This window comes from Armigeres subalbatus, chromosome 2 (assembly GCF_024139115.2).
Source record: "Armigeres subalbatus isolate Guangzhou_Male chromosome 2, GZ_Asu_2, whole genome shotgun sequence".
Taxonomy (NCBI): Eukaryota; Metazoa; Arthropoda; class Insecta; order Diptera; family Culicidae; genus Armigeres; species Armigeres subalbatus.
Genome location: NC_085140.1, coordinates 388,042,927 through 388,158,748, shown reverse-complemented (window position 1 = coordinate 388,158,748; position 115,822 = coordinate 388,042,927). Strand labels below are relative to the sequence as shown.

Sequence of the window (115,822 nt, the reverse complement as noted above, 5' to 3'; positions counted from 1 at the left end):
TAAACAAAATTGAATGTATTTTACATTAGTTTGCAATATTATCAATTTCCCACCTTATCGGCCGCGACGATTTGAAATCGTCGCAAAACAAATTGACGCCAAAATCGTCGCCAGCAGAAATGGCCATAAGATCTGTCAAATCAACTGTGAACAAAATTTTATATACTCAATAATCACATTATTTCCCAAAATTGAGCCCTGTTTTAATGCAGATTGACATTATTTACTAATAAAACTAACATAATTTTAGAATAAAGATGTTGGCGACGATTTTGATAGTGCCTAAAAAATGGTCGGCGCGTTTTGTTACCAAGGAAACAGACAATAACAACAAGACAGTCATTAATAGATTGTGAAATGAAATTCCATTGTTTATTGGATTCTTTTGTTATGTGATGTGGACACATAAAATAGCGGATTGTGAGATTTTATCTACATAAACCATTTCTTCCTTTTCATGTGTTGTTCTTTGATGAAGTAGATTGAATGCAGTGTTGGCAGAGTCATATTTTCTATCCGCGTTTCTCTTATTCAGGCCTCTAATGAAAACTTCTCCTGAAGCACCAGCCTTACCATTTGCTTTGTTACTAGAGATTCTGTACGACCGGTTTTTCAAAGACTTGATCATCAATATATGCCACTTCATAAATAATAACGTCCCGGATGACACGGTTTGTCATAATCGTGCCGTAACGGCACCTTAATCGGGACCATGAGCGGCACGTTAATCGGGACCATGAGCGGCACCTGAATCGGGACCATGCCATGGGGCATTAAATTCTTCTGGTGGAATACACAAGAGCAGAAAGTGATTTTTGCGATAATACGGAAAATAGGATAGTTTGCGATAATAATAATAATAATAATAATAGAATAATAGAATAATAATAAGATAATGTTAGACCTGTTTGCCGTCGCGCCACGCCGCCAGTAATTTTTTGCGCCGCTGCCGTATGAAAATTTACCATGCCCCTTGGCACTACGCCCCTTGTTATACAGCGTATGCTCGGTCAAACATTTTTTTTCTAAAACCACCTGATTATTTAATTATTCAAAAAATGTGCAATATTTTTCTTCTGGAATTTATGGAAATTCTCGTATAATGCCAAGATATATTCCTTAAAAAAATTCAGATTCAGATATTTTATAGAAAATTCCATATGAACTTTATTTTAAAAATACCTCCACTTATTAGATTTCACTTGGAATTTGGAAACTTTTTTAGAAATTCCTTATAGAATGCCTCCATCGCGAAAATCCTCCGGTTGTACAAGAATTCAACCAAAATCCCTTTAAGAATTTATATGGGGCCGTACACATATTACGTAAGCCCTTATGGGGGAGGGGGGGTCCGTCATTTTCTTACGCACCATATAAATAAAAAATCATTTGTATGAAAAAAGTCTTACATGGGGGGTTGAAAAACCCAAAAAAATGCTTACGTAATATGTGTACGACCCCTATAACGCTTTCAGTGATTTATTTGAGCATTCTTCCTCGAATTCCATAGGAAAGTTTACAGAAATTTATTATCTGAAAGTTTCTTCAGGGACTCATGCGAGGAATTCCTTCGTGAATATCTTCAAGATATTCTCCAATAGCTGTACCAGGATTTTTTTAGCATTCCTTCAGATATTGCACAAAAATTCCGAAATTTTGAATAAAATTGTAATTTCTGAAGGTATTTATCGGATAAAACCTGAAGAACTTTTCTAGTGAACTCTTGGAGAAATTTTGGAGGAACTATCTGGAGATTTTTTTTGGGTTTTTTGGCAGGAAATTCTGGGAATGAGTAAGTAATGTTTGTTGAGTTGGAGAAGTAATTTAAAAAGAGTTTTAGGGAATTTTCAGGAGAACTCCAGAGAGAACTTTTGAAGAACTTCTCATAGGAATTGATTGCGGAATTACTGATAAAATTTCCGAGGGACCATATCTAAAAAATTCGGAAGAATTCACGCTTGAACTTTAAAAGCAACTTGAAGTGGAATTGATTGACAGATTCCCAGAAAAATTTCTAAAAAAAATTTGGAAGTATTTCATACGGAAAATCCACAGAATGAAAGTGAAAAAAATTTCCAAAAAATCCACAGAACGAATGCGAAAAAACTTTAAAAAATACACAGAATGAAAGTGAAGAACTTTCTAGAGGAATACATGGAGGAACTTCTATTTAGAGGACTTTCCGTAGTAATCCCTTGGAAACTTCCGGAGAAATTCCTTCCGGAAGATTTTTTGGCAGAATTTTCGTAGTTTCTCCATAAGGAATTTCACTCGGAGGAACTTCCGGAGAAATTTTTTAAGAACTTCTGGAGGAAACTCTAGGATAACTTCCGGGAGGAACTTCGGAATTCCAGGAGGATCTTCGGAATTTCGGGAGGAACTTCCGGAGTTACTCGTAAGGGAACTTCTGGAGGATTTCCTGGAGGAATTTCCGAATGAACTCCGGGAGGAATACCTGGAAGAACTCCAGAGGAAATCCAGAGAAAATTCTGGCGGAATTCCTAGAGGAACTTCCGGAGAAAATCCGGGAGAAACATCCGGAGGAATTCTAGGAGGAACTTCCAGAGGAATTCCGGGAGGAACTCCTGACAAATTTCGGGAGGAACATCCGGAAGAATTCCAGGAGAAAGTTTCGGGGAATTTTCGGGAGGAACTTCTGGAGAAATTCAGGGAGGAACTTCTGGAGAAATTCCGGGAGGAACATCCGGAAGAAATCCAGGAGGAACTTCCGGAGGAATTCCGGGGAGAACTTCTGGAGGAGTTCCGAGAGGAACTTCTGGAGAAATTTCGAGAGGAACTTCCGGAGGAATTCCGAGAGGAACTTCCAGAGGAATTCATGGAGGAACTTCCGGAGGAATTCATGGAGGAACTTCCGGAGGAATTTTGAGAGGAACTTGGAATTGAGAGGAACGTATTGTAATTTGCTTTCATATCATAGTCGTCAAACCATAATGTTCAATAACATTTTAGTTTAAATCGTTTTCTATAAAATTTTGTATTAGTTTAATTTATTGTTTTTTCAATTAGCTAATTCGATTTTTCTTACTATTGATGCACGCGATAAATCAAATTAACAATTATGATCAAAATTGTAGTTTTTTTATTGTGGATAAACTTAACTGGCGAGCAAGTTCTAACTTTTGCCTTCCTATCTTTCATTGCTTCATGATTTTAAAAATTGCGAAAAAACACTAAATACGTACAGGGCATCGTTTGCTGCTATTGCCGCGGATATTGTGGGAGTCCCAGATATCCGGTTCACGCTTTAGCTAGCAACGGTGGCTCTTCTCGACCTTCTATTCCCTGAGTAGTTAATACGAATAAGGGCGTCCTTGTGAAGTATTGCTGTACCTGTTATGAGTAACTAGTACATCCCATTCCCCACACCTCCTGAAGAAACCTTTCTTCACGCAGAAAAATTGATTGTACATTCAACAAAATATTGGGTTGAACTCAACAAATAATTTTGTTAACTCAAGGCTTACAAACATTTTTGTTGAATTCAACCCAAAATGTTTGTTGATTCAAACGCACATGATTGTTGCCCGATTAGTTTGACAGATTTGTACATTTAGCAAACATTTTAGTTGAATTGACAATCAGTTTTGTTAAATCAGCAAACGTGTTTGTTGCACCGGTTATTTCAGGTTAGGTGCAAAATTATTATTTTCAATTTGTACATTTTTCAATGATTGGAATAAAATCATGTGCAATAAGATTATAGATTTTGTTCATTATACGCTATGCTATGTATTTCATTTAACAGAAAGCTAAACATTTTAAAGAAATTTCCACGGAAAATAAACAGCCGGAAGGAAGTCACAGCATAGCCGTCGAAGTCGTCGTGTTACTTGCTGAAAAAAAAATACAAACAATAAATTTTAAATTTAAAAAAAAAACCCTGATTAATCCACCTAGCGGTGATGATGCCTTTCTCGGTTGTTCAAAATGGTTGATAAACATATATGAAAAGTCTAAGATAACAATTGGTGAATAAAACTTATTTTTCACATTTGTTTATACCAGATAAACCGACCTAGGGTCGAAAATCTCGTGAATAAAGACAGATGAATAAAGATAGATTGAATTGAAAATTCACATTTGTTTATACACATTGTTATAATTGCTGCTGGATGCAATTTGCTGCAAGCAAATCGGATGAGGTTAAGTGCCCGGAAAATGTGAGGTTGTGCAATTGCACAAATCGAGTTTCAGACATATGGGTCTTCTGAAAAAGTTCGTATCGTATGCTTTGTATACGAGAAAAGCAAAAAAACGGTGGTGAGAAAAAAACAAATGTTTCCAGTTGTCAAGCTTTCGAGTGCTTTCCGTTTTGAAATTGTTGTTTTGAACAATATGATTCTTCATATAGATAAAAATTTAGTTGACATTTCCCGTCAAAAATTGTATTTCGTTTCATTGTTTCAGTCGATTCTTTGGCTTATTTAAGGTCAACTTTCCCAAAGAAAATATATGTTCTTTGAAGCCTCTAACTATTAAATGGAAAACAAAACCCGAAAACGTGTACACTTGTGAACCGGCCTGAAAAAAAAATCACTCGATGCTCGTTCAAAATCGGGCCAATCTTAAAAACAGCGCTTTTTCGATTTTTGTTTTAAATTTAAAAAATACTTAGAGGCGTTAAACAATGTAGGTTAATTGGGAATGTTGACCTTAAATAAGCCAAAAAATCGATTAAGCGAATAAAAATTTTTGACGGGAAAGGTCAATTTTTGCTGATAAGCAGTTCCGTTTTTGTCATTATCATTCAAATACTTTTCAACAAGATTTATGAATTTGATACGACTTTTAAAAAAATCTGAAGGGAATTCTACTGGGGTTGCTTTTCTTTATATGGAAAGCATTTCGCAGTTATTGTTATGAATGCATGGTTAAAATTGATTATTTTAATTTCTAAACTGATCCAAAATTATTTATCAGATCACTTTTTACAGGTAATCTATCCAAGTACAAAATCTAATATATAGATTACGCGTGACAGAGCTAGTGTTACCAAAATCAGCATTCTTGAGCTCATATTGTGCAATACTTTATATCGTAATGATAAAATACCTGATATATAGCTTGCCTTCGTGTAATTTGTTATGGATTGTAGCAAGGATGTTTTCGATCATTTAGTAATATAGGTTCGATAATTTAGTAGTTTGTCAATAACTCATTCCAGAGGTTGAATTACAAACGTGATATGTGGAGGACTTCTAGAGCGAAGGTTTTTACAACTCTGCCTAATTGTTGTTTCTATTGCACTAATAACAGAGTAAAAGCGCTAGTTGCAGTAACTTATTATACAGACTGATCGAAATTTTGTTATCATTTAGTATTAGTAACTAGTGCTTTAACTCTGTTATTAGTTGAATTAAAACAACAAACTATTAGAGAGAGCTGTAGAAAAATATTCGCACTAGAACTCCACTGTAACACGTTTTGATTTTTAACCTCTGGAATAAGTCATTGTAGTTTGTCAATGATCGAACTAAGACTATTAAATTACCTTAAACATACTTGGGTTATAGAAAAGTTTGGATATTTTTTCTTCTGACTTCCAAAAATAGAAAATTTTCTCCAAATCCTTCCAAAACTCAGTTTCTCCTACATAATTCGAGTGCTTTGCAAACGAAATTAATATCCTATGGAAAATACCACGCGAATAAGGTTTATATAGCCATTTAAATGCGAGTGTTCGGAATATGAGTCATTTTCGGGACTTGAGTCAAAACGGTTTATATTTTTCAACATCAGATTATATGCCACCGAACCAAAGCACAGCACCCGGTGCGTTACCGCACGTATGCACAAGCAGCCGATGTCTTGATGCAGTGAAATAGTTATTTATTGCATATCGCGTAACCTCTTGTTCTTCGAACACTCTTCTCCCAAAAAATGAAGATAGCTCAATGGTAACGTGATAGGTTTTCAATCGGAGGGTTTATGTTCGATCCTCGTGCTAGCCATCTTTTTTTTCAAAACTCATATTTTCTAGGAGTGTGGTATAATATTACGCATTACAAGAAAAATTTTGAATACTAGAAAATTCAAAGCGCCTCCAATAAAATTTTTTGTATTTAATATTTTCCATGCTAATAGTCTATGGAACCTAATGCTGTGTATTGTTTATATTTATATTCATGACATTTCTATAATTGAATCCATCTGATTCTTTGGGGTATTTGAAAGAATTCAGGTCTGAACTTTAGATGAAGAAGGAGGTAGGAAATGAAACATAAATGTATAAATTGAGAATCGATATGTACTCAACAGTTTTCTTTAATGATTGTTAGCAGAAACAAAATAGCTTTTGATTTACCTTGGTAGTAATCAAACTTGCCCACCGAGTTTCAATAGAGAGTAAACATAAGTGGAAAACTATATTCGATTGCTTCACAATGCACAAAGAAAAGATGCCTTAGTGAATAGAAAAGACATAATTATTCAATAAAATCAGAAGCTTGCGAGTTTATGGGGCAGCAGACGCTATATCCAATGAATTAGGACCGGGGATTTCCCTCTGCGCGTTATTAACGCGGAGCTATCAAAATGTTTCTCTTTTTCCGTATTACTCATGAACCAATTTCCCCAAATCTCATTTGCTCGGATCAGCATTCAACCCAGCTGAGCTAAAAATAGAACATTGCCGCACGCAATGCGATGTGTGTTGGTGATGCTTCCTTCGGCAATATTCATCCGACGGCAAGAGACTGAAGCGAATGCGCATGCGTCCCGCGTCTTCCCGCACACCAGCTGCGCTCCCATATGCTGATTGAACGCCACAAAGAATGATGCATGCATATGCGTAAAAATAGAACAGAAGCACGGCTTGCCGCTGATGCTACGATTGTTAAGCCGACCGATCCACAGCGGCGGAAACCCAGACAAAACCTAAAACAAATCGTTCTTTCTTGAAGCTGATATTATTTTAATTTTGTACATTTAGTCAAGGATAATTCCTCAATTTGTTAATTGTAGTTGGTAAATTTATTTTTTGGTGACCTGGTTCAAGTTGATGCTGTGAAGTATCTCCTAAACATATATGCATGGAAAAATTAAATTTGACTAAATTTTTTATCGGGAAAGATTCGGAAAAACTGATATTATCATGCATTGAAATATATATTTTGTCTACTTAACAGTGGTTAGTTTGGCGAATTGCGCCTTGCTGCACCAAAGCGGAAAATTTACTGTTTCAAGGTTAGAATTGAGACGCTACTGTGGCTGCAGATCTTAAGTCATGGGCTTCCGTAAGTCTTTGGATAGCATAGCATATGTCGGATAACTATTTAAATTTCAAAATGAATTCAGCGTTACAAAATTACTGTTGCTAAATTTCAAGCGCAATCGTAGGTTTAGTCGAGCATTTGTATGGGGGACCACCACTGCGCGAGGCACATTGCCATTCCTTCTTTTAGGCGCATTCGTACGGGAGAGCGTTGAACGTGTTGAACAAAGCACGATGCTTTTTGAAATTGCTACATGATTATTTACAGGCTGTTATATAGGGTATTTGTGCTTTTCTTAGCGCTTGATAGCAAAAAGACATGAGAAAAGTTATGTCTAAAGTTTAGCAGAGAAGAGGATTTTTAATTACTGAACGGATATCTTATCGAAAAAAGTTTACTGTTAGTAATTTCCATAGGGCACCCGTAACCTGAGGGGTTCTTATTGATATTTCACATTATTATACACATATGTTTATTTAAGTTTGGATGTAATTATGTTATTATACCAATACAATTTTGCATTGATTTCCTCGCATCATAGTGAATCTACTTTTATCTCCAATAAATGAACAGCGTATCCAAGCGGCTTCAATAGTTTATCTATTAGAGCATCATTACTGGGTGCGAGTGTTTTGATCACCCTCGCTGCTCTGTCATTTTAGTTTAGTCACTCTTTTTCGCACCAGTCGCTATTTTCGGTTATCATTTTGGTGGCTGTATTCCATACCGGTGACGTTTAATAGTTCATCAAATAGCAGCGCTGTTATCGTGCTACCAAATTTGATCACCTGTCAGCTGCGCTACTATTTTAAGTAAAGTGTGAAGTAATGATACTGCGCTGCAAAACGGCTTGTACTCACCACGGCATCTTGTTCTAAGTTAATGTATTGAAACTGTATATTTTAATATCCAACGAGAAAAATTAATATTTTCTTTTCTCATTCCATTAATACTTCCAGTATAGGAAACAATACCCTAGCAGGATGAGTTCTGTTGCTTATAGAGGCAATGAATATGTACCCAATTCGATGATTTATATTTGTGCGTATCTTCTCACATGTTATGTGTATCGATGATACAGTGGTGTAGTAACCGCTTCCCGTTCCAGAGGTCACGAGTTCGAATCCAGAGCTGGGCATTTTGCTTTTTTTTTGCACGTTAAAACAGTTTTTTGGCCATAACTCCGAAACGCAAAGTTCGATCGATCTAATTTTAAATAGGAACCAATGGGAGTGCATTCCGCGTCGAATGCAACTTGTTGCGAGCAAATCGGATGATGCTAAATGCCCAAAAACGTGTCTCACATTTTTGTACACATACACACACACACACACACACACACATACATACACACATACAGACATCACCTCAATTCGTCGAGCTGAGTCGATTGGTATATAACACTATGGGTCTCCGAGCCTTCTATAAAAAGTTTGGTTTTGGAGCAGTTCTATAGCCTTTCCGTATACTTAGTATACGAGAAAGGCAAAACATGTGGGGCATTTACCTTATTAATAGATTCATTCTTCTTTGGGTTGAAATTGGAACTACACACTTGAAAATTATTTATTTCCAATGCTTCCACAACACAAATTGTGAATTACATTTGTTACAATTATCATAAAAACATGTATATTTTCAAGTATTTACAGGTATTTACAAGCGAAATCTTATGTACACGTTTGAGAAAACATATCCAAAATCAACAAAATTGTTTGTTGAAATAGATAACATTATTGTAAGTCAGACCAAATTAAATTGCTGTTACAACAAAACAACATTGTTGCTTCAACAAACAAAATGAGTTGTACTCAACAAATAATATTGTTGAATCAACTAAGCAAAATTTCTATGCGTGTTGCTTCAGGAGTGATTCCTTTTTATAGTACTAGTCTTCGTAACAAAAAGGACACCATTATGGATCATGAGATATGTTCAAATTATTCGTAGTACTACTTAATCAACACCCCAGCTGGGTGAGGGTAGAGGATGAAATACACACACACGACCCAGTGTGCGGGTAATTAAACGTGCCGGCTGCCATCTTAAAAACTTGAGAAAACTAGAAACTTTTCCATGTTACAAGAGTAGATATTATTATTAGAAATGCAATTGTAAGATTAAATTTCAAAAAAGCATTCCGAAAGATTAATTCTTAAGCGATGGAAAGATTAAAATTCGTTAAAGGATCAAAAGGAATAAATAATAAGTTATTTAGCTTTTTCATTTTTATCCGTGTAGATCTTTAAAGGTTTTCATATCAACCGTCGAAAGCGATCGATGCCATTTAATGAAGAATTTCAAATGAATCAAAAGTTAAAACAATAGAGGTAATAAACTATAGAGGATGATTGTCGCTGCGGTTCCCTTTGTTATCGTTCCCAAACATGTTGGGTATTATCAAAGATTTTAAAGTACAAGATAGTCCACTCTTCAATTTTCCATACATGTCACTGGCGAACAACTTTTTAGCGAGGGCAGCGCCAGCTTATGGCGAAAAGTCGGACTATTACAGTGAAAAAGATCAAGTCATCCCTGACATGCTAATGTTATTGAAATGTCACTGATTAAAGCACGCTACAATGTTCTTAGCGGTTGATTTGTTGTAATAGTCTATTTTCACTCTAATCTTGTGCGAAATATATGAAATATGCCTGAGGTATGAGCTTATTGATATTACGTTTATACAAGCTGTTGCTACACCAGCTACAGCTAAATAGTATCATCGATACAATGTCATGCAAAAAAAATGAAGGAGAAGACGTAGTCACGAAAATATTAGTTTAAAACAGATGATGCGCTGCATAAAATGTTTGGTATTTTTATGTGTATGAAGAAAACACGATGAGCATTTTATAATCCATTGATTCCCCTATAGATCTATCCGCCATCATAGTGTTTGGATTGATTATTATTAAGTCGTAGGCCGAATTTAGCTGTCTAAAAGCAAGTGCTCTGAAAATCAGTGAGACGCAATATATTTATGTATTATACTTTTATTTTGGAGGGAGGAATAAGGACCAGGGATCGTAACGTAGCTCCCCTGGCTCATAGGATTTGTGTTTATTGCTGAATTTGAAAGAGCGATCAGCGAACGCTTCCTTATTTACCGCTGAAGCACTAACTACTAATGACCGGTGCTTGGGTGCAGAAACAATTTTGAGAAGGAGTTAATCGAACAGATAATTCAAAAAAATAACATCGAATCCAGCCTGCATGACGTTTACCTACTGATACCTACTTCGATTTGTTCAGATTGTTATGGAAGCGACGATGCACCTTCACGCAATTCTACGATTTAATCAAGATAACGCGTTGCTGTGATGAAATAGTTCGATCGCCATCCGTTGGAGCGCTGAGGCTGCGTTCGCCTATTTTTGGCTAGAGTGGACTATATTGTTAATATATTATATTTGGTATTATTCGACAACTAATTGCATATTTATTAATTGCATATTATTCGACAACTCGGCCGTACTAACACACTCAGTTTTTATTTTTGCAGCTCGGCAAAATCCGCACAGCCGTGTGCCCAGCAAATAAAAAACTGATATCCCGTCAAAAATTAGGTTTGTTAGCTGGGTTTCGGCAAAATATTTGCTGATTTTCAGCAACTTTGACAGAAATCTCGGCAAAAAACATGTTTGCTGGGGCACGGCTGTGTGAATCTCGGTAAAAGTTTAACATTTTGCTGAGATCCCGGTAGCATACGTAATCCCTGAGATCCGGCTGTGCATACGTAATCAAGTGTCGGTCTTTCACCAGACGACTAATGACGACCGCTCAGCTCTGCAAGTCAGCTTTTAAAAAAATATAAGCAACGAACAATCAACAAGAGAGTACGGACCGGAACCATCGACGAAGACCACTGCGACGAAAAGGGACTAGCGATTGGAAACTCGGTTCGTGGAACTGCAAATCTCTCAACTTCATCGGGAGCAGACGCATACTCGCCGATGTGCTCAAGGACCGTGGATTCGGCATCGTAGCGTTGCAGGTGGTTTGTTGAAAGGGATCAATGGTGCGAACGTTTAGAGGTAATCATACCATCTACCAGATCTGCGGCAACACACACGAGCTGGGAACAGCTTTCATTGTGATGGGTGATATGCAAAGGTGCGTGATCAGATGGTGGCCGATCAATGAATGAATGTGCACGTTGAGGATCAAAGGCCGGTTCTTCAACTTCAGCATAATCAACGTCCGTAGCCCACACTCCGGAAGCACTGATGATGATAAGGACGCATTCTACGCGCAGTTGGAACGTGAGTACGACAGCTGCCCAAGCCACGATGTCATCATAGGAGATTTGAACGCTCAGTTCAGCGCTCACCGGCTGACGAACGAAAACGGCCTACGACTAATTGATTTCGCCGCCTCCAAGAATATGGCCATTCGCAGCACCTACTTCCAACACAGCCTCCCGTATCGGTACACCTGGAGATCACCACTGCAGACAGAATCACAAATCGACCACGTTCTGATTGATGGACGGCACATCTTTCACATTATCGACGTCACTACATATCGTATATACAGTAGACGTTCGATAACTGCAAGTCATTTAACTGCAATGCTTTATAACTGCAATTCGATAGTTGCAACAGTTTTGCAGTTATCGGACCGCTAAACTTCAAACTGATGTCAAACTCAATGACATCTGCATTGCGCTGCACATTTAGATGCACTTTTATTGCATCTGACGTCGATTGACAACCGTTTGACGTCTAGAATGCGTTGTAGTTATCGAACGGCATTCGTTAACTGAAAAGTAAACATTTTGCAGTTATCGAATGGCTACTGTACATTGATTCTGACCACTATCTAGTGATGGTTAAAATGCGCCCAGAACTATCCAGCATCTACAATGTTCGGTACCGACGACCGCCGCGGTACGACCTAGAGCGACTGAAGCAACCTGATGTCGCCACTGCATACGCGCAGTATCTCGAGGCAGCGTTGCCGGAAGAGGGTTAGCTCGATGGGGCTCCTCTTGAGGACTGCTGGAATACAGTCAAAGCAGCCATTAACGACGCAGCGGAGAACAAGTTCGGGTATATGGGACGAAGTCGACGGAACGATTGGTTCGACGAAGAGTGCCGACATATTCTGGAGGAGAAGGACGCAGAACGTGGAACGTTATAGACGAAAGTGGAGACAGCAGAGCCGCCTTTTTCGGGAGAAGAAACGCCGCCTGGAAGAAGCGGAGTGCGAGGAGATGGAACAGCTGTGCCGTTCTCAAGAAACACGCAAGTTCTATCAGAAGCTCAACGCATCCCGCAAAGGCTTCGTGCCGCGAGCCGAGATGTGCCGGGATAAGGATGGGAGAGTGACGGACGAACGTGTGGTAATCGAAAGGTGGAAGCAGCACTACGAGGAATATTTGAATGGCGCTGAGAGTACAGGCAGTGAAAGTCAAGGCAGCGGAGGAGATGACTACGTCATTTCAGCGTACGATGGAAGCCAACCAGCCCCCACCTTAAGGGATGTTAAGGATGCCATCCAACAGCTAAAGACCAATAAAGCAGCTGGTAAGGATGGTATCGGAGCTGAACTCATCAAGATGGGACCGGAAAAGCTCACTCACTCTTTCACTCACTATCACGCACTCATTCAATCTTACTCACTTTCACTCATTCACTAAATCTCACTCACTCTCATTCACTCACTAATTCACTCTCTCTCACTCACTCAGTCAATCCCACACGCACACTCATTATCATTCACTCTCACTCACTTTCACTCACTCTCACTCAATCACTCACTCCCACTCAATCATTCACTCTTACTCACTTTCTCTCACTCTCTCTCACTTACTCAGTCTCACTCAAACACTCGCTCACTCATTCAACCTCACACTCGCACACTCACTTACTAATTCTCACTCATTCACTCTTACTCACTCACTAACTCTTACCCTCATTTTGACCTACTCACTCTCCCGCTAAGTCACTCTCACTCACTTACTCACTCACACGCTCACTCATTTTCTCTTTCTCACTCTTCCACTCAATCTCTCTCACTCACTCTCTCCCTTTCTCTCGCTATATCTTCCTCTTCTCGCTATCTTTCCCTCTTGTCGCTCGTATGTGTTTGTATAAAGAAATCTAAATCAAAACCCAGAAGTGTAAACTCAACTCAAGCACGGGCGCGGATTCGCAGAATCTCAAAACCCGAAGCAAAATCCTGTAAAACTTCCTGTTTTCACTTCTCATTTTTCGTTTCTCGCGTCTCATTCTCACTCCTCACTACACTAATAATTTCTCACTTCTCACTGCTCAACTCTCAATTCTCAATTCTTATTTTACACTTCTTACTTCGTATTCTCACTTCTCACCTCTCACTACTTATACTCACTTCTCAATTATCACTTTACACTTCTTCTCTTTCTCACGACTCATTTCTCACTTTCATTTTTCACGTTTCTTTTCTCACTCCGCCTAACTAACTTAACACTTTTCACTGCTGATTTTTCACTTCTCACGTCTCATTCACACTACTACTTCTCACTACCAATTGCTCATTGCTCACTTCTCATTTCTCGCTTCTCATTACTCAGTTTCCTCTTCACACTTCTTACATTTCTCTTTCTTCACCACCCACTTCATTCCATAATTAATTTCCGTCAGAGATTAGGCTTTTCCCGTGGGGAATAAATTCAAACGGAATTGTTTCCCCGCGGGATTTGCATCTCTACACATAAGATTTTTATCCGTACACTTTTCCCGCGATTGGGTTTACACTTCTGGAAATTACACAGGACAACAAAATATAACCTTTTGCGGGTCCTCATAACCAATTGATGAGTCTTCATTAGATTTTTTCTCGCTGAATCCGAATCTGTCGCCAGCTATGCTCTAACTAATTGCTCTAAGTAATTGACATTTTTCGAAGAACTCTCATGTAGTATATACACATAATTTTAGGTCAATCAATACCCGAAACGGTACACGCACATCTGATCTAGCGTCCAACGTGGGCTTGCTCTTACGAAATCCAAACTGATTGCTTGGTAGGCCGTACCCTCTGAGTACAGGGTCAGCTTGTTGAGGAGGATCCTTTCCAGTAGCTTGCATGCCCTATGAATTAGACAAATGGGTCTGCATGCCGAAAGGTCGCCCGGCGGCATAATAGACAAATCGATTCTATTCGCACCACCAGGTGTAAACCATCGCACAAATTGAGCTCTGGGTGTAAATTGCCCCGAATTTCAAAGAATTGTATATGAGAAGGCACGTCGGTTTGTCGGTGATTAAACGTCAGCAAGCCTTATATCAGACAGAAATGAGTAGAAATGCTACAGCCACTTGGTTAGTTGGTTCAGGTTTCCGTGTATGTTCCGTTCTTCTCCGCAATGAATTTCCAATCCGCCCAAACGTCAGATAATGAACTCAAGCATTAGCCCATTTGCTTCAACGTAATTAATACCTCTCTTCAGTCCTATAAGAAAAACTTATTTTTATCTATTATAATGTGCGTGAAACATGGCCGCTACTCTCTCTCTTCTCTCAGCTCTTCCGCAGTGAATCACACTGTTTCATAGTAACGCATACGAGCTAATGTGCCACAACGGTAGCTTCATTCCTTTTCAATCGGTTGGTTGAATTGGACGTGCCCAGTTGATTCTCTTCGTATTGTGGTGAATTCATACTAAGTGAAAAAAAAAAAGCTCAGAGTCAGGCCAGGTCTGAGAAAATTGAAAGTCACAGCCGTACGCCATCTTCGTTGAAACGCCGCCGCCCATTCTGCATCGACGACGTTCGCTCGTATTCGACGGTAACCCATTTCAGCCACCACAAAACCAATAATTTCAACGTTTTTCGATCAGAACCGCTTTACGACAGTATTCTTCAGTTATTTTTCCGTAGTAGTGAAAATTATTGATTTTCCGTTCTCTGCAACGAAACCGTAAAAGTGCTTGTGCGTGCCTTGTTGAAACAAAGAACGACGCCATATTGGAGATCTCTAGTGAAACCAAAAATCTGTGGAAAATTTATCTTCGAATTCAATTGCAGTCGTTTGCCAACGCTAAAGTCGCTATGATTTTCTTCGATTTCAACGCCTCGCCTAAAATGCAGATAAAAATGGATTCATTATACAAAATCGGCGATTTCATCGTATTTGGTGGTTTTTCTTCGTTGGCGTCGTTTTGAGCTTCTTCACAAATGAGAAAAAATTGACAGCATTCATTTTGGCTTCGAGTGATTCATAGCGTATAAAGAGTAGTTTCATATAGTCATCGGTTAAAATAGCCTTCATTTCTACTACCTGAGCAATAAATGCGGACGAATGAAATTTTATCGCCATCTTTAATACTGCGTCAAACGTAAAATCGATTTCTCGGAGCGTAACATGTTAGAAGAAGAAACAAGACACGATCACGCAATAATTAATTTTGTGATCTGGCATGGCTTTTCCATGCGAGAGACCACTTTTTGTTGTTTGAGCTAGAAAATTATATGAAAAATGCATGGATTTAATTTAGTTTTCGAACCTGCCACTAATGTTATTTTTCGGTGTACCTGTCCTGGAACACTCCCCTCGTGTAATTTCATCTCTCTCACATGACTCAGAAATTATTTACAAAATCATCTACAACTCATTTTTTGTCATTCTTATTTTTGGAAAAATATTTCGATATAAATGTATCGTGCTTCAACTCTGTACACATAATTGTGGCATTTCCGAGTCCCTTCTTTCGCCTCTAAAAATAATACGATGCATCTTATATAAACTGCAAACTGCTCAACCAAAAAGCTCAGCATCATTGCGTTTTCTTACTGGCCTGCAATCGAATATTGATTCACATCTGCGCACTTAACACGATCTGAAAATCCAACAAGAAAACAAAATGGCGTCCACATCTGATTAGAAAACCTATTTCACACATCGAAAAGCAACGTTTCCTCATCTACGCTTTCTACTCTGAATCTACGTATCTGTGTAACAGCCTTCTACCTACAACCCTTCTATTATGTGCAGTTTTATTCTTGATCCATTTGTTTTCGATTGCCACCTAAAAACCTGCTAGCCCGCCACGTTCTACGACACACCAAATGTTTTGTTTGATATAGCACACATTTACCAAATCGAATACAAAAAATGTCTACGACGCATGTGTTAACTGAAGCATCATTGCAAGCAAAAGAGTAGCTATCAAACGCAAATCTCTAGAACTGTTACTTCGCCGCAAGAGTAGAAGCGCACGAATGATGCTAACAGTAGAAACGATTCAGTTACACATTCATCGAGCCTATGTTCAACACCAACCAAAATCATAAACCATACCTATCTGAGTAACTTATTTTGCTACGACCCAATGTTCTGATCAATTCCACAGTAATCGCAATCGACGTAACCGACGTATATCAACGCATCTTCGACATCCACGCAAGGCACGCACACTCGTCGATTGAACGGTTTGAACAGTGATAATGAGCGAAGAGAAGGGCACAAGAGTCTACGTCGGCAACCTCACCGACAAAGTGAAGAAGGAAGATCTCGAGGGAGAATTCACCAAATACGGTAAATTGAACTCTGTTTGGGTAGCTTTCAATCCACCAGGTTTCGCTTTCATTGAGTTCGAAAACAAAGAGGAGGCCGAATCGGCATGTGACAACCTGAACGGCCAGGATATCCTCGGCTCCAAGCTTCGTGTTGAGATCTCCAAGGGACGCCGGAATCCGCGTGGTGGCCCTCGAGGATTCCGTGGTCCACCAGGGCGATCCGGCAGCAGCGGCGGTTTCCGTTCCAGCTCTCGTGGTGGTTTCCGTGACGGCGGTGGCTACCGCAACGGCGGGAGCAGCGGAGGTTTCCGCGGTGCAAGCCGCAGCGGAAGCCGCTTCGATAGCTACGGAAGCAGTCGCTCTAGCGGCGGATCTGGGGGCTACAGTCGCGATTCGGGTCGTGATAGCTACAGCAGTGGCTTCGGAAGCGGCTACGGCGGCGGTCGAAGCAGTGGCGGCGGCGGCGGACGATTCCGATCAAGATCACCAGTTGGCGCCCGCGGTAGATATTAAGTGACTAGCATTTAAGCTGATTGAGCGGCTGTCCCTTGTTCTATGCGGCGTATAATTTCCTCCCAAGAGATGGACGTCATATACGACTTCAACCATGGGTGCAGTTGTCCGTGCACGGTCTTATTTATTGTACTGGGAATGATTTAATATTTTCACTTGCTCTATGGCGATAGAGAATTTATTTAGCACTTGCAAATTTCTCACTTTAAAAGCTGTAGATGAATTAGTCATCACTTAACTATGATTGAATAGCTTTTAGAAAAAATGTTTAGACAGCGAAGAAAAACGTCATTTTCGAAAGGGAGCATATTTTGAGATTCGCCAAAAACAAAATCAGAAGTCTATTTTGTACTGTTTTATATGTGTTTTAATATATAAAATAGGAAAGTCTTAGCGATTAATTGTCCATGTGACTGAAATCGTTACCCAATTTATGTTGATAAAATAAACGTGTATAAATCGGCAAATAAAATATACCCGAGCAAAATAAACATCTACTGAAAGGACGAAAAACAGTGAAACGACGCCAAAATTACTTCATTCGAAAATAAAGTCCAACTAAACATGTGGTGCAATATCTTCTGGAGAAGTGAAGTGAGATGGATCGAGATTGTCATGATACGGTAGAAGAAAGGAAAATCGTCGCTCTCTCCCGTTCAGTAGTATGGTCAAATAAAGCACGATGAATTCCCAATGTGGTGTGTCAAACCTAACGAGAACACCTCTCCTAACACATGAAAATGAAACCATTTTATTTGAGTTAATTTTAGAGGATGTATGAAAAATAAATCCATATAATATCACTAAATACGTTAATCTTAATTTCGCCTCAATTCTTTGATGACATACCTTTCGTAACTGATCCCCTTCTCAGAGCTACAAAATCAAAATGTGCTTACTATTCATCGCACAGCAATTTGAGAATTGAGAACAATTAGTCGGGGTTCAGCCCAACCGCACCAAGCGGCTTTTTGATTGACTTGTGATATTTAGTTTGCAAAAGGAAAACAGAGAGTATTCCATATCAAATCATGCGTACATTTGTTGTACAATATCCTCAGTTATGGCATTGAACGATGTCCGATGCGATTTGTGATTAATTGAATCTGTTACACGAAAACTTTAGGAAAAAAATGGAAATTTTCATTGGCGCTTGGTGTGATTTGGCAGAACCCCGACCAATTTGTATAAGATTCAAACAAAGGTATTCAAAACCAATTGCTTTGTTATTTAGCAAACCATCTTCCATTTGATCGATATCTGTTGAAAATTGAAATGGGTACTAGATCCATAAAAGCTCGTTGCTATGAAACACGACAACAAAACAAATGTCATTTCTTGTTGGATGTGTTTGTTATTGTCCAAAGATGGTCTAGTAGCCTAAAATTTTGAACATATCGACATAAGGAGAGTGAATCCAGAACAAAATATGATCAGAACACATGGAGATAGGGAGAATATCGAGATGTAGAATGCCCAAATGTATGTAGTTTGAAGGCCATTGACATAGGGAGAGATATCGAGTTATACTAATGACACACTGGTCCCTAGTAGCACAACTTACGCCGGTTTGGTTGCAGCAACTAAAATGTGACCAAATTTGGTTGCATATCAGTTACTGTAACTACATGTGTGTTACTTGAGGTAGTATAAGTACCATGGTACAAGAATCTTGAAATGAGTACCGTGCCGACTATTGTCTTAATCAAAGATAGTCTTGGAATAATTTTCTTCACTTGTCATAAGACGAGTTTGTACAATCCCATTTAATTCCACCACTTAATTGTACCTTGACAGATACGTATATCGACCTCAACAGTAAGGTCGTCTTCAGTGTCTCGTACTTGACTCGACTTGACTCGTCAAGTACGAGACACTGTAGACGACCTTACTGTTGGAGCTAAATACGTATCAGCCAAGGTACAAATAAGTGGTGGAATTAAATGGGATTGTACAAACTCGTCTTATGACAAGTGAAGACATTCCACTAAAAAGCTCAAAATAATTTTCTTAACATAATTTTCTTGTCCTCTTGTACCATGCGGTACAAATACCACAGGTGTGTCCTTAGTATTAAAGAACATCTAGATCTTGATTGAGATGTAGAGAGTCGACTGTAGAACACAAAGTTTGTATAACAAGCCAAGTTATTTATTTATTATTTGTACACATTCATCTCACACTTGAGTGGTCTTAATGAACAATTAGGGCTTAATATACTAACATAATGAAACATACAACATATAAAAGTGCCTTAAAAAATTGTCTTTTGCCTAGCAAATAGTTATCGTTTTCATGATAAAAGATCCGCGTGGTTAAGTTGAAATCAAACAGTTTAAAAACGTCATTGAAAATACTATACATAAATTCAATAGGGTCATGCTGACCATACTCAACGTTTCGCGTTTCAAGTCGGATTTTTACTTAACCCTTAAATGCGCAATGTTGTTTTAAAACAACATACCGAAAATACGTTTAATGTTAATCATTTCAATGGTTATTTACGTTAAAAATATTTCCGACGATTTCTAAAAAAATCGCCTTGCGCCTTTAAGGGTTAAATTCAATTTATTTTCATTTCTTTAGTGTGTAACAATTTTCTTACAGTTTAAGTGTTTGGCCTTTTGGCCCTTCAGCTTTATGAATGATTTTGTTTTAAATATTTGTAAAGAATTTTTTTTTTTCTATAGTTTGTCTAATTTATCATGTTTCCCTTTAGGAGGCATTAGTTAACTTGAAAATTTGATAATCTAACTACTATAGAGTAGAGTGGAGCAAGAGTACGCACTTAGTTTTCAATCGATCATGTAGCCCTTATAAAGCAAGCTTCTACATATAATATCAATGTCGACGATTCGTATACTCTTCCTATATGTAACCCAGTGGCAAACATATTGAAATTATTCTAATTCGCTTTAGTAGATCCCTTATTGCAAGACATGTTTAAAACGCACTCTTACCCCACCGGTGGGTAAGAGTGCGCATCGGGTGGGGTGAGAGTACGCATTTTTAACAGAAATAAGAGTAAATAACATTTAATTGATGTTTATTGAAAGTATATTATAGAATGTTCAAAGATTACGTAACTCTAAAAGGGAGAGGGATCCTAGAAAAATGAACTTTCATACGAAAAAACTATGTTTTTTATTATACACAAACAAAACTACAGAGGTAAAAATATATGAGGTTTCCCGTAGCTTGAAGAAAGGAATTTTCTTTAAAGAAAGATCTCTAATTACGTAACGGAAAATTTGACCATTTCATCACCCCTCCTCGCTATATTACTCTTTTTGTATGAATCATCTAAAAATTCTATGAATCGTTATACATCTCGCAAGTTTCCCAGCTCAGCGTGATTTATGGATGTTTCTTTTGATAAAATGATTATCATTTAGATAAAATTGTGTTTTCGGGCTATGCTGAGGTGTAAAACAATACCAAATACAATTTTACTATTTCGTTTCAGTGCTTTGTTCGCTAAGTCCTCTCTAACACCAAATTACTTATCTTTAAAGGGAGAACTTGTGATAATTTTCGATTTCTGTCCCTTTTTTCTTTGTTGTGGACCTTCACGATGTGGAACTAGTCTTATTTCGGCCGAAGATACGGGTTTGACAACAGAACTTAAAGGTTCACATGCGTACTCTTGCCCCACCCGTTACTGCGTACTTTTACCCCACAGCTCCAAAATTTATTCAGTTAATGGTTTTGACTTCTTGGAAAACCAACCGAATTAATGTTCTGCACCTTGGAACTAGCACCCTAATAGAATCCTGATCCGAGTGCAAGCAACGGACCCCAAACTTTTCTTTACACTCGCCAAAGCGTTCATGTAAGGTCATTATCCTGGTCATTATCCCGGCCAGACGGTGGACCTCGGATGTTCTTGTCCTGGGAGGTGTGTTGAGGATCAGAAGTTTGAGGTGGTGCGTTTTAGCGCAGCTCTCTGAGACCGACATGCCGTATTCGATCACAGGGAGGATGATACAGATCTTCCAGCTGGTGAGGTACTCTGTCAGGGCATCCAGGCCTCGTTGGAGTTTTGCCACAAGCGCTCTGATCACTCTACCGTTGTAGACGATGGAGGTGTCATCTACGAAAAGAGACAGAATGCCGCCTTCTGGAGGTTCTGGCATTTCGGAGGTGAATAGATTGAAAAGCAGGGGCCCGAGGATACTGCCCTGGGGAAAGCCTGCGACGATGTTGTGCGCATTGGAACTCGCTCCGTTTATTGAGACCCGGATTATCTTTGCCGACAGGTTGATGATTTTCACCAGGTAGCTGGGAAGATTGTAGCGTTGTAGTTTGTACACCAGGCCATCTTGCCATACATTGTCAAATGCCTTCTCGACATCGAGTAAGGCCATGGCGGATGTTTTAGAGACAAACTTGTTCCGTCTGAGGACGTTGGTAACTCGAATCAGTTGGTGTACAGTTGACCGACCGCGTCAGAAACCAAACTGTTCCTTGAGCAAGATGTTGAGATTTTCGGCAAACTCAAGTAACCGGTGATGAAAAGCTTTTTCGAATAGCTTGGATAATCCTGAGAGAAGGCTGATGGGACGATAACTTTTGGGGGAGGAAGGATCCTTCCCAGGCTTCCGGATGAGGGTGACTTTCGCTGACTTCCAGGACGATGAGAAGTAGCTGAGCCGGAGACACTGATTAAAATTCATCGAGAGGTGCTGAAAGAACGGAGCACTCATGTGTTTGAGCTCGAGATTCATGATGCTGTCGAAGCCTGGGGCCTTCATGTTTTCGATGATTTGATATAGGCCGTCAATTTGCCAAATCCTCCGAAAAGTCGTTGGGAATCAAATGGATGTTGTTAGCATGCTCGTTGACGGCTGCTTCGTGTGGACTGACCATGTTCTACACAAGATTGTGTGAGCTGACGAAGTGGCGACCTATTTCAGCGACCTTCTCTGCAGGAGTTATCAAGCGATCCTTAGAGCCATTATTGTCTAGTGCAGAGCTTCCCAAACTTTTGGGTATGCGACCCACCTAGCAAAATTCTATATGTCTCGCGACCCACCTATGAAAAAATGCATTTTACCAAGTAGTATTAAGCATTAATTGAATCAAAATGTCATCTGTTTCGGCAAGTTTTACTAAAATATTCACGTTACCTTCATGTACAAATGCAAAAAATGACAAACATGATATTGTTTGTCAAAATGTTTTTATTTTACTTCATTAAGGGGACAGCTTTTAGGCATAAATGTTTTCTAAAATAGCGTGGTGATGAATGTTTAAAAATAAATACGGTTTGAACTTGAAATTATGTTCCTGAAAAAAATGATCAAAACGTTCGGCATTCGAGCTGCAATTAAGATTTCTTCTACGCGACCCACCAACAATCCGCTCGCGACCCCCCTGGGGGTCGGGACCCACAGTTTGGGAAACCATGGTCTAGTGGAATCAAAGATGGAATGGGCCGAGGCTTGGATTTTAGTATTTTGGTCATTTTCCAAAACGGCTTACCATAATCTGGGAGGGTACGGATCTTATTCGAGAAATCGTTATTTTTGAGATCCGCCATTCAGGCCTTAATAATTTTTGTGATTCGATTGCAGCAGGCCCACCCTAGCAGCCATTTTCAATGATGAACATGCCAAGAGTGAAGACCAAGAGTGCAGCCGAGTGGCGAGCTGCGAGAAGATCGGCATCAGTTGCTCCGGGGTGTACAGCGGAGCAGATTCTTCAGGTGGGCCGTTATCGTTCTTCGTTCTTCGTTCTTCGAACCCAGGAGCGGGAGCCATTCGCTGGTGCTGATGGTGCTGGAGCTTGAACCGACGCAGCTGCCGCTGCCAGTCGCTTGTGCGTTTGTAACGCTGGGAAGATTGGAACCGCTCGAAACATCAGGGTTGTCGTAATATGACCACTGTCTTTCAATAGAGTGAACACGATTAGCATACTAACTTTGTTGGTAAAGCAAACATTCTATGTGTCACTGTTACTCTATACGAGAACCTTGCCTTACTTAATAGCAACAAAATTTATTTTTTGCACGACTGTTTTTGCGTTTGACTATGAAGAATTGTTAGGATTAAAAAAAACAATTTGACCTTTCATCTGATTTGAAAGAACCTCATAAAGGGATCAGCTCATTAAGGGATCGATTCCTCCCGATATGGGGATCAAGTTTCCCGCAGGTTTTGAAAATAATAAATTTTCTATCCTTTAGAAAAATCGATTTTTTGATAACTTTCTTGAAAAAATAATTTCTTACCACGACGCTTTTGAATAACTAATTAAATTGTTCATCAAGTCCATCTTAAATTGTAAAAATTTAAGCATTTTTCAACGAGAAACATCCGAAACAAAAAGTGAGGATCATGTTTGTCCAGTTTCCCCTACAAACTGATTTAATTACTATGATCATCCTTACCAACAAATCATGTTGCTGCAAAGAACAATCATATTCCATGTTATCGTGTCACATTGCATAGCTCAACAAGCTTTGAACCGATAGATGAACTTGCCTTTGGAAAATTTTGATGTTATGGCCATCAAACTATTTAATTTATTACGCGACGCTATTGGAGCTATTTGAACACTTACCCAAGCTAATTCAGTAAAATGTAGTCATGTAACTACTGTTCTGATGTTAGTTCTTAATTTTAGCACCCAAATGAGTTCTATAACGGATTTTATGCAACTCATTTGAGTTGCATAATGGTCATTAAAGCACCCATTTCATTGGTATGGAAAAGTAGGCCGTTTTATCACTCAAAGACGAACTATAAACCAGGTATTATGATCAGGAACTGCAAAAATAATTTTTCGTTGATGTATAAGCAGTACCTCCTCTATTATATAGGGTTACTGCTTTGCGACACGTTTTTTAGCGACGAAATTAGTGCTGTATTTTTTTGTTTGGCGATAAGATGAATATATGTTCAATGAAATGGAAAACGGGACAGTTTCCCTAAAATAGCACATTTTGCCCAGGTCTAAAAATGTTATTAATAGCATTTTTAAACTTTACTATCATCAATAAGAAATCTATAAATGCCCTACATTTGCTTGAGTTAATAAGGGTTTAGTAGTTAGAAACAAATCAATTTTAATTCTGTATTTAATAATTGGTTTTATTTTCGGAAGTTTGTAATTCTACACAGTATCAATACCTATAATAAAACTCCATAAATCCAAAAGTTAAATGTAAAAACGTTACGTTTATACAAGGCCTACGTCTACACGTGGTTATGTTTAAAACATTACCCATTACTTTTTTTCGAAAAAGAATAATATCATCTGCACCAGGTATAACTTGTTTTTATCTACTGCGTTTATTTGCCAGGCTCAAGCATGTATAACACATCACAGAGCCAATACTTTTTGTGATATTTATAATCCACTAGTCGACCCGGCAGACGTTGTCCTGCATAATAGGCGAAAATGCGCCTCATGAACTGCCCATGCGAAATTTCTATACGAATCTTAATTCTAGTTTCTCACGATCTACTCAACTTTACTAATGATTTTTGCATGAGGCAAGATTATATAAACCTGTCGTAAACCGTAACGAACGTAACTGCTGAAGGAATGGAGAAAATTCATCCAGCCGTTTTCGAGTTATGCGGATACAAACACAGATCATTTTATTTTTATTATATAGAGATAGAAGATATCAATATTATGTATCTTAATCAGTAGTAAGGAGAAAGAGTTAGTTAGTAAGTTAGTTAGCATAGTTAGTAAGGAGAAAGGTACATAAACCAAAAAACAAGATCGTGCTCGAGTCGTCAGGGAGCATGTTTCGGATGGCCACGAAGCGGTACAACACCAGGTATAAATTTAAAGCGTGAAAGCTGCCATCGATTGTTATGTGTGTATTCCATATATTTTTATAATCCTCGATTTTTTTTAAAACCCTTTGAATATCAGGAAAATTTTATTTTGAAAATGAGTCGTCACCCTGAAATGGTTAGTTTTGGCGTAATTATTGAATGATTCCTTAGCTGTGCACGGCTACAAAGCAAGACCATGCTGAAGGTGACTGGGTCCGATTCCCGATCCGGTCTAGGAAATTTTCTCGACTTCCCTGGGCCGTGTCGTGTCATGATATACGAATGCAAAAATGGTAACTCGGCTTAGAAATCTCGCAGTTAACAACTGTGGAAGTGTTTAATGATCACTATGCTGCGAGGCGGCAATGTCCCAGTAGTGGATGTAATACTAATAAGAAGAAGAATTATTGAATGATCCCTAAGCCAACTGCCATTTCCTTTCCAGTAGGTATCCGATATGAGTCTGACAGCAAGGCTACATCGGTCCTGCTTTTAATGACTAACTGCTGCAGCAAACTTTGCGCTGCCTGCCTGCCTCACGGTGATTCAAGTTCTACTGGTGTAACTTACATGCTCGAGCTCGAGGTGTTTGGGGTCTGTTTTTGTTGGCACAGATCAAGCACTTCGGTGTGGCCTGACAGATTTGAGCTTTGTGGCTTCCAGCATTATTGTATCTCCGGTAGAGCTTGCCACGATCAGGAAACACTTTAAATAGGTCTGAATGGGTTTGAGGATCAAAATCTCGATTTCTGGCGATTAGATTGAGGACATTTTTGGCATACCAGCCTAAAATGATCTAAATTTTAATTAATGATCGTTTTTTGGAAGGAATGTTTACTGAAAAGGCACGTAGGGTAATTCGTCAAATGTTGAACGGTTAATTTCATCGCCTATTGTTGAACGCACGTGCATTTCTTATGGGAGTTCAACAATAGGCGACAAAATTAGCCGTTCAACATTTGGCGGTTTCCCCTATTAGTTTGAAATAATTATAAAGCCACCACTTCTACATGGAGTTCTTTACAAGTGGAATGAAATCCCTTGTATGTGCTTTTATGATTTTCGTTTAAAAATGCACGAAAAAGGCATCATTACTACTACACGCAAAAAAAAATTGTTGCAGTTGAAATTACTATATCAAGCGAGGGTTAATTTAAAGATATGGATTTTCAGCAGATAACAAACCCGTTTGATTTACACACCAAAGACGACAGCTTTTTTCTACTCAGAGCTATTCTACTAAATGGTTATTTTTACCATAGAATATTTGGAACTTCAATTCGTAGTCTATTTTAATCATCCTTGCAAATGATCATAGATATCGTCTTACAACATCAAAGACGACCGATTTTTTCTATTCCAACGCCAGTGTTTGTTTATGAGTAAAGTAGGTCATAGCATAATTGCTACAGATAGACATAGACTAAGGGTGAAGGGGTACTTTGCCTCTAAGCGGTTCACATTCACACGTAGCATATCTGCCTGAATAGTCCACACCACTCTAACACTTATTTGCATAGTGGCCACAGGTGTCTAAACGGCCATACCGGTAGGTACAATATGCATGACCAAATTGTGGGAATGCAATTTTGTTGTTTTTCCTTACTGCTTTACTTCTACAATACCTGTATGGATTGGTGTAGACACAACATACAGGTAAGATGGGCAAAACAATGACGCAGTTGATTAATACACAGGTGAATATGTGTTTAGTGAAGACTAGTGATGTTCATTTATAACACTTTCGAACCATTACGTTGTAAGTGTTAAGAAAGTTCAAAATAAATGCCATTTGCTATCTGTGAATGAAATGCCTTATACGAATTACTTACGTACATTCTAGTAACATTCAAATCATTTCATGCATGTAATTTACACACCCAATCGGTGATTGTGAGATTTTCTAATAATTCTGTTATAAATTTTGCAAATTCCGAGTTATCCCGCTATGGCAACTAAGTTAGTTCCTTCCCAGATAAATTTCAAATAATATATTTGGCTTTCCAAACAGTTTTGAACAGTGCACTGCATACTTGTACCAAATTCGAAAAAAGACAATTGAGAAAATGGCATTTGAAATTGAACGCTTATTTTCATTGCTGATGTCCAACCGGTGGGAAATATAGAAATATTACATCACAGGAGCGCTAGGAAAACTCTATTTGAACCGCTGCCAGGAAAAGTGGTACATAGACCATTTTTGTCAAATTTGAATTTTTTACATAAACGACTTCTATTTGCAAAGATCTAGTAGGGGAATGACGAAAAAGTGATTTTTGATAACTAAATCTGGAGATATGCACATTTTAATTTCTGGTATATATCACAATGGCCATTTCGTTGCCAGAAAAAGTGGTACATGTGCAGTTCCACCCACTAAAACCAGGTTATTTAAAAGAAAATTAGGCAATATGGGTGTTTCTGCTATTTAGAATGATTTAAAAAATGTACATGTATCACTTTTACTGGCAACGATTTCCGGTTCCGGTTCGATTTCCATTTTGTTTCCATTAATAGTGGTACATGTGCATTTTGTTCCGATAAACTTAAAATTTGTCAAGAAACTTTACATATTTCCCATTACTACCTTTAGGCATATCATTTATAACATGTTAGTACAGTTGAGTTGTAGAAAACTGTTAATATGATTTTATTTTTTGGGAAAATGCTTCTCCTGTAAAATTTACTCAATGTTACATGTACCACTTTCGCTGGCACCGGTTCATTTCATTGAAATCATTCTAGATTTCCGCCCGGAAATAAAATTTGCGATCATGATGATGAAAATAGTTTGGCGGGATAGTTATGCTGAGAAATACAACATTTGTTTGGTGGTTTCTAAGCATACCAGTCCCGCTCAGTGCATTAATTCGTAAATGACTAATGCGATTGATATATCACTCCATGCTTTATCCATGGCTGTCCACGTGGTTGAAGTGATTATGTCACATAGAATTAAAAAAATAAACCACTGCAACAGGCTAAGTTTGAAAAAATCTTAGCAGAAAATACTAATATAAATATAGCGAGACAATTATGCGTAGAAATTAAGCAATGCAATGGGACAAATAGACTTGATGTTGTTTTCAATGATTTTCCGAGCAAAGTTCGTTTTCTGTGAAAGTTTTCGAAAAGTATACATCAACATAGATTGCTCTATTGTAAGAAGTCAAAATCCACAAAAACTAACATGGGACAATTATGAGTAAAAGGGCAGTGTAGTATAGAATATTTCTCCATTTCTCTCAGATTTCGTTATATCATAGCTTAACTGGTAGTCTCATATACACTAATGCAATCTAAAAAATCTAAATTTGTTTTAACCAAAATCAATGCTCGCAGGACTTTGAGATTTTCTAGACTGCAAACGATGGTCCGTTGATGACGAGCTCGGTGGTTTAGTGACTACCGCTTCTGCCTTATAAGCAGGAGGTCGTGGGTTCAATCCCAGGCTCGTCCTTTTCCTACTTCGTATTTCTATCATAGTTCTTTCTGTGTTTCACGTTCTACCGAAATGATTCCTACTGTTATAACCTCCCATACAAAACCCAAAACCTCCCGTGGCACCTATGAGAGGTCGTAGAGTTCTCTGCATTTTTCTTAAGTAGGTGTCCAACTAACCATGCTTCCCCTTCTTTAGCATTCGCAAGGACGTGACCAGGACAGATCTCGACTATTGGAGAGTACACAGCTTCCATCTAAGAGATAGCGATTAGTCCCAAATCAATATCTGTGGTAACGGATGAAAGTGATGCTACTCTCATACAATAATCTTGGCTTGTACCACCTACGAATTTGTGCGAAATGCTAATGTAAATGATTTTCCGTTGGTCTTCCACACGCACCTTGTAGTTTCACAGACTGCAATACATTTTTCGGCCACCTTTCAGACACGCCTTATAGTTTTCTAAACCACAAACCATTTTCCACCGGTCTTCCAGACGCGCATTGTGATTTTGCAAACCACAAACCAATTTCCGACAGTCTTTCAGACGCGCCATTACAAACCATTTTCCGACGGTCTTCGAGACGCGTCTTGTGATTTAGCAAACCTCAATCAATTTTCCGACGGTCTTGGAGACGCGTCTTGTGATTTAGCAAACTTAAATATATCACTCATCATAAACCACTTGAATGTTAAACCACTTGAATTCAACTCACCTCATGAAATCAGCGACAGGATCCAAAAAATATACTGGCAGGATCGCCAAAATGTGTAGCCCTAAATGGCCGGAACGAAATTGTGACAGCGACTCTCCATGGATGCGCGTACACGCCGCGGAGATCTGACTGGAAGAGGCAGAGTCATGGCTTGCTGCTCGCTGATGGACACGATGGGGAGTTAAATCTATAAACACATGCTAAAGGCATTTTACTCAAACCCCACATTCTCTTTTATCTTTTTCAAGTAATTATAGATTTTGATACTATAACATTACTAGTTTTTTTTTTGTTAAATATCTTCGCACATTTTTTCCCCTTTATTTATGTGAATTTTTAAATTTTAAGTTCTTCACTCGTCGAGAGTACCAAGGCCAGGGGACGAGGCCGGAATGCCGCCCTCAGGTCCAACCGTGGGACCTTCCAATGGCAAATTTTAATTCAAATGAACTTAATATTAACATTTTTAAACTTAATACTAACACTTTAAAATTTGAGTAGAAGTGGTTAATGACTAAAAGTGGTCGATGAGAGGAAACTATGACGTAACATAACAGACAATAAAGTTAAAATAATACAACTACAGGAAAGGAAGTACGGAGAATCCAGGTAAACGTTGGTAGTAATAAAATAGCAAGTCTCTTATTCCCTTTGGCCATCACAATTTTTTTTTTTTTTTTTTTTTAACTAATTTTATTTGCTAATTATCTAATACATGCATTCATCTCTTAGACTAGGTGTTCCGTGTTTTCTTAACACTATCATTATTTGCTATGTTACTTTTTAGTTATTATTAATACATTTCAATTGCCTCTGGCAGTTAGAATTTTTCCTCTGGTTGAATTGAACCATGTAGGAATTACAATGTTTTCAACTTAAACTAAACTTAACCTATTTTATACTAAGGATACAAGGAGCTAATCGTTGCAATAGAAGATTGCAACGATTTTTGTCTGAAATTGGAAATTATTTTGTTGGACATTTGTTGCAATGTCTCAATATTAGAAATTCTATGAAGTTCATTGGTACTATACCACGGAGGCAACTTCAGAATCATTTTCAGAATTTTATTTTGAATCCTCTGAAGCGCCTTCTTTCTGGTATTGCAGCAACTAGTCCATATTGGCACAGCATACAACATGGCAGGTCTAAAAATTTATTTGTAAATCAAAAGTTTGTTCTTAAGACAAAGTTTTGATTTTCTGTTTATAAGTGGATATAGACACTTAATATATTTGTTACATTTGGCTTGAAGGCCTTCAATGTGATTTTTTAAATTTTAAATATTTAGCTTCACTAGACCAATCAATTCATAGTGACAAAATGTCTGCTAGAAGGTTTTAAATAAGAAGCTCTCGGCTTATGTGGGAAAATTATAAGCTGAGTTTTGGAAGCATTCGGGGAAATTTTCCATTTTTGCAAGTAAGTGGAGAAAATATCCAAACTTTTTTGCAATCTACTACAAATGACACGAAGGCTTCGCCCTTTGGCTGAGAGACCTGTGTCATCTGCAAACAAAGATTTTTGACACCCTGGTGGTAAATCAGGTAAGTCAGAAGTTAAAATGTTATATAAAATGGGCCCCAGTATGCTGCCTTGGGGACATTAGCCCTTACAGGTAATCTATCAGATTTAGAATTCTGATAGTTTACCTGCAGTGAGCGATCTGATAAATAATTTTGGATCAGTTTAATGATGTACAGAGGAAAATTAAAATTCATCAATTTTACAATCAAACCTTCATGCCAAACACTGTCAAATGCTTTCCCTATATCAAGAAGAGCAACTCCAGTCGAATATCCTTCAGATTTGTTGAGCCGAATTAAATTCGTTACTCTTGATAACTGATGGGTGGTTGAATGCCCATGGCGAAAACCAAATTGTTCATCAGCAAAAATAGAATTGTCATTAATATGAACCATCATTCTATTTAAAATAATCTTTTCAAACAGTTTGCTTATTGAAGAAAGCAAACTGATTGGGCGATAACTAGAAGCCTCAGCTGGATTTTTGTCCGGCTTCAAAATTGGAACAACTTTGGCGTTTTTCCATTTATCTGGGAAGTATGCCAATTGAAAACATTTGTTAAATAAATTAACCAAAAAGGATAAAGAGCTCTCAGGAAGTTTTTTGATAAGTATGTATAAAATACCATCATCACCCGGGGCTTTCATATTTTTAAATTTTCTAGTAATAGATCTCACTTCATCCAAATTAGTTCCCAACGAAGAGTCAAAAACATTCAGTTGATTGAGAATGTATTCGAAGCTCCGTGTAACCTGTTCCTCAATTGTACTAGTGAGACCTAGACTAAAAGTATGGGCACTCTCAAACTGCTGAGCCTTCAGCCTTTCGCCATTAGTTAATAAAATTTTAATTCCCTCTTTAAGCGCTGGAATTGGCTTTTGAGGTTTTTTAAGAATTTTTGTTAATTTCCAAAAGGGTTTCGAACTGGGATCCAACTTCGAGACATTATTCTCAAAGTTGGTATTTCTCAGAATAGCGAAACGTTTTTTAATTTCATTTTGCAAATCCCATAAATAACTTTTAACGCGGGATCGCGAGTTCTTTGGTATTGCCTTCTTCTCACATTTTAAGACGGATCAGTAGCTGAAGATCGTCGTCAATAATAATGGAGTTGAATTTAGTTTCACATTTAGGAATTGCAATGCCTCTGGCTTCGACAATTAAATTTGTCAAAGATACGAGAGCATTATCAATATCACTTTTGGTATCGAGAGGAATATCAACATCAAAATTCCTATCGACATACGTTTTATATAAATCCCAATCAGCTCTATGATAATTAAAAGTAGAGCTGATTGGATTATAAATGGCTTCTTGTGAGATTTCAAATGTCACAGGAAGATGATCAGAGTCAAAGTCAGCATGAGTTACCAATTGGCCACACAGCTGACTTAAATCCGTTAAAACTAAATCAATTGTAGAAGGATTTCGACTGGAAGAAAAACAAGTTGGTCCATTGGGATATTGAATAGTATAATATCCTGCAGAACAATCTTCAAATAAAATTTTACCATTGGAATTGCTTTGAGCATTATTCCATGAACGGTGTTTGGCATTGAAGTCACCAATTACGAAGAATTTTGATTTGTTGCGAGTCAGAATTTGAAGATCAGCTTTCAACAAATTCTTTTGCTGCCCATTGCATTGAAAAGGCAAGTAGGCTGCAATGAAGGAAAATTGTCCAAAATTTGTTTCAACAGAAACTCCCAAGGTTTCAAAAACTTTGGTTTCAAATGAAGAAAATAATTTATGTTTGATACGTCTATTAATGACAATGGCGACCCCACCACAGGCGCTGTCAAGACGATCATTTCTGTAGATAAAATAGTTTGGATCTCTTTTAATGGAGAGTCCTGGTTTTAAATACGTTTCAGTTATAATGGCAATATGCACATTATGAAAAGAAAGGAAGTTGAATAATTCATCTTCCTTACCCTTTAGAGAGCGGGCATTCCAATTTAGAACTTTCACACAATTATTTGGATCCATTGAAACGGAGTCCGATAACAATTTTTTGTGTGTACTTTATACCAACCTGAACAGCTTCAGGAATGGTATTTGCTTTGAACATTGCATCAATCATGTGATGCAATTGTTCAGTTAAAAAATCAAAATCGGAAGCAGTCATGCTACCTGAATCGGCAACATGACCGTTATTTTCCGTTGGGACATGGGTATAAACCTCATTTTGAGAAGAGAAATTTTGTCTACCAGCAGCGATGTTTGCATACGTAGGTACATTGGAAAAATTGGAATTTACTGAAGTGCTTGCTACCCGTTGACGAGCGGCAAAATTTGTTTGTGAATTGTGGTGGGTATGAATTGCTCGACCGGTAACCGGTTTCGAAATTTGAGCGTTTGAAAAATTTCTACCCGTCGAATCTGGGATCCGATTGGAATTTCCCGTCATCAATTTTGCACGGGAATTCAAAACTTTTTTGCGTGAAGGGCATTCCCAGAAATTGGATTTATGATTGCCCCCACAATTTGCACATTTAAATTTATTGGAATCTTCTCTCACAGGACATGCGTCCTTGGCGTGAGAGGTTCCACCACAAATCATGCATTTAGCATCCATGTGACAATGTTTGGTTCCATGACCCCACTTTTGGCACTTACGGCACTGGGTGGGGTTTTGGAAATTTCCCCCAGGCCTGCGGAAATGTTCCCATGTAACACGAACATGGGACATAATACAGGCCTTTTCCAAACTTTTCATATTATTTAGTTCACTTTTGTTAAAATGAACTAAATAAAATTCTTGAGAAATGCCCCTCTGGGAAGTACCAGAGTGGGATTTCTTTTTCATCTTAATTACTTGGACTGGTGAAAATCCAAGTAATTGAGAAATTTCAATTTTAATCTCATCCAGTGATTTGTCATCAGTGGGGAGACCTTTCAAGACGACTTTGAACAATCGCTCAGTTTTGTCGTCGTATGTGAAGAATTTATGGCGCTTCTCAGTTAAATACTGAAGAAGACGTTTGCGATCGTCAAAGGATCCCGGCAAAACGCGGCAGTCACCCTTCCTAGCAATCTGAAATGAAACCTTGATCCCCTGAAGGTTACTCAAAATCTCATTCCTAAAGCCAGAAAACTCGGCAACAGATACCACAATCGGCGGAATCCTTTGCTTTTTCGCATGAATCGAATCACCTGGGCTAGATTCGATTTGCTCAATATCATCATTAATCAAATCGAACTGATTGCTCAGTTCGATAGGAGAAAAATTATTTCCGACATTAGAGTTTGAAGGAATATCTGAATTCTCCAGCTTCCTTCTATTTTTTCCGCGCTTTGGCAGGACGGTCTTGAAACCTTGTTTCTTTGAAGGAAGTGGAGAATTCAAAGACTCCCCCTTCCTCTTGTTTTTATTAATACTCATTGCTGAGCGTGGAGACGTGACCTTCTAAGAGGTTTTTCCCAGAACGGTGTCCCTGCAGGATTACCACCGCTTGTCGGAATTTTACTTCCGCAAACGGGTCCAACGTAAAACAAAGGCACGGGTCCTTGCAAAGATCGTAACGGGATCAGTGGGTATAAATAGCGCTAAGAAGCACCGTGTAACGAATAACAAAAGCGCTAAAAAATAAACCGTATTTTTCAGGTTTTTTGCTCTATCCGTTCTCTAGTGTTGTACTTTCGTGATTCATTTTCAGAAGCTTGTCACCTACGAAACTGGTCATTTTCATTTCTTGTCATTACTACAACATACGCATTTAATTTTAAATCGCCGTTTTAAAAAAACTTTTTTAAATAATGCAAATTGAAATGTCGATCAATATTTACATTAGTTAGTAAATTTGTTACTACAATTTATATATTTTAAGTATGCTTCATCCAAACCATTAAAACCATTAGAGAAAATATGATACACCGTGATGATTTAAATACCTATATACAATTTTGTTCAACCATCTTTTATGAGTGAGCCCTAAACATGAATTCAAAGCATCTAAAAGACTGTTATTAAACATTTGCAATTATATTGTAACTTCATTTGAAGTTGTATTGATATTCGATTCCATCTCGACTTGGTGTGTCGGTTTTCACCCGCACAACAGCCAGTTTGGCATGGTAAATGGACTGTTCGCGTTTTCATCAGAAATCAAATTTTATCGAGAAGTATTGTCTTGAGACCTCATGGACTGACGTACAAAGGGCCAAATTATGCTTGTATGAAATCTCAAGACCGGAAAACTACTTCATAGATTGGGGAGCTGTAAAGTAGCTTAAGGTGTCGGTTTTCCCTAAAGTACATGTGGCAATTCAATTTGCAAAACAGAGCTAACCGCGGTGGAGGTTAGTACTCGGATTCTGATGGCTTTTCTGCAAACGGTACCTTTAAGTGGTCTTGTTGTGTAGGGGTTATCACGCCTATCTAGACAGTAGGAGGTTGAGGGTTCGAGTCCCTCCTAGACACGTGGATTCTTTTTCGCAAATTTCATATCAATTTGTCCATTTCGAAACATGTGATGTGCATATGCACTAGAGTGGGGCGTCATGGTCATTTTTTCAAATTAATGGTTTTTCGAAGCAATTCTGGGTCCTAAACAACTGTGCAGAATTTGGGCTTGAATGGTTGCTTCCTCGTATTCCGCATCGCGTTTAAAGTTTGCATGGAAATTAATATTGGAGAACGTATATTTTTGCATTTTTACTTCTAGACGTTTCCGTTCATCGTAAACCAAGTGGCACATTGCGTTAAAGTATAACCCAAAGGATGCCGAAAAACTTTGCTGAAGAAGGCACGTTGCTGGAACGTCCACGAAAAAAGTTATGAGCCTTCGAACATTGAGTGTTCAAACCATATCCAAAAAATCATTTATTCTGCCAGCACTGCCGTACTACGTAGACCAATAATTTAACTGAGTGTTATTTCAAAATAATTGATCTTATAGGGCTTTAGAGCTAATGGGAGCGATCCGAAATTATTTCACAAACAAAAAAATCCGACAAGAAGGAAGATGGGTTTGCCCTTCGATAATCATAGGTTGTCCGGTAGTGCTGGCAGAAACATTGATTTCTTGCATATGGTTTGAACAATCAATTTTCGAAACGTAATAACATTTTTTGTAGACCTTCCAGCTACGTACTTTCTTCGGCAAAGTCTTTCGGCATCTTCCATCTATATGCTAACGTATTGAGTCACGTGATTGATGATAAATTGAAGCCGCTAAGAGCAAAAATGTAAAAAAGTACGTTTTCCCATACTAATCTCCATGTAAATTTGAAACGCGATGCGGCATGCGAGGTTGCAACCAATCGAGCCCATATTTTGCACAGTTGATTGGGGTCCCAAAACGATTCAGAAAAACCTTGATCGGACGAAGTTTGCGTTTTTCCATACAACTGCGCCCCACTCTAATATGCACAGCCAAGATATTTAACAAAAACATGATTATCGTACGGCCGAGTTGCCAAATAATATGCAATTAATTACTAGGTTGTTTCCTTGGGGTCTCCAGTAGCTTTGTGAGCAAAAGGCGTAGGATTGCTAATCCGAAGATGGCGAGTTCGATTCTCGGACCGGTCTAGAATGTTTTCGTGTTGGAAACTTTCTCGACACCCTGGGCATAGGGTATCCAATCCATTGTACTTGCCACACAAGATACATACTCATGCAATGTCAGGCATAGAAAAGCTTTCAATTTATAACTGAGGAAATGCTAACAAGAATAAAAGTTGAAAAGCAAGCCATGTTCCAGTTGGAATGTAGAGCCATTGAAGAAGAAGAAGAAGATGGTTGTTTCCTTAAAAAATATGCACCATGATACAGATATTGTTTGGAAATAATTCTTAGGAAATATATTGAATAATAAAATATGTTCGAATTTCGGTTTTTCATTGACCATCCCAATCTAAATGCATCGTACTCCAACTGTCCAGCTAACTGATAGAGCCCCCGCGTTGATACCCGGTTTGACCAGTTCTCAACTGGTCCGGTGTGTTGGAGTTCGAGAGAAACCATTGAAGAGTGAGAAGCCCCACCGCAATATAGCTTACAGTCAGTCTTAACTCAACTGTATGCACTGCCACATGTAAACAGGCACAGAGTAAGTAGAGCCCACAAGTTTCTTAACTCTGTCGCTGATGGACGGTGATGTTGTTGCTTGAGGTTGATATACAGCCCGTCGTTGGAAAGGTGTGTTGTTCATCAGCGCCAGAGGTATTAAGGTGGATGGGTACCCCCCAGTCCACACCAATACGGCCGTGGCTCGCTCGGTTGGACTCTCCGCCTAAAACAACGCGCTTACGTGATGTTAGTTTCATTCCTACAACTTCGCGAACCGCACCTACTTCTGGACAGCTCAATTGGTCAGTAGTGTCACAAATCCTTGAATTGATTCAATTCATCTAAAAATAGATTAGCAACGGTCGAAAATTGTTCCTGAAAGGAAAGCATTTCAGTCGTACCGCGTGTCGCCAGTGAGTGGAAACCAGGGAAAGTTTATTGAAATCAGTGGAAAGCGTCGAAGGTGATACGCCCCAACAGATTCAAATTTTGCGTCGAAGACGCGAGACGCATGAAGCAGCTTCATTTTCTTCGACTGTGCTGGGTTAGTGTCTTTTTGGTGTTCTTTTTTGTGGTCTCAGGGGGGCAGTCGGAGCTTTAGTGAGTCCAGCGCAAAGCCAGAAGAAGTTTTACGTTACGTATGGAGCTTGTGATGGAATGCTGTACTGATTGTGGCTGGAACCTACTTTTTCCGCTGTGGAGCGTTTCGGTGCATCACATGAATGGCGTTGTGAAATCATTTACATACATTCAAGTCTTAATTGTAGCGTGTGAAACGACAACATAATCATTGTTTTACTAGAAATATCTGCATCTTATCGAAGAAAACCTAAAACATAGTAAAGTGAATTGCTCGGAAAAGTGAAAATTTGTTTACGTTAAGGGCGATGGGATGTGTATTTGGAAGTGACTCAACGACGTACTTTATACGCAAAACACATATGAGAACGCATTTTTTATTAATCGCATAAGAAAACACCTCGCCGGAATTGATCAGGGTGTGGAATCCATTAGCACGTACACGCTTTTATGTCAGCAATTGCAACAGAAGCAGCAGTCGATATATTGAAAGGTTTCCTTTAGCTTGGTGTCTCGCTGGGGTTGAATGGCGACAGAATGTCGTGTCACGACGAGCACAGTGGCGAGTATTCGAATCAAGGCAAATTATTGGTTTTGATTACAGAGGTTTCAAATCATCTGGCTTCCTCAATTCATGGCGATTTTCGATACCACACCCAACCAGCGACTGTTAGATTTTCTAACAATTATGTATAAGAACCTACCAAAATCTCAAAACATGTATAAGACCTGGGCATATGCGAAATTGTCTCATATAATATTTGTATCAGAATCTAGCATTTTCGCATATGCCTAGTTCTTATAAAGGTTTTGAGGTTTTGGTAGGTTCTTATACAGAATTGTTAGAAAATCCACAGATAAAAATATGTTGTGATTTTAAATGTATTTTCATGCACATATTTGGAGCATGCAAATAAACGTAACATTCAATCGAACTTACTATTCTTTTGAATCGAAATAAATTTAAACGGTGCGTGCTTGTAAAATTCAATCAAATTTAATTGAATATCTAATGTTAATTCGTTTGATGGGGTGAGCTGCAATTTTACACGACGTTGAATTTTCAAAATTATTTGCTGTGTCTAATAATCACCGGTTGTATGCAGATACAAGATCTACGATATTATTGTCATTACTGGATCCAATATTCATGTTATGTATGCATTAATTTACAAATTTGTAGCATGTGAGACTCAAATAGGCAAAAAAAAACACTATTGAGGATTTGTGCAGAATCCGACTACTGTGCGTTGTCGTCATCTTGGCCAATGTGGCTGATTCTTTGTTCGCTGAGAGCACTAACTATGTCTCGATGTTGTTGACCTTGGGGGCGCCAGATAGTCAGTACGTAGTGTGCTCGTTGCACGTATATATAGGTACATAGTGGTGAATCACGAGGGAAATTCTACAACAACCCTACTTCGTTTTTCGTTGCCCATCGTCGAATCTGGTCAGGGATGATGGAATGGAATAAGGGATGAGGGTTGCTGATTGGAGCTTGGGTTACAACTCGATGAGGTTCGAAACCGGGGTGTATTATTACTAGATATTTACAAAGGCATGGAGAGCCGCCAGCTGTGGGACCATTTGGAATGTAGGTTAAATACGCGAGAAAACGTTCATAGTATTGAAATGTGTCTGATGCGGTCTTTTGAATTATGTTAGGAAGGCTGCAAATGAATGTTTTGAGAATTGTTCGGACGCAAAACGCAATGATTCATACTCTCAATCAATAGCTATAGCGATGATTAACGACGCGTTATTTTTTTTACATCCTAGAAGCTACTTTATATTGAAATAATTGATTATTGGGATTTGTTACAGAATTTTAGATTTTTACCAAAAGACAGTTGAGGTCGAAATACGTATCTATAAAAATAACAAAACGTAGTGGAATTAAATGGAAAGTACTGTTTTGCCTATACTGGTCCATATTGTATTGGTTTTACATAAGTATTTTTTTCTGGGTTCTACTTGCTCCAAAGCTCAAGGCTCTACAATCTACTAAAGACTGATATAGAAACCTTACCGGTTACGGTAGGTAACCCAAAGACTGCACATATTAATATTCATAGCACACTGTAGATCATATACGGTTGGATGACCATACTAACGCACCGAAGAGGTTAACCACCTCCCAACTGGCTTCTTAAAGAAAGGAAGCAAGATAACAACGCACCGACTTAAGTCGTTGAAATGAAATTTTTTGCTACCATGCTTCACGACAGTTAAAAACAGTTGGTATAGCGAACATCTAAAGAATTCGTTTGCATTCAAAACTGTTATTTGCTGAAGCCAGACTGCCAGAATAAGAATTTTACCTTTCAACGTACTCAAATGGAGTGTTCATTTCTGCAATTGAAGGAAGTTGAAATGAAGAAAACCTTGAGGATCCGTTGATGACGACGCGACGACAACAACAACCAACCGACGAGCTGACACCACCACACTGTACGAATGAGTTGGAGGTTTTAAAACTGGTTTCTGGAACGGTGAGATGAACCGTGTGGTGTTTACCTTTAATACAACATTCCTTCTAGACACAACCGCACCGCGTCGTCGTCCGCCATATAACGAGGGCGATCGCGGATGAGTGAAGCAAACAAAAAGGGCATTCGACGATCGGTTATGTTCTTATGCTGGAATTGAACGTGTAATTATCGGCGAAGGTAGCTGAACAACATGGAGCCTGCATTGAAGTGATGGGGGTGGGGCAGCATGAGGGAACGAATTCAGGATGGATAGATTGCAGGGAACAACTCTGGACACAGGAAGCGAACTTGATTTAAATTCCCACTCTTTGCAGCTTAATTGGTTAACGAACGGGTAAAATTTACATATTTTATAAGAAGGGCAGAATGCAAGTAGAGAAATAATTGATGGGCCTGTGAGGATAGAAGAAAATATGTTAGGACGGATATAGTAGCCTTGAAGCGACGCAAGGGATTTTCTAGCTAAAGTACGTAGTAACAGAGAAGCGAGTGTGTAGTGAACATGTATGATTAATTTGTGTAACCTCTTTTATTGACGCACAAAACTTCTGCATAGGTTCTACCATCGCACCGAAGTGTTTTGATTTGTTTGAAAATATATCTGTGTCATGAATGTAGAAATGAATTTAGCTACTTTGAGGGAAGTTTGATTGATTGGGAGACTCGTTTTCATACCTTATTAGGATCCAGATGAGTTTTGTTCTAGCACTTTTCTACAATAGAACTTTTAGGCTAATAATGGATATGTTGTGAATTAGTTTATAGTTTGACAATTATTTTTTTCACTGGACATTGCTACTAAAAATAAATTCAACTACACTGGATTTTGGAATTCGGATTTTACTCTTTTTTTACGTGTATTTTGGGATTTACAATTAGTTTTCTAAAAGTTTCACGCGGTTCTTATGCAGAACTGTATTACATAAAATCTGCCATTCGTTGGTTGGGTGTAATTATTCAATACAATGTTGTGAAACCTCGATGTACATATATGTAAAAGATTTAATTCGAAAAATGTATTTCTTTAACGATATGTTTTGATAAAAGTGTAGTCATTTATATTTGTATGCAACCCAAAAACAAACAAATTCATTGCGTGAACAATGTCTTATTTCTACTGTGTTACGATACACCAGGCCTGCCCAACCTTTTAAAGCCACGGGCCAATTCTTAGAATTCACACTTGCTGGCGGCCAGAAAATATTCGGTACATAACTTTTTAAATATTTTTAAAATAATCATTGTTGTTTTACATTTTCTAGAAAATCTAAACATGGTTTTAATTCGTTCTAACAATCTTTTTGTTTTTTTTTGTTTTCGTCTTTGCATAAGAAATCCATTTGAAACATTAAATTAAATTATTCACACCATTTACCGGATGTTGAAAAAATGGAAATTTTGTTACTTTACCACAGCGCTGCCCAACGTACGGCCCGCGCACCGTGGTAGAAAATACTTCATAACCGGCCCACTAGCTTTTATATGTGGCTCCAGAATCTTCTTTTTTATAATATATTAATAAATACTGTAAGATATCACCGGTTTATAAAAGTCTGGTAATCGAGCCATTAACTTAACGTATTCCAATAATTCCTTTTATTTGTATTGGAATCAAAATATAATAGTTTACATATTTTGAAATGACTGGATTGAATGACCAGAGTGTCCCAATGAAACGAAATGTTGATGTGGAACACCGCGTTTTCACGTTCAACAAAGGAAAGCGGTTTTCTCAATTTGTTCGGAAAGTGTTGCTGTGTTGAAGGAATACGATCTGAAACGACATTACGAAACCATTTATCCATACGACATTTACACTGAACTAGGAAAATAACAAATGTTGAAGAAGCTTCAAAGATAAGATGCTCATTTAATTTTGATTTGCATTATTGATTCAAATTATTTGTGAAACAGTGGGTTATCAAAGCAGCAAACTCTCTTCACTCTGACAAACACGAAGCCAGAAAATGCTGTTGATTAGATTTTGGCAAAATGGATGAAACTATTCTAGGATGGTGAACTTGGGATGCACATCGGCTATTGTCGGCATCGTGTGCCCGTAGGAAAAAGTCTCCTTCAGTAGCATTAGTTTGCCTCGGAACACGATGGGTAAAAGTTCTTGCAGAAGATTTGAAAACTACATTTCGGGGAAAAGCCGCCTGCTTCAAATTCTACTCTCTCGCAATCGATGACAATACCGGTATTGAATACTTGGTGTAGGTAGTTGCCTTCATAAGAGGAGTTGATGATCATCTTTAAATCAAGGAGGAATTGGCAGTTTTGATCCTAATGAGTGGAACTACCGGGAGAGACCTGAGGGGAGCTGTTAACCCTGTATGAAGAGGCTTGGAAAACTTAAGTGGCCTTACAACTGATGGAGCCGGCACTGGCAATGACGGTAAAGAACACTGGCATTGTGACACTTCTGAGAAAGGAAAAGCAATCACAGTGGTATGGTTATGAATCTATGGTTGAAAACGATTAATATTCCTGAAGAACTTGACTTTATCAACGCGAGGGATCCACACCACCAATTCTAAATGATGTTGACGGAAATGGAAGCAGAATATGGAGATTTGCTGTATTGTTGCGAAGTTCGTAGAACCAGACTTAAGAGGATTTATTCTCTTCGAAACAAAATCGCTCTATTTTTTCAAGATAAAGAAGACCCAATGCCCGAACTGAATGATCCTGAATGGGCGAGTTGCTCAGCTTTTCTGGTAGATATTACCACACATTTCAATGACATGAACATAAAGCTGTAAGGCACGCATCAATACGTCCAACTTTTACAACTTTTACCAAAATTAAAGCTTATGAAATGAAATTAGCACGAAACATTTTTGTACAGTTTGTTGCTATAAACTGGTACATTTCATTCATCTTGTTAATTTTATAGAACACATTTACGCATTATCTATTTTCCCAACACCGTTTTATGATGGGAACAATAAAATGTATCCAAAATGTTTCAAATGGAGATTATCGACCTCCAATACAACGACGACCATCGACGACCGGAAAGAAAACATCTCTCATCTCAGCACATTTTAAAAATAAAAGCAGTAAAAAACTTCGAATCCTGTTTGCGAATTTTGGTCACTGGTTGCGAAAACAATATGCAAGCAATATGCATTATTCAAGAATAAGCAACAATTTTATGCTTCCCATTGAGTTTGCAATCAAAAGACCTGTTACGTTAAAAAATGAATTCTGGAAAAAAATTAAAAAAAAAACTCAATGTTTGAACCTTTTGAAAGTATATAAAAAATGGCCGAATATTGTTTGGCCCGCCAGAAGATGTTAATTCTGAAATTTGGCCCGTGGCTTGAAAAGGTTGGGCAGGCCTGCTTTACCAGCATATTGAACAGATTTGCATGAACTGTTTGTAGAAATGTACCAGATTTCAGAAACCCACTGTGCCAAAGTGCTTTATGTTCAAGTCATTGAGATGTTTGGCGATATCTGCTAGAAATGCCAAGTAACTCATCTATTCAGGATCATTCAGCTCGGGCAGTGGTTTTCCTTCATCTTGTAGAAATGGTGCCATTTTCTTTTCGAAAAGAACAAAATCTCTCAAGCATGGTACCACGGCTTAGTCACTGAAATTCGCAAAGCTGAGTTCCCTAATGTTGATAAAGTTGATTGTCTTAATAACGTTGATTGTCTCAAATCTTCTGCGAGAACTTTTACTCTTCACCGTCTTCCGCGCAAAATTATGCTACTTACCTCAACATTTTGTAGCCAAATTTTATTATTTGAGTTGGGATTACAAAGTTTTACCACGAAAATAATAAAATATTAAGCTTTTATAGAAAATTCTTTAAGAAAACTGACGAGTTTTTCGATTTTATCAATTTACGCCTTATTTTTTGATTTCCCACCCCCTTCATTATAGAAAGGTCAATGGGAGAAATTAATATATGTTCCTTCCTAAATGGAAATTTAAATTGATTGAGCTTTGAGCCTTTGAAGTTCTATCAACTGGGCCCTTTCAAATTTCATATTTCATAGAATGCTTGGATTCAGATTTTATTCCTTCAATATATCAAAAATTTCCGAACAAATTAAGCAAACCAGCCTTCCTTTTTTCAACGTGAACATAAACTACTCTGATCAATCTTTATTGAAAACGCGATGTTCCACATCTACCTTCTGAGTCTTGCGGTCGCTTAATGCAATCATTTCAAATTATGTAAAATATTATTTTTAATTTCAAATTCAAATAAATGGTTTTGCAACGGTAGCTTTGATTTAAAACTTGCGTATTTAATCATGAATAATAAAAAAGAGCTCTCAAGCTAGATAGAAAAGCTGGCGGGCCGAATATGAGGTAATTTTTATTATACGCCGCGGGCCACAAAAAATGGAGCCGAGAGCTGCATCCGGCTCGCGGGCCGTACGTTGGGCAGTCCTGCGATACACAGTCGAGGATATTAGTTATTACAGTCAAACCTTTTATTTATTGCGGAGTGGCATGTGCAAGTGCAGTGCATAAATATCTTCTCCATTCAGCTCGGCCCTTGTCTGACATTCTAAAATGCAAAATATTCTTCCATGCCTACTTTTCCTTCGTAGGGTATCTGTTCTTTTAATTCATAATATGTACAATTTAATAACAATCGAACACGGAAGATTGGGGTGCTAATTGATTTGTTCCTCATAAGATGTATGATAACAATAAAAAACGAACGCAGATTATGTCGAAATTGTTCCTTCTACTAATATCACTAATTCCGGTACATGTATTAATAAAGGAACGAATAAATAATAACCGTATACGGTTTCCTATAGGAAATGTTAGAATTTGAACGCCACCCACCAAAGTTTATATCTTGTTCGGGAATAGAATCAAGGCAGTATTTGGGTAATATCATTCAAATGTTTGTCATTTCTTAAATTATCTGTCATGAAAATGTATGCGACCCTTAAAGAATGTTAAGGAAGCGTTTTTATTGTACAAAACCCAGATTAATCCACCTAGCGGTGATGGTGCCTTTCTCGTTTTTTTTTCGAGTGAGTAATTTCTACGCACTTTTGGAATGAAGAAAAACGTATTTTGGGCATATCTATCGAGCCCATAGTCCGATCTGGCCAATTTTGAATAGGAAACAATGGGACATGTTTTTTGCGTCGAATGCAACCTGTTGCGAGGAAATTGTTTGAGGGTAAGTGCTAAAAAAATGAGCTATCCAGTATTTTACGCGCGGTAATGGCGGCGTGAGTTCCTCCCAGTTTGACATTCAAGAGGTAGAAAACATTGGCACTCATCAGGATAGCCTTGAATTGCATAAAAACTATTCGTAAATAAACAGATGTCAAAGAACACGCAACGCAAGGCTTGAAATATTTTCAAATCAAAATTCCTTTAATTCAAATACATATTTTAATTTATTTTAGGTAAAATGCGATCTTATCAATGGATTTCAAGAATTGCTTAACCCTTAAAGGCGCAAGGCAATTTTTTTAGAAATCGTCGAAAGTACTTTTAGCGTAAACTACCATTAAAATTATTAACATTAAACGTATTTTCGGTTTGTTGTTTTAAAACAACATTGCGCATTTAAGGGTTAAGATGTAAAGAATCATCAGAAACATTACCCTCAATATTCAATCTAGAGAAATCTTTTTACATTCTACGTTTAAAAGGTGAACCACGCATTTAAAACAGTTAAATATAACGAAAAAACAAAAAGGTTTCTAAATAGGATAGTTCATTTTAACTTTTTTGTGTAACTTATTACACCACCAGATCCCTCAATTGAACGAATCTCTCTAAATTGTGAATTTGAAATACCTACATGGCAAAAATACGACTAGTTGAAACCGTCATGCTTGTGACGGCAGCATAGTACATAATAAAATAATATTCTGAGCTGAGCTTGTGGTGAATGTTATTAGAAATGATGATAATTTTTTGAAGGTCTTATGAAGATGAGCATGCTAGCAGTCATTTAATAGTTGCAGCTCCGTAATTTACCAGAATAAGCGCCTAGGGGGCATAGGATTTGTTTCCCAACCTCAATGAGTAGTCCTGGCGCTGGTCATTAACATGAAGTGCATAATATCACTTTCAATTTGCAACAGTTTCAAATAAAATTCAAATTCAAATCAGTTCAAAGTTAGGTCAGAAACACTGATGATTGAAATTGCGAATTTGAGTTTGAGATGCACACTTATTAACTATCAATATTTCAATGTCAATATATTATGGGGTTTACATTCTTAGATAATAAAATTTAAATTTTAGAACTGTGAAACCTAAACAATGAAATTCTAGAGTAAAATATTTGACGTTATGTTTGTTTTTTAACAATTCCGATGAGTGGCAATATTTTTCAATGAATCAAAGCCTACATTGATCTAAATATGTAAATATTTTCTACCTCTTGAATGTCAAAAAGGAACTCGTCGGAACTCACGAGGCCGCCATTATCGAGCGCAAAATACTGGATAAATTTTTACGCGCTTTTTTATGAGAAAAAGTATTTTGACCATAACTTCTGAGCCCATAGTCCGATCCGGCCAATTGTAAATAGGAAACAATGGGACAGGATTCTGTGTCGAATGCAACTTGTTGCGATCAAATCGGTTAGGGCTAAGTGCCTGAAAAGTGGGCTAGAATTTTCCACTCGTTGTTGCCTAAAAAAAAGTATTTTGACCAGGGTTTCGACTTTTCGTTTCGACTTTTCGTTTCAATGAGACCAAAGCAAGCGTTTTTCGGGCCAAGGGAAATTCTTGTTTCGTTGTTTATGTTGAGGATCATCTTTCACCCATCAATCTTTTCTCTAGAATTAGCATTGGAAGATGAACGAAAATCTTGCCTATTAGATGAAAATCCTTTTTCGTTTCATTACTTTTACCTCTCGCTCACTTTTCGCGAGAATTATCGCAGAACAATTACAAAATTGTATGGCCGCGCCGGGATTCGAACCCAGAATAGTAACAATAATAGCTGTGGGGATGCGCTTACTCTAGCCACACCACCACGTTATCTGTATGAAAGCGTTAAGTTATTTGTTCCACATAAGCTACTACCATTTGCCTTGATGATGCATCGAAAAGACTCGAAAATGAAAGAAAACGAGCAAACCAACGTTTAGCGGCAATCGAAGTGAGCAAAAAATTGTTATCACTCTCCAGGCTGTTTTTCTTTCCCGAAAAGCGATTTCTCCCCGAAAACTTGCGTGAGGGAAAATCATGTGCTCCTGAGATTGAGTGAGCATTACGAACCCTGATTTTGACAATAACTTCTGAGCCCATAGTCCGATCTGGCCAATTGTCAATAGGAAACAATGGGACAGGATTCTGCGTCGAATGCAACTTGTTGTGAGCAAATCGGTTAGGGCTAAGTGGCTGAAAAGTGGGCTAGACTTTTCCACTCGTTGTTGCCTAAAAAAAAGTATTTTGACCATAACTTCTGAGCCCATAGTCCGATCCGGCCAATTGTCAATAGGAAACAATGGGACAGGATTCTGCGTCGAATGCAACTTGTTACGATCAAATCGGTTAGGGCTAAGTGCCTGAAAAGTGGGCTAGACTTTTCCACTCGTTGTTGCCTAAAAAAAAGTATTTTGACCATAACTTCTGAGCCCATAGTCCGATCCGGCCAATTGTCAATAGGAAACAATGGGACAGGATTCTGCGTCAAATGCAACTTATTGCGAGCAAATCGGTTAAGGCTAAGCTCCTGAAAAGTTGGCTAGACTTTTCCACTCGTTGTTGCCTAAAAAAAGTATTTTGACCATAACTTCTGAGCCCATAGTCCGATCCGGCCAATTGTCAATAGGAAACAATGGGACAGGATTCTGCGTCAAATGCAACTTGTTGCGAGCAAATCGGTTAGGGCTAAGTGCCTGAAAAGTTGGCTAGACTTTTCCACTCGTTGTTGCCTAAGGAAAAAGTATTTTGACCATAACTTCTGAGCCCATAGTCCGATCCGGCCAATTGTCAATAGGAAACAATGGGACAGGATTCTGCGTCGAATGCAACTTGTTACGATCAAATCGGTTAGGGCTAAATGCCTGAAAAGTGGGCTAGACTTTTCCACTTGTTGTTGCCTAAAAAAAGTATTTTGACCATAACTTCTGAGCCCACAGTCCGATCCGGCCAATTGTCAATAGGAAACAATGGGACAGGATTCTGCGTCGAATGCAACTTGTTACGATCAAATCGGTTAGGGCTAAGTGCCTGAAAAGTGGGCTAGACTTTTCCACTCGTTGTTGCCTAAAAAAAAGTATTTTGACCATAACTTCTGAGCCCATAGTCCGATCCGGCCAATTGTCAATAGGAAACAATGGGACAGGATTCTGCGTCGAATGCAACTTGTTACGATCAAATCGGTTAGGGCTAAGTGCCTGAAAAGTGGGCTAGACTTTTCCACTCGTTGTTGCCTAAAGAAAAGTATTTTGACCATAACTTCTGAGCTCATAGTCCGATCCGGCCAATTGTCAATAGGAAACAATGGGACAGGATTCTGCGTCGAATGCAACTTGTTGCGAGCAAATCGGTTAGGGCTAAGTGCCTGAAAAGTTGGGTAGACTTTTCCACTCGTTGTTGCCTACAGAAAAGTATTTTGACCATAACTTCTGAGCCCATAGTCCGATCCGGCCAATTGTCAATAGGAAACAATGGGACAGGATTCTGCGTCGAATGCAACTTGTTGTGAGCAAATCGGTTAGGGCTATGTGGCTGAAAAGTGGGCTAGACTTTTCCACTCGTTGTTGCCTAGAAAAAAGTATTTTGGTCATAACTTCTGAGCCCATAGTCCGATCCGGCCAATTGTCAATAAGAAACAATGAGACGGGATTCTGCGTCGAATGCAACTTGTTGCGAGCAAATCGGTTAGGGTTAAGTGCCTGAAAAGTGGGCTAGACTTTTCCACTCGTTGTTGCCTAAAGAAAAAGTATTTTGACCATAACTTCTGAGCCCATAGTCCGATCCGGCCAATTGTCAATAGGAAACAATGGGACAGGATTCTGCGTCGAATGCAACTTGTTGCGAGCAAATCGGTTAGGGCTAAGTGCCTGAAAAGTGGGCTAGATTTTTTGCGCACATACACACACATACACACACACACACATACACACACACACACACACACACACACACACACACACATACACACACATACACACACAGACATCACCTCGATTCGTCGAGCTGAGTCGATCGGTATATAACACTATGGGTCTCCGAGCCTCCTATAAAAAGTTTGTTTTTGGAGCGAACATATAGCCTTTACGTATACTTTGTATACGAGAAAGGCAAAAACATTGAAACGTTTGACTGTATTAATTTTGAGCAGAGCATGAGCATGATTGACCACCCACGGTTGCTACTTCGTTATTGCCAGGTCAGCTGAAATTACACAGAGAACCAACAGATGATGTTTGGGACTAACATCTTCCTCAATGTATAAAATCTGGTGACCCAAAATCAAGCAATACCAGCGCCGGCCGTGTCCGAATGCAGGTCAATTGGGGAATCGGTAGGAAAATGATGACGTGATACTCGCTTCGATGGAAGCCGACGAGTCATCTGCACTTCCACGAGAAATCACTGGGATGTTGGATATATGGAGTAGGAAGTGAAGCAGGGTTCGTTTTGGTAAACGTTTTGCCGTGTGTAACGTGTAGTTTGATGAACACAATCGAACGCACACTAGTTAATCGATTTATCGACCGCACTTAGCAGAACAAAAAATTTCGATGATCGCGCCTTCACTCTGCGTTCTGTTAGAAACACGATAGAACACGCACTATTTTTTATTTGTTAATACATTTAATTACCCGCACAACGCAGAGCCAAATATATCAATGATCGCGCGATCGTTCTGCTTATTAGAGGAAACCCGATCGGATTTATCGGATTTATTCACCCACACAAAACACAACAAAATTATTCGAAGATCTCATGATCGTTCTGTATTTGTTAATTAAATTACTGTCCCGGAGGTGAGCCAGCCATGAGCTGAAAGCCTCATTAATAAAGATATAAATAATAAATTATTTTTTTCACAATTATTTCTTGAAATTTGTTTTGTGATTTCCTAGACGTGAATTTTTATATAATTTCGAACCGTTTAAAGTTTTCATCAAAATTCTTGACAGTTTCTGAGATATTAGAAGTGGAAACATTATTCGTTTTTGGCCCAATATTACCCCCTAGGCCTAATGTCACCCCGAACGACGGTACTTCAAGCCTTTTTGATTCTTCAAAACGTCCTGAACTTCAAAACATGCGATCAATAAAGTCCTGAAAGATGTATCCGTTTAACGCTAAACATTAGAGCAGGTTTATTGAGCCAATAGGATTTCATTCATTATTCATTTATCACACAATATGGCCTCCATGATTCGATGTTCTACGACTCGATATTGACTCGTAGAAGTAAATGATGCCATACTAAAAATATTTTCTTGGTTACCATCAAGGTTCCTTCGAACAATTTTCTAAGGAACTTCTATTCCATATCTCGATGTATGCTTGAGTCAATGATCCTTTCATTAGCGATTCATAGAGGATCGACTGTATAGACCCTTTTTGTAGCTCGGATCATGTGATCTATCCAGTATCCAATGAACCAACTTATGAATGGTGTATGATATGATATCCTAGTAAGGGGTGATCCATATACCACGTGGACAATTTTGGAGGAAGGGAGGGTATGTCGAATGTTTATGGTTCATACATTTAAACAAAAATTAAATGAGCAATTGTCCACGCGGGGAAAGGGGGTATCCAAAACTGACCAAAACATGTCACCGTGGTATATGGACAGCCCCTATTATTCAGGGTTTCGACTTTTCGTTTCAATGAGACCAAAGCAAGCGTTTTTCGGGCCAAGGGAAAATCTTTTTTCGTTGTTTATGTTGAGGATCATCTTTCACCCATCAATCTTTTCTCTAGAATTAGCATTGGAAGATGAACGAAAATCTTGCCTATTAGATGAAAATCCTTTTTCGTTTCATTACTTTCACCTCTCACTCACTTTTCGCGAGAATTATCGCAGAACAATTACAAAATTGTATGGCCGCGCCGGGATTCGAACCCAGAATAGTAACAATAATAGCTGTGGGGATGCGCTTACTTTAGCCACACCACCACGCTATCTGTATGAAAGCGTTAAGTTATTTGTTCCACATAAGCTACTACCATTTGCATTGATGATGCCACGAAAAGACTCGAATATGAAAGAAAAAGAGCAAACCAACGTTTGGCGGCAATCGAAGTGAGCGAAAAATTGTTATCACTCTCCAGGCTGTTTTTCTTTCCCGAAAAGCGATTTCTCCCCGAAAACTTTCGTGAGGGAAAATCATGTGCTCCTGAGATTGAGTGAGCATTATGAACCCTGCCTATTATTGTCCTTATTGTCATTGTGCATCTTGACTCAAGATCATTTTGGAGCACCTTGGACATTGGATCTCATGTTCATGGAAATTAGGATCATATTGCGAAAGTCTTGATAGATCTGGTAGATACTATGAACTAAACTCAAGAATATTTTGGAGTACCTACCTTGAAGATCACGAAATATGGGTTTGCATGATGCGTATATACCCATTGAACAGGATTGGGGGTTACCGTGGGCTGAACTCCAGAACGTTTTGGAGTACCTTGAGCAATTACCCTGTTGGATGTTATATCTAAAAAGTTTTATTCCATTGGTCAGCTTGCGACTTGGCAATTTCAAGTCAATCGCCCTCCTCTGTTTATTTTATTTAATAACACAAAATACTTATATTTTATCATAGATGCATATATTTTGTAGAATTTCCAAGTTTTATAAGGAATGATGATTTATTGTACCAAATAGTATCCAAATATCTCGTGAATTGGCGGTTGCAACACGGATCATAAACTTTCCCGTTCTCCGATTGTATCTGGATGGTTCAGCACCTTAGTACATGGCGTACAGATGCAGTACATCAAATACAGTAGCTATAAGAAGAATCAAGTAGTGGAGCGTTTAAAAAAAATCAAATGGACGACTACAACCATCCAACGGAAAATCAAAAATAAAAAATTTTGTGGCGGCTTGGAGACAGCTCTTCCCTGTTCTCCGCTTGAACCGACTCTGGTTTCATAAAGCACAGGCGCGACTTCGACCATCGCTACCAGCAAGCTTAGCACGCTTTCTGAAAAATGAAAAAATTAAGGTGAAATGCCATCGTGAGGCGCAAGAAAAGCAGAAAAGCATTCCTACAAAAATAATGCGCCTGCGTTGTAGTAGTTGCTTGTTGTTGTTTTCGTTACTATACTGGACTACACCCCCTCGCATTGAACCACGATTGGCGGCTTAAAGCCGCCTGAAACGGTTTGTGTAGCGACCAGTCAGTTTGAATCGTTACGTCGTTGGAAGCAGTTCGCCGTTGCATTCCACCTTGGGCGAGCTCGCGCGTGCTGTGTGTTGAGCAACGTGTTCATGTGGAAAACAATCTGTTGTTTCGCTTTTCATAGCGTCGTTAGCCGAGGTGAAGGATTTTCTTAGTTTTTTCTTTCATCTCACCCACCGGTAGGTACAAACCGCAAAGCATCATCGGACAGCTGTGTGAACGAATGTTTTTGCCGTGTTTTGTTTGCACCGTGATATTGATTAAACACGAATAGCTCTTCAGGGGGCATACCGCAAATGTGACGTATAGGCGCCGTGGCGCCGTATGGTGATGGTTACATCAATTTGTGCAACAGTGAGTCAGATTGATTGAAAATAAAATAGGTGTGTCCGGTGTAGGACTAATGATTAGGACCCGTGTATTAGCTACTGTTTTTTTTGGATTTGAGAATAATGTTTTCTGAAGCTTTATGTCTCATTGTCTCGTACTTGACTCGATTTACGAGATACTTGAGAAGCCCTCATATTTGGTGTCTAAATACGTATATCTTAAAGCTTAGCTTAGACTGACTGTGCATATCAATGGTTGCTACTCCGTGATTGATCAGAACTGGTGCAAATTGCACTACGATCCAAGTGAATAGTGGTTGGGATTTACCAACTATTCTCGAAGTGCACGTTTCAGCAGCTCGCAAATGTTGATCAATAACGGCACCGGCCAAGTCCTTACAGTCGGTTGGGAAAGGGAGGGAATGTGAGTGTGTGGTAATTGTTGCTACTAGAGACCGAGAATACCTCTGCATCTCCACATTTACCACGGGAAGGAAGTAGTGTTAGTTGGGTGGGGTAATCAGTAACATAGATCGGGATTCACCATGGAAAGTGATGTGACCTATGAAACTTCTACACAGCAGTATTAGTATTTCCTTAATTTGTTCAATTGTTCATTCTTCGCGAGAATAAACAATCAATCGCTCAAAGTGAGCGATTGTTCATTTGAATTTCGGATTAGGCGCCCGCGTTATCATTTCATTAACGTAAGAAAAGTAAAAAAGAAACGGGATTAAAATTGAAAATAATTGATAGTAATCGGAAAGCTAATATTATTCAGCAACCCTTATTTTATCTCTATTTGACGTTAAGTAAGAATGTAAGTTTACGGTCATTTTACATGTCGTTTATTTTGCATTACTTTCGCGCGCGTGTGTGTGTCACTTGCCTTGACCAGTATACCGTAATCAGGATCTCACTGGTATTAATCCTGATGTGCCGGTTGGCACTCGTGTTGGGCTTGGGCGCTTTGAGCGGCACACGGTCGCTTGCCAAGTCTACAAAAAATCGCACATGGTGCAATACAAGATGCTAAATTGGAGACGATATACATACATGTTGTGTGGAAAAGTACCTTTATCGCCTGCACTTCAGCATCCTACACGACACCATATACGTTCATGTGTTGACTGGGTTTGATAGGGCCTGCTTATGGACACATGCAGCTTTTTGTAGAGGTTCAACAGAGCCCACTGTCAAACCCCACCACATCCTAGGCAGGCCCCCTAACTCGCAGTGGCCATGGGGAGGGGTCGTCAAGCCCTTGGACATAGTCCCTGCTGCCCCTAAGTGTCCAAACACGTATATCTTACATGTGAGAAAGAGATGGAACCAATGGAATATAGTAGAAAATCGTTTTTCGAGCTTGTAAAAACATTAAACTTAAAATGTTGTAACGTGGTTTCAATGTGAGAGAACGAATAAAATTCAATGTGAATTTGATGAACGAATTAATGCTCATGACTACAATCAAATGTCCAAATTCAGAATGCACCAAATTGAAGGTTCTGGGCAAGTACATACAAAATTCATGTTTGTTTTTATACAAATTATTATTTATTTTTTTCAAATGTCGAACAAAATGTGCAAATTGACTTAACGCTAAAACAATCTGATTAATCCACCTAGCGGAGAAAAATATGAGTGACTGTTTTTTAGCGTGTGTTGTGCATAAGAAATAGTATTTTGACCATAACTTTTGATCTCATAGTACGATCTGGTCAATTTACAATAGCAAACAGTGGAACAGGACTCCCCGTCGAATGGAACCTTGGAGTATTCGCATACCCTTTACGTATATGTACTCAGTATAAGAGAAAGGCAAAAATTAAATTAGGAAAAGAATTTTGTTTTTATAATCGGGCCTGTCTATTATAAAATTTTGGTTATTGGTGCTTAGAAAATAGCGTGTGTATTATTTCAATTCAATTTTTAAATAAAAACGATTGCTCGGAATACGAGTCTATTTAGAATTTCAATTAAAGCTTGTCTAATTGGAAGCAAGCTCGTTAAGGGAGATTTTTTCTACTCGTACAAACTCAAATTCATATTGTTCTTGTCTAATACTAACAGAACTGTGTAACATGTACTTAGGAATTTTTTTCCACTTATAAATGTTTATTTCAGCTTTATCAGTGCTTAACATCGCACCGGTCCGTACCGTGAAAACCTTTCGACTTGACCTCAGGGCAAAGATTGTTTGCAAATTCACATTTTCCAAGAGCGGAGAAAGACGCTAGACTACAAAACATGACTTCCTCGTAAGTACATAATGGAGTAGTAGTTGTGCGAGGCAAATTAAAATAAAATTGTTGCGGTCAACTTTTAACTTCGTTTCGGGCATGTAAACCACAGCGAAGCTGTTTCTTCATCTGCAGTGACGGAAGTGCGCCAAACAGTAGTTGGCTGCCAACAGCTGTGAGAATGGTTGAGCTAGCAGTTGTTTGTCATAATATTTTGTTCGTCGACTCCATACCGTAGGTTGAGTTTGAGTTCGTGATTGCGGTTTTATCTTAGCTTTCGAAACAATTCAACGCGTTTTGCGCACCAGGGGTTAATAAGTTAATGATTTCTCACCCAAGAGAATTATTCACTTTTCAAGACGATTGTGATGTAAGATGTTGGTTGACATGCTGTTTCACGCTTATTTTTGTCACTGCATCACCTCAATTCGTAACGATATTCTTATACAACGTTGAGGGTTTCCAGACCATCTATAATAAGTGATACACAAAAGCAGACATATATTGTCTGGTTTACAAGTTTTCACATGGATTCACATGGATGGATCAATTCCTCGTTTTGTGCATCTTCATAAATTCAACAATAAATAGTACATACTCGTCTTATGACAAGTGAATACATTCCACTAAAAGCTTAAAATAATTTTAAGATCACAAATCGGACATAGACTAAAAAAATATGTGTAAAACACTTTGTCATATTTTTTAAAGCGCGAACCCAAACTTATGGCCGGGAGTGTATGTATATAGAAATGAGTTGGTTTGTGTTCGTGTTCGATGAAATTTAAAAAGGCTAAATGAATTATCATTTATTAAGCAATTTCGTTCGTTACAATCTTCGAATATTTTCTTATATAAAAATCACGAAAATCATGAAAAACTTAAATTTGCGTTTAGCTAAATTTTTTCCACTGTTCTTTATTCAATGAAACTCGTTATTCGATGTCCACGGAATTGAAAATTCTGGATTACATAGAGAAGTATGAGAGCCCGAATTCAAGAGATTATAAAAAATATTTATATACGATTACTCAAACTCTTCAGAATTTCATTGTAATTTTAATCCTAGAGCATCGCAATTTTTTAGAAATCATTTCTGACAGGGAAATTGAAGTTAATTCATAGTTGTTCTGTTGAATAATTTTCGAAATTTACACAGAAAATTCTTTATAATTGTAGAAGAGTGCGGCTAGTAGAATGCGTGTTTTGACTTTGGCTTGCTTAGTCTAGAATATCTGCAGGAGACTCTATGGAGTTTTCAATATTATTTATATATATAAATATAAGAATTTGCGCGGAAGTTTGTTCAAAATGTAGTTTTTAATAATAAAATGTTTGGATTCCAACGGAAAATTTCTCGGAATTGCTTTGGATTTAAAAAAAAACTCTGTATAATAGACTTTTGATAACTGCAATGCTTTTTGACTACAATTCGATAGTTGCAACAGTTTTGCAGTTATCGGACCGCTGAATTTCAAAACGATGTCAAAGTCTCTGATAGCTGCATTGCGCTGCACAATCAGGGGCACTTCTATTGTATCTGACGTCGACTGACAACCATTTGATGTATAGAATGCGTTGCACTTATCGAATGGCATTCGCTAACTGAAGCGTGAACATGTTGCAGTTATTTAACGACTAGTGTATTGTCCATAAGAAACCCTTTCGACCAAACGGCATTTTCTGCCAAATGACCTATTCGGCTAAACGACTTCTTAGCCCCTTGTGCAGAAAATGTCATTTTGCCGAGATGGTTGTTCGCACAAAAGAGATTTTGGGCCAAATGGCTCTTTCTGCCAAATGACCATTCTTAGCAAATTGCATTTTTGGTCAAATGTCTATTCGGTCTATTCGGTCAAAAGACTTTTTCCGCCGAACGGCATTTTCAATCAAATGACCTGTTAGGACAAACTACTTTTTCGGCCAAATTACCAGTTCGGCCGAATGAGCGGGCTTGGTAGTCATATGGCTACTGCTTCTGCCTCATACGCAGGAGGTCGTGGGTTCAATCCCAGGTCCGTTCCATTCTCCTACTTTGTATCTTTCTCTTTATTCCTCATGTTCTAGCAATCGCTAGAACTGGAAATGGACTTCCATACCGTTTCCATTACTATTCCTATACCTCCAACTTGAGTATTCTAACAGTAATCTGCTAGAATTGGAAATGAACTATATAGCTCGTTTTCTACATCCAATTAGAAATTCCATCAGTTGCCTTCTCCTATCTATCACATTGGCAGCTCGTTAACCAAGACGGACCTCTGCCTCTCCAACCTAACCTAGAAATTCCAACAAATTCCGCATGAACTCGTGGCAAGTGCAGAGGTATATTCGGCTTGCAGTGGGCGAGTGATTGCATCATCAATTCCTCCCCCTTCCCTACATTGACTTGCATTCTGACGTGGCAGGCGCTAGTATGACCTAACAAATGAGATCACCAGTACTTGTACATTGAAGATGTGTGCTAGTCCCAAGCAAAACATCTGTTGGTTCCCTGTGCAAGAACAGCTGATCTGGTCATAATGGAGTAGCAACTACGAGCAGTCAATCAAGCTCAAGCTCAAATTACCAGTTCGGCCGAATGTTCCAACAACAATCTGTCCCAACATATTTTGCGCCAATTTCATTTCAAAAGCTTCAGTGTTGGATAATAAAAGTTCGACATGTTGATCCGTTCCTTGCAGCTTTATGCTCAAGTCATTGAGATGTTTGGTAAAATCTACCAGCAAATCTAAATCACTCGTTTATTCAAGATCATTCAGTTCGGACATTAGGGTTTCTTTATGTTTTGAAAAATAGTGCGATTTCGTTTCGAAGAGAATAAACTCTCTTAAGCCTGGTTCTACGGTTCAGATAACGAACTTCGAAATAATGTAACAAATCTCCGTATTCCGCTTCCCTTGGATCCCTTGCGTTGATAATCGATTGCGAGAGAGTAGAAATTGAAGTAGGCGTCTCTTCCACGTAACGTAGTTTTCAAATTTTCTGCAAAAAGTTTTACTCGCCGTGTTCTGAGGCAAACTAATGCTTCTTAAGGAGACTTTTTCCAGAACCTTAACAAGTTCTCCGTCCGCGTCCTACAATAGTTTGTTTTGCTAAAATCTCACTAACAGCAAAACTGACCCGCAGCATTTCCGGCTTCGTGTTTTTCAGAGGGAAGAGAGTTTATTGCTGCGATAATCCACTCTTCCACTAATAATTAGAATCAATAATGAAAATTTAATTTAAATGAGCACTTTAAAGCTTCTTTATCATTTGTTACCTTCCTAGTTCAGTGGGAATATCGTATTTCGTATGATGCTTGGTTTCGTAATGTCGCTTCAGATCATATTCCTTCAACACATCGACACTTTACGAACAAATTTAGAAAACCGGCTTTCCTTTGTTCAACATGAAAACGTGGTGTTCCACATCAACCTCTCGTTTCATTGGGTCACTCGGGTAAAATATTATTATTTTTTGTTTCAAATGCGAATAAAAGGATTTGTTGGAACACATAAAGTAAATGGCTTGATTACTATACATACTCTTTTTAACCAATGACATCTTACAGTATTTATTGATAAATTATAAAAAAAACCCGCGGGCCGTACGTTGGGCAACCCTGCTCTAGTATACTGCCGTAATCTGAAAAAGTGACGTATGCGCCATTTTACAACATACATGATTTCCATTTTTCTGTTAAAGAGTACGACGAGTACTACTCGTTAACACCATTTTTGGAAAATGGCGTATACGTCACTTTGCCAGATTACGGCAGTATATAAGTCAACTACCTTTGAATAATGATTTTCTGATCTTTTTGGCGCTTTTCGGAACGATTTCCTTAGGTGGCCCATATTGCCCCGATCACGCCTATGTGTTACAAGACGTCAAGATTCCTAAGATACAAGACATCAAAATTAACAATATATATATATATAAATCGGTCATTCGATAATGTATTCATTCATGCAAAGCAAAGCTCTAAACTTAAAGCACTGAAAATGTGTCTAGAACACTTAAATAAGATTTTTGTATATGTCCTAGTTCTTCAATTTTTCTAAATATTGAACGAGTGTTGTCTTCTGAAGTATCTTAGCTTCGGTATGTATGATTACTAATTTCTTTAGAAAAAGAAACTAAAAGTCTTGTTCGATATCTTACGTAATTTTTAAAAAGGTTTAATTGTAGGACGGGATTTCAAAAGTTGCGAAACCATCGAATCTCGCTGGAATGTAGAAAAGCTAAATGTTCAAGTGCGCCACAAGAAGAAATCTTACGTTTTCTGGAAGATGGTATGCAAATATATATGGAAATCTTGCGAAAGATTCGTTAAAGTGTGCAATTTTGCACTTACCTATTGAAGGTTTTAGAAAATCCAAATCACATTTTTGAGGCTACTGGATGACAGGTGCAGAACGACTTGGCGAGCGTGGGGCGCAATCGACGATGGAGAGATCTTGTCTCGAACCATGTATTGTGTATTGCTTAGATGTAAGCTAAAAAAACGAATGGATGACAATTTTGGAACTCCAACAATGACATTCAGTCGAAAGGGCATTTGGTCGAAGGGACATTTAGTCGAAATGGTCATTTGGTCGAAGGGACATTTAGTCGAAAGGACATTTTGCTAACAGAAACTTCTGGAGACCCTGGTGGATTATAGAAAAATTGAAAACGTACAGAAATAGCAAAACATTAGATACTGATGGGGAAATACCCTCTATTCTATTTTTCGGCACTGGGTAAAAAACCAATGATATCAATGTTATTTTATCAATACTTTATTGTAGTCGGCTTTGGAACATTTCGTTGATTGGCATTTAGTCGAATGACATTTAGTCAAATGAACCTATAGTGTCTATACCTTTGACCAAATGTCATTAGACTAAATGTCATTCGACTCAATGTCATTCGACTAAATGTCTTTCGACGAAATGGTATAGTTTAATTTGAAATCGTTCTCTATGGCAAATATAGCATCATAGGCTTGGCTACGCTGGAGTTTAAAACATTATACTTCCTACCTACATGATTCATGGTTTCTCCATTCTACTCAAATTTCCATACACTTCAAAAATCGTTCGAAAGAGATTATCGGTTAAGCTTTAATTCGTGTTTAATTTCTCTTTTGTTTTCATTGCGAATCAGGTCAAATGCATCCATTCGTTTGTCTAAGCTTACCGCGCGCATCGGATCCAATCAAACTCTGACGAAACTAGTTTAAGAAGATGACTCTTCATTGTGCTTTGTTCCAGGCTTGCAGTGGAAACTAAAAGCCTTAACCCTCAAGTAACGGTTTCCAGCAAGTTGTTGTGAAGGAAGTGGATAATTGCGAAGAAGGCAAACTTGACCGGCAACCACTATTGCATATCTCGATGATCACGAGCAGTAAACATCTCTCCTAGCTCTTGCTATTATAGATATCCGACGGATTTTCAAATGTATGCACGTTTGATCTTTATGAGTCATCATCGATGACGAAGTCCCAGATTCCATGTCGACTAAATACATTCAAATCTTCGACACTGCTCAATGATCTACGATTCAAATGGGTGCATACTGCAAAATGCAGTTAGATGATACTGTCTGGATGGTAATCATGAACGATAGCTTCAATGGTGCTTTTGTACGGTACTGATTCTAAGTCGTGACTAAGTAGTAAGAAGAAAAAATATCTTCATGCTTTCCAGCGCAAATTAACTGTCGCATAGCGGTAGGTGCTTATAGATAGTATACTGTTGGAGAATAACTGTAGTGTGACTATGCGATATCTCGCACTAAATGTTACACTAGACTTATCATTTGGTGCAGGTTTTCATTTTCTGCTACACACCCAAATACTTATGTTGTTGTGGATTGCAAGGGGTGCAATAAAATCACGAAAGTGAGTTACAGTTTTCTATTGAGGGCTCCTCACCTAACACACTGTTTCTTGCACATACTTATACCTGCAGGGCTGTTGGTGAATCACCTTTTATTGTCAACGTATTTGGCTCGGCATTTCAATATTCAGTCGCTAAAACACAACGAATATTTTATTTTTTAATGTCAGGTGCTATAAAATGGTACTACTTCGAATATCTCATTGAATTTGTTATTTTAATTTTCCAGAATTTATTTGTACTTGACATTGATTAGTTTGTTTCAATTATATTTGTAAGCAATTTATAATAAAGTATAGGAGACTTAACCTTCATGTTATTATATTTTAATGTTATCCATAATCTTATGCATTGGAACTTATCTCGAATGAGCTTCAGAGCACAGCCCTGTATTTCATATATTCGTTCCTCATTTATCGCGAGCACTACCCGTACTAATGAATTTTTATTTGTGTCTTTATCAATCCAGGGAATCATTACGGCGACGCGCATGAAGGTGTCACTGCCAGCCAACGTTCAGTCTTACTCATGAAACCAGATGCGAACAGCGCAGTGTTTGCTCTACCATCGTCAGTAGTGTGTGCTTTGATGCAAAAGAGTGTCTCCCAAGGGTGGGTGTTTCTTGGAAAACGGTGAAAAGTGCAATTCAAATTTCGAATATAATGTAACGAAATAATTAGAAGAAAAAATTTCAAATCAAAACCGTGTCGAAATCGAAACAAAACGAAGAAACGAATCGCGATCATGAATCGAAAATCCACAGACAGTGATATCAACTTCAATTCGAAACGACCCAGCGTGGATCGAGGTAGCGTGGGAATGCGGCTGTGCTGGAAGAATCGGTGGAAGCCCAAGTGTCTGATGGCGATGCTTTTGGTTATGGGCAGTGCAATGGTTACGGTTGTCCGGTGTCAAGAATTTGGTGAAAGCTATTTCGATCATCCGGATCGTGATTTTGAGCATGTGGCGGTGGAAAACAAAGAAGTTATAACAAATCATATACCCACCAGTGATCACGGCGGGGGAGGCGGAATCAGTGGTGACGATGAGTCACGTTATCAGTTTGATAGTGTGCCGGGGTCGGATACGGCGGTGCATTATACGGAAATTTCTGGAGATGTGGTGTTGGGTGAGAAGCACCTGAGGGCATCGGAGAGCCCCTATTCGTTGCTGACGGATTTGGAAGTCGAGCGAAAGGCGAGATTGATCGTTGAACCGGGAGTAACGATTTATGTAGCGCCGATGGTTGGAATTACTGTGCGAGGTTCCCTGGTGGCATTGGTGAGTGTTGGTGCTCCTAACCTTATCTTATCTCTTAGTCAACCAGTCATAGAGTGTGGCTTGAGGTAGCGTCGATTGCCGGAAAGTTGCTGTGTGTTTGTTATGAAATCGATTTATTTGTTGTACACAACACTTGTCACTGTTTGATATAAGCTTGGGTGGTGTCCGCTTCGTAGCAAACATAATCAATGAGATATGATATCGTTTAATGTAACAGGTGCACTGAGCCTTGAATTGGCTCAGGGCAGGGCGCGTTTATTGCGTTGGTAAATGTTTGCACTACCGCGTAGAGCTAATCACTCATGCATTCTCGCGTGGATTGTATATTGTGTATACAAAAACCGGACCTCATATACTGGTGTTTTACTTTTTAAAACAGTGCAAGTCTTGATGGTTTAAAATCTTGGGTCATAACAATGCATATTCAAATATCTTTCTGAGAAAAAGTGATGATCCCTCAATTTTATAAAGAAAAATGTATTATGTTGTTTTGGTATACTTGATTTCCTTAAATAAAAAAGCAATCCTTTCGCCTTGACATTTGTACTCGCTACTAGTACGATGCTACTAGTTTAAATTGATCTTAAAGATGCAATTACAGCTTTAGAAGGGTGTGCCGGAGCGCAGTTACCTGCCGAATTTGGGAAAATGAAATCCTAAAATAGACTTGGTTTGCGCCAACTCAAACAAATGCTGGCAACACAGATTTCAATGGAAATTTCTGGACATGTATAGCTTGTCACAAAAAAACCTCTTACCTATTTTTACTTAAATTTACTTAGACTGTTTTTTGAAAAGGTTCAAACTTTTGTTTCACAGATAAATATTATCGAAAACTGACAAATCCTACAAAGAGTGTAGTGTGGGAAATAGAGTGATTCAAATTTTGATTTTTGCCCTCCTCTATGCTTAAACGATGATATTTACTGTTTTCATAATCCTCCTAAATTTGTAGCTAATTCGGTAATAATTTGACTGAGCACGTGCAGTTTGAAGTTCTTACTATGAAAACAGTTTTTTTTGTGGAAAACCATTCCGCAATATTGCTTACTGAGTACGTTGGCAACATAGAAAATTCTGTAAGAGAACGGATCGTCTTTGTTGCGAAATGATTTGATGCTTACAAGAAAAGTTATACAAAATCGTGAGAAATTCAATTTAACATTAATACCAATAATGTGATTTTTTTGTTTTCTTTATAACTTCGCTTAAAAAAGTCAGATCGCCTCGCAACTATTCTTGATATGGTCAACAGAGCTTCTTGGCCAAACTTGTGTATCGAAATAGCTCCATAGAACATCACTTCATTATTATTCAGCGATTCCACGGGAAAAGAATAGAGTTGAAAAAAAAAGTTGTCCAATTTTGCTCAAAATCGCTTGGTATGTTCTTCATCGAAAATAATTAGACACGTATTTTTTTATTTTTTTATTAGGGTGACCATGTTCGATATAGGGTTACCAGAAAAATCGCTATTTTTCGATTTTTTTTATTTTAAAAAAATCATAACTTTTGAACCACTGGATCGATTTGCAATATTTTTCATGGATAGAAAGCTTATTACTTCTAGTTCTTACTAAAATTTTTGGTTTGGTGTATTGGCGTACTCAAATTTGCTAAAATGGTCAAAATATTCGTTTTTTAAGATTTTTTAAATGTTGGACCACAACGACTATATATTTTTATATTTTTTTATGAAAATTCAAATATTTTTACATAACATATCAAAAAATTAGAAATGTTCATCGAGCCGTTTTTGTGTAATATTTTTTTGAAAATTTCAAGTTTTCTGAACATACACACATGGAATGAGCATAATTTTCCATCACTTCAAAATAACTGCGGAATCATTCTGTTGAAGTTATCAAACTTATTCCTAATAAATTCATGATAACCATGTGTACTAATCTAGTTTTATTTGTGAAGTAATGTACCTATCAAAAGTAGGGGAGGCTTGTCCAATTCTGACCCCATTAAATGTAAGAACTATAAATCACCCTCACATTGTTTAAAAGCAGAGACCAACATTGCTAGGGTTTACTCAACCATGGTTTACGCTTTAACTGGAACCACAATGGTCCGTTAGCGTCCTAATTCAGCATGAGTGCTCATAAGGGTTGCAGAGGCACTCATGCCGAATTTGAGTGGTAGCGTAAACCACGACTGAGTAAACTTAACTATTTTGAATTATTCCACAAAAGGGTCATTTTGAGTGAACCGAACTGAAACTAGAATATATTTTTTTAGCGTGTAGATTTTTTTTAATATTTAGTGAAGTTGAAAAATCAATTTTGAAGTCCAAAAAACACAATTTTTCCGACCAATGAAATCTACGCTGAAATTCTTTGTGTAATAAATGCTTTCCATTGGTATTATTAAAAATTAGAATCTTGGCTCTGCTATATTGAGGAATGGTAGCTCAAATCTCAAAGCTTTAGACTACAAGCAATGGTTTTCTCTGATTACCTTCAATTAAAACTCAGCATTTAATTTGATTATTTTTATTTTTCATAATTCATCAAAAAAAATATTACATAGCAAAATTCTTACAATTTAAAACACTTTTCTTCATCTGAAAACGAAAACCGTTTCACGATAATGTAATTTTCATTTTGTGGCTTAAAGAAATGAAACGATTGTGTCCCAGAGATAACGGTTATCGACACGAGTATAACGGTTCTTTATTTTCTTTTCCATTGCATTGTAATCTTTTTCGGAGAAAAACTCGTAATACATTTTGGAATCTACTTTAGAAACAGCCCAAGAGTAAAGTTCGTACGCAGTTGTAATATGATGGCCTTGTAAACTTGCTTTTGAAGCGTTTCGCTTTAGAACACCTCCTAAAGCGTCACAAGGCCCTTTTCCATGGCAAGTGGCAAAAAAGTTCCACTCTGCTTTAAGACCGAAGTCTTTGTACATGTGGCACAAATTGAAAGCAGTCATCTTATTTTTGTATTGACTGCCTGATCCATCAGAAAAAAAATGAATATTTTTCAGGTAAGGTAGCTTTTTTAATGAAATTCACACAATTTGTTATAAACAGCCGAACGGCAACATGGTTATGTTTAGTAAATTCTGCGATTGCTATATAGCTTGTAAACTTTAAATTTTGTGCTTCATCTTTATAATATATGGCAAAAGGATGGATTGTGCATTGAGCGTTTGCCCAATGAAAACCTTGTATAGCGTCCTGAATAACAAAAGAGTAATTTTCAGAGAAGTCAGCAATTATAATGCAATCAGTTGCTTCCAAATTAATTTTAAGTTATTTTAAGTAGTTTCCTTGTTGCTCTGCAATAAAATTATCCAGAGATAATTCGCTTAATTTTTCTAAAAATGTTTCCACATACTCTTCTGCATCCATTCGCATTGAATTTAAATGACAAGGATCTGTTTGCCTCCATTGTTTAAATTCTAAGGAATCGACATTTTCAAGAAAATTCATCAGGTCATTCTCTAGTGTCTGCGTACCCGGGCAATGATCACAGGTTTTCAACCAACATTTCTCTGTAGGATTTTCACAAAGTATTTTAAAAAACAAGTCATGACACGTTTTTAAATGGTTATGAATAAGTTTCTTGTCCTTAAGGGTTTTAAACAATAATTTAACATTCTGATGATAAATGCATACGCAGACAGTATGCGTTCCACTTGAACCAGCTAGAATACAATTTTTTGGGCGGCTGCTGGAAAACATTGAAAATTCAATTTTAAAAGTAAAATATTGCTCTTTGAAAATTGAATAAATTTCACGAAGGTTACATAAAAGTAACCTGCGCTGTACATGCACTTTTCTCCTGCCATATTTTCAATAACGAAATCCCTTTTCCCAGGACATGCTCTGCTTATCTCGTCACTATTATAAAAGTCCCTAACTACAGTTAGAGTATCATCGCTCAAAGACAACATATTTACTCTGGTCTCCGGTGTGCTCATAAAACCTTTTTCAATCTGTAATTTCTTTGCACGTTGAGCAGTTCGTTGCGAAACACCGAATTCTTGCATCATTTTGTATGCAGTCCAGGATTTGGGAAGGGAAGTTAGAATCCTATATCGATCGTTTCTGTCAGATATTTCATCAAATTTTGCCTTCATTTGTTGAAGAATTTCCTGACCGTCTCCGGGTTTCTGGGCACCAGCGCTACCAATTGATTCAGCACTCGTTGATTCCAAAGAAAACAAAGATTCTGAAAACAAGATGGAAAAATAACTATTAGTTAAGAACATGTTTCTTTATATAATGTAATACATATTGTATTCGATTATTCTATTTTGTTGCATGGTAGGCAACTGCTCTACAAGTTGAGCTACTAGGTCGGATTAGGTAAGATTATACGGAACTGATATTTTTTTCAATTTTCTGAATAATCGAGTACAACTTGTATAACGTAGCAAATCATGATGTCTGAATGAACAAAAAGAAGAGATTATTCTACTTACCAACACTAGGAACAGCGTCAATTTCCGATGATCCAGCGGCATTGGGATCGATTATTTCGAAACCACCATTATTGATGTTTGCTGGTGCGGCGAAATTGTTCACTCTAGATGGTCCCGCCACGGCGAAATTATTGGTGCCTGATGGTCCGGCAACGGCGAGATCATCAAGTTTCGATGGTTAAGAAACGGTGAGTTCTTGATTTTCACATTCTATATTAACTGCACTTGGAGCTGCTGGCTCGTTTCCTTTCTTGATAATGCGATAAAGTCGGCAATAGCAGGTATTACAAATGTAGGAACAGCTTTTATCCAATTTTATTCTCCTTTCCGCTGCATAATCATACAGTTTAGGAGTAAGTTTCCTGTAACAATTACTCCAAACATGGCAATTTGAGCATTCGTGCTTCATTGTATTAAACGTTTCTTCAGTAAGGCAACTGGACAATTTCACTGATTTTCTTGACTGACATATACTTTTTTCTTATAGACCACTTTAAATAGTCCCTTTGGGTATCATTTAGGTAGAGTGAACAAGGAAAAGGAGACAGATGAATCATAATCAAAAAAGAAAATACAATGAATTACCTGCATCAAAAATATTGAAAACATATAAACAAAGCAGGTAACCTATTGTATGGATTGCTGAAAACCAACCTTTTTGAAAAACGACATATTGCTTTGCCGATTTTGGAGAATGAAGTCATCAATAACAACACCAGACTATTCCGATTGAATTATTTTCAACTATTGCGATTCGTAAATTTATCTAATAAACGAGACCAAACAAACACTCTTGAATAACATTTTCATACTTTTGATTTAATTTGAGCTATTTGAAATAGTGGAGAATAACGTTCATTCCATGTGTGTATGGGCAGAAAACTTGAAATTTTCAAAAACGGCTCGATGAACATTTCTAATTTTTTGATATGTTATGTAAAAATATTTGAATTTTCATAAAAAAATATAAAAATATATAGTCGTTGTGGTCCAACATTTAAAAAATCTTAAAAAACGAATATTTTGACCATTTTAGCAAATTTGAGTACACCAATACACCAAACCAAAATTTTTAGTAAGAACTAGAAGTAATAAGCTTTCTATAAGAAGTAATAAGCAAATATTGCAAATCGATCCAGTGGTTCAAAAGTTATGATTTTTTAAAAATAAAAAATTTCGAAAAATAGCGATTTTTCTGGTAACCCTATATCGAACATGGGTCACCCTAATAAAAAAATAAAAAATACGGGTCTAATTATTTTCGATGAAGAACATTTTGAGCAAAATTGGACAACTTTTTTTTTAACTCTATTCTTTTCCCGTGGAATCGCTGTGTTAATATGTCACAATATCGTAGTACATATAATTATAATGCTCCAAACTATTCTTGAGCTCAGATTATGCAGTTTTGTATGGTCAATAAAGCGATCTGCGATCATTCATATATTTATTGACTTCACCTCCTGAAGGTGGCTGGGTTTGGTTCCTAGTCCGGTCTAGGAAATGTTCGTGTTGGAAATTGCTTTTCTGACCATGAAGATATTATTGTGTTAGCCTCTTGTATGCAAAAATGATTACTTGGCTTAGAAACCGCGTAGGTAATCAGCATGGCCTTGTTCTTACCGCACGGCTAAGGAGGGCCCCTCCAATGGCCAAGACCCCGAAAAACGCTTTGTTGACCATACATACCTTCAATATTTGACCTCAAGAACAGTTTGGAGAACCATTGATTTTCTGAAAATATTTTAGTACGTATATAATAGCGAATGAAGCTATTTCAGCTCAAAATTTGTTTTTTTCAACAAACAGCTCTTCAAGACCTGCCCTTAAGAATAATTCGCAGGTTCGTTATTAGACTAGGAATACTGCGACATGCTCATAATAAGGAAATGATGGTTCATGGAGCTATTTTAATTCGAGAGTACAGCCAAGACCTACTACGGACTTTGTACTTTGTTGATCATTCAGATCTTCAATATCTGGACTCAAGAATAGTTCGCCTTAGAACTTGTCCACCCAAATATAAGACCAAGACCCCGTAGATTGCTTTATTGACTATTCAGAACTTCAAGATCTGAGCTCGAAAATAGTTTGGCGTTCCATTGCTGGTTTGAAAATACTGTGACATGTTTACAACATAGAATTATGTTCTGTGGTACGAGACGAGCCAGCCTTGGGCTGAAAGTCTCGTTAATAAAGATATAAAAAAGATGTTCCGTTGAGGTATAGATAAGGTCAAAGATAAGGTCAACACCCCATTGATTTTTTATGGCTAAACAGAATTTCGAAACCTGAACTCAAGAATAGTTTAGACAGTACCATAATTATACTGAGAATACTGCGCCATGTTGAAAACAGTTAAGTTATTTCGCCCTATTAGAATGGTTATTATTTTCGAGATCGCGACCTCCATCATGATTAGTCAAGAGGCTTACGACTATGAGGCTCTGAATATGTCATGTATGCTGAAGAACGAACACATATTCTTAAAAAGAAAATTATTTTGAGTGATTCCTATGTCAGTTTATTTCAATATCCTCTAATATTCTAATATTACATGCTTCAGCAGTAATTGTTTCAATGCGATTTTTGTACTTGTATTAGTGATGATACCAGATTCGGTATATGAGCTCTGATAAATCAAATCTCAAATCGTCCTCAACTTTAAACCTATTTCTCGTTTGAATTTTTATCTGAATATGAAAATCCACTCTCGCTTAGTTATGTAGAAGCAACCGAGATTACAATCTTCGCTTAGAACGCCTCTTTGAGATACCAAAAGCGGCTCAATTTTTTCACCGAATAATTCACGAGAAGATAATTTCGCATGTAAAAATATTCATTTTAAATTTGATCTGGAAGCCTAGCCAATGTAAACAAAAACGGATTCCGAACCAATAAAGCAACTGTTGCTCCAGCATGTCTGGATGAGTCATGATTTGGGGTATGGCTTGGGATCTGCATCTAATTTCACTCACATTGTGTTGCCAGTATTTTACCATTACGGTGAAGGCATGCAAATTGTCTCCGAATTAAATCAGTTTGGTTTGCTTGCCCTGTAACTTCAAGTTCAGCGAGTTTAGTTGGTCAAAAATGTCTCATGGGTAAGCGAGACATTTCTGCCATCTTTCTTCATTAAAGTTGGCAAGCAAATTATTTTGACACTTACTATCCAAGAAAATATAAATTTCATTCCTCAATCCAAGAACGCGTTTAAACTTTTGTCTGTGTTCTAGGATCAATATGACCCCAGATTACTTTGAAAGGCTGCCATTTTTTAGTTTTCAACCGATTATCCTAGTTTTTGGTAGTTTGGTGAAAATCGCTGAGGTATGTCCCCTAGGCTCACTTAAAAAATCTTGAAAATAAACATTGCAGTGTACTTTTATCAAAAACCTTACGTTATCTTTTTTATTGATCTGCCAATTTTGGATTTTCTGGGCTGTTTTGAAAGATAATTTAATCATCTTTCAGGATGTTACTTAAGATAGGTGGGCGGGCGGCTCGCGAGGAGGAGTTTTTGTATATAAGGGCAAAACAGTGATTTGTCATGCTTATTTTTCTTGTATCTGAGAATCTACATCTTCACTACATCTTTTCAAAACAGTTATGCAGGGAGCCGATATATGGAATTTTCAACATAGTAAATGTTTTTGTCGCACAAATTAAAAATTTGTAAAGACATCATCTTTAGCAAAGTTCGTCTGGTGAGAATGGACTGCTTTGTAACGAAAAAAAAAAAACAAATTAGGAATTTTACAATTAGGCAGCGCTAGTGTGCTTTCATATTCTTGAATGTGTGAAATATTGCTCTAGTTTGAGATCCTTCGTACCAACACCCAAGTTGTATTCAGCAAAATTGTTCAGGACTACAAAGCGGTGCTCAGTGTAATGAGCACTTCTTACAAGAGGCGGTGCTAGTGAGTATATTGTTCCATGTGCGATGTGACGTAGGTATTTTGGTGCATAGTATTTTTGGCAAATATGAATTTTGTTGTAGAGTCTACTTAAAGTTTCTTTGTATTCAACCTGCTCCAGCGATGCAAATAACACTAGTCAACAGTGTTCCACTTGCTTCAACCATTTTTAGTGTACTTAAAAGATTTTTCTTCGCTGAGTTCAGTCCTGTATTCAGATTTTTTGTAACACGTCCAATTTTTGAGAAAAACGGGTTTTAATTCACAAAACTAAGTAAATTCATGGAAATTTGGTTTCTCTGTTTTGTAAAGCTGGTTTTTGGCTCCTAACCTTGAGAATAAGGTTTGAATTACATAGAAGAAATCCTTCAAAATCCAAATATGTTGTTGAATTTTATTTGACAAGTTCATTTGTTGTGAAAAACAGAATTTATTTCACAAAAGTACAAATTTTAATATAAATTTGGTTTCTTTTCTCCGCAAAGCTGAATTTTGGCTTCTCACTTTGAAAATAAAGTTTGCATTCCATAGCATCGGCATTGTAGAATGCACATGGGTTGATGAATTTTATTTAGAACGTACATTTGTTGTGAAAAACGAAATTTAATTCACAAAAGTACGTATTTCATAGAAATTTGGTTTATTTGCTCAGCAATGTCAGAGTCAACAGAGTAAGCTTTTCAATTTGAGGATCACATTGGATTTTTATAGAATAGACCTTGCATAATGCATATGGGTTGTTGGCCTTTATTTAGCACGGACATTTATTGTGAAAAACGGAAATAAATTCAAAAAATTACATATTGTCATAGAAAATTATTTTCTCTGCTCTGCAAAGCTAAATTTTGGCTCCTCAGAATAAAGTTTACGTTTCATATAATGAGCCTTGCATAATGCATATGATTTGTTGGATTTTATTTGGCACGTTCATTCGTTGTGAAAAAACGGAATTTAATTCACAAAAGTACGTATTTTAATAAAAATTTAGTTTCTTTGCTCTACAAAGCTGATTTGTGGCTCCTCACTTGAAAAATAAAGTTTGTGTTTCATAGAATGGACCTTGCAGAATGCATATGGGTTGGTAGATTACATTTAGCACGTAAATATGTTGTGAAAAACTGAATTTAATTAACAAAGGTACATATTTTCATAGAAATTCGGTTTATCGACTCTACACAGCTCTATGTCGGCTTTTCTATTCGAGAACAACATTTGAATTTCATAGAATGGACTTTCCAGAATACATCTTGATTGTTGGGTTCTATTGGGCACGTACATTGATTTTGAAAAATGGAATTAAATTCACAAAAGTACGTATTTTCATAGAAACTTGGTTTCTCTGCTCGGCAAAGCTGAATTTCAGCTTTTCGCTTTGCGATAAAATTTTGCATTTCATAGAATGGGCTTTAAAATTCAAACTTCTTTCACATAGTGAATGCAAAGAAACCAAATTTCTATGACAATACGTACTTTTGTGACTTTATTTATTTTTTCACAATCACCAAATAGAATCCAACAACCCATATGCTTTCTACAAGGCCCATTCTATGAAAGTCAAACTTTATTCTCAAAGTGAGAAGCCGAAATTCATCTTTGTAGAACAGAGAAACCAATTTTCTATGAAATACGTATTTTTGTGATTTTAATTCCGTTTTCACAATAAATGTACGTACCAAATGAAATTCAATAACCCTTATGCCTTCTACAAGGCCCATTATGAAATCCAAACTTTATTTTCTATGTGAGAAGTCGAAATTGAACTTTGCAGAGCAGAGAAACCAAACGTCTATGAAAATACGTATTTTTGTGATTTTAATTCCGTTAAATGTACGTACTAAATAAAATTCAACAACCCATATGCTTTCTACACGGCCCATTCTATGAAATGCAAACAAACGTACGGGAGTGTAGAAAAAAGGACCTTGTGATCTGCATGCATTTCTTTGCAGAATTTGAACAAACGTGTGTTGAGACCTCCAGATTTGGTGTTAAGTTAAAGTTCAAGTTTTCCATACATTTTTTGAACAATTATGGAAAAAGGTAGACTGTAACTGTTTTCAACAACTATGGTTAGATTTACCGTGTTTCAGGAAAATTATTTTGCATTTTTTCCTTAAATTTCCTTAAATGGTTTAGATTATCAACAATTGGTATTTTCCATTACATATCAACTATTGTCTATTATTGAAGAACAATGTTCATATTTCCACAATTATGATTGATATAATTACAGTTTATTTATTGGATAAGGCTGATGTACCTAAATAATTCACACATGAAAACAAATGGTTTAATGGAATATTATGGTTCTTAATTTATGAGCTCGAGCCCCATTTGCCTGTTTTTAATAGCACAGGATTATGTAATTATTATTGGAATTGATACGTTTTTGAATCTCAATCAGATCAAATCGTTTCGTAGCTAAGCTCACATGATGACATTTATTTCAAAGTTCCCATCAACGCATTTTTGTTAGCAGCAAATAATAGATTATAAGCGACTATTTATATCCCTCTAACAATATAACAACCGCCGTTCAAATATGTATGAGTTCTTTGTCTCCTTATCCCATAAATTCTTACGATGTATAGCGACGCCTATGTTTACCTGAAGCAAGCGACATATCCAGGGCAATAACATACCTTCTAAGTCCGAAGTTGTCATTGCCTGGCATTCAACACCGCTTGGCTTGGGAAGGTCATCGGCCTTGAGTATCGTCGAGCCTTAAGGATTTAGTGACTTTCTCCTGCGTAGTTGTTCTTTCTTCTTACGTCGGTCATTCGCTGGTTGAATCATTCATAGACTTTATTTTTCATGAGGGTGCGATGGTGCGATAGGCGATATGAAATGCAGCACGTGCTTGAATGATTATAACAAAGGCAGGCGCATTTCCTGTGAAACATTCAACCAGGCCGGATGCATCACCTGTTGTATGAAATTCTATTTACTGATGCCCTCCATAGCTTTTGGTATTGGATGAAACACATGGTGCATAATATATACTTTGTTGGTGGTATAAATGCACCAGTTGGAGTAAAATATTGCAGACATTTTTTTAGGCTCTGATACGTATCAGTCATAGTAAATAGGCAACTAGTAGAAATTTAAAGGTTGCACTTGTTCGTGTTATACCTCACACAGTTCAGTGTTGCAAAGCTGATTTTTAAAACTAGATAGTTCAAAACTCGTTTTATGACAGGGGAATGTTTGAAGTAACTTTTCTGTACAATTTAGCAATATTGCAAGAATATCATCATTTAGTAAAGGTAACCTAAGAAAAAAAATGTTACTAATTAACTATACCTACAAGATTGCATTAAAAATCTCCAAAAATCCATATTGTACCATCCTCTCCTACAACCAAATTCTAATAAGACCAGAGACCGGACATATGTTTGTGTTTTAGCTGTGAACTAGACCGATTCTGGTCGTCGTCATCATTTGTTTGGGTTCTTCCGAACGAAACACAATTCCACACAATGTGCAACGGCAGCCCAAACAGTGTACGGCGAAGGTGGATAGCAAATTGGCATTAATGTAGAAAGTAATTATGCGGCTTTATGCATGGCTGCACCGTAGTCGGTCGCGCACCGGTTTACAAGCATCGTCGTGCGACGACCGTTGGGTAAATTACTGTTTCGGCGGCGATGGGCATGATCTTGGTATTTTTCATATTAAGGGAAAATTACGATGATCGCCGTCAGCGTTTACTTTTTCTGATCGGTGGCGTCAATGTTTTAAATCGTGACGATTGATTCCCAGGTAAGGTTTAATTAACTTCGTTTTGCTTAAGCTGACCATTATTGAATATTCCAGAAATTATGCAGCTCAATTTTGGGTACGATTTGAGACAAATTACGTTTTATCAATTATTAGTTTTTGGCTATTTTTAACCATTATGATAGTCTTAACCAAAACTTTTCGAAAGTTGCCTACTAGGTTTAGTAACAATGAGCTTCATAGAATGACTAATAATACGAGACTGGAAAAAATGTCCAATAAGTAATTTCCAATTTTTAACTAAAAACATTGATATCTTCTTTCCGCGATTAGCTTTTTGTTCCAAAAAGTTCTCTTATAATTTAATTTTCTTGCCCTCAGATATATTAAATATATTGTATAAGCATTCTATGTAGTTGAAACAGTGACCCATTTGACCCATTGTTACCCCCGATGACGGTACGTCGTATGTCCAAATAAGAGATTAGCTTTCATTACTCACTCTCCTTCACTAATATCTAAGCCAGTTTAGCATTTCGGGACTGATTTGCGATTTGGGCGTAACTTATTTTGAATCGTGACTGCCAAACGCAATTTAAATGTAACAGTTAAAATATAATAAATGTTGCAAATAAGGGTGATAGTTTTAACCCAACACCTAGTGTGAGAGATGAATACATGTGTTAGATAAAGTTTTATAAGACATTACACATTACGTCATCCTTACATCAGATGTCCACTAAATGTGTCATGCCCCAATTAACAAATGTAGGCACCCTTAAAAAATAAGCATTGTCTCATTAGCCTAGTGAGCGCGCAAGCATCAGGTTCTATCAATTATGTTAAGCGTACACTTCATGATGCAAGCCCCAACTTCAATTTTGGTTCTCACCCTGTAATTGGATTTGCGACTACCGCGCTCGACCCAATTTGCGTTTTGGGGACCGTCATTCATCCCATCCATCCGATAGGCACATAGAAGTCCGAGTGTAGTTTTCCCGTCGCGTCGTGACCATATTGCCCTAGTTTAATTTGCTTGACCTTTGCTGTGAAGATGTTCGCTCGGTGTTGGTGGGGTTCGCCATTATACGGACAACAAACGAATTTAGTCACGCTCGAATTCGATTTCGGTAGTTTAACCCATCTCGACGTTAGCAGCGACTGATGTTTAAAACAAAAGCAAAACAACAAGAGAATTTTTACGGCCTAACCGGGGTAATGTTTTTTGATTTCGTTTTTACGAATATAACGGAATGGAACCCAATCTATGATCTACCTTGGTATTAGGCTCCCCTTGTTGAAGCTATTATTGCATTGTGGATCTGTGTTCCATTAAGTCAGTAAAACACTGGAGACCAAAGAAGAGAGACACTGGCTAATTAATTTTTAAAATTTTAATTCACGTTCAACTACCATGGTGTGCTCCAGTGATTTGTCGAATGACTCGCGCTTCTGAACGCTTCCTTTCCTTACTTATTTCAAGTAGGGTTGTTCAAAAATGATGCCACATTGTCACAGTTTTGTCAACACAGTTCACAATGGGACCATTCTCTGTCGTGCGGTGAGATGCGCAGTTTCAATGTAAGAACATCCATCCAACCAGCGACTGTTAGATTTCCAATAACAATTCTGTATAAGAATCTACCAAAAACTGTATAAGAAATGGGCATATGGAAAATTGAAAGCTGGCTGGGTTAGATTTTCGGTCCAGTTTGAAAAAAATTCGATTTGGATTTTTTCTCGGTTTCCCTGGGCATAAGAGTATTATCGTGTTAGCCTTATGATATACGAATTGCCAATAGCCAATTGCTGTGGAAGTGCTGGATTAACACAGTAAGCTGCAAAAAGAAGAAGAAGAAGAAATTCACAATTTTCCAAAAACATAGTGTATTAGGTACTCGAAAAAATTGCACATAATGAAATTTGTTCAAATTAGAACATCTCTAAGTGAAATGAAGGCGATGTTCAGTCACGTTTTATTCATACATATTTTAAGCATAATTTGTTCCATGTTGGTGGAAACCATCCATGGAACGGTGGCGCTTGTGGTTTGTGATGATGTGATAAATTAGACTACAAACATATTTTCGAAATGTAGTAATAGTAGTAGAAGTAACAAAAGGGTAAATTCTATGAGAAATGGTTACGTTGTGCATAAGTACGCGAGGTGTGATTACGATAGACCTGATGACCCCTCGATACCTTGGCAGTAATTTTTTTTATATCTAATTTTATTTGCTAATTATATGTAATACATGCATGCATCTCTTAGACTGGCTGCTCTGCGTTTGAATAACTATCATTCTTATTTGCAATGATAATTTTTTCCTAAATATTTTAACTATTATATTTAAGTTGCCTTGGGATGTTAGGATTAAGTTGAACCATGGTTAAGTAAGACGAATTCGTACAAATCCATTTAATTCCACCACTTGATTGTTCCTTGAACAGATACATATTTAGACCTCAACAATAAGGCCGTCTTCAGTGTCTCGTACTTGACTCGACTTGTGAAGACATTCCACTAGTAGCTCAAAATAGTTTTCTTATCAAATTTTAACCCAAACAAATTAATGCTAAGGGTACAAGGAGCTAATCATAAAACTAGTAGATTGCAACGATTTTTGTCGCTCCTCCTTGTACTTAAATTGCCAGAATTGTTATGAAAAAACTTTTCAATTTATTTTGATAAACAATTCCCAAAGAAATTTCTTGGATTTCCTGAAATAATTTTCGTACGGAAACTTACGCAAAGCCCGCGGGATAGAGAGAATCTCCTTTCAACAGTGTAACCCAACAGACTAATAAATAGATTCGCAATAAATACTTTATTTTGATAAACAATTCCCAAATAGATATCGTGTTTTTCTTGAAATAAATTTCGAAGAAAGTCCTGGAGTCCTGAATAAAATTCTTAGAGTCTTGAGGAATTTCTGGATCAATTTTCGTAGTAATTTCTGGAGGATTTTCTGAAGGAATCCCTGGAGAAAATTCCGAAGGTCCTGAAGGAATGTCTAAAGAAATTCTTTAAGAAATTTAAGAATGTCGGTAATTCCTTTAGGAACTCCTCCGGAAATTATATCTAGAATGGTGGAAGAAAATGGCGGAGGAAATTCCGAAGGAATTACCAGATGAATTTCCGAGGGAATGGAAAAGCTGGGAAACTTCCAGTGGAATTGTTAAAATAATTTTCGAAGGAATTTTGTAGAAATTTTTAAAAGTGTGTATGTACGTAGCTATCCACCATCTTGGCATGAGTGTTGCTCTACATAGGGCTCCACGCAATAGTACAGTCGAATTCAACTACCATTCTGCTTTCAATGCACTGCTGTATGAAGGGCAAAAAATGAAGGTGACAGGCGCTTATGCAAACACTTACACAAACACTTACACTTACGCAAAGCCCACAGTGTAATCCAACAGACTAATAATTATATTCGCAATCCTTTTTGAGCTTTCCGAGGGATGGCTTCTTTGAGGAAGGGCGCGTCAAATCCATTACAACTGTAGGGAAGTGTACCCATCTACATGGGTAGACATTTTTAAAAGTATTTCAAAAATAATTTCTGAAAGAATTCCTGCTGGAATTATCAGAATTACTCTTAGATGAATTTTTGAAGGAATTTCCAGAAGAATTGCTTAAGAAATTTCCTAAGGTCCTAAGCAGTTCCGAAGCAATTCCTGAGGGAAATTAAAAAAAAAACTTGGTTTCATTTGTGGAGGTTTTTTGAAGGAATTCGTGGAGAAGTTCCCGAAATTTTTGAAGGTATACTAGAATGAGTTTCTTTGTTGACTTACTGAATTAATTCCTGAATATATTTTCTAGGGAATTATTTGAAGTATTAACCAACAAATATCTGTAGAAATTTTCGACGGAACTCCCGCAGTAAATTCCCAAGGAATTATTGAGAATATCCGAAAATCCGCAATCTCGATCTTTTTGGAGTTCTTCTTGGCATGTAGTTTTGATTCTAGAGTCAAAACTGAGTTTGTTTTACCACTGTCCGTAAAAATTCTTGGAGAAATATAGGAATTTCTATTTAAATTCCAATAGCAATTTGTTTGGAGAATACAATAAAAATTCCTTCGTAAATTCCCTTTAGAATTCCTTCGGATATTCTTTCAAAAATTCATTTAAAAATTCTATTCGAAAATATTTTCATAACTTTTGGTTATTCCTTCAAGAATTAAGTTCGAAATTCCTCTAGGAATTTCTTCGAAAATCTCTTGAGAAATGCCACCAGGAATTAATTTAGACATACATTTAGGGATTCCTTCAGGCAACCCTTTGGAAAGGCCTTTTAATTTTATCAGAAATTCCTTTGGAACTTCCTCCAGAGAGTTTTAAAAAAAATTCCTTCAGTAAACCACACATGATTCCTACAGGCAGAGTGTAAAATATTCGAAAATATTTAGTGAAGTCCATTTTTCTTCATTTGTCAGTTCACTTTCGACACATTCATAGTCGGCTCTGGACAGTCAATATTCAGTTGAATATTAGTCATTGAATATTTATGCACACTTTACAAATTGATAGATTATCTGAAATCTGAACACGTTTCAAATGAGTAAAGTGATTTATCATACAGGACTAAATCCGATTTTCATCTGCGAGGCACTTTCAGCGGTAATTATCAACATAAACAATGATAATTATGTTTTTCTCTGCACATAGTAAACACATTCAGTGACAGTCGAATGAATGAGTTCGTGGAGTAGTCGTCTGACTATATCATTCTATGTTTTGAATATTCATGCGATGTTTGTCAAAATTCGGACCGAAGTTGCTTCATGAAGATGAATATTTTAAGCTCTGCCTACAGGAATAATTTAATTTGGAGGAATTTTTAAAGGATTTTTCGAAGATCTACAGGAAATTCTGGAAGAGTTGCTAAGGGGCTGTCCATAAACCACGATAAACACGATAGATTCTTGAGGAGGGGGGAGGGGGGAGGGGGTTCGAAAAGTCTTATTTTATTTTTTATTTTTGAAAAACAATTTATACAGCAGCTTTTAGGTTTTTTCTTGTTTTTTTTTGCAAGACTTTACCGAAATAATCTCTTGAATTTCTCCAGAAAAATCTATTGAATATCACAGAAGTAAAAGTATGAACTACGGCTTAAAACTTTCATGGATTTCACCATAAAAATCTTCTGTGTTGAGCAGAAAATTTCTTTAAAGTATTCTATCAAAAACTTTCGAAAGTTTTTTTTTTTAAGTTTCCAAATGGATTTTATTGCAGATTTTACTAGGATATCCTTTGATTTTTAGCATTAACTTCTTTGGAAACTTCCAAAGAAAGCATATTAAACAAAAGCCTTTGGAATTTCCAAAAGACATTCTTTGGAACTTTTGAGCATGAGCATGAGCATGAGCATGATTGACCGCCCACGGTTGCTACTCCGTTATTGCCAGGTCAGCTGTAATTACACAGAGAACCAACAGATGATGTTTGGGACTAACATCATCTTCAATGTGTAAAAACTGGTGACCTTAAAATAAGCAATACCAGCGCCGGCCGTGTCCGAATGCAGGTCAATTAAGGAATGGGTAGGAAAATGTTGACATGATTCTCGCTTTGATAGAAGCCGACGAGTCATCTGCACTTCCACGAGAAATCATTGGGATGTTGGATATATGGGGTAGGGACTGTGGCAGGGTTCGTTTTGGTAAACGGTATGCCGTGTATAACGTGTAGTTTGGTCGATGGAAATAAAACTCATCATTTTATTTAAAGGGCGCACAAAGCAGAACAAAATTCCGGTGACCGGCCGATCGTTCTGCTTACCGCACTAAGCAGAACAAAATTTCGAAGACCGGCCGATCGTTCTGCTTACCGAGGAAAACATGTCTGAACGCGATCTAAAATTTTATTTTCTGATTTATTTATTCACCCGCACAAAGCAAAACTAAATTTTGATGACCTGAAGAAAATTGATTTTCTCAATCGGTGACCAATGAATAACAAACTCGCAAGGCGGGATTTTCTATGTAAATTGAAATTCATTAATTTTCCTTTCCATATATTAATTTTCCTTATCTAATCTCGCTGTGGTTATTTAAGGAACTGCAGATTGAAAAAAATGAGTAGCTTACTTCTATGCTGACCCATCGAAAAGCCCTTCGCTTTTCTATGACTGTGGAACAAATCCGAGTAAATACTGTTTCTAATGCTTGAGTATATGCAAATCTACCACAAATCATTTCAAAATAGAGCCCTCTTAATTTTAAAATCTATCTCTAGTCTTTTTGACGTTGCGAAATGTGTTCAAAATAACGCTAAATGTTTCAAATTCTCATGCGAATGAAAACTACCGAGTTTTTACCAGCTGATAATTTAAGTTGAGATTTGCATGATTTTTAATACTGTACAATTTAACTCTTGGATTGTAGCAATTGAGGAGACATATCTTATATATAAAAATGAAATGGTCTGTGTTCGTATCCGCATAACTCGAAAACGGCTGGCTGGATTTTTTTTCATTTCTTCAGCAGAAACATTCGTTACAGTTTCCGACGGGTTTATAGGAAATTTCCTCTTGCGAAAATTACGCGAAATGTTGTGCAAATTGTAAAAATCTAAAATTAGGATTCGTATGGAAATTTCACAAGGGTATTTTCGCCTACTACGCAGGACAACGTCTGCCGGGTCGACTAGTCATAAATAAACATATTTTGACTAAGCGACTTCTTGAAACTAATGTTTTAATTAGAAGTTATAAAAAATATTATTTATTAATTATTTTTCCATTCGTAATGCTCCTTACAATGGAATATCGAATACTGGGATTATCAGGTCGTACCTTCATAATTAAAGTAAATAAAGTAAGATCAATGAATACATGAAATACAATAATAAAGATCAAATAAAACCTGGAATGAAGTCATATACATTGTCATTAGAATGCCCCAATTGAAATGCCATTTTATATAATCTTTGTGCCTGCTGCTCCAACTATTGATTTACTGTTAGTAGTCTTTTAAACAATTTTTTGTAGACAATCTAATGAAATGTCTTGGTACCCTATATAAAATAACTGGAACACCAAAAACATTGTGTTTGGAGTCGATAGACGACCGACAATCAAACCGAGCGATAACTCGCGTATGAATTATAAAGAAACGGACTTACCGATGTGTCAATACCGTATCAAACCTTAGTTCCTTTTGTGGCCATCGGTATACGTTCCAACTCCAAGTTTGAATCGACTATCACGCTCATCTTAAGCTGCTACTAACGACTTGTAAAACTGGCAGGAACCACTCAGCAATTTCAGTTGATGGAAAAACTTCGCAATCCGAGTAAAGAGATTCTTCCGACACTGTATCATTTCTTGAAGAAGTGTGAAACGATTTTTTTAAAACTTTTCTTCATGATTCAATTTTTCAGAACACTTCAATTTAAGTTGAGGGGAGGTACAAAAACATATTTTTCTTAGGATAAATTTTTGACGTGCGAAAATTGATTCCACCCGTTTTTGAGCACGGCTTACTCAGATCTCCTCGACATTCTTTGGAACTTTTAAGGGGAGAGAAACCCCTTCAGAATTGCTACTGGATATTTCATGGGAGGTTATCGGATTTTGGGGGTACTATTGCAAATTCTTTAGAACTATCGATGGAAAATGGAATTTCTAGAAAGAAATTATTTAAATTTCCCACCAAAAAGTCTTTGAGAACACATTTTTTTGCCATTTCTGTAAAAAAGCTTTTCCTCAGGAAATCGCTTTAAATTTGCAAAAGAAATAGCCACGGGAAATATTTCTGAATGTTTGTTCAATGTTAAAATTACCTCGGGAAATAAATCTAAATTTCCACGGAAAATTGCTCGGAATTTTATCGAAAAAAGTTTTGGAATTCAGATGGAAATTCTTGGGATTTCACGGGATGATTATTCAACGGGATATTGCATGAGATTCAGGAATGTAAAATTGACATTCTCGACTCGACTCGATTTTTTTCGAAATCCTGAAAATTCTTCGGTTTTCTACTAATTTGAAAGGGCGTGGAGACTTATAGGTCCGATGCGTGACAGATGTTAAGCAGTGGCGCGCCGATGCAAAAGTGTCGTCGACGGTGGCGCACACCTCTAGGAGGAATCGAATTCAACAGACATAGACGAAGCTTTTTGATTCCATTTTAAATTGATTTTTTGTTGGATTTTGTGCAGTTTGATTTTGTTTGAAAATCGAATTTTGTTGTAAGGTATACATACTAAAATGGATTTGAATAGCTGAATTTTTTAAAACTTAATTCATTTCCAAAATTTGGAAAAGTCTACGTAGACTTCAAGGAGGGGAGTCTAGGAAAGTCTACTAGGGGGAGAGGTTTTGAAAATGTGAAATTTTGGGCTACGTGGTTTGTGGAGCACCTAAAGGAATTTCCGGAGGAATGTTCGAAAAAATTCCTATAGGAAATTCGGAAAAAGTTCCTGGAGAAAGTTCTAAATAAATTCCAGATGGAAATTTCGGAAGAATACCAAAACTATCTTCCTAGAGTTTCCCAAGAATTTTTTTGAGGAATTACTGGAAGAATTTTAGTTAGAAATTCCTAAAAGATATTCCTTAAGAAATTAAAAAAAAAATCCTAAATCTTATTCCGAAGGTTTTCTTTTAAAGGGTTTTTCGAATGTATTCCTAAAACAGTGTCCGTAGGTATTCCTATAGAAATTCTTGAAAGATTTTACATGGGTATTTCTACGGAATTCTTGTAGGAATTTTCAAAGGGCTTCCTTAAAAAGTTTTCGAATGAATTTCTGAAGATAAAAGACTCCGTAAAGGAATTTCCGAAGCAAACCCCGAAGAAATACTCAAATAAATTTTCAAGGGAATTCTTAGAGGAAGTTCTGAAGGAATTCATTAGGGGAATTCTATATTAAGTGGAGGATGTAATGTAAACTTTTGCTGTGGAGATACAAGATATAGCTATTAGGGTATTCACCCCATCAGTCTGACTGTAGCTAGAAATTGTACAAAAAACTCTAAAATTCATAAAAAGCATCATATGCCTTGCGGTGTAATTTTTTTTTCTCAGCTCAAAATTCTTCACGCCGATACACGCCGCCGCCGCCGCCGCCGAACATTGCCTACGGCGTGACGCCGCCGACGCCGCCGCCGCCGGTGTAAAAATGGCCTTACGCCGCCGCCGTTCACAAATACTTCGGCGCACAGGTCTAGTCTCAACATTAGAATTTCTATTGTTCTACATGCTCTGGAGTATGTTGAAAAACTCGGTTCTTTAGGATAGTTTCTACTTTTTGATGTATTGAAACCATTTTTGCAGCATATATGACATCATCATCAATAGAGCATAAATTGGTGGTGATATTGAAAGCATTTCGCGATATTCCTGGAATCTTCTCTCTTCTCCCGAGAACTGTTCCCTGGTTTAAGTGATCAGAAACAGTGAGTTATTATAAATATGTGTAAAACGGTTACGCAGTTTTATCTAATTGGAGTTTTATTATTCGACCGACGTTTCGACACGAGTATAATGTTTTCTGTAATTACTCTTTCCCTGCAGAATACACTATCCAGCTTTTTACGCTAGCCAAAAAGAAACAAGAGGTGAATCGAATTTGACGTGTGCTGTGAACATATTTTTTAATATTGTCTTAGTAGCTATGGATTAGTTGCAGTTTTGCCAATTTTTCACATCAGTTTTGTTTTGAAATACGATTGCAGTGCAATTCAACATTTGGAGATTCACATGTTTTTATGTTTTAAGAAATAAAAAATCTAATTGTATATTTATTTCTAGGATTTACTTTACTAGCGATTCTAGAAGATTTCTTCAGGAGTTCAAGAGAAAGTGTTTTAAATTACGATATAATGGTGAAATTATCTTCTTGCGATTTTCTATTTCTGAGAGGACTCTAAGGAAAAAAAAGTTGATATGGAAGGAAGCCTCACAGTGTTCAGGTAAAAACAAAGTTTATTACCTAATCAAAAATAGGAGATGACCAAGAAAAGAATCTAGTGGCTGTCTGGAGCATTTCTCGGATGCCGCAGAATGTCATAGATGAGAAAAATGATTGATTTTATTCTTAGATGCTTATTAAATTTGAATAATATACAAGGAAAGTAGTGTCACTGTTATATTCTTAAAAACGCACGCAACCTTAGGATACTTAAACTTTTTATTCTACCTAATAATATTTAAAACTTGAAGAATATGCTTTTATAAGATATATTATCCCATATTTCGGAGCAGGTTGCTAGGATAAATCTATAAACTGAAGTGGACACACCAAGTGTCAAAAGAGATTATTCAAAGCATATTCGAGTAAAAAGCTGGATATCCGTGTCGAAACGTCGGACGAATAATAAAACTCGTTTTGATTAGATGAGACTGCGTAGCCGCTTTACCCATGATTTATGATTGAACATTACAGTCGACCCCACTACAATAGATTATAACATGTGATAGATTTAGTTCGGAAAAGGTATTGGAGAGTAACCGCCCCTTCGGTGGGCTTTGATCCCACTGGGGTCGTGGGATCAAAGCCCACCGAAAGGGCGGTTACCCTCCAATACATTTTCCGAACTAAATCTATCACATGTTGTACGTATGCATAATCAAGTTTCAGACATAGTAATATTTTTGCATTGATTTATGATTATGAATAACAATATTTATCTTTGATACAACCACAAATAGGATTGAATCAACCGTTGATACAACTCTCGAATATATTTGTTTTCACTATGCTTTTCAGCTGTCACTGTCAAATAATACATCAGAAAACAACAATATTCATGTTTGTTTTTACAATCAAAAATGCTGTTCTACTTTATCGACGAAAAAACAAAAGAGGAAAAAGTGACAGAAACAGAATCGAACTAGTTATATGGGAAGTGAGTCATCCCCTTTACCTCTGCACCGTTCTTACTTCTTGTAGACGGTATGATCTATGTTGATCAGTTTATACAGTTTTTCCAAATAATGAAATGGTTGTCATAAGAACGATATTATTATTGTTTCAATCATGCGATTATTATTGTTGTTTCAATCTTCAATGTTGTTGTTTTAGCATATTCACATGCGTTCCCGGAATGCCACGGAACCTGACCTGAAGTCTGAGATTTCACAAGATAATTTTCAAATCACATCAAAAAGTGGCCACTTCCCCGGGAGAAGCAGGTTCTCAGAATATTACGGAACATGACCAACACTACTTAGGTACCTCAAATGGACTTTTTTGAACATGTCTCATAAAAACCTGAAGTTTGAGATCTCGCAAGATGGGTTTCAGATTAAATAAAAAACTTGACCTACACTACTCAAATACTTTGAAATAGATTCTATTGAACATGTCTCGCGAAATCATGGAGTTCAACATATCGCGGATGGGCCATGGTATGAATATGTATCTTGTGTGGCAAGTACAATGGATACACTATGTCCAGGTAGACGAGAATGTTTCCCACCTGAAAACATCCTAGACCGGACCGAGAATCGAACTCGTCATCTCCGTATTGGCATTCCTACGCCTTTGCTCGCAAGGCTAACTGGAGATCTCTTGCATGAAGTATGGGCACACCAAAGATGAGTTTAAGGGGCCCCATACACGCTCCGACATGTTGTATAACTTTGACTCCACCCCCAGGAAATTTGGTTCGGTCGGAGTAAAGTCGGATCGTCTGTGGGCAAGTTGTACTGTCCAACAGTCGTACAACTTGCCCACAGACGGTCCAACTTTACTACGACCAAACAAAATTTCGTGTGGGCGGAGTTAAAGTTGTACAACATGTCGGAGCGTGTATGGGGCCCCTAAGACTCATCTTTCAGCAAGCTCATTCGGTTTAAAAAACCCCACTCCACTCGACCTCGATATTATTTTGGAACCAGGCAGCCAATTCCAATTCTCTTCTCCCCAGTTTTAATAATGAGAGACATAACCGGTTCGTTTAGTGGGTGAATCGTCTAAATCGGTTGAGAATCAAAGAAGTTATGATTTTTTGAGTCATTTTTAGCGTCATTTTAAGTATCAAGGTGGGATGAGCGTTAAGGATGATTTTTCAAGTATCTCAATCGTGGCTCATTTATACTTTCTGAACAGCGTGCTTTATGCGTGTTGAGAAACCTCTTGTGATCCACGAACCAGAATCTGCGGTATTTAGGGAGCGGGACCATTTGGGCAGCACCCCCTATTCCCGTCCACAACATTAATAACTCGACCACGTTCCAACCAAATGGCTTGATTGTTTGTACATCACTAGATATCGACAGAAACTAACCATGTACTAAAAAACAAGTAATTCGGTTGTAATGCGCTCGAGTAATGAACATTGCTGACGGGAATAGGGGGTACTGCCCAAATGGTTCTCTACCCTATTTGCTGAAATCGCATTAAAAAATGTTTCCCAGCTGTTGTTAGATGACGTGAAGGCAATATAATCGCTTCAAATTAAACATTGTATATGAGATCCGGTGACCAATAGTGTTATACACTAAGGTCGATTTCTAGCCGCGTAAACCCCAACATTAGCTTAAATAGGGACTTCTTCGTTCAGAGGTGATCCAGCCTAAAGCTGCACGTGGCTGCACAGTGTTTAATTTAGTCGATTTCATAATCGAAATTGAATAATTTTTAACTGTTGGTTCCAGATGTTTGATGTCTTCTACACTGTTTTTAGAAATAAAAAGAAAAATCTTTTGATGTGATGAGTTTGATGATTTATCCACCTAGAACCCAAACATTGAAAGTTGATGGAGCGCTTATTCAAACAAAAATTTATTTTCTCAGCTTCCAATTTGTTGGGGCCTTAAAAACAGTTTTTTTGTTAAATAACTTGGCTGCGCATATGCAGCATATGTTTCGAAATGGACAAATTGATACTAAATTTGCGAAAAAGAATCCACGTGTCTTGGCGGGACTCGAACCCTCATCTTCCTGCTCTCTAGATAGGCGTGATAACCCCTACACAACAAGACCACTTAAAGGTCACGTTTGCGGAAAAGCCATCAGAATCCGAGTATCAACCTCCACCGCGGTTAGGTCTTTTTTTGCAAATCTAGAGAGTAGGAGGTTGAGGGTTCGAGTCCCTCCAAGACACGTGGATTCTTTTTCGCAAATTTCATATCAATTTGTCCATTTCGAAACATATGCTGTGCATATGCAATGCCAAGATATTTAACAAAAAAATGGTTTTCGTACGGCCGAGTTGCCGAATAATATGCAATTAATTGTAGTTTTTTGCCTTTCTCGTATACTAAGTATACGTAAAGGCTATAATTTCACTCCAAAACCAAACTTTTTATAGAAGGCTCGGAGACCCATAGTGTTATATACCAATCGACTCAGCTCGACGAATTGAGGTGATGTCTGTTTGTGTGTATGTATGTATGTGTGTGTGTGTGTGTGTGTGTATGTGTACAAATGTTGTAGACACTTTTTTTTGGAACTTAGCATTACCCGATTTTCTCGCAACAAGTTGCATTCGACGGGGAATGCGGTCCCAATGTTTGCTTTTGAAAATTGGCCTGATCGGACATTGCATGTCGGAATTATTGAAAAATCATTGTTTTTTCCCAAGGGTCCCCCTTGGAAAAAATTTCAAAATCGAAAAAATTTTTTCTAGAATGGTGGAAATGCATAGTAATTAATGCAAAAATATGCAAAATGATAGAAAATATGCGATCTATCCCCCTAAAGTGCTTTTTTGACCTTTCCTATGTGATTTTATCAGTACATTTTACGATGCACGAGAAAGGCACCATCGCCGCTAGGTGGATTAATCTGGGTTTTTTTAAATATATTCAACCCGATTTTTTTACATTTTCGTGGTCTTCTTCAAAGTTATTCGAGCCTACAAGATACGCATGTTGAATACAATAGAGGGGTATACCTCGTTAGGCATAAAGACGTTCGTCAATCATGCCATTATGCCTAACGTCCATTATGCCTAGCGTCCGTTATGCCTAACGTACTTGCATAACGTCGTGGGCAGCCCTGACTTTGTACCGTTAAATGTACAATAACGATCCATAAAGACATAAAAACGATCTGAATCCGAATCCGAAAAAACATCTGATTGATCATGATGATGATGATGATACTACCATCTATTGTAGCAAGGCACCTACCGATAGCACTGGCCATATCTGATAAACGATTTCAGCATGATTATATTACTGTTGGTATTTCATCAAACTCCTGTATCAAGGGCCAAAAATGGGTGGGGTGGTTCCATAAGCAGAGACACTTATGCGAATCCACGGGATGAATAAAGAATCTCCTTCCAGAAGAAAGTTAGTATACATACAATAATATAACCTAGCCTTCGTTCCCAGATTGACCCAATAGATGGGGAGAAGAGCCCGCCCTTTATCCACGAGATGTTAATAATAGGAAGCCTTTGTGCGAAAATGATACCCAACTATGATGTTTTTTTTCGGGATGGTCCATCGTATGCATGGAAGTTCACCTTTGTGGTATTTGATATGAATATAATTTTAAACCTTTGGATTTTTTTCTTCTTAATTTTGACGCAGGGAAAAAATGCGTCCTTCCTCTAACTGTGCTTACTACGATTAAATCCGAAAAAAAAACATCTGATTGTTCCATTAAACGCTGCCATAAATCCATAAAATAGTTAAGTATTATCCATAAAAATAATTTCAAGATCACTAACTAGGAAAAATGGTTCCGTTAGACATGATCAATAAAAACAATAACATTCCTGCTATTTTCCCATAAACGTATGACAAAGGATCCATAAATCTTCATGCATAAAAAATCAAATTTGGCAAATATTTTTATCGTGATGATGATCTATAATTTTGATCATTTGATTCGAACTTTGCAGAGTATAGCGAAGTTCTATTTGATCAAAGTGTTGAGATAAGAATCGTTTTTGCGGATGACACCTTGAAATCATTTGTTTGAATATAACTTTTAAGAAGAATTTTTGCATTTTTATGATCTTCTCCTAAGTTGTTTAATATGTTGGGATAACAAATAGTAACAATAGTAAGCCTTTGCTGAAGAAAGTAAGCCTTTATCTTAAAAAAAAAATAATATGCTCATTTCACCAATTAAAAAGCTTTCTTGGGAACCATTCTCACTGTACATGCTTTGGAGTTTCATTAATTCAAGACCACGGGAAATTTACATTCCTTCCGAAATAAAATATCGAACAAATTTCTGTAGGTATCTGTTCTATTATTAGCAACATTCTCTTATATTGGTGATATCCGTAAAAACTTCAAAGAACACTGATGGTAATTAGGAATATTCTACCAATCATTATTGCCTTACTAAAAATTTTAGTTGAACAAATATTTTGTTATTCGTTTGGGAGATTTCAATATAAATGCTTCAATTTAGCAAAAGTGATGGATGACGGCCACATTGAAGCTGGTTTCGGAGTTCTCCGGGGACTGGTATAAAGCCAAAAATGGAATCAAACTTTAAGATTAAAAAAAAATACGGTTAGAGTTCTTTTGGTTTTTACGTTCTTTTAGATTTCAATCGTAAAATCCACTTAGCGACATGATATTTATGCACCAGAAAAGCCAAAAAAACGTGTAGAAAATATTGAACTGATTTTTTTTTTTCATTATTCGTAACATATCGATTATTTTTACATTCACTCAACGCTCTTGCTTTTTATGATCAATAATACAAGCTGGTGTGGATCGCTGTTGGTCGTGTTTCGCTGGACAATTGATTCAAATTTCATATCAATATGAAAACACGTAATATGCATATGAGTTGTTAAATAATTTAAAAACTTTATTAGTCATATTGTCGAAAAGCCCAATCATATTGATTGTTAATCGCTGTCTTTCCAAAACCGGATTACTTTTTAAAATTTATTGATCATGTCTCCCACACATCCACGTAAATATTTGTATGTCTATGATACCATCGTACTCAGCTGAGTCATAAGCGACAGGCTTCTAACGGCATGACACATCGTCTTCGCGGAATTGCCTACTTGAGATCAACTTCTGAACCTATTGCGATTGCACGATTTTGTGTGACGTTTTAGTAGCTTTAATGTATGGTCACGCAATATATGCCATCCAAACCATGTACTTCACGTCATTGTACGTTGACTGCAATGTTAATAAAGGGTAGGGTAAACGAAGTCATTTACTTGGCGCTTTTAAAATCTAGCATGTCGTGTCTATCTATGCAGGCAGCAGGTGAATAGCCTTACGCTACGCAACAGCGAACATCGTCACACGTTCGCGTGACAGATCGTTCCGCCCATCGTTTTCATTCATAAAATCGAATTCGAGATGAATGGTGGGCTGGTAAAGGTATGTGGTAACGGTTCTAATAAAAATTTCTCTGTTATTTTCTCTTCTCAATGATCCCTTGTTTACAACACAAATATGGATAACAGACTTTACGCTTCGATTAAAAAAGAGAAAAAAAAACAATATAAATCACTCATAGCAGGTATATATAAATCAACATGCCTGGATGAACGTAATGACAAACATGCTTCATCAATTCGTTACATAAATTACTCAAATACTTATTAGTTTCGTCGTTAACGTATTTTGTTCATTCATATTTGCGTTTATTGTATCGACCTTTTAAATATATACTATCGCATACCCTTATGGATGGTTGTGTAGCGAACATGTTCGTTGCGGAGTAATAAACATCCGCTTTCACCGATTGTAGAGCCAAAAGGTTAGGTCAGTCGTTAATTAATTAAGCAGACGATCTCCGTCGCGCTAAGCCAATTTATCGTTCGGGGAAGATCCGATGCTCGGAATTGCAATTGGACCAAGCATGTGTGTGCTGTGCCGCCCACCAAAGCCACATGGTCGAGGTCAATTACTAAATGGCAACATCTTTATACCCGTCAACCCGTCTGAGGTTCAATCAAGATTGATTTCAAGCTGTGAAGAGCGGAATATGGGAATAATTCATAGTCGTTAGCTAGAGAATGCTTGCGAATGGGCATATCACTCACCATATAATTGGGTAACTGCTTTGGTTCTACACATTATAGTTTTCATATTGATTCTACTAAATACCTATTAAAGAATAAATAGCAAGTTTACTGCTATTGTAGATTGATTTCAGCATTTATAAAACAAGTTTACAATTATCAATCCACAGTCGACAAATTTTGAACTCTTGCTTTGTCATGCTTAATGATAAATCGCCATCTCCGGATTGGCAATCCTTGGCCTTTGCTCGCAAGACTTACTGGAGACCCCAAACGAAGGGCAAAGGCAAGTATTATTGAAATTTGATGATCGTGTTGAAGTACAGAACTTCAACTTCCTGCTAGGAATATTTGATGAGACTTATCAAGAAGCATTGGAAATCTATGACGGAAAATATTTAATTAGTTTTTGTATTTCTGATTTTTTGCTCTGTGTCATTGAAAGTTGAAATGACTTGTAAAAGAGTTAATTGAACATGATTCTGGGTAATGAATTTCAGTATTTCTTAGGTGATCAAACGAGCTCTAATCGTTTTTGTTCGCGTATAACTTTTGCTCTTAACCATCGTCTGGTTCGCGTTGGTTCAAACATAATTGTATTTCATGAAAAATGTTATCCATTCCTCACCGAATGATATGTCATTTTGAATAACCAAAAGAAAAATTAAGACTAAACGTCTTATTTTACATCGTGTGTGACTCGATACGTATTTTTGTTGAAACTCTAAGAAAAATGAAAGCCATCATTGGTTTGCATATAAACCACATAATGCTTGCAAACATACTGAACCTTCCAACAAGTTCATGTTAGTAATTACTGCAATTTTCCCAACGTGTTATCCGCAGTTTCCATTAAGAAATTTTCCCAACGTCGGAGGCGCTCGTTTCCACCAAGGCAGACGTCTGCTGCAATTTGGTCACTCGGTTAAAAGGCTTTCAATTTCGCACGGCTGCGCGGCCTACAGACGATTTCATTTTCGCTTTCGTTCATGCCTGCTCGTACTGATAGAATGGATTGTTTACCTTGATTGTTAACACTTGTTTTTTATGTTTTCTTTTCCATACTTGCAGGGTACTTCGGAGAACAAAATTACGTTTACATCGTTGCCCAATTCCGGCTACAAAGATATTGAATCTGATCCACGAGAAGTAGGTGCTCGACTTGTGGACGGGCCGAACCCCCTGGCGGGTAGGCTACAGTTGCTAAATCAGGGAAAATGGCGATCGGTTTGCAGTAATTCGAAGAAGTAAGTTGGAATTTGTTTCTATCTCGAAAAGTAATGTTTTGGAATTGGAAATGCATTGAATCAAATAAACGAGGAATCGAGGAATGGAATCATGGAACCGAGTAGGCAAGTAATCAATTATTCAAGAAATCAATTATTCAAGTAATAAAGTACCGTCGTTCGGGGTGACATTGGGCCTAGGGGGTAAGATTGGGCCAAAAACGAAAAATGTTTCAACTCCTAATATCTCAGAAACTGTTACGAATTTTGATCAAAACTTCAAACGGTTCGAAATTATAGTAAAATTCACGTCTAGGAAACCACAAAATGAAATCCAAGAACTAATTGTGCTCGTACCATAATGCTTGGAATTTGAATGTAAAACTATTGATCGAATGAACCCGTATTAAAATAGTGTCAGTAATGCCCCACAAATCTATTACATAACTAGTTTTTAGATCGATGGATACCTGGTTATCATGTTACGATAATCTGTTGTTGTTTTATCGAATTTTATGAATATTTCTATAGCGGTTCTGGTTTTTCGTAGCAACGAGCAATGCACGCTGAAAAGGGGTGAGATTGGGCCAAGCCTTTGGTTGATTTGCCATACATAGTAAGAGCCGTAATGTAGGCAATTATTTTTTATGAACGATTGAATCGTTGCATCGTCACCGTTGAATTTTTTGTACTTGGCCCAATGTCGCCCCCTGTGAGGGGTGAGAATGGGCCAATTTCAAACAACATATAACGATATAACTTTGAAGAATTTCCCTAATTTATTATTTTTTCTCCACACAGTGATAGATTCCTTGTTCAAGCTTGTTCCAAACTAATTAAAACTTGATTCCAATGTGAAATACTAGAGCTTTGTAACATTTATTTGGAGCATACCACATTTTGGACCAATGACACCCCCGTTGGGGGTACTCAAATAAGCAAGTCATGAAGTAATTAAATTTTCAAGTAATTAAGAAGAGTAATCAAGTAATCAAGTAATTAAGTAATTGAGTGAACAAGTTATCAAGTAATTAAGTGATAAAGTAATCAAATGATTAAGTAATCAGGTAATCAAGTAATCAAATCATCATGTAATTAAGTAATCAAGGAGCCAAGTAATCAAATAACCAAGAAGCCAAGTAATCAAGTAGTCAAGTTATCAAGTAATCAAGTAATCGAGTAATCAAGTGATGAAGTAATCAAGTAATTGAGTAATCAATTGAGCAATCAAGTAGTCAAGTATTCAAGAACTTATTTAATCAAGTTTTCAAGTATGCAAAATTTTCAAGGTGCAAAGTAATCAAGTTATAAAGTCATCAAGTAATCAAGGAATTAGGAAATCAAGCAAGCAAGTTATCAAGTAATCAAGTAATAAAGTAGTCAAGTTGTCAAGTAATCAAGTAATCAAGTAATCAAGTAATCAAGTAATCAAGTAATCAAGTAGTCAAGTAATCAAGTAATCAAGTAATCAAGTAATCAAGCGATCATGTAATCAACTAGCCAAGTAATCAAGTAATCAAGTAGTCAAGTAATCATATAGTCAAATAATCTAGTAATTCAGTAATCAACTAATCGAGTAATCAAGTGATGAAGTTATCAAGTAATTGAGTATTCAAGTCTTCAAGCAATCAAGAAGTCAAGTATTCAAGTTTTCAAGTAAGTAGTCAAGAAGCAAAGTAATTAAGTGATGAAGTCATCAAGTAATCATGTAATTAAGAAATTAAGCAATCAAGTGATCAAGTAATCAAGTGATTAAGCAATCAGGTGATCAAGTAATCAAATAATTAAGTAATCAAGTAATTAAGTAATCAGGTAATCAAGTAATCAAGTAATCAAGTAATCGGTTAATCAAGTGGTAAAGTAATCAATTAGTTTTCGAGCAACCAAGTAGTCAAGTATTCAAGTAACCATTTTATCAAATTTTCAAGTAAGTAATCAAGGAGCAAACTAATCAAGTGATGAAGTCATCAAGTAATCAAGTAATCATGTAATTAAGAAATCAAGCAATAAAGTGATCAAGTAATCAACTAAACAAATAACCAAATAATCAAGTAATCAAGTAATCGAGCAATCAAGTAAACAGGTAATCAAATTATCAAGGAATCAGAGAATCAAGGATTCAAGCAATCAAAAATTAAGTAATCAAGGAATCCAGGAATCGAGGAATTCTTTTAAAATTGATGTTTTGAACTCTCGAAACTAGCTTTTCATTCATTTATCTATTCGTATCTGCTTTATTTAATTAACATCACTTTCTCTCTGTTTTCAGTTGGACCATTGCCGATTACGAGACCGCTTGCCGTCAGATGGGTTACAAAGGTGGTCGCTTCTGGAACTGGGTGGATCGGATACAGAACTTCGAGCCACGGTTACTGTTCGAAGATCCCAAATGCGGAGGCACGGAAGCTTCTCTGTTCGGTTGTTCCTGGGAGACGCGTCAGGTTGGGTCCGGGGTGTGCGATTATCATAGCGACATCGGAATCCAATGCTTGCCATTGTTCGACCAGGTAACTCCCCACTGGCGGGGTATTCGGTTCGAGTATGCTGAAAGTAAGGAAAAACTGGCCCACAATCATATCCTGTATGATTTTATTTCGCTGTCGGAGCTGAGAAACGTCGACATCATACGAGCTGGTACCGGACGGGGAGGAACTGCCGAAGCTGCCATCGCCGTGTTGGGAATACCGCCAGTATTGGATCACGTTGTAGTTGATCATGCATCATACACAGGAATAAACGTCACGAAGCACGATGCAGCGTTCATGTTCAAAGATATAACGGTACGGCGGAGTCGAGGATTTGGAATTTTCGTCAACTCAAGTTATGGATCTACGCTGCTGGACAGCGTTACAGTGAGCGAAAACGGCGCCGACGGGATCCGATACGTTGGTCACGATCTGCGAGCTGATGAACGCATCGATCGCAGCAAAGTATTCGACTTCTGCACTTTGACGACTACGGCTTGGCAAATTTATCCTCTACAGCTGTCATTCGAACAATCACAATTTGCTCTATCACAAAAACAGTGCGCTCAATCTCTAACGACCGGATACGGACATGTTCTTACGTTCCACTTCGTTTACTTCGAGATGGTCCGTAACGAAAGTGCAGTCATTCAAATCTACGATGGGATGTCAGAAAATGATCGCTTATTGGCATCGTGGAATATCCGCAACTCAACACGGCCTCAGACGGTAACCACAACCCGAGAGAAAATGCACATTAGGCTCCGCGCGGATCCCAGAAGTCGTGTATTAGCGCACTTCCGAGTCACTGCCGGCGTTTCGAAAGCGTACGATCTTAATGTAACGCAAGCTACCATAGTTGACAATGGCGGTCGTGGCATAGCGGTTGATAATCTACGGTCGAAGGTGCATGTGCACGCATCAACGATTTCGAACAATAAACACGCCGCCGGTTTGCACGTAACTAGCGGAGCAGGTGATGTTAATGTGACAGATTCCAAGATTAGCTTCAATGTTGGTGATGGAATCAATATAACGTACTACGGAGGAAACCGGAACATTTCACGCAGTTCGTTGAGTTCCAATAAAGGATACGGTTTTGCGGTTTGGTTGAATCAGACTACCAAAGAACGCCAGGAGTTTTTGGAATTTAACCAAACTACCACCATTGAATACTCCAACATCATCAAAAATATGGAAGTGGGCATTCTCCACGGCAACTACTGTGGAGATTCTTGGGTGAACATTACCGGCAACTGGTTCAACGACAGTTCGCACAACGCAATCGACATCCAATCGTGTTGGTTTGAGACAATAGAGAACCGAAAACTGCGACTTCAAATTGGGCATAATAGCTTCGAGCATTCAAACAAAATGGGTATCGTGATCAGCCCTATTCTCAACTTGGACGGAAAAATCGAGTACAATCAGTTCTTAAAGGGGAAATACGGAGCGCTGTTAACTAGAAACAAGCCTTGGGAAGAATTTCGGGCGCTTCCGGTACGACTGATCGTTCAACACAACTACTTTATGTATAATAGAGGCATCTACGTTGTTTCTTTAGGGTTGTCTCCTAATTCGGATGACAAAACCCAGTGGTTGTTGTTCACTAGGAACTTTGTGAAGAACAATAGAATCAAGGAAGCTTTTGGACCCATGGAAGACGAAGGCGAAGGTATAGGTGGTGAAGGCAGGTTAAATCCTCGATCGCGGGTTGCCGCCCCGGTCGTCATTTCTTCCAACAACGTGGATGTATTTCGTAACATTATTTCAAATTATGAATCGAATTACGAAGTTGGTTCGCAGCTGTCGGATCAAAGCATGGCCTTGAATGTTACGTACAACTGGTTGGGATACCAAGAAGAGGAGAAAATCTATGAACGGTTGTTTCACCGAAAGGATCGTTACGATCTCGCGAAAATAGAATACTTTCCATATCTACTGCATCACTCCAATCCGGGCACTCAGACTATTGCTCAGTTCGCAAAATTTGTTCCATTTTTCCATAAAGAAGGAAGCGATCGCGTCGGTGGAGAAGTCGATGGTCAGGAGATCTTACCTTCAGGTAGTTATACTGTTGAGCGTGACATCAATGTGCGGCCTGGAGGCAAGTTGATTCTCAACCCAGGGGTTATATTGAATTTCGCTCCAAGTGTCGGGATGATGGTAACAGGAAAACTGGAAGCTCGGGGGCGAAAACCTGATGATATCCTGTTCACACTGAAGCGTGAAGCCGTTATGATGGAAAATGATACGACAGAGGCTATTATGATGGACTCTGAAGTGATGATGGACATTGAAACCGAATCAATTATTGATCTTGGACATATAGATCCTCAGATCCCGAAGGTTCCCGTTAGATTGCTTGGCGGTGCTAGTGATCATGAGGGAAGATTGCAAGTCTACACTGAAGGTCAATGGGGAACGGTGTGTGATTACGGTTGGACTATAATCAATGCTGCTTTGGTTTGTCACCAGCTTGGATTGGCACTAAATCCAAGAGACTGGAGACTACAGCGATCGGAGGTCCCAGGAGCAGGTACGACGGAAAATGTTCTACTGTCGAATGTTCGCTGTACTGAGCATGATATCGATATAACGCAATGCCGAGCTGAAAAATCATCTCAGGGAGATTTTGAGAACTCTTGCAGCCATGAGAATGACGTGGGCGTAAGATGCTACGAAGGGGCTTGGGCAGGATTGCGATTTGGAGTACTTTCTGAAAGAGCCGATCTGCAGTACGTAACGATAGAAAAAGCTGGATTATTCGATTACATGACCAACATGTTCAAACCAGCACTTCAAATGGATTTGTCTCGGCATAATTTGGACAGCATCCGAGTTGTTGAGAATCTCCAGGATGGATTGGGGGTGATATATTCCGATATATACGCTGGATCGGTGAACACTATTAAGAACTCGGAGTTTGCTGCAAATCGTGGAAATGGCATAAGTATTAAACAGTTAGGATTAAAGATACATGGAAGTATAATAAAGGATAACAGAGGATCTGGAATTAATCACGATGCTGTGATATCTGCTCTTGAGCAACGTGAGATTACGAGTTGGTTCAACATGGTTCCAGATTTTAACGTTGATGATTCCGATTATAGACCAATTATGCTTCCGCGGGATTCTCAGAACATCGATATCGATCAGTGGCAGATTAAGCACATAATAACACTCCCTGTGCATGACGAACCCGTTGACAAATTGATCACGATCCGTTGTCAACCAGGTTACGTGATTGGCATTCAGCTTTTGAACCCCATAGAAAATAGATCCACAGAAAATATTTGGATTTATGACTCGTTAGCTGGAAGTTCTAACTCTGATATTTGGCAAGTTAAACGAGATGTTTCCGTATTTCCACTTACAACTAGTAGTTACGGTGCTATTCTGCAGTACAAAAGCGGACACAATGCAATTGGTGGAGCAGTTCTGATCCTGCGTTCTATCCAAGCACCAATCCAGAACATTTACAACCGAATTGTACGAGGACCAGTGCCAACTTTGCAGATCACGTCAACCAAAATCCAAAGAAACTTCCGAGGTATCACAGGAATCTACTACAATCGTTTCCTGGGCGAAAAAAGTGAGCTTTATCTACGGAAAGCAAACGAATCCATTAAATTGATCAACTGTGAGATCAGTCACAATCGCGAGGAAGCTATGTTCATCAACTCGCCCTTCTGGGACGTACACGAAAGTAACATCTCAGAGATAACAATCCACGTCAATAACAGTATAATTCGTGACAACGGACGGGGTATACGACAATTTTCAAAAGATCTGCGGTCGTCTAATAATCTGTTCCACTACGTTCTCCAAGATACAACCGTCGAAAGCAATTCACTTGGAGGATTTGAACTCAGTCTGCCGTACGTATGGCAATACAATGAGAATTTCACCCATTCAGTGTATCTGGGAAACGATACTTGGGTTCGGAATCGAAAGTTTGGAATTATCATAGATGGTCACTACGCGGTGGTAAACATTTCGTCCAACATTTTTATGGATAATGTTTGTGCCCATGGGCTGATCGGGTTCAAAGGAATGGAGAAGAAAATGCGAATCGATAACAATCGAATAGTCAAAAATTCCGGAAAGTATTTGCTAGAGTTCCGTTCCGACAGTCAGAGTGAGATCTTAGGTGAGATTCCGGCAATCGTAGCATTCAATAATATTGAGGGTAACGAGAAAGTGGTGTCCACGAGGTCAGAGATGCGGAATTTCATTCGAGGTGATCGAGGTAATGCAAAGGATCCCACGTGTGTCATCGGCTTTGGAGGTGTTCAGAAGGTGAAAATTTATCGGAACGTGATTTCAAACAATGAGCAGGACTATGATCTGATTGCGGGAATCAAATCTGCCCGGTTGCATAATTTCCTAGACGTTCGGGAGAACTGGTGGGGATCGCAGGATGAGGAGCACATCAACAAACGTATCTTCGACTTTGACGATTGGAACAATCATGCTGAAGCGCAATATAGACCGTACCTGATTGAGGATAGTGTAGATGGAAGTGTTTCGGTCGTGCATTCAAAAAATAGATCCGTTGATTTGGATAACTTGGGAGGAAGAATTTTTGAAGACCTTTCGATATACAGAAGAGATGTGCCATACGTGATCAAAGCGGATATTACTATAATGCCTGGAGTAACGATGAACATATATCCAGGAGTCGTAATGGAGTTTGCTCCAAATGTGGGTATTTTATCGTTGGGCACATTGATTGCTCGTGGATCCCGTGATGCAGAGATCATTATGAAACCCATCCAGAGTGCGTCCGAAAACATGAATCGTGTGGAACGATCCCTAGAGAATATGGTAAATTACGACTCTATTCGACTGTGCACCAACAGGAATTGCTCTGGCAGCGAACATGAGAATGAGAACATTCGAGAAGGTTTTCTTGAGTACTACAACCACACCACTCTTCAGTGGATCCCGATTTGCGACCGCAGATTTACTGAACGAAATGCGCAAGTTGTTTGCCGAGAACTGGGATATGATCCACTGGATGTGTTCTTTGGTCACGATCGTCGAATTGAGTTCCACACAAACTCGTTGACCCGAATTTGGTCTTGGGTTGAACCAATGGAATGTCATGGCGATGAATTACGTCTGGAAGAGTGTCCTGAAAGATTGAACGGTCAACTTTATGGACGACGACATGTTTGCCAGTGGGACTCTGCTTTTGTATTCATCAGCTGCAATGGAGAACCGGAGGAGAAAAATTATTGGGGTGGAGTTCGATTTGCTAACCAGGATTTTGAAGCCAGCTGGTACGAGCACAGAGTTCACGATGCAATCACTCATGCATCCACGAGACGCGTGGAAAGTGTTATGGAATTTGTGAAGCTGGAACGAGCTGGAATGTTGCACGGCGAGAAATCCCCATCGATACAGACGATTTCGAAAAATCCAAGTATAAGCTTTGTGAACATTAGAAATAGTGCGCATCATGCAGTGAATCTGGTATCGCCAAGTGCTGCCATCCATCTGAACTTTTTGTCCATTTACAAAGCGTTGGGTCATGGAGTTAACGCTATCTCATTGACGGGAGAAGGCCGCGAAAGTGATGAATCGAGTTACAATCCTTTGAAAGATCTGGATCTTCCATACAATTTGTTTTCCATGATTGATATCTGTGATACGAACAAGGAGATAACGTTGGAGGAACGAGTTCTCGTGTATTATAAGTACGACAATAATCCGGTGAATTGCGTAAAGATCTTCAAAAGTGCCTATCGGGTTAAACCACTTGGCTTCCGATTGCTGCAGTCAAACTTGTTCAACCATTCTAAGGAATATGGCCGAAGAGATATGATCCAGCTGATGGATGGTGATATATACAACGTTTCTGCAAAGCTGATTGGACTTGTGGACGCAGATTCCGGAAATCAAAAGAAGTTGTTCAAAACATACGAGCCTGCGTTGAGTGTTCGGTTGATTGCTAGTGGAGCACCTGCGAAGCATGGTTTCATTGCAGAAGTTGTAACACTGCCTATTTCAGCTATTGGATTTAGTAAGTACTTTTATAGTTGTTTCAACATGGCAAGAATATTTTCTAATGATTCTTTTATCTAGATCGTGATGCCCAGCATAACATTTCGAACTCCGATATCCAGGAGTGCGTTGGAGGAGGACTGCATTATGTAACTGTGGGTGAAGTATCACCAATCTTAACGTTGGAAAGAAATCGCTTCATACGGAACTGTCGTCAGCTGTACGGAAACTTCTCATCTTGTGAAGCTACCATTCGGGCTGATGTGCAAAATATGCAGTCGTTATATTTCAGAGTAGGTCACCAAAAAAATATTTTTTTAAATTTCGTATTGATCATCAATCATTTCATTTCAGAATAATCTCGTCCAAGAAAATCAGGGAGGTCTATCCATACGAGCGGATTCTCGAGGATCAGCCACATCGCTTCGCGGCTGGATTCATAACAACCTATTCGTAAGGAATCGTAATCGACCCGCACTGTACGTGGAGGGTCGACAGTCGTCTCCGTATCAGGAAGTTACCGTTCATAATAACTACATCACTCAAAACGATGCCGCCTTCAAGGACGTGGTCGTGTTGCGTCAGGTGGTTTCAAACTTCAGCCACAATTACGTTCACAGTAACAAGGGCGGTAGAATAATCGAAGTGTCCGGGTTTGATAGAGTTCGTTTACCAATCTATCAGACAACTTCGCATAATGGATTCTATGAGTATGACTGAAATTCTATTGATTTATGCGAAAACATTAATTTTTCAACTATCTTTACAGCAATACTGCAACTGATTGGAGCGGTAGAGCGACGATCGTAGCAGGGACGGCAGGGCAACATTATGTGGACAATATTTTTGCGAATCCGGATAATGACTACGAAATGATCACCGTCAATCGTTCAATGTAAGTATATTTAGAAAATGCATGCTGGATAGAGCACTAATATGTTGGCATTATTTTTAAAAGTTAAGCTTACTTAAAAATTGCTTTGATTCAGATATCAAGGTAAGATACTAATTCTACTGGGATCGATGTTGTTTATAAGGTTTATCCAAGGGTTTATCCATATATTTATTTTACTCTAAGTAACTGTAAGAATCCGATTTGAACGGTTCATTCAAAATTTGCATGCTTTATTTTTCTATTTCCCATATACAAACTAACCCTTCTGCATGACGCCGACATGTTGTACTTGAAGAATTGACTTCCAGTATTGGAATAGGTAGGTGTAGATCTTTTTGTTGTGTCATATTGTTGTATCTATCTTTCGACTGTATCCTTATGCTCATGTTAACTAATACCTCTCGTTTATCAGTACCCTGGACGTTTGGAAAACGAAGATCGATGCTACGCTGAACTACTGGAGCTATAACGGAACCTTAGCAGTCGGATCCCGTATTCGCGATCGCTTCGACGATCCCCAACTGCTGGAAGTACAATATCTGCCTCTGCACATGAACAACCAAACCGTGCTGAACGGCAAATGCCCACCCGGATGGACGCTACTAATCGATACCTGCTACATGTACGTCGGAGCGCCAATGAGTTTCCGTGAGGCACGTGACTTCTGCCGCTCCGACAATGCATCACTGCCGTTTATCCACGGTGACTATAATGCTCTGTGGTTCTTCCTGGAACAGCAATCCCGCTACTTACGTTCGGCCGAGAAGGTTTGGATTCAGCATCCCAACTACATCGACCAGTGCACTTCGTTCATCTACCGAAATGTGGAGATCGAGGAATGTTATGAGCGGCATGCATTCCTGTGCGAGATTGATCCCAAGGTAAGGAATATTTAGAAAACCGCTTAGGATCGATAATGTACGTCTTACTTTTAGGTTGAAATTGATCCTTTGTTCTGGAAAGCGGATGCCGTAGCAATTGGAATGATTACAGCGTTGATATTGGTGCTGCTGATGCTTCTTTGCATATGCTTTTGCTGGGTTTTCAAATCTCGCTACCGACAAACCCAAAGATTGCAACGGCGTAACAGCATTCGGCAAAGCTTGCGCAGCCTCAACAGCATTGATCCACAGGGATCTATTCGCAGAAGAAATTTCGTAAGTCCCTTTGTAGTACTGTTATCAAAATCGTACAAAATACTAACAAAATTTGAAAACTCACGCTTCAACGCACTGCTATTGATTTTAACGTAACGGCCTATGAGAAGTTTAATATTCATGACCGAAGATTCGGAACCTGCATTTGCATCGGTTACTAATTATTGGAACGTTTAATCAAGATACGATTTTCTTTGACTGAAAGCTTTTAAGAGTATTTTTTATGCAATGTGGGTTAGCCAAATGATGAAGCGCTTTGATCAGTATAATAAAAAAAATTGTATACTAATGTCCAATCACACTTGAAACGGCTGGTGGTCAGTCAGTATACAAAACAGCTAAAATTTTCGGCGAACAGTCAGAACCTGATACAGAATCGAATGAGCGTGGTGAAGCGAAAATAGATTTCTATACCAAGCTAAATCAAGTAAAATACTACAAAGTGAGTTTCTTGATTTCATAAACTTTTCTGTTTTACTTTGATTAACAACTGCGGTTGACAATCTTTGTTATGTTCGACACCCCCTCTCAGTTGCCGAATTTTAATAATTTTTCTCGGAGATCAAAGAACGATGGTGCTGCCGTCACCGCATCTCAAATGAAATGGAATTTTATGTCGACATTATTATTATTTATTCAGACTAAGGCCGAAGTGGCCTGTGCGGTATATAAGAGTCTTCTCCATTCGGCTCGGTCCATGGCTACACGTCGCCAGCCACGCAGTTTACGGAGGGTCCGCAAGTCATCTTCCACCTGATCGATCCACCTTGCCCGCTGCGCACCTCGCCTTCTTGTACCCGTTGGATCGTTGTCGAGAACCATTTTCACCGGGTTATTGTCCGACATTCTGGCTACGTGCCCGGCCCAGCGCAGTCGTCCGATTTTCGCGGTGTGAACGATGGATGGTTCTCCCAACAGCTGATGCAACTCGTGGTTCATTCGCCTCCTCCACGTACCGTCCGCCATCTGCACCCCACCATAGATGGTACGCAGCACTTTCCTTTCGAAAACTCCGAGTGCGCGTTGGTCCTCCACGAGCATCGTCCAGGTCTCGTGTCCGTAGAGGACTACCGGTCTAATGAGCGTTTTGTAGATTGTCAGTTTGGTACGGCGGCGAACTCTATTCGATCGGAGCGTCTTGCGGAGTCCAAAGTACGTACGATTTCCAGCCACTATACGTCTCCGAATTTCTGGTGTCATTTTCGGCAGTCACCAGTGAGCCCAAGTACACAAATTCTTCTACCATCTCGATTTCGTCACCACCGATGCCAACTCGCGGTGGGTGGCTCACATTGTCTTCTCTTGAACCTCTTCCTATCATGTACTTCGTCTTCGACGTGTTGATGACTAGTCCGATCCGCTTGGCTTCCCTCTTCAGTCTGATGTAGGCTTCCTCCATCTTCTCAAAGTTACGTGCCATAATATCTATGTCGTCGGCGAAGCCAAAATGTCGACATGCTTCGCTCTTTTTGTTTCTTTTTTCTTAGCCATAGAGCTATGGTACCCTGGCCTGGTTGTCTTCGAAAATCGGAATTGGGTGCATGAACTTTGTTTCTCCTAGATCGCTCGTCAAACCACTGAGTCAAATCGAGTCGCGCAGCTAGTCATGGCAATATATTCTGCATCAGTTGATGATAATGCTCTTTCGATCCTCAACGTTATTGGCATAATCAGTATCCACGAATCCAGTGACAGGGCAGGGGCATTGTTTCGGATGCAACGATAGACCTACTCAAAGTTTTGGGTTCCTTGGACATACCTGAGCACACGTTTAGCTTGATTCCAATTTACTGTGCTAGCTGCATTCTGAAATCTTGAAAGGTATCCGACGATAAAACACAAATCCGGGCGTGTGTCCATCATTAGGTACACGAGGCATCTAATTAACTCACTTTAAGGGTAATCATATCGATCGTTACTTCGCGGCAGCTGTATCCCAGTTTCAGGAGGTGTTTTGCAACGGTTGCAATCACTCATCCCAAATCGATGTATCTTCTCAATCAGTTCTACTTGTAATAACGTCATTATGCCTTGCTGACGATTCCATTGTATCTTGGTTCCCAGGAAGTCATGCAATTCATTAATATCGGTCATGTCGAATTCCTGCTTCTCTTTTATAGCCAATGTGCTTCTGAGTTTAAATATCTCAGGTTTAAATAAGCAAATCGTCCACTGCCAAAAATATCTATATAAGATATATGTGTCACCGTTATAAATTTTTGCAATAGCTCCACCCTAATATATTCCATACAGAACCACACATAAATTAAATAATTGCTAATTCGAGACCACACATAAAGTTTATTTGGATATATATTTTATTAGCAGCTCGCGTGGAAAATGATTATGTGTGCGCTTATATAAATCATAAGTTAAATCTATAGATTTTGCCAATAAATATGTGTGGATTTTTAGTAGTGTCCACGTAAACTACAATGCTACAATGTTTACCACTGGTTTACCGGCCTGGTGCTTTACATAGAGACAGTAATCGTAGCAATCCTTGTGTTTTAATATCTTTGAGATTGCTTTAATCCATACAAGCTTCACTTCAACCGGCAAACTTCTACTGGCTTGACTCGAACTCTTCGGGTTACTGCGTGTACCTTCTCCTCTTATAAATATTCCGCTTGGGAATGCAGTCCACACGTCCATTTCATGTATTTCCATTCCTCTGGCATTTGTAATGGTCAATACCGTCTGTATTGTGTTCAATTTCGCCATCGGGGCAAATGTTTCCTCGTAATCGATATTTTTACGTTGCACGCATCCCTTCGCTTCTAGCCTTGCCTTATGATGATTTGGTCTGCCATCACCGTCCGTTTTTAGGCTGAAGATCCATTTGCAGGGTACCGGAACAACTGATGGGGGAGGTTGCACCAGTACCCAGGTGTGGTTATTATCCAGCCCTGCCAACTCATCATTCATCGCTTCTAGCTATATTTCTTGATTAGGATGTCCAATGTCCATTAAGGTCACTCCTGACGGAATCCAAGATTAAAAGTGCTCCCGTTTTCGGGGGCACACCACTCGATACGGAAGCAACGCACAACTGTCATTTTCATTATTTCACGCATGCTGAGACGCAGCAAAGCTAAATCAACAAAAATGACAGTTGTGCGGGCCCCTGAATCAAGTGGTGTGCCCCCGAAATCGCGAGCACTTTTAATCTTGCATTCCGTCAGGAGTGACCTTAATACCATTAAATGTTACCCGAACCTGATAGCCTTGTGAGCAAAGGCGTAGGTTTGCCAATCCGGAGATGGCGAGTTCTATTCTCGGTCCAGTCTACGATGTTTTTGGGTGGGAAACATTCTCGACTTCCGAGACAAAGTGTATCCATTGTACTTGCCAGCTAAAGAAGATCTATACATGGAAATACTGCAAGGCGCGAATGCAGAATTGGGCAGTGTTTAAAAAGTGTTAAAAAATTGAAACTTAAAAATCATGGTATGGCTTGAAACAAGCACCGCGTTGTTTGAATCTACAAAATTAACTATTGAAGCTTGGTCTTGATTATGATAACATTCAATCAAGTTATCTGAAGTGGATACTGTCATCAAAATTCTAGAGAAATTCGGTATGACTGAATGTAACCCAACAAGAAATTCGATGGAGAAAGGAATTCAAATGAATAGCCAAGGTAGTCATCCCGAGCAGCACAAACCAGGCCAAACTGGTTGCAGCAACTTGATTGCGACTAAATCTGGTCACATATGAGTTGCAGTAACCTATATGGAATATGTGTGGTGCTAGGGATACTGCTCAACCGTACCGTGAGCTATTAAAGGTTGCCTAATGTACCGAATATTATTCGTGCGTTCGGATTTATGCTATCTTGTTAGAATAGGTCCCAAAAAATACCAACGGATAGCCATTGGCTAGCATTCAAGCGCGTTGTAAATACGTCAAAGGAACAACCATCACGGGACTGCTGTTCAAAAGAAGTGCATAGAGGAAACCACTCATTGGATATGTAGATGGCGACTGGGCATTCCACACGAAAGATCGCAAGCTTGTTACAGGATTCCTGTTTAAATTGGTCAGCTCAATGGTGTCTTGGGGGCAGCAGGGACTATGTCCAAGGGCTTGACGATCCCTCCCCAGGCCATCTGCGAGTTGTGGCGCCTGCCTAGGATGTGGTGGGGTTTGACAGTGGACCCTGTTAAACCTCTATAAAAAGCTGCATGTATCCGCAAGTAGGCTCCGCCAAAGCGACCGTGTGCCGCTCAAACCGCACAAGCCCAAGTCCTGGTGTTAGGTGGCACGCTAAACAGCCCTGACACGACGGCCCTCCGACGAGACAGGAAGTTTGCGCAGGCCCAATAAGCCGCCTTTAAAAACAACCATTACGAACGACATAAAAGATAATACGACTCGATACAATCGGCAACGACCTAGGCGACGAATGAAGGATCACAATAGGAACCTTGGAACATGGAACTTTAATTCGCTAGACTCCGCAGGTTGCAACAGGATAATCTACGATGAATTACATCCCCGTAACTTCGATGTCGTGGCGCTGCAGGAAATCTGCTGAACAGGACAGAAAATGTGGAAAATTGGGCATCGAACGGCTACCTTCTACCAAAGCTGTGGCACCACCAACGAGCTGGGAACCGACTTCATAGTGCTGGGAAAGATGCGCCAACGCGTGATTGGGTGGCAGCCAATCAACGCAAGGATATGCAAGCTGAGGATAAAAGGCCGTTTCTTCAACTGTAGCATCATTAACGTGCACTGCGCACACGAAGGGAGATCCGACGACGAGAAAGAAGCGTTCTATGCGCAGCTGGAGCAGACATACGATGGATGCCCACTGCGGGACGTCAAAATCGTCATCGGTGACATGAACGCTCAGGTAGGATGGGAGGAAATGTATAGACAGGTCATCGGACAGGTCTGCATACCGTATCGAACGACAACGGCCAACGATGCATAAACTTTGCAGCCTCCCGCGGAATGGCCTTCCCCCGCAAGAATATCCACAAGGCCACATTAGGGTGGCTCAAATTAGTATGGGAAAAACTTTTTTTGATGGGCCGCCCTCTTATTCGGTTCTATTTGATGCCCTGATGCTCTGGACAAAATTTTAGCCAAATCGGTCAACGTTTGGGCGGTGCTAAACTCGTTGAAAGTTTATATGCAGAAACATAAAAAAACAGTGAATTGCAGTTGGACGGCACAACTTACGATCAAGAACTATGATGCTCATTCACATATTGACGAATTTAAAACAGAATGTTATGCAGAAAACCGCGAGAAGATTGAAGTTTGCCCGGCTAAGTTATTAGCATTTCTCTGAAGTGGGGTTTGAGCAAATTTCGTTTTTTTTACCTTTGAAAAGAAATAAATTCACCGAGTTCAGTGCGTGATCTCTCATATTTCGGACAGCAGAACGATCGCGCGGTCGACCGAATTATTGTGTTCTGCATTGCGCGGCCGGTAATAAAATTAATCAGTTCAGTGCGTGATCTCTCATGTTTCGGACAGCAGAACGATCGCGCGGTCGACCGAATTATTGTGTTCTGCATTGCGCGGCCGGTAATAAAATTAATCAGTTCAGTGCGTGATCTCTCATGTTTCGGACAGCAGAACGATCGCGCGGTCGACCGAATTATTGTGTTCTGCATTGCGCGGCCGGTAATAAAATTAATCAGTTCAGTGCGTGATACTTGTTTCGAAGCGGGCTTGGTAGTCATATGGCTACTGCTTCTGCCTCATACGCAGGAGGTCGTGGGTTAAATCCCAGGTCCGTTCCATTCTCCTACTTTGTATCTTTCTCTTTATTTCTCATGTTCTAACAATCGCTAGAACTGGAAATGGACTTCCATACCGTTTCCATTACTATTCCTATACCTTCAACTTGAGTATTCTAACAGTAATCTGCTAGAATTGGAAATGAACTATAGAGCTCGTTTCCTACATCCAATTAGAAATTCCATCAGTTACCTTCTCCTATCTATCACATTGGCAGCTCGTTAACCAAGACGGACCTCTGCCTCTCCAACCTAACCCTGAAATTTTAACAAATTCCGCATGAACTCGTGGCAAGTGCAGTGGTATATTCGGCTTGCAGTGGGCGAGTGATTGCATCATCATTTCCTCCCCCTTCCCTACATTGACTTGCATTCTGACGTGGCAGGCGCCAGTATGACCTAACAAATGAGATCACCAGTACTTGTACATTGAAGATGTGTGCTAGTCCCAAGCAAACATCTGTTGGTTCCCTGTGCAAGAACAGCTGATCTGGTCATAATGGAGTAGCAACTACGAGCAGTCAATCAAGCTCAAGCTCAAGCTCAAGCTTTGAAAAGAAATAAATTCACCCCTACAACACTCCAGTAAAATGCTAATATCTTTGCCTAATAAACTCTATTCTTCTCGCGGTTTTCAGCATAACATTCTGTATTTAATTCTACAAGAACTGAATGAGTATCATGGTTCTTGATCGTAAATTGTGCCGTCCAACTGAAAATCACTGTTTTTGGATGTTTCTGCATACATTTTTGCATATAAACTTTCAACGAGTTTAGCACCGCCCAAACGTTGACCGATTTGGCTGAAATTTTGTCCAGAGCATCAGGGCATCAAATAGAACCGAATAAGAGGGCGGCCCATCAAAGAATTTGAAAAATTGTTTTTTGAACCACCTTAGGCCACATGGAAATCACCTAATCAAGTAACGGAAAACCAAATCGACCACGTTCTAATCGACGGTAAATTCTTCTCCGACATCACGAACGTGCGCACTTACCGCAGTGCGAATATTGAATCCGACCACTACCTCGTTGCAGTATGTCTGCGCTCAAAACTCTCGACGGTGATCAACACGCGTCGGAGTCGTTAGCCGCGGCTAAACATTGGGCGGCTGCAAGACGGTAGACTATCCCAAGACTACGCGCAGCAGCTGGGAGCGGCACTCCCAACGGAAGAGCAGCTAGGCGCAGCATCTCTTGAAGATGGCTGGAGAGATATTCGATCCGCCATTGGAAGCACCGCAACCGCCGCACTAGACACGTTGGCTACGGATCAGAGAACGACTGGTATGACAGCGAATGTGAGCAGTTAGTTGAGGAGAAGAATGCAGCATGGGCGAGATTGCTGCAACATCGCACGAGGGCGAACGAGGCACGATGCAAACGGGCGCGGAACAGACAAAACTCGATTTTCCGGAAGAAAAAGCGCCAGCAGGAAGATCGAGACCGTGAAGAGACGAAAGAAACATACCGCGCTAATAACGCACGAAAGTTCTATGAAAAGTTGAACCGTTCACGTAAGGTCCACATGCCACAGCCCGATATGTGCAAGGACATAAACGGGAACTTTCTTACAAATGAGCGTGAGTTGACCCAAAGATGGCAGTAGCAGTACGAAGAACACCTTGATGGCGATGTGGCAGACAACGGTGGCGGTATGGTACGGTATATACGCAGGACATACGACTTCCGGCTCCGAATCTCCAGGAAATCCAGGAGGAGACCGACCGACTGAAAAACAAAGCCCCTGGAGATGATCAACTACCAGGAGAGCTGTTTAAACACGATGGTGAGGCACTGGCCAGAGCGCTGCACTACCAAGTAATTACCAAGGTTTGGGAGGATGAGGTTCTGCCGCAGGAGTGGATGGAAGGTGTCGTGTGTCCCATCTACAAAAAGGGCGATAAGCTGGATTGTAGCAGCTACCGCGCAATCACATTGCTGAACGCCGCCTACAAGGTACTCTCCCAAATTTTATGCCGCCGACTAGCACTAATTGCAAGAGAGTTCGTGGGGCAGTACCAGGCGGGATTTATGGGTGAACGCTCTATCACAGACCAGGTGTTCGCCATACGTCAGGTATTGCAGAAATGCCGCGAATACAACGTCACACATCATCTATTTATCGACTTCAAAGCTGTATATGATACAATCGATCGGGACCAGCTATGACAGCTTATGCACGAAAACGGATTTCCGGATAAACTGATACGGTTGATCAAGGCGACGATGGATCGGGTGATGTGCGTAGTTCGAGTTTCAGGGGCATTCTCGAGTCCCTTCGAAACGCGTAGAGGGCTATTCAACATCGCTTTGGAGGTAGTAATACGAAGGGCAGGGATTGACACGAGTGGTACGATTTTCACGAAGTCCGTCCAGTTATTTGGTTTCGCCGACGACATTGATATCATGGCACGTAACTTTGAGAGGATGGAGGAAGCCTACATCAGACTGAAAAGCGAAGCTAATCGGATTGGACTAGTTATCAACACGTCGAAGACGCGCACTGGGAGTTTTTGAAAGGAAAGTGTTGCCTACCATCTATGGTGGGGTGCAGGTGGCGGACGGTACGTGGAGGAGGCGAATGAACCACGAGTTGCATCAGCTGTTGGGAGAACCATCCATCGAACCATCGAGAACCATCCAGAACCATCACACAACGAAAATCGGAAGGCTGCGGTGGGCCGGGCACGTAGCCAGAATGTCGGACAGTAATCCGGTGAAAATGGTTCTCGACAATGATCCGACGGGAACAAGAAGGCGAGGTGCACAGCGGGCAAGGTGGATCGATCAGGTGGAGGACGATTTGCGGACCCTCCGCAGACTGCGTGGTTGGCGAAGTGCAGCCATGGACCGAGCTGAATGGCGAAGACTTTTATGTGCAGCACAGGCCACTCCGGCCTTAGTCTGAAAATAAATAAAAAAAAATCAATGGTGTCTTGGGCAAGTCGAAAGCAATCAACTGCCCATATATCATCAAGTGAAGCATCATCAAGGTAGTATGACGCGCTTAGTGCCACAGTATCTGAAGACTTAAACTATCTGCATGGATGGAGTACTGCAGGATCCCAAATGCAATGCATCAATGGATCCTATGAATATTTTTTGAAACAATCTGGGTTGCATACGACTTGTAAAAAATCGAAACGAATCAAACATGTAGATATTAAGCATAATTGCATGACCAAGGGTCTCCAGTTAGCGTTGCTTGCAAAGGCGTAGGGTTGCCAATCTGGAAATGGCGAGCTCGATTCTTGGTCCGGTCTAGGTTGTTTTCGGGTTGGAAACTTTCTCGACACTCTGGGCATAGTGTATCCATTGTACTTGCCACGCGAGATACACACTCATACAATGGCGGGCATTGAAAGCTTTCAATTAATAACTGCGTACATTTGTTGTAGAATATCCTCAATTATGGCGTTGAACAATGTCCGATGCGATTTGTGATTAACTGAATATGTTACACGAAAACTTTGGCAAAATAATTGGAAAACTTTCATTGACGCTTGGTGTGATTTGGTAGAGCCCCGACCATATGTAGTACATGGTCGGGGTTCTGCCAAATCGCACCAAGCGGCTTTTTGTCTGACTTGTGATATTTTGATCGTAATAGGAAAACGGAAATCATTTCATATCAATTAATCCACACATTCATAGTAGGATATCCTTAGTTAGGAGGTAGAGGGATATCCAATACGATTTTTGATCAAACAAATCTGCTAAGCGAAAACTTAGGCAGAAAAATGGTTTTTTTTTTTGGCACTTGGTGCGATTTGGTAGAACCCCGGCCATTTATGACAAAAAAAAGGACGTTCCTTAGTGAATATTAGGCTTTTTTATAGTATAAATCAGCTAGAGTTTCCATTTCCCGGCCATTTTACTTGTCCCGGGATTCGGGATGAACTTGTTCGTATATCCCGGGAAATCCCGGGATCCCGGGATTTTTCGAAGCTTCCTTAGAAAACTTATTTTTTTATTTAAAAACAATTTTATTCAATGTTCAGGGGTAAACTTCATATTTTAGAATGGCCAGATAATGGATAATGGAACTCAGTTCAATTCTAATTTGAATCGATTCTTTCGAAAAAAAACGACTTCAAGAAGCAAATAATATTCACGTTTTTCTCGGAAGGTAGAGTACCCTTTTGGAATATATGATCGCCGAGTCCAAGAAGAAGAAGAATATGCATTGGGTTTAGACAGTTGCTGGGATTGCATTCAATACCCTAGTGACGAAAGATGGAAGATGCGCAGTAGAATCGTACTGGGCCCATAACCTATTGGAGCACCCTCACAAAGAAAACACAATACTAGAGTATCCTCCAACCCATGGCAGGCTACTAATTGATACTTTTGCCAAGCTCTTCCTAATCTTGATGTTAATCGTTAATTTATCGTTATCGCCGATAAAGTTAATTGTGTTCAACGTAATTGTTTGCTGCGATAAAAATAAATCAACTCAATTATTATCGGAGTTCGAGAATTTAACGTAAATTAACTCGATAATTTAACGATAATGGGGTTAACAGATTACGCGATTAAATATGGTATACAATTTTGACAGAAGCCGAGAATTGGATAAATTGATTGTTGATTTTGATTGAAGCGATACACCAAAAAAAGATTGGAAGGACATGAATTGGATCAATAATTATTTTGGAGGCAAGAAGCTCAGGAAGACTGATTCAATGTTGGGCGGCGCGAGAAGATTAGCAAGGCGAATATCAGCTAGTGTACACAACCTCACTATAGACGGGAGATGGGTAGGAAGCAGGCGCCAAATAGATGTAGCTGATCTTGTACTGTAGATACTTGTCGTTTAATTAATAGAGAGCTGTAGCTGCTGGAAAAATTATCAGTCAGTAGCCCTCCATTAAGTGGTATAGGGGAATCTACTATTTTTGTGAAGGTGATCTATTAGCTATATCCTTTTATTTTCATGTCTGTTCCTCTCTTACTCATTTAATAATAAGATGATATCGATTGAGCATCACACAGAACCTTGGCTCCGTATACATGCCTCAGCCTACCAAATAAACGAACTTGGAAAAAATCATGTCTGATGGGAGGTATAAAAATATGATATGGGTTTATTACCTAAGTTGGGTTTCGCGTTCAAAACAAATAACTTTTGTTAGAAGAAAAATTACACTGTTTGCGACCCGGAAATGAAACAGTATTTTTTGTCCCGGGATTCCCGGGATTTTCGGGATTTCGAAAATAATATCCCGGGAATCGGGAAATCTCGAATTTTCCTAAATCCCGGGATTTTTTGTCCCGGGATGTCCCGGGATGGAAACTCTAAAATCAGCCAAAATTAAGAATTTTAGCCTAAAATTGAGAAGAGATGCTTTGTTATTGTATTAAAAATATCATTGTTTACTCTTTTTGTCGCACAAGCCCACGGATGTATAAATATTGTAAGTGCACTTCCAACCCTAACACGCTTTTATGTTGTTTCACCTCAGTACGCTTTTAAAATGTAAAAATGGTTGACACAATCTTCTTTCATTTATTTTGTCAGGTCGTTTCACGTTCAACGGATACACTTAAATCTGTCACCACTGGCACGACAGATTACAAAAAGATGACCTCCAATGGTTCGATAGAATCCGTTGACAAGAGCGTGCTCAGCTCGGAAACCAACTACGATATGTATGACAAGCAGCAGTACAGTAACGAATATACGGATCAACTGAAAAGCCAAATGGGATACGGTGATGGCACTACTAACGGAGGCTCCGATTTTTTGCAGCATTCTAACGATAGCCCTACACGCAACAAAGTATATGGTTTGCCGGACTACAGTTCCCATGGGGGGAGCACCGCTTTCGAGCTTGCGTTCAGGAACGAAGGCTTCCGAGATACTTCAACTACATATTCCGGAGTCACACGAAACAATTCCATCAACACGGCAATCAATGAAGATACGCCAATAATTCATCACCAGGGTGGCGATACCGACGAAAGTGGTCCCGACTTCTACGGTGATTCGAGCACACTGCCGATGCGAGTAAAAGGCGACAATCTATTGTTCCTCAATGAGCTTAAAAATCGCCTGCCAGAGTACGCACCATTACCACCCAGTAACGGCCATAGCAGTTTCCTGCCAGCTCCTCCGGAGCCGCCTTCTAGTAATGCAACTCAGCTGAGCTCAAGCACACTGCCATACGATCAGAAGATTGATCGCCTTAACTTCAGCGCTCCTCATGAGTACCAACAACCATCCATTCAAGTCCGGAGGCCTGCGCCGTCCACGCCCAGCATCGATGCCCGAGAAATTCGACGTCCCGATTCCTACATGAAGGCAGTTAAAAAGTACGCCACTCCTGGGCGGGAACGAGAGTCTATCATTCCTCCACCACGCGTCGATGGTAATGGCAGCCGTAGGCCTAGGACTGTATATGAAGCGTCACCAGAGCAGGAACAGCAACACGCTCCACAGCGGTCCAACTACGCTCGTTCACGCTCCGAAGCGCTGCTCGAAACTAACTTTGACGAAGCTTTGGCACCGATGCCGGCTATGCTCAGTTCAGATAGTCGCAGCTATTCTCAACCACTCGAGACTGCTATGTAAGAAATCGTTAACAAATATTGTACAGATATCTATAGACCTGCACTGAAGTCGAATCCATCGAATAGGAAACATATAAATAATAGAAAGTCGTCTTAGCTGAACCCATTTCGGCCAAAGTTTCAACAAAGGGAGCTATGAAGAAAAAAATAAAATTAAATAGGAAACATTTATGTTTGGTTTGATGGTGAGATGAAAAGCTATCCAACATAATGAAAAACCGGGAGGTGAATCCGTACTCTGTGCATTAGTCGAACTCAAGTGTCTTTGCTTGTTGAATACGTTTAAATATTTGTATATAAATAGCAATAGAAACATAGAGTAGAAAACGAAGCGAAATGATCCAGGTACAATTTGTGATTGTCCTCGTGATAGATTAACAAACTTTACGTTGTAGAAGTATTTTACAATCAAAACGACAACAATATACGCGTTTATTTCAAACATCACGATCGTATCGTGTTAGATGACCAGCGTAAACAAGAAGCATTTTGCGAAATAATAACGGCTTTGTTGTATACTCAGTTTTAAAGAAACAGGTCAATGGAATTTATTCAATATAGGATCGTTAGCTACAAACAAATAGGCGGGAGGATTGATAACCATGAGGTTTTTCTCAGTTGTTTATACAGGTGCCTAACGTCCTCTGATCAAGATTAGCGTTGATCACGTGTCGCTATTGCCAATAAGTCTGGGGCAAATGAGTATTCCTGTAGGTAGTGATCCAAATAGTGTGTCTTATCGTGATAAACTGAGTAGAAATATACAGCATTTTCAAATTAAAATACATTTTAATTTTGAACTTCATTATCAACTCCATCTTCATAATTTCAAATATACAAATTGGTAGGTATT

The 115,822-nt window shown here is 38.6% G+C and overlaps 2 protein-coding genes across 5 annotated transcripts; both read left to right on the top strand.

Moving 5' to 3' along the window:
* The first annotated feature begins 14,806 nt into the window (after positions 1 to 14,806).
* On the top strand, positions 14,807 to 18,070 carry LOC134213189 (RNA-binding protein Rsf1). The gene is made up of 2 exons (XM_062691896.1): positions 14,807 to 15,011; positions 16,576 to 18,070. Exon 2 carries the CDS (start codon positions 16,670 to 16,672, stop codon positions 17,252 to 17,254), a length of 585 nt encoding a protein of 194 aa, XP_062547880.1. The 5' UTR covers positions 14,807 to 15,011; positions 16,576 to 16,669; the 3' UTR covers positions 17,255 to 18,070.
* An 18,706-nt stretch (positions 18,071 to 36,776) lies between these two features.
* Positions 36,777 to 115,456, top strand: LOC134213187 (protein bark beetle). 4 transcript variants are annotated; one of them, XM_062691894.1, is made up of 11 exons: positions 36,777 to 36,794; positions 61,072 to 61,883; positions 91,951 to 92,126; positions 94,375 to 100,601; positions 100,664 to 100,875; positions 100,937 to 101,292; positions 101,352 to 101,477; positions 101,773 to 101,796; positions 101,890 to 102,358; positions 102,413 to 102,634; positions 113,918 to 115,456. In XM_062691894.1, exons 2-11 carry the CDS (start codon positions 61,347 to 61,349, stop codon positions 114,968 to 114,970), a joined length of 9,402 nt encoding a protein of 3,133 aa, XP_062547878.1. In that variant the 5' UTR covers positions 36,777 to 36,794; positions 61,072 to 61,346; the 3' UTR covers positions 114,971 to 115,456. The 4 variants fall into 4 exon arrangements, with proteins under 4 accessions (XP_062547878.1, XP_062547876.1, XP_062547879.1 ...); XM_062691892.1 differs by lacking the exon at positions 36,777 to 36,794 and adding an exon at positions 36,831 to 37,298; XM_062691893.1 differs by lacking the exon at positions 36,777 to 36,794 and adding an exon at positions 52,188 to 52,342.
* The last annotated feature ends 366 nt before the right edge of the window (positions 115,457 to 115,822 follow it).

Bases quoted from the DNA above. Each gene is read 5' to 3' on its own strand.
- LOC134213189 (XM_062691896.1), top strand. From the start codon at position 16,670: ATGAGCGAAGAGAAGGGCACAAGAGTCTACGTCGGCAACCTCACCGAC.
- LOC134213187 (XM_062691894.1), top strand. From the start codon at position 61,347: ATGAATCGAAAATCCACAGACAGTGATATCAACTTCAATTCGAAACGA. The intron at 61,884-91,950 runs GTGAGTGTTGGT...CCATACTTGCAG, and splicing joins GAGGTTCCCTGGTGGCATTG to GGTACTTCGGAGAACAAAAT. The intron at 102,635-113,917 runs GTAAGTCCCTTT...TTATTTTGTCAG, and splicing joins CTATTCGCAGAAGAAATTTC to GTCGTTTCACGTTCAACGGA.